This window comes from Eleutherodactylus coqui, chromosome 2 (genome assembly GCF_035609145.1).
Source record: "Eleutherodactylus coqui strain aEleCoq1 chromosome 2, aEleCoq1.hap1, whole genome shotgun sequence".
NCBI lineage: Eukaryota > Metazoa > Chordata > Amphibia > Anura > Eleutherodactylidae > Eleutherodactylus > Eleutherodactylus coqui.
This window is the reverse complement of record NC_089838.1, coordinates 306,575,832-306,690,123: the sequence shown is the minus strand read 5'-3', so window position 1 is coordinate 306,690,123 and position 114,292 is coordinate 306,575,832. Positions and strand designations below refer to the sequence as shown.

The 114,292-nt window shown below is 48.5% G+C and overlaps 3 protein-coding genes across 5 annotated transcripts; 2 read left to right on the top strand and 1 right to left on the bottom strand.

Moving 5' to 3' along the window:
* Window positions 1-10,190: 10,190 nt before the first annotated feature.
* Window positions 10,191-20,995, bottom strand: LOC136612825 (ubiquitin-like protein 5). The gene is made up of 5 exons (XM_066593528.1): window positions 20,875-20,995; window positions 16,021-16,084; window positions 15,639-15,722; window positions 13,472-13,509; window positions 10,191-10,449 (listed from the first exon to the last, which is right to left on the bottom strand). Exons 2-5 carry the CDS (start codon window positions 16,074-16,076, stop codon window positions 10,406-10,408), a joined length of 222 nt encoding a protein of 73 aa, XP_066449625.1. The 5' UTR covers window positions 16,077-16,084; window positions 20,875-20,995; the 3' UTR covers window positions 10,191-10,405.
* Window positions 20,996-32,047: 11,052 nt separating this feature from the next.
* Window positions 32,048-37,490, top strand: LOC136610855 (protein CASC3-like). The gene is made up of 6 exons (XM_066590054.1): window positions 32,048-32,111; window positions 33,312-33,346; window positions 33,722-33,874; window positions 34,316-34,461; window positions 34,575-34,745; window positions 36,916-37,490. Exons 1-6 carry the CDS (start codon window positions 32,060-32,062, stop codon window positions 37,313-37,315), a joined length of 957 nt encoding a protein of 318 aa, XP_066446151.1. The 5' UTR covers window positions 32,048-32,059; the 3' UTR covers window positions 37,316-37,490.
* Window positions 37,491-56,746: 19,256 nt separating this feature from the next.
* Window positions 56,747-98,032, top strand: LPAR2 (lysophosphatidic acid receptor 2). Of its 3 annotated transcripts, none has more exons than XM_066593526.1 (3): window positions 56,747-56,855; window positions 73,792-74,544; window positions 94,250-98,032. In XM_066593526.1, the coding sequence occupies exons 1-3, from the start codon at window positions 56,849-56,851 to the stop codon at window positions 94,546-94,548; spliced, it is 1,059 nt and encodes a 352-aa protein (XP_066449623.1). In that variant the 5' UTR covers window positions 56,747-56,848; the 3' UTR covers window positions 94,549-98,032. The 3 variants fall into 3 exon arrangements, with proteins under 3 accessions (XP_066449623.1, XP_066449624.1, XP_066449622.1); XM_066593527.1 differs by lacking the exon at window positions 56,747-56,855 and adding an exon at window positions 68,705-68,838; XM_066593525.1 differs by lacking the exon at window positions 56,747-56,855 and adding an exon at window positions 68,707-68,883.
* Window positions 98,033-114,292: the final 16,260 nt, after the last annotated feature.

The following is a 114,292-nucleotide window of genomic DNA, read 5'->3' as shown; positions in this document are numbered from 1 at the left end:
CGTGTCCTCGCTAACTGCATACAACATCTGGCCGCTCCGTGTCCTCGCTGACTCCGTACACCATCCGGCCGCTCCGTGTCCTCGCTGACTCCGTACACCATCCGGCCGCTCCGTGTCCTCGCTGACTCCGTACACCATCCGGCCGCTCCGTGTCCTCGCTGACTCCGTACACCATCCGGCCGCTCCGTGTCCTCGCTGACTCCGTACACCATCCGGCCGCTCCGTGTCCTCGCTGACTCCGTACACCATCCGGCCGCTCCGTGTCCTCGCTGACTCCGTACACCATCCGGCCGCTCCGTGTCCTCGCTGACTGCGTACAACATCCGGCCGCTCCGTGTCCTCGCTGACTGCGTACAACATCCGGCCAATCCGTGTCCTCACTGACTGCGTACAACATTCGGCCGCTCCCTGTCCTCGCTGACTGCGTACAACATCCGGCCGCTCCGTGTCCTCGCTGACTCCGTATAACATCCATCCGCTCCGTGTCCCCACTGACTGCGTATAACATCCGGCCGCTCTGTGTCCTCGCTGACTCCGTACAACATCCGGCCCCTCCGTGTCCTCGCTGACTGCGTACAACATCCGGCCGCTCCGTGTCCTCGCTGACTGCGTATAACATCCGGCCGCTCTGTGTCCTCGCTGACTGCGTATAACATCCGGCCGCTCCGTGTCCTCGCTGACTGCGTACAACATCCGGCCGCTCCGTGTCCTCACTGACTGCGTATAACATCCAGCCGCTCTGTGTCCTCGCTGACTCCGTACAACATCCGGCCCCTCCGTGTCCTCACTGACTGCGTACAACATCCGGCCGCTCCGTGTCCTCGCTGACTCCGTACACCATCCGGCCGCTCCGTGTCCTCGCTGACTCCGTACACCATCCGGCCGCTCCGTGTCCTCGCTGACTCCGTACACCATCCGGCCGCTCCGTGTCCTCGCTGACTCCGTACACCATCCGGCCGCTCCGTGTCCTCGCTGACTCCGTACACCATCCGGCCGCTCCGTGTCCTCGCTGACTCCGTACACCATCCGGCCGCTCCGTGTCCTCGCTGACTCCGTACACCATCCGGCCGCTCCGTGTCCTCGCTGACTCCGTACACCATCCGGCCGCTCCGTGTCCTCGCTGACTCCGTACACCATCCGGCCGCTCCGTGTCCTCGCTGACTCAGTACAACATCCAGCCGCTCCGTGTCCTCGCTGACTCTGTACAACATCCGTCCGCTCCGTGTCCTCGCTGACTCCGTACAACATCCGTCCGCTCCGTGTCCTCGCTGACTGCGTACAACATCCGTCCGCTCCGTGTCCTCGCTGATGCCATACAACATCCAGTAGCTCCGTGCCATCACTGACTGCGTACAACATCCGGCCTCTCCGTGTCCTCGCTGACTCCGTACACCATCCGGCCGCTCCGTGTCCTCGCTGACTCCATACAACATCCAGCCGCTCCGTGTCCTCGCTGACTCCGTACAACATCCGTCCGCTCCGTGTCCTCGCTGACTGCGTACAACATTCGTCCGCTCCGTGTCCTCACTGACTCCGTACACCATCCGGCCGCTCCGTGTCCTCGCTGACTCCGTTCAACATCTGACCGCTCCGTGTCCTCGCTGACTCCGTACACCATCCGGCCGCTCCATGTCCTCGCTGACGCCGTACAACATCCAGCAGCTCCGTGCCATCACTGACTGCGTACAACATCCAGCAGCTCCGTGTCCTCGCTGACTGCGTACAACATCCAGCAGCTCCGTGTCCTCGCTGACTGCGTACAACATCCAGCAGCTCCGTGTCCTCGCTGACTGCGTACAACATCCAGCAGCTCCGTGTCCTCGCTGACTGCGTACAACATCCGGCCGCTCCGTGTCCTCGCTGCCTGCGTACAACATCCGGCCGCCCCGTGTCCTCGCTGACTGCGTACAACATCCGGCCGCTCCGTGTCCTCACTGACTGCGTACAACATCCGGCCGCTCCGTGTCCTCGCTGCCTGCGTACAACATCCGGCCGCTCCATGTCCTCGCTTACTGCGTACAACATCCAGCAGCTCCGTGTCCTCGCTGACTCTGTGCAATATCCGACCGCTCTGTGTTTTCGCTCACTCCGTACGATATCTGGCCGCTCCACCACTACAGGGAGCTAATGGTATATCATTTCTACATATATCTGAATAATGACAGTATACAGTTTGCTCCCTCTAGCGGTGACTACAGGTAGCTAAAATTTTCTCTTTCAAAGGGAACTTATCACGTCCAATGAGCGCCATAAACTAAGTTATAGGACAGGTGCGGAGGTGTACTTTTTATACTTACCCGGGTCCCTGAAGTCGGCGCTCGGTCCGTGTGCTTAACTCTTTACTTCTGTCAATGCACGCTCCCATCGATCTGTGTGTGCATGATTGCTAACTGAAGAAAAGAGTCACGTAAAATGCGGACATACTGCAACCCGGTGACGCCAGCCTTTTTTGAATGAGCACTAAGGATTTGTGCCACTACAAGCCCTATTTCATTAGTGATCAAGGGTGCGAAGAATCAACCTAAGGATTATGGAAAGGTAGGTGGCAAACAAGTACTAAGTCCTCCTGAAAGGGGTCCTATTTTAAACTTTGTTGTAGGGCCCTCTCACCTCTGAATATGCCCCCGAGCACCACGCATACTCCACATAATAGTTCTGGTTATAGTGTGGATATACACTGATTGATCGCAGCGTTAGGAAACCTACTCAGTAACGGGTTGGTCACCTGTTAGGCTATCACAGCTTTTAGATGTCAGGGAACATCTGTACTGCACTGGCCCCATGTCAGCCACAGCAGCTCCATCACTTGGTGCCCATTTTGGGGATAAGTGGGAGCAGATCTCACACCCCTTTTAAGCATATTCCAAACATGTCCAATGGGGTTACAGTCCGATGAGTTTGGGGGCTACATCAGTGCAGAGTGTTCATTGTAGTGATTCTCCAACCACTCCCAAGTGATCCGAGCTCATTGACACGGAGCGTTGTCCTGTTGTAGATGGCTCTGTGGTCGGGGAAGACTTCCTGAAGATATGGGTGCAGATGGTTAGCTAACAGCTCCTTGTAGCATTCACCATTCATGGATTGTGGTGTGATGGCCAACGGTCTTAGACCATGCCAGGAAAATGTTCCCTAGACCATGATACAACCATCATTAGCCTGTTATACTTCAGCAGTGCACCCATGGGATATGACTGCATGCTATACCAGATGTGGACACGGACAGCCATATCAGCAGGAAACAGGACTCATCACTGCAGAGGATCTTCTACCATGTGTCCAAGGTCCATCAATGTATTTCCTGGGCCCAGGGTAGGCGCTGTTGAGGATGCAAAAGGGTCGTCAGGGGCTATCGAACCTGAGTCACTGCAAGGTACACTGCATAGTCATTGTGGAAATTCTTCTAATGTCCTCATTATTGTACTGCTGGGTCAGTTGGTCCACTGTGGCACACCATTGATGAGATACCAGATGTGCCACCCGATGCTCGACTCTAGGATCAACCACATGAGGCCTTCTGCTGTGTGATCTTCTGTCAGATGTCTGGCCGTGGTTCAACCAGTCTTGGTTCTGTTTGGGAACAGGCAACAAATATGACTGTTTTATAAATACTGGCACCACACCTCCCGCCACCAACAATCTGCCCGCACTTAAAGTCACACTAGTCACCACATTTACCCATGACTGCCAAATGTTACCTTCTAAGAGAGAGGAGAGGTCATGACATGTCCATCACGTGGTACCACATCACTGATCACAAAATGTCTTGCGCCAGTCGTTTCTAATGCAGTGATCACTCAGTGTTATAGTGTATATACTGTGTATCAGCAGTAGGAGCTTCATATCCATCCAGGCACTGTATGGACTGTAGCAAACTATGCGCTCTCTTTTATCTGCAGCGTGAAGCTGGACTGAATATCCTATAGGAATCCAATTATCACTTTAAGGAAGAGCCTTGGTCCATTAGAAAATGTTTCACAAGTGGTTGGTATCTCGTCCAAAGACTCCTCAACCGTTGGAACCCATGCGGACCGGTACGACGACATAGAGGGGTAGTAATGTGTAGTATTCACCATGTCTGTTCTCTCATCTGTCATAGAATCCTAGAGTTGGAAGGGACCTCCAGAGTCATCTGGTCCAACGCCCTGCTCTCCAGATTTTTGCAGACCTCTATTAAGTCTCCTCTCTGCCTTCTTTTTGGCAAGCTAAACATTCCCAGATCCTTTAACCGTTCCTGATTTGCAGACCGCTCACCATCTTGGTGACTCTTCTCTGAACTTGCTCTAGTTTGTCGATGTCTTTTTTAAAGTGGGGTGCCCAGAATTGCACACAGGATTCCAGATGAGGTCTGACTAAGGTAGAGGGGGATAATTACCTCACGTGATCTACACTTTATGCTTCTCTTAATACATCCCAGAATTGTGTTTGCCTTTTTGGCGCTGCATCACACTGTTGACGCATGTTCAGTCTATGATCAATTAGTGTACCCAATTCTTTTCACATATGCTGCTGCTTATCACAATTCCTACCATCCTGTATGTGCTTTTTTTCATCTTTCTAGCCCAGATGTAGGACTTTGTATTTCTCACTGTTAAATACCATATTGTTAGTTGCCTCCCCCTCCATTGTTATTGCGCTGCTAACCTTAAACCTGGTCTGAACCAAGAATATGACAGTCTATACTGTGCATACAAAATTTATAAGCAATTCAGAAGTAGAATTTAGTATAATATATATACAACCCAACATAGGTGCAAAGACATACAAACATGCCCGCTGGGGTAGATGTTTATCATGTCTCCCAACTTTCAGATAGAAGACAAAGGGACAGTAGTCTGTGTCCTGCCATTCTAGCTGCAATTGAACCCCCCCCCCCCCCCCTTATAAGCAACGCCAGTCACAGGGTGCAAGTAAAGTGACCGTTATATCACCTTATATAGCAACAGTGGTGGCCTTAAATACTACGACTCCCACATTCCCCCCACCTCCCCATATATATTGAGGTTGCATGCCACTCATTGGCAGCCGGTAACTTCAGTCACTGATGATCTGGTGTATGATCAGGGTGTAAAAGAAATGCTTTGACCATCCAGATGTATGTACAGATGCTGCCCAACATGGCTGCTATGGGGCCCTTGGAGAGAAGGGGCCCAGCGCTGATTGGTCCCATCCCTCTTTCTAAATGCACTGTTTGCAAACAATCGGGTAGAAGAAATTGGCCCAAGGTCATGAAAAGTCACGTAGGGGGAAGCAAACCAAAGGCGCTTCTGTCCTGGATGGTAAAACCCAGCACCATAATGGGGGGCATTTTAATCTTTGCTATGTACGGTTGTCTTTATTGCAGCAATTCTAATATATTTTGTCTTTCTGACTTACAGTTGTGTATTACTGTGAGAGCAACGAGGACTCTGAGGTGAGGGGCTCGGTGGGATTGGGAATGTTGCTTCTATAAACTACCCACCTGTATGGGACCGGTAGGTGAACTGGGGCAAGGACTGACGGGGACCATGAAAGCAGCAGGGGGGTTGAAAAGGTTTTTGTAGTTTGGCCGAACATGTATGTGTTTAGGGAGGTAAGCTGCAGGCCGACAGCTCTGGCAGCAGCTTATCTCACAGGGAACAAGAGCATCTGGCATTGAAATTCAGCATCCCCGATCCTTCTTTTCCCGACGTCATCTGGCATGGCAAGGTTCAACTGCCCCATACACATTAGAGAGTCATTCGGCCCTGGCGTTATCGGTGGGACGTCGGTAAGTATAACTTTAGGTGTTTGGTGAGCGCAAATAAAGCATTTTCTGGAGGGTCATTTTGAAAGTGGAAAATCCTTACAACTAAAAAAAAAGTAAATCTTGTGTAGTGCCAACTTATTCCCCAGCGCTCCCAGGTAATTTATTTATTACCGGCCGATCCACTACTGATGACCCATCCTCATGATAGGTCACCAATAGTATTTCCCTAGAAAAGCCCTCTAAGTTAACTTTCATGGCAAGGAATGACTTGTAATTTTTTGCAACTCATCTAATTACTCTTCATAACAATCCAGAGTTAGGCTCAGTCCACACAGGCGAGGGCGATATCGGGCCATGAAGCTCGGCCTAATATCATGCCTGCCAGCGTGCGATATCACCGCGGGTGTGAGGCGTTTTTGGTGTCAAAACCGCCTCGCATGACTTCAGGGAAGTGACGAAAGGCTTTGTTGGAGTCTATATGCACTAAGGTCTGCTGTGTACACAATGCTTAGCTATCAGCAGGCTACAAGGAGTCGTGCTCTGAATGGTTCCATCTGCCCATTTTCCATTCCTCCTAAGCTGTATATACCAGACTGACAGGCCATAGCTGTGCAGATAGTCTACTAGGACTTGCGATTTCTTTGTGGAGTTTCTTTTTAAAGAGCTTGTCTCACGTCTAGCTGTTTTGCTGCAGGAAGCAGATAGCACCGGGCATTGCATAGTGGCCCAAGATGGTACTGCAGGCTGAGTCCTATTCACTTCATTAGGGCTCAGCCTGCAGTACCCACCAGGGCCACTGCACAATGTATGGAGCTTTCTGTTTCCTGCAGCAAAGCAGTTAGAAGCTGGACAGCTCCTTTAACCCTGTATTCACTTCTTCTTGATATAGGGACATGACATTTTGCTTTAGGAAGTGAAAAGAATTGTTTGCTGAGTGTCCTCAATACTCCCATCCAAGCTAGAGGTGGTACAACAGGGTACTAGAGCCTCCATGCCCGCCCATATCACATCTTGTATCCAAGCTAGAGGTGGTACAACAGGGTACTAGAGCCTCCATGCCCGCCCAAATCACATCTTGTATCCAAGCTAGAGGTGGTACAACAGGGTAATAAAGCCTCCGTGCTCCCCATGTCACATCTTGTATCCAAGCTAGAGGCAGTACAACATGATCCTAGAGCCTCTATGCTTCTCCGTATCACATCTTGTATCCAAGCTAGAGGTGGTTCAACAGGGTACTAGAGCCTCCATGCTCGCCTGTATCACATCTTGTATCCAAGCTAGAGGAGGTAGAACAGGGTACCAGAACCTTTATGTCCGCCCGTATCAGATCTTGTATCCAAGCTAGAGGCGGTACAACAGAGTACTAGAGCCTCCATGCCCGCCCGTATCACATCTTGTAACCAAGCTAGAGGTGGTACAACAGGGTACTAGAGCCTCCCCACAAGGGGTCAGTTCTCCACTATAAATTCTCCTTTTGCTCTGATATTGCAATCACTTTTATCAGCTTTACAATCAGACAGCTTACCGTATCCTGCAGTTCCCACCATGGTACTGCCACGCAGTCACAGAACTCCAGAGACTCCTTTATTATCGATGATCAGGCAGTGGGATTACTTGCCGTTCCTTCGCTCTGCTCTCTGTTGTGTCATTGTACGGGGCTGTTCAACTCAGACACGAGCCGTCGATAAACTGCAGATTCTGGAGTAATTCAGAGTTGCTGGAGGGAGGGCAGTGTTCACTAGGAGCATCCTGTTCTGTGAACTGACTACTTATGTGGCTGTCAGGCAGCGCCCCCTAGTGGCCAGTCTGTCACACACATAGAAATGAAAATCGCAGCAACCGCAAACTGACTCCCCCCATGCTGGTTCAGTAACAGGGCTATGACCATGTTATCCATTCCTTGCAAGCAATCTGTGGCCCTGTAGTTGCCTTCCTATTCCTCTATTTGTAAATGGGAGCTTCTGGGATACACCTTAAGGCTAGATTTACATGGGGTGGATCTGCCTGCAGACGCTAATCCTGGGATTGGCAAGCGATGTGGCATTTGCAAAATTTTCGTCCACACGGGGTGGCCAATCCATTGCGACAAAGCCAGGCAGAACTGGAGTGAATTTGGAATATGCAGCATGTCACTTTTTTTTTTTGTTTTCCCGCTGCGGTCTCGCTTCTCTCTATGGGAGAGAAAGTCGCAGCGGAATGCCAGCATCCAAATCGCTCCAAAACCCGCAGTAAAATGCTGCGTATTTTGAAGCTGCGCTTTTCCAGCGGAATTCTTGACGTTTTTCGGTGCGGCCAAACCGCTGGAATTACGCCCTGTGTGAACCTAGCCTAAAGGGGCTGTCCCATTTCTTGCTGCAGGAATTAGACAGCTCCATACATTGTGCAGTGGCCTGGGTTAGTACTGAAGGCTGGATTATATTGAAGTCAACGACACTCAGCCTGTTGTACCAACCCAGGCCACTGTGCAATGTATGGAGCTGTCTGCTTCCTGCAGCAAAACAGCTAAAGTGGGACAACTCCTTTAAGGGCCTATATTTATGATAGGACATTAATGTGTGATTAGTGGAGGGACACCCAAAGGCCTCACACTGGTTAACAGAATGTAGGGGCAGCGGCACTCCTTCCAGGTTTATCCAGACAGTACTGGCACTTGAGTCTGTACCTGGTATTGCTGTTGGACCCCATTTAAAGGGCCATGATGGTGATTTTTTAAAATGTATTCATTATGTAGCTATCCCACCAAGTTTTACATAAGTGGCCTGGTGTTATCTTACTTATTTCTGTCTGAAATTCCCAGCCTTATTCCTCAGACCGTCGTGTGATCTCAATTCTGACCAGCTCAGTTCTACTTGGGCTTATGTATCCAATTTCTTGATTTGGGTGATGCTATGACATGAATCCTATCACATAAACTGCCACCAGGGGGACACAGACACCCCTATCCCAGTTATTGATAATGATCACACAACTCTTGTCACACAGGTATAATAGAGGAGATCGCAGCTCATCCTCCTGACTGTATACTTAAGGTCTGTATCTTATTTATGTGAATATAAAAATAATTAAGCTGTCCCACCCAGTAGGCAGAAATGGTATAGCCTCAGCTAATGCTGTGCTGATACATCATGGGATAGATGTGAAACAAAGTAAAAAATGTCAGCATCAAGATGGTGCCTGATAAGCATCAGACAGGAGGAGTCTGCACTGCATGGAAGTGCCTGGAATATACAGAGGAGACTGTTCTCACTGGGGGAAGCATAAAGTAGTGACAGGCATGCTGATTTCAGCAGTCTGTCACTTTTAGGCTGGGTTCACACAGGCCAGATTTGCTGCGGAAATTCCATTCGGAATTTTGCCACGGCAAATCCGCCTGCACCCACTAATCCAGGGATTAGCCAGCCATGTGGACGAGATGGCAAATCCACCGCGGCAAAGCCGGCACTGCAGGGATGGCTTGATAGGCAGTCTGGTACGGCAGCCCTGGGGCCTTTCATTAGGCCCCGGCTGCCATGACACCTGCACGGCTCCCCCGATCTCACCGCGGGGGGGCCGTGCAGGACCCCCAAACATCGTTCGGAGGATTTTAAATGCCGCTGTCAGAATTGACAGCGTCATTTAAATGGTTAATAGCCGTGATCGGCCGAAAGTGGCTATTGCCCGCGGGTGTCAGCTGTTACAAACAGCTGACGCCCGCACTGTATGAAGAGAGGTTGCCACGCAACCTCTCTTCATACATACCCCGCCACTCCAAGACGTACCGGTACGTCGTGGAGCGGGAAGGAGTTAAAACGGACAAAATAGGTCATGCTGCGTTCTTTTCACGCAACCAAACAGTGTGCAAAATACGCAATTGTGAATAAACCCATTGCAATCAATGGATTCTATTCACTGCGTAATACGATGCATGTGTCCGCCCATGGGGATGAGCCCTAAAAGTGATAGACCATCCTGGAAGGCTAGGCCATCCATATGAGAGTCCTGCACAACCCCTGCGCCACGCTGAGTACGGATAAGGGGCAAGAAGGGCAGGCGTTGCCCAAACTGCTTCCTACTCCATGTATTCCTCTGGTTTTAAAATGTTACTTCACCCGTCCGTGTTGTAAGACGACTAAAGCCCCATTTACACACAGAGGAGCGCTCAAAATTCATCAGAAACTGACAAGTTTTGAGTGATCATTTTGCATTAACCCATTAGTAGCTAACTAGCTTCATTTGCATGTATTTAGAGAACAGTGGGTGGTCTGTTCTCTAAATACATCACTCTTGTTCTTTAGTTGGACAGCAGCTGAAAGAATCCCATCAGCGCTGCCCACAGAGAACTCAGCGTGTGGTCCCTCTTATCAGGGACAAAGGAGTTTACTGAACTCAGCGATGGATGAAAAGTGCACAATGGGCACACATTTACACGCAACGATTAAAATAGTTGTGTGTAAAAGGGCCTTAACAGTAACCCAAGACTCCTCAGTTATGTACAGAACATTATCTTTATTATTAAAAAAAAAAATTATCCAAAAACAACGCAAGCCAAAACGGCGGCTGCAGTCTTTCTGATGGTCAGCATATGATAGGATGCATTCCTCCACTGATCCAAGCAGTCGAATTCCAGACTGTGTCACACCATAAAACAGAGAACTGGGTGGTGGTGATGGGGGGGGGGGGGGGAAGAGTGAAAGTTCCGGGTTACTGGTAATAGAGCTCCAGGTTCATCCCATCGTGGATCTCATCTGGAGGGGAAACGGTTAAGGAAATATTAGTTTGGATGCATACAAGCTATGGACGATGGAGACATTACTCAAGAGCCGAGGCCGACTGATGAGTGCAAATACCCGGACGGCTGCCAGTGATCACATCAACCATTAGGCCCAATGTCCACAGGCGGAGTTTATTTATGAAATCCGTGCGGGTCTCTCGCAGCTCTAGCCGGCTGTAAAGCAGCATTGGGCGTCCGCACTTCATTTAAAGGGGTTGTCCCGCGGCAGCAAGTGGGTCTATACACTTCTGTATGGCCATATTAATGCACTTTGTAATGTACATTGTGCATTAATTATGAGCCATACAGAAGTTATAAAAAGTTTTTTACTTACCTGCTCCGTTGCTGGCGTCCTCGTTCCCATGGAGCCGACTAATTTTCGCCCTCCGATGGCCAAATTAGCCGCGCTTGCGCAGTCCGGGTCTTCTGCTCTCTTCAATGGAGCCGCTCGTGCAGAATGCCGGCTCCGTGTAGCTCCACCCCGTCACGTGCCGATTCCAGCCAATCAGGAGGCTGGAATCGGCAATGGACCGCACAGAAGAGCTGCGGTCCACGGAGGAAGCAGACCCCGGCGGCCATCTTCAGCAGGTAAATATGAAGACGCCGGACCGCCGGGATTCAGGTAAGCGCTGAGCGGTTTGTTTTTTTAACCCCTGCATCGGGGTTGTCTCGCGCCGAACGGGGGGGGTTAAAAAAAAAAAAAAAAACGTTTCGGCGCGGGACAACCCCTTTAAGTCCTTAGTGACCCCATAGTGTTTTTACGTCCTGCCCAATTGGGCCGTTGTATAGTGGCAGAAAAAGAGTAAGCCCCCTAGGCAAACCAGGATATAAACTGGACTGGAAATGGTTAATTTTGGGCCCCGTTGTGCATACGGACATAAGATTAGTGGCACAATGGGTATATTTCTGAACACAGGACAAACGGGGGGATCCATTTTGGGGTGAAAGTCTTCATTCTTATGTGTGCTGTACAAAAAAAACAAAACTTTTTTAAATGACACAATTGCCAAAGAAACGTAAATCGTTATTTTTCCCTTCCCCTTTGCTTAGATTCAATCAAAAACTTTGGGGTCAAAATACGCAGTGCACCCCTAGATGATTTGTTAAGGGGTCTAGTTTTCAAAATGGGGTCATTTGTGGGGGTTCTCTGTCGTTGTGGCCGCTCAAGGGCTCTACAAGTGGGCAATGGGGCCTAAATCACCTTTAAGCAAAATGTCTGTTCTGAAAGCCCCACAGGCTGCTTCTTTCGGTTGGGGCCCCGTTGTGCATATGGACAGAAGATTAGGGCCACAATGGGTATGTTTCTGAACACAGGAAAAAAGGGGGTATCCATTTTGGGGTGTAAATCCTCATTTCATGTGCACTGTAGAAAAAATCCTGCCTTTAAAATGACAGTTGCAGAAATGTGAAATTTAATTTTTCTTCTCTAAATTGCATTAACTCCTAAAAAACTAACTGTGGGGTCAAAATACTCCTGACCCCCCTCAGAGAATACATTAAGGGGTGCAGTTTCTAAAATGGGGTCATTTGTGGGGGTATCTATCATTCTGACACCTATGAGCCTTTGCAATCTTGGCTTGGTGCAGGAAAACAAAGTGTTCCTCAAAATGTTGATAATCAATGTTAAATTTGTATGTCTAAATGGTTAAAAAAAACGAAAGCTTTCAAATGTGCGTCCAGAATAATGCAAACAGATGGAAACATCATCTTATCAAAAATGTGTGCAGTATGTCCACACAGATTTAAGATATTGCAATTGAAAATGTGAAAAAAAGCAAATTTTTTAAAAATTTTTCCCAATTTTGTCCCTTTTAATAAATATACACAAATTCTATTGATCTATTTTTACCACCTAAATGAAGTATAACATGTGGGGAAAAAACAATGTCAGAATCACTGGGATATGCAAAACCTTTACGGAGTTATTCTGTTAAAGTGACAGGTGTCAGATTTCCAAAATGTGGTCTGGTCATTAAGGCGCAAACAGGCTTGGTCACTACGGGGTTAAGTCCTGGGTATTTGATTTTAAATGATTTGTGGATAATAAATCGCAGCGTGCTCTATTTTACCGCGGGTTGCGCACGGATCTGGCTCCATTCATCTCTATGGGAGCTTAGGATCCACAGAGCATCTGCCAATGCATTTGTGGATCCGCTGCGGATTTGAAGGTTAGAAGCAATTAGGGAGGTGGGGAAAGGCTGAGAGGTGGGATTGCGGATTTTTTTTTTTTTTTTACACACGGATGCACCGCGGATCATCCGCGATCTCCAGCAAGGGAAAGAAGAAATACATTTTTAAGATGACCCGCAGTGCATTCGCTGAGGAAATCCGCATGAAATATCCGCGTGTGCCACGGACATGAGGCCTTAGGGCTCGGTCACAAGGTGCGGCAAAGAAAGCATCATTGTAGCTATGGAACTCCACTCCGTAGATCGTACCGCGCCGGTTGTGAAAACCACGTACAACGGAGCCGCTGCGTGGCGTTTGCCAGGTTCAATGCATCTACATTACCGAACAAGGCAGTAGGGCTGCTCCGTTTTGGACTCGGGGACGTCTTGCAGTTGGAGGAGGACAGCATCTTCCCAATTCATTGCTCGCCCGGTAATAGAGTCACAGAGTATAAGGCTGGGTTCTCACTGGGTGGATTCCGGTCGGAAATCTTGAAGTTTGACCGCAGTAAAAAACCGCGAGATGTCCGCCAAGAATCCGCTTCCTCAAAACCCACGGCACTTAGCCGTGGGTTCTGGGGAGCGTGGCTGCAGCGGAAGAAAAAAAAAAATGGACATGCTGCGGCCGGCGAATCCGCGCCGCAGCGCCGGCTTCTGACAGCTTTGCTGCGCCGTCCTGTGTGGGCGAGATTTCAGAGAAATCTTATCCACATGGGTGGTTAATCCCAGGATTAGCGGCTGCAGGCGGATTCCAGACGGAATTTCCACAGCAAATCCGCCCAGTGTGAACCGAGCCTCAGAGCGCTGGGAATTTTACAAAAAGGATACAATCACCAATTAGAATGTGGTCCTTAAATATCGTGTACCTAGAAATGGAGAACACACACATGTAACTTAGATATTGTACATGCTTATTAAGAGGGGTGTGCCAGAAGGTCCAGTCATACTCCCACCCACAGGATAGGGGATAACTTGCCGATCGGTGGGGGTCTCCCCGCTGGTCTCCGGGGTGGGGTCGTGTCCCCATCCCGTATAAGAGAGGAGCCTGGATGGATCGCTGGTTGCACAAGGGCACTAGCGCTCCTATCGCATCCAATGGGACTGCGGAGATAGCCAAGAGCAACCGCTTAGGTATTTCCATCAGCCACAATGAAAGGATCGGAGCGCTGACTGCGAATGCTGAACCAGCGCTCCCTCCATGTGAACGCCACTGTGAGGAATGAAGCGAGCCGGCAGCCAGAAGAGAGCAGGACACGGGAGTCCCGTTCCTGAAATCGGTGCTGGTCTTAGGGGTGAGACCTATACCGATCAGCAAGTTATCTTTTATCCTGTGCATAGGGTAACCCGAAATTCTGGTACAATCCCTTTAAGAATCAGACTCCTTCTTAAAAGGCGCCTCCACATTTGAACACCGTTTTCCAAGTTATATATAATCTTCATAAAAAGTTTAGTCATTTTGTAAAAACATTACTTCCGTGCTGATCCTCAGTTACATCCTGTATTATACTCCAGAGCTGCACTCACTATTCTGCTGGTGGAGTCACTGTGTACATACATTACTTATCCTGTACTGATCCTGAGTTACATCCTGTATTATACTCCAGAGCTGCACTCACTATTCTGCTGGTGGAGTCACTGTGTACATACATTACTTATCCTGTACTGATCCTGAGTTACATTCTGTATTATACTCCAGAGCTGCACTCACTATTCTGCTGGTGGAGTCACTGTGTACATACATTACTTATCCTGTACTGATCCTGAGTTACACCCTGTATTATACTCCAGAGCTGCACTCACTATTCTGCTGGTGGAGTCACTGTGTACATACATTACTTATCCTGTACTGATCCTGAGTTACATCCTGTATTATACTTCAGAGCTGCACTCACTATTCTGATGATTCTCATTGGAAACAGTCATCAAGCTTAAGCCCTTAGTGACCGCCCCATAATGTTTTTACGTCCTGCTAATGCAGGACATGTATAGCGGTGCTATCTCCCTCCATACGGCGCGGGCGTCAGCGTTTTATTACAGCTGACACCCGTGGGCAATAGGCTATTAACCCTTTAAATGCCGCTGTCAATCCCCGTGGGGTGGCTTGATAGGCTGCCTGTCAAAAAGCAGTATGACGTAATGCTATAGCAGGAGCGATCAAAGCATCACTTTTTAAAAAGAAAGTGTAAAACTAAGAGCAAAAAAGTTTTACTAATTATTAAAAAAAAAGTAATAAACGTAAAAAAAACCCTGGTCATATTTGCAATTAAAAAAAAAAAATCTAAATAAACCAAAAATACGTGTTTCGTATCGCTGCGTGCATAAAAGTCCGATCTATCAAAGTAATGCATTTTTTACCGCCCACACGGCGAACGTGGGCCGAAAAAAAAGTTTTTCAGTACATTATATGGTACAATAAATAGCACCATGACAAATACAACTCGTCCCGCAAAAAACAACAAGCCCTCATACAGCGACGGCGGTGGATAAATAAAGGAGCTACGGAGGGAGGAGGAAAAAACAGCAGAAAAGCTCCGTCACTAAGGGGTTAACAGGCATAACCCTAACAGCTTAGCGGAGCTCCTATAACAGAGGGGTACAGTCCGTACTCCCAACATCAGATGTGTGCACAGAGCTTGCCGGAGAGGGGACATTTCTCAGGGCTCAAATCCCAGCAATCTCTGCGCAGGAACAATGCAGGCAGGTAATGCTGGGAGAGTTTTGCTCTGAAGGTTCCAACATTGTGAATGCAGCTGTGGGTAATAATACAGACTGTAACTGAGGATCGGTACAAAATACTTGCTGTGATCCCACAACTGCCCTGCCCAAATAACTGCCCCCATATAGACTAAACAGTGCAGGCTACACCAGCACTAACCAGTAAAATACTGCCCTCTACAGCCGAGACTATGAACTGTAACGTGTAGCAGAACTTCCGGAGTCTAATTAACCCTATATTGTGTGGGTTTCTTTTTCCCCAAGTGTCACAGGTACTCACCACTTCTTTAGGACTATCTTCTCCCATCGTGTTCCCGTCTGGGCGGCTATCAGCTTCTTCAGGTCTTGGATGGTGTCTTCTGAGCTACACAACACAGAGTTAAGGAAATAACCCAAATACCACGATCGCCCGCACCAAGATATAACAAGAGGATATCTGGTCAACCCCCCGACCGATCCAGGGGAGCGCAGAGCCTTCTCTGCACCACAGGAGCCGCCTGGGACTACTTCTGCAGGGAGAGATGGACCATACCACTAAGGAAGGAGGAAGCCCAGTCACCGGGGAGAACTTCCTCGGCGCACGGTCACTGGGTTTCATCCGCCCCCTCCGATACCAGCCGGGGGGTGATCAGCTCCAGTCAGCGCGGATATCTGAAGGATACTTGCACTTTACTCGCACTTTCTTCCCTAAGCGGTCGTTGCAGACAACCTCAATCATGATGAGTCCTGGAGAGAAAACACAGTCAGCCAGATGTAAAGGGACGCGGCATCAAAAAACAACTTATTGTAGAAATCAAGGTTTTAGGTTTAGATATTTTTAACAATTTTTGGCGTTCCTTATTTTTGAATATTTCCATCTCATAATCTATAGTGAAAGAATCCTGAAATCCTGCAGTTCTCACCCCGACCACTAAGCCTAACAATAGTCTGGTACTTGCTGCTCTGTAGAGGAAACGTCTCAGCAGTCATCTCACCAACATCACTGTGTAATCTCGCCTGACAGGTGACAACTCTATTTAGATAACACAGGATCCACCATTCACAACAGGTGAGGGTCACAGCTCACCTCCTCCCCCTCATTGCATTGGTCACTAGGATAGTTTCCCATAGAAGTCAAGGGTCTCCTCCTGTGTATTGTAGACAGATCTGGTTCATCACAGCAGGGGTGGTGTCGCATACTAATGCAGAGTGCGCTTCAGGCAGTCAGAGAAGGGGTTGCGGCCATCTTTGTTTGTCCAGGCCTAGGGTGGGGAGGGTCACTTAAAAGGGAAGCTGTTATCAAGTTTGAACCCCATAAACTACATTAGGATCGGAGGTGAGCGAACGGGGAGTCTGCGGAGCGGTGCTTCATACTCACTGGGTGCCTTGTTCCAGCGCTGGGCCCCCATGTGCCGGCATCTCGTTGCCTTCTGCGTGCGAACCCCCCCATAGAGATGAATGGGCGATGCATGTGCAGAAAGGGTCAAGCTGCTTGCAAGTGCGAACTCCACAGACAACGCTATCCTCATCAGGAGGCGTCAGCGGCAGGAAATGGACTTTTGGGTTTCTATGATGAATTATGTAACATTTTTTTGTACAAGGGGCGGAGAAAAACCAACCAAATATAAAAGAACTCCCACCGATTGGGGGGGGGGGGGTTGTTCTGTGGCATTTACTATGTGGGTTACAGAACACAATAACTTTATACTGCAGGTTCCTACTTTTTATATTTATATCCCGCCTCGCGTCTCACAGGGGAACACTTTAAGAAGATGGATTGGTCTTTGAGTCCCCGAATTTCTACTTTGCTATTGAGAGCCTGAGGCCCGATGTCCACGGACAGCAGGATCCGCAAATCAAGCCGCCCATAAGGAAGCACGGGCGGCCGCACTTGGGTCGGATAACAAATTGCAGCATGCTCCATTTCGGTGCGGTTCCCGCATGGACGGCTTTCATCGAAGTCAATAGAAACCGTCCGATCCGCAGGGTTGGGGACGGGCCGCCGATTCCGCGGGAAAGGAGTTTTAAAAGAAAAAAAAACTTCACTTCGCGCACACGCACAGCGCAGAACATAGAAGACCCGGACGGGTAGGCAGTGTTCTCGGTCGCGGGTAGGACCCCATGCGGAATCCGATCTGCTGGCGGACATGAGGCCCGACCTGCAACTATTTGATTTAAAAAAAAACAAAAAAAACCCGCAAAAATAAAATCCCTTTAACGCTGCCGTTGTTTTAGTTATGTTTTTCTACAAAAAAGATGCTTGCGTTATTCTTGCCCGTTTTTACAGACGAAAGTAGGATATGTAAGGTGAAGGTCCGCGCAGATCAGAGCGCGCACGGAGGGGTCTGACGCCGTGTTGTGCCCGAGTTCCTCAGCTCCAACACGTCCCATGCCCGTCCAACACGTCCCATGCCCGTCCAACACGTCCCATGCCCGTCTGAATACAATCTTGTTATTTGTATAGGGCCAACTTATTCCGCAGGTAATTTATTTACGGACGCAGTAATACCAAATATATCTTCATTACCAACATGACGGCTGTGATTGGCTGAGAGCAGCACTCACTGACCCAATCAGAGCCATTGCTTCCTGGAGGCGGGATTTATGAATCCCGCAACCAGGAGGTGGTGATCGGTCAGGACGCACAACGGAGCTATGGAGACCAGGGTCAGGGACCCAGAGAGCGTTGGCTAGGCAAGGTAAATAAGACATTGCTCATTTTCGTCTTTTTTGGGGCAAAAATGAATATGAGACAGGGTGTTATTTGGGGGGGGGGGGGGGGGGGGGGACACTGTAGTAGCGCTGAAAACTTTTTCCTCACTCTGTGACCCCTTCTTTGTTCACCCTGTGACTACTCCACTGTCCACGACCGAGGTCCTCCAGCCCCGGGGGCTTCCACGGACGCTCTCCCAGCTACTGACAACTGGCGGGGTGACATGCTTCTGCTACACCCAACCCTCGGTGTGGAGTCCCGTCACCTGGCAGGCGGCCTTCTCATAGTTAGCATCTGGATTTTCCACAATTCCACAACTTTGCTCTTCCTCCTTGGAGTGCAGACATCATTAGAACCTCTCTACTGCCCTCTGGTGTTGGTATATCAGTAAGTATATGGCCACTATCTGTGATTCTGATTGATGTCAGTGTAGGGACCCACAATAAGTGAGGACCCTTGATGAGGGTAGTGGGCTCACGCATTTTAGCCAAAATATTAAAGGGGTTTCGAGTGGAAATACTATTGATGACCTAGTTGAGCGGCCAGTGTCTGACGCTCGGGACCCCAACCAATCAGCTGAGTGGGTGCATGCTGTCAGTGCCGCTTGTAACTGCAGGAACGGCTCTCATTGGAATCAATGGGAGTCATGCCTGCAGTTACAAGCGCTGGCCACTATGAGGTCGTCGGCGCAGAGACTTCCACTATGACCTCTGTTTATTTGGAGCAGAAGCCTCAATGCCTGCAGTTACAAGCGGTGCTGACAGCATGCAGCCACTCAGCTGATCGGTTGGAGCCCCGATGACCGATCCTGATGATTGGACATCCATCGTATTTCACTGGAAAACCCCTTTAAATAATACCTCGTATTTACCAGTAACATTAAGTGCGGCTTTGAATTCTGCGGGAGCCCAGGGTGCCAGCGTGGTTCACCTGTGGGGTGCCGGGCAGCCCACTAGATTCAAATATGGCGTCACCAATAGGCTGTAGGCCTGCATGGTGCACTACAAGTACCATGTGGTACGACACCCTGCATCTACTCCTGTGTAGGGTTAAGCAGTAAGCAGCCGCCCCCCTCAGTAGAAGGAGGGCGAGTCAGTGGCTGCTCATCAGCACCCTCACATGTGTTACTTGCTCTTCCCTCTGCATGTTGGGGGATAAATGGTGCGTGCACACGCCCCCCTCCTCCCCTCTGCCAGTGCACACCCGCCCCCCTCCTCCCATCTGCCAGTGCACACCCGCCCCCCTCCTCCCCTCTGCCAGTGTACACCCGCCCCCCTCTGCCAGTGCACACCCGCCCCCCTCCTCCCATCTGCCAGTGCACACCCGCCCCCCTCCTCCCATCTGCCAGTGCACACCCGCCCCCCTCCTCCCCTCTGCCAGTGTACACCCGCCCCCCTCCTCCCCTCTGCCAGTGCACACCCGCCCCCCTCCTCCCCTCTGCCAGTGCACACCCGCCCCCCTCCTCCCCTCTGCCAGTGCACACCCGCCCCCCCTCCTCCCCTCTGCCAGTGCTATAGCATTACGTCATACTGCAGGAGCGATCAAAGCAGCGTCGGTTGTAGTCCCCCTTGGGGACTGTAAGAAAGTGTAAAAAAAAACAAAGTTTTAGTTATTAAAAAAAAAGTAATAAAAGTTAAAAAAAAAAAAAAATCTTTTTGCCATATTTGCAATAAAAAAAAAAAAAAAAAAAAAAAAAATAAACCAAAAATACGTGTTTGGTATCGCTGCGTCCGTAAAAAGTCAGATCTATCAAAGTAATGTAGTATTTACCGCGCACGGCGAACGTGGGCCGAAAAAAAATAAAAATAAATAAAGAACGCCCGAAATGCACTTCTTTGGTCCCCCAATCTCTGAGAAAAAAATGTAATAAAAAGGTGATCAAAAAGTCAATTGTATGCGAAAAAGGTACCGATGGAAACGTCAGGACGAAATGAGCGCTCACTCAACTATGTCGCCAAAAAACTAAAAAATATACGGTACATTAAAGAGCACCGCTGAAAAATATAACTCGTCCCGCAAAAAACAACAAGCCCGCCCACAGCGACGGATAAATAGAGGAGCTACGGAGGAAAAAACGAAAATGGGAAAAAAACAAAAACGCTCCGTCACTAAGGGGTTAAATGACGGGTAATGAGGCCCAGATGTCTTCTGTCCGCGCAGACCCTGCGGCCCCCGTGGTGTTGTACCGCTGTGGCGCCGGTATTATATTGCGCAGCCTTCCCGTTTTTCTCTTTAGGTCTCCCGCTCTCCCTTGGCGCACACACCTACTACGGGCCGCTAGACAACAATCGGCGGCTGGCGCCAAACTACAACAAGCTGCGCTTTGGTTTTTTTGGCGCACATATTACACAATGCTTATGCGCAAATATGAGCGAAACAGCGAGCGGCGCTGTATGTGACGGTCTGCGAATACCGCGCTTCACAGGACATACAGCGCAGCGTAATACACATCTAACGCCCCGTGTGAGCCCCGCCCTTCTGCGCAGTATTTCACGCCTCTCCGCGCACATTTACACGTCCCTGCTGACCGCGAGGAATACTCTGGGTGCGCAAACAGGGAAACAGAGCGCGGCGCGGGCGCAACCAAACCGCAGAGGAAGACGTGGGTGTGAACGACGCCATCGAGGTACACCCTAAAGGGCGTGCAGACGGGGGCCTGTAGTCCCAGCAGCAGTCCCAGCATGCCTTGCGCCGTCACTCACTACATACATATGCAGCATGCTGGGACTTGCAGTGCCGCCGAAAACTGTCTCGGTATTAAGGCCAGTGCTCCGCCCCACAAATGGTTAACCCCTCCGCAGGGTCTATAATAAGCCCCCCTTACCGGTGCAGCAGTAGGAATCGCCGTACAGCAGTCAGTGTCAAGATATGGTCACTAGACTTCCGGCGGAAGCGAGCAGGCCGCGCTCTATGGTTTTTAACGGTAGACTCTCTAGTCCGTTGGTCGTCTGCTCTATGGTTTAGTTGGGCGCTGATTTCTCCAGTGAGTGCAGTTTATATCTGAGACACCAGAGGGCGCCGGTGTGACAGGCCGAGAAGAGGAGAAGATTAGAGCAGCCTGTCAGGTTCTTGTGGTTCTTGTAGTCCATCAGTCTGTAATGGAGCAGTAATACTAGCTGACATGATGGCAATAAGGGGAATACGAGGTGATGTCCTCAGGAGGCGCCAACTGTCACCTTCATCTGTTAAGTGCAGCATGGCAAATGGGAACAGGCTCTTGTTATGGGGGCTCTGCTGTGTTACTATGGGCTGGGGCGCTGGGGCGCCTGCTATGGCTAAGCTGAGTACTTATAGTTGGGGAATCCTAACTGGCATTGCCCGGGTATACATGGCAGCGTTCTGATAACAAAGTCCTGAGGAGTTACCCACAGTGCCCCCAGAACAGAGGCCCCCCCATAGTAATAGCAGCAAAGGTGTCCCCATAACTATGCCAGCCACAAGGTCCCCATATCACTACATGCTAGTGTCCCCGTAGTAGTGCCAGCCTACTGTCCCCTAGTAGTACCAGCCTAGTGTGCGCATGGTACTGCCAGCCTAGTGTCCCCGTAGCAGCGAAAGCCTCGTTCCCCTAAGTGCCAGCCTAGTATCCCCGTAGTACTGCCAGCCTAGTATCCCCCTAGCAGCACAAGGCTCGTGTCCCCATAGTAGTGCCCGCCTAGTGTCCGTGTAGTAGTGCCAGCCTCGTGTCCCCATAGTAGTGCCAGCCCAGTGTCCCCTTAGCATTGCCCGCCTAGTGTCCGTGTAGTAGTGCCCGCCTAGTGTCCGTGTAGTAGTGCCCGCCTAGTGTCCGTGTAGTAGTGCCCGCCTAGTGTCCGTGTAGTAGTGCCAGTCACACTGCCGGGGTTGAAAAACCATCTGTGAATTCAGTATGTAATATCTGTAGGGTAGCGGGCATTGGGCCGTGGGGTCCTGAATCTACAAGAGACCTGTGAGCTCTGGCAAAGTCGGACACAAGGGTTGTGGAGACGGATACTCTGCCCCTGTGTACCTGATAATAGACACCAGGTTTACCTGACAGGGTCTTAAATCAACCCTTTGCAATCCAATTTTGGATTCAGGGTTTCCTATGGGGGCTTTCTCTTTCTGCCATTATACAATGGTGCCATCTGCTGGCTAGAGCCAGTACTGCGGTATAGGACATACTGAGAGGCCTCTGACAACAGAGCGGCCAGTAATATACAGTAAGAATACCCTGCCAGACGTCTTCCGACATCAGAACTGTACAGCCTTCAATCAGAATGTCTTTAGACGTCAGACAGTGGATTGGAAAGGGTCAAGTTTTGCTCCAAAATAGCTGCTGGGACACTATTTACAAATCATGCTAGGGCTTGATATTCTATCTATCTATCTATCTATCTATCTATCTATCTATCTATCTATCTCATATCTATCTATCTATCTATCTCATATCTATCTATCTCATATCTATCTATCTCATATCTATCTATCTATCTCATATCTATCTATCTATCTCATATCTATCTATCTATCTCATATCTATCCATCTATCTATCTATCTCATATCTATCTATCTATCTATCTATCTATCTCATATCTCTCTATCTCATATCTATCTATCTATCTCATATCTCTCTATCTCATATCTATCTATCTATCTATCTCCTATCTATCTATCTATCTCCTATCTATCTATCTATCTATCTATCTATCTATCTATCTATCTATCTATCTATCTATCTATCTATCTATCTATCTCATATCTATCTATCTATCTATCTCATATCTATCTATCTATCTCATATCTATCTTCTATCTATCTATCTCATATCTATCTATCTATCTATCTATCTATCATCTATCTATCTCATATCTATCTATCTATCTCATATCTATCTATCTATCTCATATCTATCTATCTATCTCATATCTATCTATCTATCTATCTATCTATCTATCTATCTATCTATCTATCTCATATCTATCTATCTATCTCATATCTATCTATCTCATATCTATCTATCTATCTATCTATCTATCTATCTATCTATCTATCTATCTATCTATCTCATATCTATCTATCTATCTCATATCTATCTATCTATCTATCTATCTCATATCTATCTATCCATCTATCTCATATCTATCTAACTATCTATCTATCTTCTGTCTATCTATCTATCTATCTATCTATCTATCTCATATCTATCTATCTATCTCATATCTATCTATCCATCTATCTCATATCTATCTAACTATCTATCTATCTTCTGTCTATCTATCTATCTATCTATCTATCTATCTATCTATCTATCTCATATCTATCTATCTATCTATCTCATATCTATCTATCCATCTATCTCATATCTATCTAACTATCTATCTATCTTCTGTCTATCTATCTATCTATCTATCTATCTCATATCTATCTATCTATCTATCTATCTATCTATCTATCTATCTATCTATCTCATATCTATCTATCTATCTCATATCTATCTATCTATCTATCTATCTATCTCATATCTATCTATCCATCTATCTCATATCTATCTAACTATCTATCTATCTTCTGTCTATCTATCTATCTATCTATCTATCTATCTCATATCTATCTATCTATCTATCTATCTATCTATCTCATATCTATCTATCCATCTATCTCATATCTATCTAACTATCTATCTATCTTCTGTCTATCTATCTATCTATCTATTTGTCTACTCTCCCTCTTTCTCTATGAGAGACAGATATGGGATAAAGTGATACCAGATAGAGAGTGATACATAAGTGGTGATAACGTCTTTATTAACTGATGTGGCTCGTTCATATTGCACATGTAGCTGCAGCGACTCTTCCTCTATACACATTTGCTACTCAGTACAGTCTCCATTAGTAGTGATGCATTTGTGCCCCCGTTGAACCCAACTCTCCAATCCTCTTTGAGAAAAGTCTGGTGTTCACCGTCGTATCGGCTTCCTTCACTTGAATCCACGATTCGTGCCCGTGGTCACAGTTGGGGGTCTCCCAGCGTGGTTTGTCTTCCATCCTGCTTCCCCATCCGTAAACGTCTTCATCCACCTGTGAGCATGGCTGTATAGAGGAAGAGTCGCTCCAACCGCAGGAGCAACTTTTACCCACGCTTTAATAATATTATTATTATTATTATTAATAGCTTTAACCAGGCATTAACCTCATTATTCATTATTGCCGGCCTTCATACTCGGCCTCCGCCCCCATAGGCTAATACCCCTCTGCACCTTCAACAGAGCTGTCACTGCTTCATGTTTGTTAAGTATCTGATTGATTATTTCATTTGTGATCATCCACTGTTCTCCCCTTCCCCTTTTTTTTTCTGTAACCCCTCCCCCCCTTTTATCAATCAAAAATAAAGAATGTATATAAAAAATTAAAAAAAAACAGTAGATATGAGACAGATAGATATATATATACTGAGGCGCTCCATACGTCTTCCCTCTCGCACACATATAGCTATCCGCTGCCTCCGGCTCCTCCAGGACCTCTCTAATATGCAGGTTGTTATGTGTCTTTTCCATATAATTACATGTAATTTGCAGTTTCTTGTGTGGTGAGTCAGTACAGCAACCGTCACTGACTGCGTACAACATCCGGCCGCTCCGTGTCCTCACTGACTGCGTACAACATCCGGCCGCTCCGTGTCCTCGCTGACTCCGTACAACATCCGGCCGCTCCGTGTCCTCACTGACTGCGTACAACATCCGGCCGCTCCATGTCCTCGCTGACTGCGTACAACATCCAGCCGCTCCGTGTCCTCGCTGACTGCGTATAACATCCGGCCGCTCCGTGTCCTCGCTGACTGCGTACAACATCCGGCCGCTCCGTGTCCTCGCTGACTGCGTACAACATCCGGCCACTCCATGTCCTCACTGACTGCGTACAACATCCAGCTGCTCCATGTCCTCGCTGCCTCCGTACAACATCCGGCCGCTCCGTGTCCTCGCTGACTGCGTACAACATCCAGCCGCTCCGTGTCCTCGCTGACTGCGTACAACATCCAGCTGCTCCGTGTCCTCGCTGCCTCCGTACAACATCCGGCCGCTCCGTGTCCTCGCTGACTGCGTACAACATCCAGCTGCTCCGTGTCCTCGCTGACTGCGTACAACATCCAGCCGCTCCGTGTCCTCGCTGACTGCGTACAACATCCAGCCGCTCCGTGTCCTCGCTGACTGCGTACAACATCCGGCCGCTCCGTGTCCTCGCTGACTCCGTACAACATCCGGCCGCTCCGTGTCCTCGCTGACTGCGTACAACATCCGGCCACTCCATGTCCTCACTGACTGCGTACAACATCCGGCCACTCCGTATCCTCACTGACTGCGTACAACATCCGGCCACTCCGTGTCCTCGCTGACTGCGTACAACATCCGGCCGCTCCGTGTCCTCGCTGACTGCGTACAACATCCGGCCGCTCCATGTCCTCACTGACTGCGTACAACATCCAGCCGCTCCGTGTCCTCGCTGACTGCGTACAACATCCGGCCGCTCCATGTCCTCACTGACTGTGTACAACATCCGGCCGCTCCGTGTCCTCGCTGACTGCGTACAACATCCGGCCGCTCCGTGTCCTCGCTGACTGCGTACAACATCCGGCCGCTCCGTGTCCTCATTGACTGTGTACAACATCCGGCCGCTCCGTGTCCTCACTGACTGCGTACAACATCCGGCCGCTCCGTGTCCTCACTGACTGTGTACAACATCCGGCCGCTCCGTGTCCTCACTGACTGCATGCAACATCTAGCCGCTCCGTTTCCTCACTGACTGCGTGCAACATCCAGCCGCTCCGTGTCCTCGCTGACTGCGTACAACATCCGGCCGCTCCGTGTCCTCACTGACTGCGTACAACATCCGGCCGCTCCGTGTCCTCACTGACTGCGTACAACATCCAGCCCCTCCGTGTCCTCACTGACTGCGTACAACATCCGGCCCCTCCGTGTCCTCGCTGACTGCGTACAACATCCGGCCGCTCCGTGTCCTCGCTGACTGCGTACAACATCCGTCCGCTCCCTGTCCTCCCTGACTGCGTACAACATCCGGCTGCTCCGTGTCCTCGCTGACTGCGTACAACATCCGGCTGCTCCGTGTCCTCGCTGACTCCGTACAACATCCAGCCGCTCCGTGTCCTCGCTGACTGCGTACAACATCTGGCCGCTCCGTGTCCTCGCTGACTCCGTACAACATCCGGCCGCTCCGTGTCCTCGCTGACTGCGTACAACATCCGGCCACTCCATGTCCTCACTGACTGCGTACAACATCCGGCCACTCCGTATCCTCACTGACTGCGTACAACATCCGGCCGCTCCGTGTCCTCGCTGACTGCGTACAACATCCGGCCGCTCCATGTCCTCACTGACTGCGTACAACATCCAGCCGCTCCGTGTCCTCGCTGACTGCGTACAACATCCGGCCGCTCCATGTCCTCACTGACTGTGTACAACATCCGGCCGCTCCATGTCCTCCCTGACTGCGTACAACATCCGGCTGCTCCGTGTCCTCGCTGACTGCGTACAACATCCGGCTGCTCCGTGTCCTCGCTGACTCCGTACAACATCCGGCCGCTCCGTGTCCTCGCTGACTGCGTACAACATCTGGCCGCTCAGTGTCTGGGCTGACTGTGTACAACATCCAGCCGCTCCGTGTCCTCGCTGACTGCGTACAACATCCGGCCGCTCCGTGTCCTCGCTGACAGCGTACAACATCCGGCCGCTCAGTGTCTTCGCTAACTGCGTACAACATCCGGCTGCTCTGTGTCCTCGCTGACTGCGTACAACATCCGGCCGCCCCGTGTCCTCGCTAACTGCATACAACATCCGGCCGCTTCGTGTCCTCGCTGACTCCGTACAACATCCGGCCGCTCCGTGTCCTCGCTGACTCCGTACAGCATCCAGCCGCTCCGTGTCCTCGCTGACTCCGTACAACATCCGGCCGCTCCGTGTCCTCGCTGACTCCGTACAACATCCAGCCGCTCCGTGTCCTCGCTGACTCCATACAACATCCGGCCGCTCCGTGTCCTCGCTGACTGCGTACAACATCCAGCTGCTCCGTGTCCTCACTGACTGCGTACAACATCCAGCCGCTCCGTGTCCTCGCTGACTGCGTACAACATCCGGCCGCTCCGTGTCCTCGCTGACTGCGTACAACATCCGGCCGCTCCATGTCCTCACTGACTGCGTACAACATCCGGCCACTCCGTGTCCTCGCTGACTGCGTACAACATCCGGCCGCTCCGTGTCCTCGCTGACTGCGTACAACATCCGGCCGCTCCGTGTCCTCATTGACTGTGTACAACATCCGGCCGCTCCGTGTCCTCACTGACTGTGTACAACATCCGGCCGCTCCGTGTCCTCACTGACTGTGTACAACATCCGGCCGCTCCGTGTCCTCACTGACTGCATGCAACATCTAGCCGCTCCGTTTCCTCACTGACTGCGTGCAACATCCAGCCGCTCCGTGTCCTCGCTGACTGCGTACAACATCCGGCCGCTCCGTGTCCTCACTGACTGCGTACAACATCCAGCCCCTCCATGTCCTCACTGACTGCGTACAACATCCAGCCCCTCCGTGTCCTCACTGACTGCGTACAACATCCGGCCCCTCCGTGTCCTCGCTGACTGCGTACAACATCCGGCCGCTCCGTGTCCTCGCTGACTGCGTACAACATCCGTCCGCTCCCTGTCCTCCCTGACTGCGTACAATATCCGGCCGCTCCGTGTCCTCGCTGACTGCGTACAACATCCGGCTGCTCCGTGTCCTCGCTGACTCCGTACAACATCCGGCCGCTCCGTGTCCTCGCTGACTGCGTACAACATCTGGCCGCTCAGTGTCTGGGCTGACTGCGTACAACATCCGGCCGCTCCGTGTCCTCGCTGACAGCGTACAACATCCGGCCGCTCAGTGTCTTCGCTGACTGCGTACAACATCCGGCCGCTCAGTGTCCTCGCTAACTGCGTACAACATCCGGCTGCTCTGTGTCCTCGCTGACTGCGTACAACATCCGGCCGCCCCGTGTCCTCGCTAACTGCATACAACATCCGGCCGCTTCGTGTCCTCGCTGACTCCGTACAACATCCGGCCGCTCCGTGTCCTCGCTGACTCCGTACAGCATCCAGCCGCTCCGTGTCCTCGCTGACTGCGTACAACATCTGGCCCCTCCGTGTCCTCACGGACTACGTAAATATCCGACCGCTCCGTGTCCTCGCTGACTCCGTACAACATCTGGCCACTCCGTGTCCTCGCTCATTCTGTACAATATCCGGCCGCTCCGTGTCCTCACTGACTTCGTACAATATCCGTCCGCTCCGTGTCGTTGGTGACTCAGTACAGTGGCCGGCCGCTCCGTGTCCTCGCTCACTCTGTACAATGGCCGGCCGCTCCGTGTCCTCGCTGACTTCATACAATATCCGTCCGCTCCGTGTCGTTGGTGACTCAGTACAGTGGCCGGCCGCTCCGTGTCCTTGCTCACTCTATACAATGGCCGGCCGCTCCGTGCCCTCTCTCACTCTGTACAATGGCCGGCCGCTCCGTGTCCTTGCTGACTTCATACAATGGCCGGCCGCTCCGTGTCCTCACTGACTGCGTACAACATCCAGCCCCTCCGTGTCCTCACTGACTGCGTACAACATCCAGCCCCTCCGTGTCCTCACTGACTGCGTACAACATCCGGCCCCTCCGTGTCCTCGCTGACTGCGTACAACATCCGGCCGCTCCGTGTCCTCGCTGACTGCGTACAACATCCGTCCGCTCCCTGTCCTCCCTGACTGCGTACAACATCCGGTCGCTCCGTGTCCTCGCTGACTGCGTACAACATCCGGCTGCTCCGTGTCCTCGCTGACTCCGTACAACATCCGGCCGCTCCGTGTCCTCGCTGACTGCGTACAACATCTGGCCGCTCAGTGTCTGGGCTGACTGTGTACAACATCCAGCCGCTCCGTGTCCTCGCTGACTGCGTACAACATCCGGCCGCTCCGTGTCCTCGCTGACAGCGTACAACATCCGGCCGCTCAGTGTCTTCGCTGACTGCGTACAACATCCGGCCGCTCAGTGTCCTCGCTAACTGCGTACAACATCCGGCTGCTCTGTGTCCTCGCTGACTGCGTACAACATCCGGCCGCCCCGTGTCCTCGCTAACTGCATACAACATCCGGCCGCTTCGTGTCCTCGCTGACTCCGTACAACATCCGGCCGCTCCGTGTCCTCGCTGACTCCGTACAGCATCCAGCCGCTCCGTGTCCTCGCTGACTGCGTACAACATCTGGCCCCTCCGTGTCCTCACGGACTACGTAAATATCCGACCGCTCCGTGTCCTCGCTGACTCCGTACAACATCTGGCCACTCCGTGTCCTCGCTCATTCTGTACAATATCCGGCCGCTCCGTGTCCTCACTGACTTTGTACAATATCCGTCCGCTCCGTGTCGTTGGTGACTCAGTACAGTGGCCGGCCGCTCCGTGTCCTCGCTCACTCTGTACAATGGCCGGCCGCTCCGTGTCCTCGCTGACTTCATACAATATCCGTCCGCTCCGTGTCGTTGGTGACTCAGTACAGTGGCCGGCCGCTCCGTGTCCTTGCTCACTCTATACAATGGCCGGCCGCCCCGTGCCCTCTCTCACTCTGTACAATGGCCGGCCGCTCCGTGTCCTTGCTGACTTCATACAATGGCCGGCCGCTCCGTGTCCTCGCTCACTCTGTACAATGGCTGGCCGCTCCGTGTCCTCGGTCACTCTGTACAATGGCCAACCGCTCCGTGCCCTCGCTCGCTCTGTACAATGGCCGGCCGCTCCGTGTCCTCGCTGACTTCATACAATGGCCGGCCGCTCCGTGTCCTCGCTGACTTCATACAATGGCCGGCCGCTCCGTGTCCTCGCTCACTCTGTATAATGGCCAGCCGCTCCGTGTCCTCGCTCATTCTGTACAATGGCCGGCCGCTTCGTGTCCTCGTTGGCTGCCTCTTTTGTATTACTTACAAGAGACGGGATACTTTTCATTTTTTGTAATTTTTTTTTAGTACATAAGTCCAAAAGTTGATTAATCCCTAATATATCCTTCTGCAGGTCAGACATTAGCTTCTGTGATACAGAGCTTTAAATCTTCTGCATATATAACATTCTTGATACCTGCAACCCCTACTAAAGGGAGCTAATGGTATATCATTTCTACATAGATCTGAATTATGACAGTATACAGTTTGCTCACTCTAGTGGTGACTACAGGTAGCTAAAATTTTCTCTTTCAAAGGGAACTTATCACGTCCAATAAGCGCCTTAAACTAAGTTTTATGACAGTTGCTGCAGAGTTCGGAGGTGTACTTTTTATACTTACCTGGCTCCCTGAAGTCGGCGCTTGGTCCGTGTGCTTAACTCTTTTCTTCTGTCAATGCATGCACGCTCCCATCGACCTGTGTGTGCATGGTCGCTTACTGAAGAAAAGAGTCATGTAAAATGGGGATGTACTACAACCCTGTGACGTCAGCCTTTTTAGAATGAGCACTAAGGATTTGTGCCACTACAAGCCCTATTTCATTAGTGATCAAGGGTGCGAAGAATCAACCTAAGGATCCTGGAAAGGTAGGTGGCAAGCCAAGTCCTCCTGAAGGGGTCCTATTTGGAACTTTGTTGTAGGGCCCCCTCACGTCTGAATATGCCCCCGAGCACCAGCCATACTGCACATAATAGTTCTGGTTATAGTGTGGATATACACTGATTAATCGCAGCGTTAGGGAACCTACTCATTAACGGGTTGGTCACCTATTTGGGCTATCACAGCTTTCAGATGTCAGGGAACATCCGTACTGGACTGGCCCCATGCCAGCCGCAGCAGCTCCGTCACTTGGTGCTCATTTTGGGGATAAGTGGGAGCAGATCTCACAGCCCTTTCCAGCATATTCCAGACATGTCCAATGGGGTTACAATCCGATGAGTTTGGGGGCTACGTCAGTGCGGAGAGTTCATTGCGGTGTTCCTCCAACCGCTCCCTAGTGATCTGAGTTCGAAGACACAGAGTCCTGTTGTAGATGGGACTGTGGTAGGGGAAGACTTCCTGAAAGTACGGGAGTAGGTGTTCAGCTAACAGGTCCTTGTAGCATTCACCATTCATGGATTGTGGTTTGATGGCCAACGGTCTTAGACCATGCCAGGAAAATGTTCCCCAGACCATGATACAACCATCACTGGCCTGTTATACTTCAGCAATGCACCCATGGGATATGACTGCATGCTATACCAGATGTGGACACGGACAGCCATATCAGCAGGAAACAGGACTCGTCACTGCAGAGGATCTTCTACCATGTGTCCAAGGTCCATTGATGTATTTCCTGGGCCCATAATAGGCATTGTTTGGAATGCTGAAGGGTCATCAGGGGCACCCTTGTTAGTCTTTGGCTATGGAACCTGAGTCGATGCAAGGTACGCTGCATGGTCATTGTGGAAATTTGTCTAACATCTACACTATTGTACTGCTGGGTCAGTTGGTCCACTGTGGCACAGCGTCGATGAGATACCAGACGTGCCACCTGATGCTCGCCTCTAGGATCAACCACATGTGGCCTTCTGCTGTGTGATCTTCTGTCAGATGTCTGGCCGTGGTTCAACCAGTCTTGGTTCACTCTTGATACCGCTGTTTGGGAACAGCCAACAAATATGACTGTTTTATAAATACTGGCACCACACCTCCGGCCACCAACAATCTGTCCGCAGTTAAAGTCACACTAGTCACCATATTTACCCATGACTGCCAAATGATACCTTCTAAGAGAGAGGATAGGTCGTGACATGTCCATCACGTGGTACCACATCACTGATACAAAATGTCTTGCGCCAGTCGTTTCTAATGCAGTGATCACTCAGTGTAATAGTGTATATACTGTGTATCAGCAGTAGGAGCTTCATATCCATCCAGGCACTGTATGTACTGTAGCAAACTATGTGCTCTCTTTTATCCGCAGCGTGAAGCTGGACTGAATATCCTATAGGAATCCAATTATCACCTTAAGGAAGAGCCTTGGTCCATTAGAAAATGTTTCACAAGTGGTTGGCATCTCCTCAGCCGTTGGAACCCATGCGAACCGGTACGAGGATATAGAGGGGTAGTAATGTGTAGTAATCACCATGTCTATGCTCTCATCTGTCATAGAATCCTAGAGTTGGAAGGGACCTCCAGGGTCATCTGGTCCACCCCCCTGCTCTCCAGATATTTGTAGACCACTATTAAGTCTCCTCTCAAACTTGCAAGCTAAACATTCCCAGATCCTTTAACCGTTCCTCATAGGACATGATTTGCAGACGGCTCATCATCTTGGTGACTCTTCTCTGAACTTGCTCCAGTTTGTCGATGTCTTTTTTTAAAGTGGGGTGCCAGAACTGGACACAGTATTCCAGATGAGGTCAGACTAAGGAAGAGTAGAGGGGGATAATTGCTTCACGTGATCTAGACTCTATGCTTCTCTTAATACATCCCAGAATTTTGTTTGCCTTTTTGGCTGCCTCATCACATTGTTGACTCATGTTCAGTCTGTGATCTATTAGTATACTCAAGTCCTTTTCACATGTACTGCTGCTTAGCCCAATTCCTACCATCCTGTATGTGCTTTTTTTTCCATTTTTCTAGCCCAGATGTAGGACTTTGCATTTCTCACTGTTAAATACCATATTGTTAGTTGCCTCCCCCTCCATTGTTATTGCGCTGCTAACCTTAAACCTGTGCATACAAAATTTACAAGCAATTCAGTGGAAGTAGAATTTAGTATAATATATATACAAGCCCAACATAGGTGCAAAAACATACAAACATGCCCGCTGGGGTAGGTGTTTAGCATATCTCCTAACTTTCAGATAGAAGACAAAGGGACAGTAGTCTGTGTCCTGCCATTCTAGCTGCACTTGAAGCTCCTTATAAGCAATGCCAGTCACAGGGTGCAAGTAAACTTCAGTCACTGATGAACTGGTGTAGAATCGGGTGTAAAATAAATGCTTTGACCATCCAGATGTATGTACAGATGCTGCCCAACATGGCTGCTATGGGGCCCTTGGAGAGAAGGGGCCCAGCTCTGATTGGTCCCATCCCTCTTTCTAAATGCACTGTTTGCAAACAATCAGGTAGAAGAAATTGGCCCCAGGTCATGAAAAGTCACGTAGGGGGAAGCAAACCCAAGGCGCTTCTGTCCCGGATGGTAAAACCCAGCACCATAATGGGGGGCATTTTAATCCTTGCTATGTACGGTTGTCTTTATTGCAGCACTTCTAATATATTTTGTCTTTCTGACTTACAGTTGTGTATTACTGTGAGAGCAACGAGGACTCTGAGGTGAGCGGCTCGGTGGGATTGGGAATGTTGCTTCTATAAACTTCTAAAATCCTTGCAACTAAAAAAATTAAATAAATCTTGTATAGCGCCAAATTATTCCGCAGCGCTTTCACGTAATTTATGAATTACCCACCCACCATGCTGGGTACTCATTTTACCAACCATGGGAGCCTGAGTCGACCTTGAGCGGCTACCTGAACCATTCAGGGATAGAATTTGCAACCTTCAGGTCGTGAACGAGAGCTTAGGACTGCATTTCTGCTGCCTTAGTACTCTGTGCCACATGGGGCTCAATTAAAATTATCCTGGGGTGGAAGAATGTCAGGGGATCCTTCTATGCGATAGTCTATTAATTATTTGTCTTGTTCCACTCAGGACTCCTGTTATGCTTGTTGCGCAGAGGATGAGTCCACAGAAGACATTATCAAATCGGAATACAATTCTAATGGCGCCCCAATCATAGAAGAGGAAGAGCCCAAAACCGTCTTGGGAGCTGAAAAGTGGGAGTGGATATGTTGGGCTGGACAGGTAAAATGTACATGGAACAAATCTATATCGATGTGCACCATCCCATTCACTACTGTGCTATCATGAGTCTGTCACTAGTACCAGTCTGTAAAGGGGTCATAAGTCAGGTTGACCCAAATCCCCATCTTCAACGTTGACCTAAACCAATACTGTCCCGTGCAGTCTACCAGCCCTTCAACATTAGCAAACATGGTTGGCCGCTCCAGGAGTTGCACAGTCCTCCTCTCTTACAACTGATGAAACGGAGGTCAGCTGGTGTTGAGCACTTTAGTTCCCATGTAGATTATGGATTCTAGTAGAGGACTTTCCACTTAGATGGTACTTTGGATGAGAGTGCGGAGATCACTAGTCCTATCAGTCCTCACCTAAGATCAATATTGAGTGTCCCTCTCAGGTTTCCATTTTCAAATGATATTGTTGGTGTCCATATTGCATTCATAGGAGAACCCAGAGCCCAACAAGAAGACGGCTATAAACTGGACTCAAAAGCAAGTTGATTATGAAGACCAGAACAATCCAGCTTACGTCCCTCGGAGAGGAGACTTCTTTCAGCATGACTTACGACGCACCAATGATAGGACACCCAGGTGAGATCATGAGGATAAAACAACATGGTATTTATTAGCAGCTGTCTTTGCACCATGAGTTGGGTCTGAAAATCAACGGCCCGAGTCATATCTAACTTTCTATCTGGTTACAGGCCACAGAAGCGAAACATTCGAAAGCATGAGGGGTACTGGAAACATGATAAATTTAACGAGAATAAGCAAGCCCCCAAGACTCGAGAAGAGCTCATAACTACGTATGGATTTGACATCCGGGCTTGCCAAAATCCAGATGAGATTCGCCTACGTCCATCAACTCAACAAAGGTATCTTCACTAGTTTGAGGAAACCCAGGTCTTTAGTAATGTAGTACCCACCATGATGCTTTTACACCCCTCTGCTTTCCATCATTTAAAACTTAGCAACTGCTATGAAAAGTGGAGATAAAGAGCTGCCAGGTGCCTATTATGCCACTTATCTTCAGGACAAGGAATAGTATCAGAGAGGTAAACTCCAAACTCAGCCGTCTGGGAACTGTTTGATGTTCCCCGTAGACATTGAGTTCTCTTGACAAACGTCTATTGACCTTGTCCTGATGGCACTGCCAGTCGCTAATAGCCTGTACAATCATCTACAATGTCATGACATATAAGTCAAAGAAAACTCCTTCTACATCTGCACCAGTGGCAGAGCACAACCTAAAGTGATTATGGAGCTACCAGTCCCTAACTATTGCCGGATAACCTTAAAGGGGCTCTCCCATTTCTATTTATTGATGATCTATCTTCAGGATAGATCACGCTAAAAACGCTCATTGTTGCCCTCATCCACTCCCTACTCGATTATTGTAACTCGTTGCTGATCGGCCTCCCCTGCACCAGACTCTACCCTCTCCAATCCATCCTGAATGCGGCAGCCAGGCTCATCTTCCTGTCCAGCCGCCACTCGGACGCCTCTGCCCTGTGCCAGTCACTGCACTGGCTGCCCGTCAAATACAAAATACAAGTTCAACTCACTACCCTCATTCTCAAAGCTCTCAACAGCACCGCCCTACATTGCCTCCCTCATCTCAATTCACCACCCAGCCCGGGCTCTCCGCTCTGCTAATTGAAATCAGACCGAGTGCCCCTCTAACTCGAACCTCCCATTCCCGCCTCCAAGACTTCTCCAGAGCAGCACCAGTCCTCTGGAACGCGCTACTAAAAACTATCTGGGCAATCACTAACACACTAAACTTCAGGCGTGCTCTAAAAACGCACCTCTTCAGGGAGGCATACCATATCCCCTAAACCAAACCCCTCGGTACTCCGCCTGATAACATGCTCCCTGTCCCACCAACTGCAGCTTTTGCTAGCCGTAATCAGTCAGCATCTGCAGTCATACCGACTCTGCCACTATACGGCCTGACCATTGTCTGTGTATACCATCCCTCACTCTTCACCTCGCCATACCATCCACATCTCCAGCCACTTTACCTTCTGTATCACCTCACTATTTGTAGTATGTAAGCTCATTGGAGCAGGACCCTCACCCCTACTCTTTCCATCAACTGATTACTATATGTAACTGTGGTCTTGTTTTATTTCTCCTGTATTGTAAGCACTACGGAATATGTTGGCGCTATAAAAATAAACATCATTATTATTATGAATAGCAGATTGGTAGAGGTCTGTCACTTGGGATCCCCACCAATCAGCTGTTTCGCCAGGCCCCTATTCTAGTGTACAGAGCTGCTGCTGTATTGTCAAAAGTAGACAGCACCATACATTGTGCAGTGGCCGAGGCTGGTATTGCAAGCTGAGTCCCATTCACTTAAATGAGAATGAGCCTGCAGTATCACTCCGGGCCACTGCACAAAGTACGGAGCTGTCCGCTTTTAGCAATACAACAGCTCTGCAAACTCTGAAAGATGATTGGTGAGGCCTAGGCAGCAGACCCCCTCATAGGATAGGGAATAACTTGCTGATCAGTGAGGGTCTCACGACTCAGACCTCAATCAATCCGAATAATGGGGGTCCCATGTCCCTCGTTCTCCTCACTACGGGATTACTGCACCCCCACAGTGAAGAGAGGACTAAATAGAATGCTGGTTGCACAAGCTCGCTGACGCTCCATTTACTTTCATTGGGACTCCTGGAGATAGCCAAATGCCAAACACTTGGGTACTTCTGTCAGCCCCACGGACAAGCATGCAGCGCCAACTGTGTATCCTCGGCCGGTGCTCTATGCATTCTCATGTTACTACAGGGGAAGAGAAGCGACTCGGATGGAGGTACGGTAGACGGCAGATGGAGGTATGGGAACTCCTTTCTCAAGATCGGTTGGGTCTCAATGGTGAGACTCCCAGCAATCAGCAAGGTCTCCCCTATCCACAGGGGGATTCTGTAATTCTGGTACAACCCCTTTAAGTCTGACCATTAAATGTGTTGATGAGAAATGCTGTTTTAAGGAAAAGCCTGCAGTTCCCTCTTAAAGATGAAGTTCCTTTCGTTTCAGATACAAAAGTTGTCATAAGATGAAGTTCCGAATTAAACGGCAAAGAAAACAGATAAAGCATTCGAAATATTCTGGTTCGGCCCCTCAGATAAGTGCCTATAAGGAGCTCCAAGATTATCACAACAGGCAATGTCCTTCTAGGGAGACCCCTTCTGATCATGGTGGATGCAAAGACAAACAGCCGGCCGAATTAGCCCAACATGAGAGCCCTGGCCCCAGTTCTAAGCCGGAACTTCGTCAAGAGCCAAATGTAGGGTCCTCACAGCAAGAAAACAGAGCAAACCTGACAGTGAAGAAAGAAGTAGTAGATCAAAGACGGCCGACTCCAAAAGCATCGTTGGCGAGGATATTGTCAGAGCTTCAATCAGTCCGGTTAAAACGGAGAAGTGATAGAATTTGATATCGCTACTTTTTATGAATGAGAACCCCATCCTCCCATACGTCCAGCAGATCAATTAAAACTGGCAAACAGACCGATGTCAACGCGTAGTCATTCATGGTACAAACTAACACGGCCTCTTATAAATAGGGCCCTTTAGGGCGATCATTGGGCGCAGATGCCCCCGACAGTTGTCCCAGCCAATAACTACTCCTATGCTTTCACTCAGGAGCGAGGATGATGAGGCAGAGCGGTGAGTTTCGGGAGTGAGCAGGGGGAAACGGGGGGGGGGGGGGGAGAGGGAGAGAGATATCTCCCCTCCGTTCCACCAACACTCTCCCCCGCTGCTCCCCGCCTGCCGCCGGCACCTGAATCTTTTCTTCGAAGCGGGCAGGTACTCGCTAAGGGCAATGCTCGCTCGAGTAATTGCCCTTAGCGAGTATGCTCGCTCATCTCTAGTTGAGATGGATGCAGTATGTGGTTTAGCATTCTCTTGCGGAAATATGCAAGGCCTTACCTGAAAGAGAGGTTGTCTGGATGGGTGCATATGATGTTCTAAAACCTCTCTATACTGCTCAGCATTGATAGTGCCTTTCAAGATGTGTAAGCTGCCCATGCCATAAGCACTAATGTAACCCCATACAATCACACATGCAGGATTTTGAACTGTTTGCTGATAACAGGCTGGATGGTCCCGCTCCTCTTGAGTCCGTAGGACATGGAGTCTGTGATTTCCAAAAAGAATTTCAAATTTTGATTCATCTGACCACTGAACAATTTTCCATTTTGCTTCTGTTTTAAATGAGCTTTGGCCCAGAAAAGACACCGGCATTTCTGGACTGTGTTGAGATATGGCTTCTTCATTCCACGATACAGCTTTAACTTGCATTCATGGCCCGCATGGTGCAGTGATTACGCCTGAGGACCCGTAGATCCTGAGCATCCAATATTGTCAGCCTTGTCCCTTGCGCACATGAATTTCTCCAGATTTTCCGAACCCTTTGATGATATTATGTACTGTAGATGGTGGGATATTCAAAGTCTTCGTTGAGGAACATTTTTCTAAAATTGTTCCGCAATGTTTAGATGCAGTTTTCCACAGATTGGCGAACCTTTGACAATCTTTGCTTCTGAGAGACTCTGCCTCTCTATCATGCTTTGTTGTATACATGGTGATGTGACGTGGGCTGCATTCCCACGAACGTATATCGGCTCGGTTTTCACGCCGAGCCGATATACGTTCTACTCATCTGCAGGGGGGGGGGGGGGAGGATGGAAGAGCCAGGAGCAGGAACTGAGCTCCCGCCCCCTCTCTGCTTCCTCTCCGCCCCTCTGCACTATTTGCAATGGGGAGAGGCGGGGGCGGATTCTCAGAACGTAGCCCCGCCCTGCCCCGCCTCTCCCCATTGCAAATAGTGCAGAGGGGCGGAGAGGAGGCAGAGAGGGGGCGGGAGCTCAGTTCCTGCTCCTGGGCTCTTCCAGCCTCCCCCCCCTGCACACGAGGACAACGTATATCGGCTCGGCGTGAAAACCGAGTCGATATACGTTCGTCTGAATGCAGCCTTACAAGAGAATTGACCCTCCAGCTGATTTTCATTAGTACCACTTGCTTTTCCAGATTTTTTTTACTGCTGCCCCAACTTTTATGAAATGTGTTGCTGCCATTAATTTCTGAATTAGTACATTTTTTTTTAAATGGGAGAATGTTTCCCTTTCACCTTCTGATCTGTTCTATGTTCTAGTGTGAATAAATTATGGTTGTATGAGATTTCCAAATCATTGCATTTTTTTTTTCTTTACATTTTTCACAGCGACCCAACTTTTTGGATTTTGGGTTGTAAATGGGTACAATATAACTTCCCCTCCACATATGATTAATTTCCTTAAGCAATATCAGTGGGATTAGTTGATTCATCCAATCCCTTTGAAAATAAGATGCCTCCAGCAGGGCTGGTTCACTATTGAAATAAACATCCAATTGTCCATGGTTATGGGGGTATGAGAGAGTTGTTAGTCAAACGAGTGTTGGGCTGAAAACCATCTAGCTTGGCAGAGGAAGACCACTCAGCGATTCTTTTTTTTCTCCTTTCTCTTTAACCCCTTAATGACATGGCCTATTTTGGCGTTGGGGACCAAGCGATTTTTGGTATTTTTCCATCTCCATTTTTCAAAAGCCATAATTTTTTTATTTTTCCTTCGACGCTGCCGTATAAGGGCTTGTTTTTTGCGCGGCGAGCTGTAGTTTTTATCGGTGCCACCTTTGAGTACATAGACTATATCGTAAAACTTTTATTATTTTTTTTTTATGATAGCAGGGGGGAAAAACGCATCAATTCTGCCATAGATTTTTTTTTTTACAGCGTTAATCATGCAGCATAAATGACACACTAAATTTTTTCTGCGGGTCGGTACGGTTACAGCGATACCAAAATTCTTATATTTTTTTTTAGGTTTTTACACTTTTTTGCAATAAAACCCCTTTTTTTTGGAAATCTTTTTTTTTTCTCTATAACTGCATTCAAAGTCCGGTAATTTTTTTATTTTTCTATGTACGGAGCTCTGTGAGGGCTTATTTTTTGCGAGACGAGCTGTAGTTTTTATTGGTACCATTTTGGGGAATGTACGGCTTTTTTGATCACTTTTATTGCATTTTTTGGGAGGCAAAATGCTAAAAATTAGCATTTTGCCTGCTTTTTAGCGTTTTTTTTACGCTTTTTGCCATACAAAATAAAAAGTGTTTTCAACTTTTTGTACACGTTGCTACGGACGCGTCAATACCAAATATGTGGGGTTAAAAAATTTTTTTTACCTTTTTTTATGCTAATATTAAAAAAAAGCACAAAAAAGTGGTTTTTTTACTTTTTTTTTTTTACATTTTTAAAAATTTTTTTTTACACAATTTGTGTCCCTCTGAGGGACTTGCAGCACTGTACCTATGATAGCTGTGATAAGGCATGGCAGAGCTACTGCCCTGCCATGCCTTATCGCTTATACAGCGATCATAGGCATTGGCAACACAGGACGCCAGTGTCTGGCATCCTGTTGCCATGGCGACAGGCCAGGCTCTCGCGATAACATCGCGAGAGCCGGCCGGAGACACAGAGGGAGCGCGCTCCCTCTGTGAACTCTTTCCCTGCCGCCATCTACTTAGATCGTGGCAGGGAAGGGGTTAACAGCGCGGGGGGGGGGGCATCTCCGATGACCCCCCGCTGTTGCAGCGGGACGCCGGCTGTGACTGACAACCGGCTCCTGCTGTGGGATAGCGCAAAAGTCAGTCATGATCTCGCGCTATCCCGATGACGTACCGGTACATCATATTGCGGGAAGTACCAGGCTCCCATGACGTAAAGGGGTAAGGGGTGCCAACCCCATTGAAAACAATGGGAGAACATCGCGATCCCCTGTTGCGGCTGTGATACCTGCGTCGGAAAATCCCTTTGGCCGTGGCGTGGGATGAAGGGATTCCCCACAGTGATGAAGGGAATCCGCGTGGGGATGAAGGGATTCCCCACAGTGATGCGAGGCTGTTTTTAAATGAAAATGCCTTGAATCCTGGGTTTTCACATGGATTGCGAGGGCGATATCGGGCCGTGAATCACAGCCCGATATCGCTCTCGCCAGTTTGGAGTCGGCCTTAAGGTAGCTATACATGGGGCTATGATTGCCCGAATCATTGCAGGAAACAGCATATCTGGGTGATAGTCATCTCATGTACATGTGGCTGCCGAGAAGTCACTGAGGAAGGAGTCGCACACCTTCCAGAGTCACTTGGTTTCTAGCACAGCTACAATATTCTTTTGGATAATCCATGTAAAGCTACTTCTACTAATGATGTCCTTGAAAATGACTACAAAGTACAGTACTATACTACATGCAATAGAACTATAATGGTATAGTAATATAATAGATTCATCATTTTGGGAGTGCCTTCAGTTGTGCCTTGCACCCATAATACACGGCAATAGGAAAGCAGGCACATGAATTGTATTAGGCTCCTCTCTGGTCCGGGCACAGAGGAGGTGAAGGAAGATCCAGTCACTGTGACACAGCCGGTGCGTGCCATGGATGCCGCCGGCGTGCAGACTCCTGACTGCGGCTGACTCATAACAAGGGGGCCACTTGCAAGGCAAATATTTATAGGATTGGAAATTAGCTCAGGCCGACGTTTGTCAGCTACAGCGGCCTGTAATAAGCGGGACGGGGAAGGGGGAGAGGAGTGACCAACGCAGATCATTTCAAGAAGATGCCAGGTCTGTTTCCAATCGCACTGTCTCCTGTCCTGCAGTTACATAATAATGGCACCAAAAGTACATTCGCAGGAAATTAACATTTTGTCTTCTTTTCTTCATTTGCATTGAGATTCATGACCTCCCAAATCCTCTTTATCTTATATTAAACCGTCCCATTTACTTACGCTTATAGTTATGCAGTTTTTACCCTTAGTAAAATAATAGAACTTGGTCAGCGGCGGAAAGCCCCATTAGAAGGGTTTCCGCACTCAAAGGGGTTGTACGGTAATCTAATATTGATGATTTATCCTTAGTATGATGGGTGGTGTCTGTCAATCGGGAGCCCCACGATCAGCTGATTGAAGAAGGAGGATGGAGCCTCTTCATACCAGGCATATATGTCGTAGAGTGGCTGTCCCTGGTATAGTAGCTCAATCCCATTCCCTTCAATGGGACTTAGCTGCTCTCAAGAACTATGACTGGTAATTGTGATGTCACAGTCTGGAGAAGAGGCTGCAACCTCTTCTAACAGCTGATCCGTGGGGGTCCTGAACAGCAATCACCATTGATTAGATATTGATGACCTATCTTTTTAATAGGCCATCAATATTGGAGTCCCAGAAAACCCCTTTAAGATATTGTATACCCTAGCATTTGACTTTCAATCAATGTCTGTTCAGTGGAGGTTAGACCACTGTGACCCCTACAGATCACTTGAACATGGCAGCGAAGGTAACATAGTATGTTAGGCTGAATGAAGACAAGTTCCATCTAGTTCATTCTGTTTCAACTCCCCCTTGTTGATCCAAAGGAAGGCAACCCCCCCCCCCCCCCCCCCCCCAAACAACCAATTTCCCTCATTTGGAGGAAACAGATCCCTTCCTGACTTCATAATGGCAGCCAGAGTAATCCCTGGATCAGCACTTGAGATCAACAATCCGCTGGTAACCTAATATCTATATCCTGTAATACCATAGTGATCTAGAAAGACATCTAGTCCCCTCTTAAACTCCTCTATGGATTTTGCCATCACCACGTCCTCAGGCAGAGAGTTCCACAGTCTCACTGCTCTTACAGTAAAGAACCCCTGCTATGTTGGTGATTGAACCCTCTTTCTTCTAGACATAGAGGATGCCCTCTTGTTACCGTCGCAGTCCTGGGTATAAACAGATCATGGGTAGAGATGAGCGAGCATGCTTGCCCGAGCTTGATGCTCGTTCGAGTAGAAGCATACTCGATGGTGCTCGTTACTCAAGCGACCACCACGCCATGTTTGAGAAAAATTTTTGGCCCCTCTCCGCTTTACCACTTCCTGCTGTGACATGCCAGCGTGTGCACGTCTACCACAGTATGTGGTTGGGGAGAGAGAGAGGGGGGGGATGCTCGAGTCTCCCATTGACTTCAATGGGGTTTATTATTTGAACAGAGCTCTCGAATATTACAAAAAGCTCGGCTCGAATAACGAGCACCCGAGCATCTTGGTGCTCGCTCATCTCTAATCATGGGAGAGATCCTTGTATTGTCCCCACATGTATTTATACATAGCTATTTGATCACCCCTTAATCGTCTCTTTTCCAGGGTAAATAATCCTAATTTTGATAATATCTCTGGGTATTCCAGTCCCCTCATTCTGTTTTTTAGTTTAGTTGCCCTTCTTTGAACCCCCTCCAGTACCGTAACATCTTTCCTGAGTACCGGAACTGTACATAGTATTCCATGTGGGGCCTGACAAGTGCCTTATATAATGGGAGGATAATGTTCTCGTCCCTCGCCCCGATACCTTGACATGTCTTCTTCTAAATATTCCATAAACAGCACCAACCCCATTTAGACATGGTGCAGGTACTGCAAGCTAGCCCCATTCACTAGAGGGGTATTTTTCGGCAAAGTGCCTGGACGTTCTCGTGACCGCGGTGGGTGGGGACACTGCGGTCAGACCCCTATCCATCAGCCAATAATGACAGTATAATATGCTGTCACTTACTACTGCTGGAATACCCCTATAAGACAATGAACTAGGGGATCTATTATTATAGCAGTCAATAAAGGGTCATGTTTTGTGATTGAAGTAAAGTTGTGATGTTTGCAGTCCAGCTGCTTAACAGTAAATATATGTAGGATCCTTTACGCTTACATCAGTTATTCTCCCATTAATGACTCGTTGGAGGACTACAGAACCGGCAGACAGGTGTTAGTTATTAACATGTACATGGGAACATGTGTATTTACATAGCATCCCAATGCAAAGAGATTAATTTGCATCAGGCTGTAATTACAAGAAACAATCTGGCTAAGAATACTGCTTGTGCTTACGACATGCTATAAGCATAAAATATGATGGTCTGTTCCACCACTCGTCTTGACCCGTAGGGTCTGTGAGTCTGAGACAGGGGGCAGCTTTTTAGAAAGCCAGGCCTCACATAGTTTAGGTAATGTTTCTCCTTGTGGAGAGCACCACAAAGCTGTAGGAGCCCTGCACATCATGCAATGCGCCCTGGGAAGAAGCTATGCAAATGAGTGATGGGATAATGCCTCCACATTGCCAAGTGTAATAGGACACAGCGCTCACAGTGATTTCAACAGCAGTGAAGACGGCTATTACAGTTCCTCCCCTGACCACCTAGGGTATGAAAATATAGCAAGGACCCCGAGCGGCGGACCCCTACACATCAATCACTGAAGAATAGAGATGAGCGAACGTACTCGGATAAGCACTACTCGTCCGAGTAATTTGCTTTATCCGAGTATCTCGCCGCTCGTCCTGAAAGATTCGGGGCGCTCCGCTGCTGACAGGTGAGTCGCAGCGGGGAGCGGGGCAGAGCGGGCGGGAGAGAAGGAGAGAAAGATCTCCCCTCCGTTCCTCCCCGCTCTCCCCTAAAGCTCCCCGCTCCGCAGCGCGTCCCGAATCTTTCAGGACAAGCGGGGAGGTACTCGGATAAAGCACATTACTCGGACGAGTAGTGCTTATCCGAGTACGTTCGCTCATCTCTACTGAAGACCTATCCTGAGGATTGGTCATCGGTAGTTAAAGTCCCAGAATATGCTTTTAAATTCAACATTCCCAATTCTAAATTTCTCCATCTGCTGAATGATTATCAATGGGGTCAGACATTTTGATTTACGTAGTAGCCGTGTCTGTAATCGGGGCCCATCAGCTACCCCATTATGGCGGCTGCACACAGGCGTATTTGCATGCATATTTGAACAGAATCCACTGATTTGACTGGGTTCGTTCTCACCTGCTCCTGAGGCCTCCTTCACATGAATGATTTTCTGCAGCAAAGTTACATGCGTCAAAAAAAATCGCATCTAATAGAACCGATAGTTTCCCATGGGAGCCTTCAGATGAATCACACCAAAAAAGATAGGATATTAGGGACTGAAATTCCTGTCTGTGTGAAAAAATAGGTCTTGACCTATCGTAAGGTGACCAGACCTCCCAATTTAGACGGGACAGTAGTGCTTTCCACTGAGACCCCAGCAGGACAGCCCTTTGTCCCGCTTCTGGTGATGTCTGGTCACCAAACTATAACTTTTCGGTGCTGCGACCGCATTCACACACTGATGGCAGTGTGTGCATCCAGGATCTTCCTCTCCTGACCTCTCCTCCTTAGTTCTGCAGGAGAAGAGGTCAGGGGAGGAGGTGCTGCTGTGGGCACACAGACTTCCGCCGGCAGCAGCGGCGCTCTAAAGACAAGGAGAAGGGTAAGTATATAGGTTTCAGGGGGGGTTCTATAACTACTAGGGCTACTGTGGGGATCACTATTACTACTGGGGTCGATATAGGGCACACTATTAGTAATAGTGTTCCCTATATCAGCCCCAGTAGTAATAGTAATACCCCTAGGTCGACTGTGGGGGTTACTGTTACTACTAAGGCAACTGTGGGGGTCACTATTACTACCAAGGGCACTTTGGGGGGGTCACCATTACTACTGAGGGCACTGTGGGGGGTCACCATTACTACTGGGGCCACTGGGGTGGTCACTATTACTACTGGGGCCAATGCGGGGGTCACATTTACTACTGAGGCTATTGTGGGGATCACTATTACTACTGGTGTCAATATAGGGGACACTATTAGTGGGGTCACTACTACTACTGGGGCAACTGTGGCGGTCATTGCGGATGAGTCGCGGGTCGGACGGCTTCCATTGACTTCAATAGAAGCTGTCCGTGCGGGAACCGCATGAAAATGGAGCAAGCTGCGATTTTTCCTCCGTGAGCGGAAATCGCAATTGATTTCCCCTCATGTATAGGAAGCAGCAGATCTCCATAGGAAGAACGGGGGGTATTTAATGTGGATTGTCAGTGCGGATGCCAACCACGGATTCCGCGGCAAATACTGCCCCTGAACTTGCAACAATGGCAAATCCAGGTGCAGCCCAGCAAATGGATAAAAGGGTATAACAAATAATCTAAAAAAGTGTAACTTGTCGCATTGTCTTTCCAAACATAAATTAAAGTAAAAACCAAGTAACTAAGTTTAAAAATAAATACATTTTAAAAAGCGGGGGGTTGTGGGAAGGTAATACAGTGGGGTACCTGGGAGCGGGAAGGATGAAGAGTAGAGAAGCAGAAGAGTCCTGAACAGGGATGGTAAATAGATGTATAGATGGAGTAACCCCTCTTACTGCACAATCCCACCTGCCAGCCTGCTAGACAGAGATGGTGAGATGGTGAGGTAGGCCAACTTCATACGGGCGAGTGTGATATCGGGTTGTGCTCAATATCGCACTCGCCAACATGCAATTTCTTCCTGGATGCATGGCATTTTTAAGACATAACCGCCGCGCATCGCTTCGGGGAAACCTTGCATCACACTGCACCGCGTGCACCGAGCAAATGGTGTGATACTGCCACCGACCTCACTGAAAACTATGGGGGATGAAATGCGAGGGCACGAACAAAGATAGGACGAGCCGCGATTTGTTTTCTGCAACGCATTGCAGTGTCATGCAGGAAAACATCACTCGTGTATGACCCCATTCTTTGAATGGGGTTCATACTTGTGCGCGTTTGTGTGTCTCGCAGCGCAAAAATCTTGTGCGATTTTCTCGCCCCCGTGTGAAGCCTTAAGGCTTCTTCAGACAGACGTATTTGCACCGCACATAGCACACGCGGAATTACTGCATGCAATACACATTGAATAGAATTGGTGTCAATGGGCCATATAGAAGTCTATGGGAGGTGCGCAAATGCAAAAAAACACTGCACAACTACATCTGGACCTCATTAGGCTTAATAGCCTTTTAAATGGGGGGGGGAGGGGTGTCACGCGGGCATATGAACTAGCCCTGCGCACGCAAAAACGTACAGTACAATGCGCAGATACGCGGGCAAATCAACCTCCTTCATTGCACGAATATGTTGAGTCGAGCGTATTTGCAGTCATCTGCAGAAGCTCATAAGGCCCAAAATAGATAGGTCCTTAAGGGGTTAAATGAATGTGACTGTATATGCATGCATATAGGTAAGTGTTTGCATATAATTGTATAGCACAGATTCCGCCTCCATGGTAATTAGTGGAAGTGTCACAGCTTGTGGCATTGTCATTGTAAGGCAGGGACAGGAAGCATCTCACTGCAGGAGACCGGCACAATATGCACTCCTCCAGAAGTCTATGTGTATTCCTCTCTGCATTATAATACCCAGGAATAGAGATCCTTTGGTGACCTTTCTTTAGGGGGTCCCGTAGTTTACAGTGAATACAAGTACCGGGCACTTCTAAATGAGTATATATTGGGGCTATAGGTGCAGCAAGGACCAGACGTGAATCTCGAAACGAGTATCGTTTAAAAAAAAAAAGGTGGATCGTGCAAATGTGAATGATATCAGTGTATAAACAGCCAAGGATTAACGGCGGCCTTACATTAGCGTATTTACGCACATTTTGCACGCACAATACATAGAGAATAGAAGCCATTGATTTCAATGAGTTTGTTCACATTTTCTTTTTTTGCGAGCGCGAAAACAATCAGGCCGCTCTACTTTTGCGCACCCGTAGAAGTCTATAGGGGTTGTGCACTATGCACAGAGATGCATGACTCTGCAGGAAAACAAACTCATCTGGAACTCATTAGGTAAAACAGCCATTTAAACCGAGGCGCCTGTCTGCCGCATACAAATGAAGATGCTCTGCGTGCGCAAAAAGTTCTGTAAAACACATCAATACAAGTGCAAAAAAGACTCATTCTGGGCGCAAATACATCGCACTAAGTGGCGTGCAATCGTTCATACGCCGCTGTGAAGTCCTCCACAATACATTCTCTTTCTGCTCTGATATTGTCATCACTTATAACAATGTTACAATCACAGAGAAAGTGTCATTCCATTCCGACAACTTCTAGGGGAGGGATGAAAAAAAATGGTGGCTAACTCGCGAGAAAAATCGCATGAATGGACGATTACCTGCTATCAAGCCCCAAGCTTAATTAGTGGTGAAATTGCCCATTTATATGATTCGGAGCTGCGTGTTGCTTTAAAAAAGCGTTGCTGCTTCAGGAGGGGAGAGAGATGAATGACAGCTCTAGGGAATCCCTGCATCTCAGCAAGGAGAGGGGGGTTCCCCTGCAAGGGAACCCCTGTCTCCTTGCTACAGGGAAATTCCTCATTCTCCCCTGCAGGGGACTCCCTCTCTTCCCACTGGTAGGGAATCCCTCCAGCCTTGCTGAGATCAAGGGAGTCCCTGGCAATGTGTCAGGGAACTGGGGTCCAGGTATTTGGATGTCCCTGAAACCCACCCGCAACCCCTGTCCCTACCTATTGCCACCCTAGGTTAAGCCCTAGGGCGACAACTGGATAACAGTCCCTAGCCTGAGTAGGGACACAGGGCTGGAGTCAGACTTACAGACAAACGACACAAAGGCAGGTATGGCTATTTGGGTCGGCAATGAGAATGAACGCGGTACAGAAGGGTCAGGCAAATCGTAGTCAAGTCCAAGCAGTGGGTCAAAGTAGGTAATCAATAAGGAAGTATGCGGGTGCAGCTGGGGACAAGGCAAACACTGGCAATCTTCCCAGGAACTGAGCAGCTTTAAATGCTGTCAGAACTCCCGCCTCAGCAGCTGACAGCGGCAGGAGCTAATCAGAGGACACCGGGAGAACCAGCCCCCCGGCGCCACTACAGACTGGCAAGGATGGAGAGCGCGGCCGGGTGTCATAGTAACGGTGAAGCGGTGCGGAACGGCACCCGCTGCGTCCCCAATAACCCGGCTACCTCGGCGCCTGTCTCCTGGCGGTCAAGGAAGATCACCAGGACCGGGCTTCCCTGCGCCTCGCTCTCACAGCCTGAGTGACAGGACCGGCGGTGCGGGCACAGAGAGCCTGCGATCGTCAGTCCTGACACGATGAGAGGGGATTCCCCATGGCTTCCTTCCATCGCTCTTTGTCTTTCCCGGCTTCAGGGAAATCCCTTCATCTCCCTTTGCTAGCCGGCTGACATAGCCTCCAATAGGAGTCTATGGAGACTTCTGCGTTTTTCCGCCACTAGCTAGGTGAAGACCTATTTTTTTATGCAGCCGGGAATTACAGCCGCTGAATTCTGCCGCTGATCTCCTATCTTTTTTGGTGTGATTTTTTTGACACAGCTACAAATCATCTGAAGGTTTCCATAGAAGCCATTGGTTCTATTAGACACGATTTTTTGATGCATGTAACTTTGCTGCAGAAAATCGTTCATGTGAAGGAGGCCTGAGTGTGTATATATATACTTCTTCTAGGGGAGGGATGTTACTGACAGTGAGTGTGTGTGTATATATATATATATATATATATATATATATATATATGTTACTGACAGTGAGTATATATGCCTTACATCTAGGTATATTTACTGTATTAAGGGTGGTCTCACACAAACTGATTCTAATTGTGGAATCCGTGATTGTCGTCTGCACCAAGGATCCGCAGCCAAACGCAGGCATTGAAAGGCATAAACTGTCGCTTTTTCCTTCACACTCGCAGATATGAATTGCGTATTCCACGAACAGAATAAAAATCGCAGCATGCTTCGTTTTCCTGCGGACTCTGCACAGATGGCCTCCATTGAGGTCAATGGAGGCGTCCGAACCCCAGCCCATACGCCATTAAGATTGTGTACGGGCTGCAGGTACCTGCAAAAAAAACGTATTGCACATGACTGACGGCGAACCACAGCGGTCATCCGCAATACAGAGAAATCAAGTATGCAGGGTGACCGGCCGCCTTAAGTACATGGCGGTATGCAGGTAGGAAGAACAGACTTGTTTGAGATTCCTGGAGCCTGGTAATTGCTGTGTAAATGATAGGTCCTCACTGTATACTGTTCATCTGTAATACGGATACGCCGCGCAGAGATATGTGGATGTAGACGCATCGCTGAGACCGCCAACTGGGGAGTCTGTTTACAGAGTGTGACTTCAGCTGGGATTCCTATTATCTGTTTTATGTACATCTGACTGTCAGGAGAACTCTAGGAGACTATGTGCAGGTCTCTAACCTCATATATCTAGTCATATGCACAGCTGGAATTCCGTGCTGTCCTCAGGATAGGTCATCAGTATCGGAGTGGTGACGACCCGCTGGCCACGACCCCTGCAGATCAGCTGTTTGATGAGGCCGCAGTGGGTGCCGCGACCTCTTCACTTCCTTTCAGCGACAGTGCCATACAGTTTGTAGTGGATGTGCCTGGTATGACAGCTCAGTCCTTTTCACGTGAATAGCCATGTGTCACTGGCTTATTTAGGCAGCTGATTGGCAAGCGTCCTAGGTGGCGGACCCCAACTGATCAGCTATTGATCACCTATCCTAAGAATGGGTTATCAATATCCTAGTCCCAGTGTTAGGTTGTACTGCTTGAACCTGTAGTTCTATGCATTTCCAGGAGCATACTTCCACAGGTGTGATATAATTGAGCTGGCTTGGTGTGGTGTTCTCCAGCCAGCCAATCTCCACTGGTCTGCTGCACATATATACCAGCCCTTCTGGCTACAGGATGCTGGTTTACCACTACCTTGGTGTTTGCATTAAAGGAGGTTGTTGTGTAGATGTATACAGCGACATGTTCTGAGTTTCTGTGCAGGTGGCCGGACATGGGAGGTAACAGTCCTGTTCAGTGTAAATGGTGTTCTGTGTGGTATGCAATCCCTAGTGTGTTGGTGTGGTGTAAACTGTGTCCTGTACTGCTTGGAACGTTTACCATCTAGGGTGAGGTAGGTCCCTAGGTTGCAGCGTGGGACCGTCCCTATCAGGACAATCGCCCAGCTTGCAGGCACGTTTTTCTGGGTTAGTTTTCTCGTTAGATTAGGGACCCTGAAACAAGGACCCTTGTTGCGGACTCAGAGGCTTAAAGGGGTTGTCTCGTGAAATCAAGTGGGGTTCAGCACTTCTGTATGGCCATATTAATGCACTTTGTAATGTACATCGTGCATTAATTATGAGCCATACAGAAGTTATTCACTTACCTGCTCCGTTGCTAGCGTCCCCGTCGCCATGGATCCGGCTAAATTCGCTGTCTTCTGGCGTTTTTAGACGCGCTTGCGCAGTCCGGTCTTCTCCCTGGTGAATGGGGCCGCTCGTGCCGGAGAGCTGGTCCTCGTAGCTCCGCCCCGTCACGTGTGCCGATTCCAGCCAATCAGGAAGCTGGAATCGGCAATGGACCGCACAGAGCCCACGGTGCACCATGGGGGAAGACCCGCGGTGCATCGTGGGTGAAGATCCCGGCGGCCATCTTGGTAAAGGAAGAAAGAAGTCGCCGCAGCACGGGGATTCGGGTAAGTAATAAACTTTTTTTTTTTTTTTTTTTAACCCATCCCTTGGGTTTGTCTCGCGCCGAACGGGGGGCCTATTGAATAAAAAAAAACAACGTTTCGGCGTGAGACAACCCCTTTAAGTGTTCTGACCAAAATACAAACCAGTTGTCGGAACATTGGATGTGGAACCACTGTGTCAACCTACCGGGTAGGTGAAGATCAGATCCAGCACGACTGACAGCCAACGCCAGTGTGGGAGGTAAGATACCAGATGGACAGCCCCATATATAGATGGAAACTAAGGAAGGTATCTTGCCCTGAACTGATAAGCAGGAGAGGGAGACCCCTGCCTACAAGCGGAGCACTCGTCCCAATAAGGACGACCCCACGGTCTTCCTCTAGGCGCTGACTAACCCTGGCGGGCCAGAACAACTATAGAACAAAGATAGAACAACATCGGGGAGTAAGGAAACAAAGGAGGAACAAACAGACAAGGATAAACAGAGAAGCGGATAACGGGAACAACAGACTACAGAGTACACGATCGAAGAACACAGAACATAAGCAGACCACAAGGTAGCAAGGTAACTGCCGAAGCAGCTGGACATGAAGTAAAGGGCACAAACTCTCATCAGCACTGCAGCAAGGTCTGAAAGGCCCAGGGCAGCTTTATAGTATGGTGATTAGAAAAGGTGCATCAGCTGAACAGGAGGCCTGAAGCTATTAACCCTAGGAGTGCTGGAAGACAGTGAATATAAGCTCAGGGAACAGAGAGAATGGGATGAAGCCCATATTTGCAAGACGCAGAAGCAGAAGATTGTGTCTGAACAGTGTACCTAACAGCAATACCTCGCACCTAATCTATTCCATCTGTGTATATTTGCAGGTATGCTAGGTGAGTGTTTTGGGCATTTGTCAGTCGTTATGTTATATCTGCCCGTGAGTCCAGTTTGTATCCCACATGCCTTTGGCGTTCCGTGTGTGCAGTTCTCTAGTTTACGGAGGAACTAGATGTAACACCCAGAAAACTCTTTTCCATTTCTATTTAGTCTTATCAAGGCTGCATATATTTTCTGCATTTATATGTTCACTAACATTTGCTAAACTTGTGCTTAAGTGATAGCCAATGTGATAACTAACAAAAGTGCAGATCACTTTATTTACTGAAAATGACATTTTTGTGCTGAAAAATGACTCTGAAGTGCTGGCCACTAGGTGTCTCCCTTCCTACTAATTTGCTGTCCACTGCCTGTTGTCAAGTGAAGTACCTCTCTAGTAACAGAACAGACAAAAAGTCTATAGAGTGGGAGGGAAGAGGGAGGAGATAGAAGACAAAACTCAAAGACATGCTGCTGCAGCTAATGGGGAGAGTTTTACTATGCAACTGCCATTGAAATCACATCTACACTGCTTAATACTGCTGTATACTGTCTTGCATGTTGCTGTAATTTTTATGTGTGCGCTACAGAGCGTTAAGGTCATGGTACGACTGTCAAGCACATTAGCAAACAACAGCTGTTTCAGTGACTAAGGCCGCCTGCACGTGGGCGGAAATCCCGCGGCGGGATTTCCGCCGCTCAAAGCCTGCATAGGAGTGCATTACAATACGCACTCCTATGCAGACGGCCGCGGTTTGGCCGCGCGAAATGTCGCGCACCAAACAAACCGCGGCATGTCCTATTTTTGTGCGGGGCTCGCAGAACCTCACACAGATACGTCACTCACCCGGCCGCCGGCTCCGGTCTGTGCATGCGTCGGCTGCCGGGCAGCCGGCACATGAAAGAGCCGGGGCCGCCGGGCGCGGGTGAGTACGCGCTCGTCTCTGCAGGTGCTGGGGTCGGATCCCGCGGCGAGAATTCTCGCCGCCGGATCCGACCCGCTAGTCTGCAGGCGACCTATCCCTCCTCTGCTGTGGGCTACATTCACACGAACATATATCGGCTCGGTTTTCACGCCGAGCCGATATACGTCGTCCTCATCTGCAGGGGGGGGGGATGATGGAAGAGCCAGGAGCAGGAACTGAGCTCCCGCCCCCTCTCTGCCTCCTCTGTGCCCCTCTGCATTATTTGCAATGAGGAGAGGCGGGATGGGGGCTGGGCTAATTCGTGAGACTTAGCCCCACCCCCGTCCCGCCTCCTTTCATTGCAAATAGTTCAGAGGGGCAGAGAGGAGGTAGAGAGGGGGCGGGAGCTCAGTTCCTGCTCCTGGCTCTTCCATCCTCCCCCCCTGCAGATGAGGACAACGTATATCGGCTTGGCGTGAAAACCGAGCTGATATACGTTCGTGTGAATGCAGCCTTACACAGTCATTCAAGTGAACACAGGCAGAGCAGTCAGGGATTGTTCCGGCTGGCCGCATTCATTCACAGTAAGGGTGGATTCGGACGACCATATATCAGCTCGGTTTTCACGCCGAGCCGATATACGGTGTCCTTGTGTGCAGGGGGGGGGGGTGGGGGTGGAAGAGCCAGCAGCAGGAACTGAGCTCCCGCCCTTTCCCCGCCACTTGCCACTATTTGCAATGGGAGGGGCGGGACAGAGCGGAGCTGAGCGCCAGGACTTAGCTCTGCCCCCGTCTCGCCCCCTCCTATTGCAAATAGTGGCAAGGGGCGGGGAAGGGGCGGGAGCTCAGATCCTGCTGCTGGCTCTTCCATCCTCCCCCCCCCCCCCCTGCACACAAGGACACCGTATATCAGCTTGGTGTGAAAACGGAGCCGATATACGGTCGTCTGATTCCACCCTAAACATGTGTAGTGTATGAAAACATCATAGCAGCTGGTCTCTACCCACCAGCTCAGAGAAGACTGAAAATTAGCGATAAAGACTACAGAGGGGGAAAGTGGTTATAAATGCAGGACACAAGTCATGTAATCTTATTCCTCATGTACACACATGGCAGCTTACTCAGAAACGTCACCTGAAAAGTCAGGTTCACTTCAGGGAAGTAAATTTAAGGACCTGTTTGACCTGATTTGATCATACTTTAGCCCCCGGGTGGCACATGATCTGCTTCAGCTTCTGCAGAGAGTTACCCAGGGTAGGAGAATTTTGGATATGACATCAAAGATGTTGTCACCAAGTGCCCTTGAGTTCTCGCTAGAGGACCTAGCTGGTGTTTCAAAATATGAGCAATGATATGAGATTTGATATTACTGTATTTATTAACCACCAACATATTCCGCAGAGCTGCACAGAGACGGTCATTATATTCACATCAGTTCCTGCCCACAGTGGGGCTCACAATGTAAGTTGTCTATCTCAGGGAAATGCAGAAAAGGCCAATCGCCTGAAACCCCACTGCATTTACTGCAGTCATGTGACCGCGTCACCCGTGTCCTCAGGCTATGTCAGTAGGTGCTAGAATCTCACTTGGTAAGAGGACATGTGATGTACCCACAGGGGGCGGTATATCTGCAGACTGGAATGAGCCTGCAAGATGTTGTACTATTTAGGTGCCTCAAATACAATCATTAAGAAGCTGATTATTAACGAGGGTCCTTTTATCTGGACAAATTGCTTGCCCAAACGAGCGCCGCTCATCAATATAACGAGGTGATTGACATCTGCATTTACGCACAACAGATCCCCATAGAGATCTATGGTGGGGCGGGGTAGGTGTGCGCAAAAGACATCTGGGGCTCATTGGGTTAAACTGCTGCACGTAAATGAAGAGGCCCTGCGTACGCAAAAAGTACAAAACAAACCGCCAGCACGCACACAAAAAGCCTTGTCTGTAGCGCAAACATGTTACGCTGAGGCGTGCACAAAAATGCCTACGCCCGCGTGGAATCACCCGAAGGGCTTCTTCAGACGGGCGGTTTTGCACGCAGAGAATAGAACCCATTGATTTCAATGGTTCCCTCACATTCTGTGCTTTTGCGCAAAATATCCGTGACATGCTCTGTTTTTGTGTGCATTTGTGCACCCAAAGCACCATGGGAGTCTATGGAGGCGCGCAAATGCTCACCCTGTCTGCGCAATTTGACGTTGTCAATCGAAAACATGGGGGACTAGTTAGGCTGCACAGCCTGTTCAATCGTGGCGCGGGTGTGTCCTGCGCCAATGTGAACGCCTGGCAGCGCAAAAAAGTACAGTAAAATGCGGCTCACGGTCGGTCGTGCGCAGTAGGTTTTTTTCCCACTGTTTGTATTTCTCGCTCTGTTGGCGCGGCCCATACGCGATGTTAATTGCGTATAGGCTGCAGGTCAGACGGCCTCCATTGATTTCAATGCGGATTCCGCAATTGCAATCAGCATTCCGCAATCGGAATCCGCGTGTGTGAAGCCGGCTAAAAACGTTTTTGGTTTTCATAGTTCAAATTTCGAGCTATTGCGCGGATAAAAAAAAAAAGCAGGAAGATCGGGAAGTCGTAGCGTGCGTCGGCGGATCGCTGCCATGTTTGTACAGATCAATAATGGAGGCGAAGGTTCTTACGGATATTCGTTTAGCCCATGATTGGGCAGGTAAAACGCCTTTACATGGAACCAGTCGCAACGCAAAATAATTCAAGGACATGGCGGTCCGATCCAGGTCTGGCCAGAATCGGACGCGCTGCGATTGTTTTCACATGGGCTGTCAGTGATAACAGCGCCCGTAAGGCGAGTATTTCGGTGTGGTTTCACGTGAGCGTTTGTGTATTTGTGCGCATATCAGCACCGCTTTTTCGTGGAATGAGCGTTGCTTATCGCGTAAAAACACACGCGATGGCGTGACATTTTTGCACAGTGAATCGTGCTATCGTACGTGTATCTGCGCATTTTACTGTACGCTCGGTGCTGCCAGGGACCGGTCACATCCGCGCCACTATTGAAAAGGCTGCGTGGCCATAATTAGTCCCCAGTGTGTTGCTCTCCCAGCAAAATTGCGCAGTTCACACGCAAAAGCTAAATTGAGAAAGAACCCATTGAATGACTTTTCGCAGGGTTTCACGCATCACCTGGCACATCGCACGCACATTTGCGCGGCCCCATTGGCTTCTATGGGGTCTTGTATGCTGCAGGCTTTTTTAAGCGCTACCAAAATGCGCAGGAAAATACGCACATGTCAACAAATGCATCGGGTGAAGAGGATGAACCCGCAACTAGGCCAATTTGCCATTCAGGAACTGAGGAAAGCTGGATGAGAGCTGTAATGGCGGCCATGATTGTCACCCAGCTTTCCTAGAAACAGACAAAATAGAATCTAAAATAATGAGGCGTTTGCTTCAGTGACAATTGTGACTCTAATTCTCACAGGCTAGAGGGACGGCTAGAGCAACCAATCAGAACGCAGCTTTCAGTTTCCCAGCGCAGTGTAGCAGATTAAAGCCGCGCTCTGATTGGTTGCTATGGGCAACGACCAGGTTTGAGCGTGAGTGACAGGCAGAGTGCGCCGCGTGGAGGAGGAATGTGAGCCTCTATGGAGGACAGGTCGGGGGGAGGGCGGCCGAGAACACTACCTGCCCCCCACAGAGTGCGCCCCCTCCTGGGACCCCGCCTCCTCTGCGAGCACCAGATCCTCAGTGTGGAGGCGGCGGCCGGCGCAGCTGCACGGAGTACGAGAAAGAGCGGGAGCGCCACAGCCTGCACGGCGCTACACCCGGGACACAGCGCACGATGTTCGGTCAGTAGCGGCGCTGTACATCAGCTTGCATTACCTACCTCTCATCTCGCATCACCTACCGCTCATCTCCCATCACCTACCTCTCATCTCCCATCACCTACCTCTCATCTCCCATCACCTACCTCTCATCTCCCATCACCTACCTCTCATCTCCCATCACCTACCTCTCATCTCCCATCACCTACCTCTCATCTCCCATCACCTACCTCTCATCTCCCATCACCTACCTCTCATCTCCCATCACCTACCTCTCATCTGGCATCACCTACCTCTCATCTGGCATCACCTACCTCTCATCTGGCATCACCTACCTCTCATCTGGCATCACCTACCTCTCATCTGGCATCACCTACCTCTCATCTGGCATCACCTACCTCTCATCTGGCATCACCTACCTCTCATCTGGCATCACCTACCTCTCATCTGGCATCACCTACCTCTCATCTCGCATCACCTACCTCTCATCTCGCATCACCTACCTCTCATCTCCCATCACCTACCTCTCATCTGGCATCACCTACCTCTCATCTGGCATCACCTACCGCTCATCTCCCATCACCTACCGCTCATCTCCCATCACCTACCTCTCATCTGGCATCACCTACCGCTCATCTCCCATCACCTACCGCTCATCTCCCATCACCTACCTCTCATCTGGCATCACCTACCTCTCATATCCATCTATTTAAATATCTACGTATTTCATATCATATCTCTCTCATCTATCTAATATTTAATATCTATCTATTTATCTCATCTATCTCCTATCTACCTATCTCATATCTATCCATCTATCCCTCTATCCCTCTATCCCTCTATCCCTCTATCCATCCCTCTATCCCTCTATCCCTCTATCTATCCCTCTATCTATCCCTCTATCTATCCCTCTATCCCTCTATCCATCCATCTATAATAATAATAATAATAATCTTTATTTGTATAGCGCCAACATATTCCGCAGCGCTTATCTATCCCTCTATCCCTCTATCTATCCCTCTATCCCTCTATCTATCCCTCTATCTATCCCTCTATCTATCCCTCTATCTATCCCTCTATCCCTCTATCTATCCCTCTATCTATCCCTCTATCTATCCCTCTATCTATCCATCTGTCCATCTATCCATCTATCCCTCTATCCATCTATCCCTCTATCTATCTATCTATCCATCCATCCCTCTATCCCTCTATCCATCCATCCATCCATCTATCCATCCATCCATCCATCCATCCATCCATCCATCCATCCATCCATCCATCCATCCATCTATCCATCTATCCATCTCTCTCATATCTATCTCTCTCATATCTATCTCTCTCATATCTATCTCTCTCATATCTCTCTCATATCTCTCTCATATCTCTCTCATATCTCTCTCATATCTATCATATCTATCATATCTATCATATCTATCATATCTATCATATCTATCATATCTATCATATCTATCATATCTATCATATCTATCTATCTATCTATCTATCTATCTATCTATCTATCTATCTATCTCCACCAACATTACAGTGTTGTACTATTACATCTGCTGAATCCTCTGATAGAACGGGTCGATCGGAGGTGATTATTGCGTCCCGCCGTCGCAGTGATTCGCTCGGCTCTCATACTCGCGCCTCACCTTTGGACATATTTAACCCCTTGGTACTGGAGTCACGGTGAGGTTCGCTGGTGACCTCCTGGCCGCTGGAGCAGGAAGCAGCGCTCCCCGAATGTCTTAACAATATCCAAGAGCAACATCTTGTGTTTTCTTTCACTCGGAGCCCAAGGTGTCTCGCTAGGATTTGTGCTGCGCTCTGGATTTCTTGTTTTCCTCCTTGGAAGAGAACTTTGTGGTCTTTGGCTTTGGCTGATTTTCTTTCCTCGGAACCACCCACATCTTAAGAATGAGCAGATCCCTATTAGCACGCAGGGGGTCAGGCCATGTGGATGGTGATCCTGTGCCTATATGTGGGGACAAGGGGCGCACTGAGAGGGACGTGACTGCGGGCAGAGGCGGGGCAGGCGCCATTGGTACCCGAGACACTGGTTTCAGAATACATGTATATGATGATGCTCACATATCTGCCATGTACATCTGTGAGCAGCACCTAATAGGGCCGGTTGTGTTTTTCCATTCACTGACAGCAAGCATGGATCTTGACAAGGGTGGAGAATTGAATATAAAATATATTGAACCATTGCAGATCTTTTCATTATGCTGTAAATAAGGCCGCCTGCACACGGCCGGGTCGGATCCTGCAGCGCAATCAGACCCTGTGCCCGACCGGCGACCCGCCTACCTGGCCGGATTATTTTTATTCTGTACTGCGGATGTGCCGGCCAGCTCACATGCGCAGTACAGATAACGCCGCACCGTCGCTAGGCGATGACGCAGATCCCGCAACCTTTTCGCACTGACGATTGCGTAAGGGCCGCGGATCAGATAGCTTCCATTGACTTCAATGGAAACCGTCTGCACCCTTGAGCAGAAAACCGCAATTGATTTCCGCTCGTGGGCAGGAAAAAAACGCTTTTCCATAGCATGCTATGGGAGGTACGGTATTTGCTGCGGAACCCGGAGGCGGATGCCCAGTCTGGATTCCGCAATACACATCCGGCCGTATGCAGGCAGCTGAAATTGTATTTATACTGGAAACCCCTGAAGACGGCCCATCCTGTATACGGATATGGATGTGTGTTTGTTTTGTATACATGTGTATTTGTACACTGAATGGCCACTTTATTAGAGACCCCAATGTGTGTTACATTAGTTCCAGATGTATTGGTAACATCTTAAAGGGAAACACAAAACCCTACCTAAAGGTGGAGCACCCGCTCTGATGATGGCTACATCGTGGCAGGAACCTGGGGTGACCCTGACTTTCCCTAGATGGTGACAGGGAATAGTGGCAAAAAGTTAGATGACGCTCCAAGAGTAATGACCCACAAGATTACAGAGAGAAAGATGGTAAAACGCCCCAGATAAATTAGTAGATCACTACCCCGTTTCCCTGAAAATAAGACATACCCTGAAAATAAGACATAGTATGATTTTTCCAGAATTTTTGAGGATGCAAAATGATTTTTCAGGCTTTTTGAGGATGCTTGAAATATAAGCCCAACTACAAAATTAAGCCCTGCTAACAGTTAATTTAAAAAGTCAATTTAAATAGTGTCCAGGCAGCTATATATGTAAAAAAGTTAAACCTTTTTGAGCAAAAATTAATATAAGACACTGTCTTATTTTCGGGGAAACACGGTAGCAGACCTATCCTCGATGAGATACAAGTCAGGAGCTGCTGACAAGGCCAGACACACCTATAGACTAAGAGTATAACCGACGTCCTGTGTGGGGAGGAGCCGTAATATACAAAAGTAAGGCTGATTGGCTGGCTGGGGTGCCCACCTACTACTGCGTTTCCCCGAAAATAAGACACTGTCTTATATAAATTTTTGCTCCCAAAAGGCACAGTGTCTTATTTTCAGGGGGTGTTGGTCAGTGGGGCTTATACTTACCTGGTCCGTGGCGTCCCGGTGCCTCGCGCTGCTGTGTCCTCCGCTCTGAGCAATCTTCTTCTTTCTGGTGATGGGGCTTTGAATACCCCGCCTCCAGCAAAGCGAGCGCTGTGATTGGCTAGTGCTCGATCCAATCACAGGGCTCGCTTTGCTTAAGGCGGGGTAAACAAAGCCCCATCGCCAGAAAGAAGAGGATTTCTAAGCGCAGAGGACACGGCAGCCTGCCGCAGCGCCGGTAACCATCGTGAGATACTCAGATGCCGTGGGCCAGGGTGAGTATTGATGTTTTTTTTTTTAGCTAGGGCTTATTTTCGCTGGAAGGTCTTAATTTCAGGGAAACGCGGTAGCTAACCAACCAGTCCATAAGCCAACAGAGAAGTATCAGCAGCCAGTGAGCATGAGACGGAGCTGACACCATGACGTCACTATGATCCCGATCCACATTCGCAGCTGGCACAGCGTGACAGTCTAGTAGCGCGTTGGACCTCCTTTGACCTTCAGTATGCAGTAATTCGTCATGGTGTAGGTTTTTTTGGGGGTAATGAAATTGTTCTGTAAGAATATCGGCCCCTGCGGACAGGAAGCTTCTTTTACTTGCTGCAAATTAGATGGCAGTGCTGACATGCTCTGATCAGCTGACAGGAAGGGGTCATCGATTCATGCTGCTTGTGCCAAATCCTGACCTCTCATCAGCACGGGGCAACAGAAATCTGGATTCATCGGACCTGGAGATGTTTTTCCGCTTCTCAGTGATACAATTGTTATGCTCTTTTGCCCGCTGGAGTCTTGCCTCAGTGGTGCTGCAACTGGTCGTCTGCCGTTATAGCCCATCCATGCCAACGATCGACGAGTTCTGTATTCAGACACCTTAGTTGGAGCACCAGCATTTTATTTGGCTGCTCTTGACTGTGCAGCGACTGTTCATCAGAACGATTCTTGGCATCCTCCTGTGACCCCTTTTGTTCACAAGTTGATTACATCCACAGGATCCCCTTCCGCTGGATGTTTTTTCTCAATCACACCACACTCTGTATACTTTCCACATTGTTATAAGAGAAAACCCCACGCCGTTGGCAGTGACATCCCGGCCCCGGCTAGTCTAGCATCGATGACCGGCCTCGCTGGAAGCCGCTCAGATCGCTGAATTTACCCATCTAATGTGGATCCACACTGATACTGATCCACAGAAAACTTGTTACATGATTTTATGCTCATATCTATCTATCTATCTATCTATCTATCTCATATCTATCCATATCTATCTATCTATCTATGTATCTATCTATGTATCTATGTATCTATCTATCTATCTATCGTCTATCTCATATCTATCTATCTATCTATCTATCTATCTCATATCTATCTCATATCTATCTCCTATCTATCTATCTCATATCTATCTCATATCTATCTATCTATCTATCTATCTATCTATCTATCTATCTATCTATCTATCCATCCTGCTGTGTATTTGCGCCTTGTGAACGGGGCCATACTGTATATTCATGTTGTGCTGCTGCTTCTCTTGCTACATTATATCGCTGTGTATATTAGTATGTACTCCGTGTATATTTGCATATCTATATGTTCTTACATGCTTGGGAACCGCAGTCCCCCAGGTGTTCAGTTATCGCTCTGATCGTGCGGTGAGTCACGCGTTTCGGGGCTGTACGTTGGAGACGCAGCGCCCTCGGTCGGGCTGTGGTCTGTTATCAGGGCTGTCAGTAACGAGTTCCTGGCCGTGGAGCTCGTGCCGTTGCTTAATAACCGGAGAACAGACTATATTTCTGCACTGTCAGACTGCCTCCACCAAAACCCAATGACATCAGCCGGGGAGCAGCCAAGACCATGTCCTGTCGCCGCAGTCCCAGAGTGCTTCCAGCTGGGGCTCCTGCCGTCACTGGTGCCGGTAATCCTGGTTACTGCCAGTCCTGCCACGTCCCTCACTGCCAGGGCTTCGACAGACGAACATATGCGCAAATACGTTAACCGCAAGGGAGCGTATTTGCGCAGGAACAAGGGTTGTCCGCAGCGTCACACCTCCGCCTTTTTTAAACCTGCCATAGACTTCATAGAGTTTTTATGTAACATGCAGAAAGTTAGGGCAAGTCCCATGTTTTCTCGCATGGAGGAATTAAATTAGATGGGTTTGATTCGTCACGTTTTACGAGTGTGAGTTTTACACACGCAAAAATGTGCAAGCGCGTGTGTCTGTTTGAGCCCTGAAGGGGCTATCTCCTCTAAGGATGCCTTTACATGGCAGGACTGTCGGTACATCAGCGCCCGGCAGCCGTGCTACTGGTTATCGCTGGTGTGTTTTAGGGGTCCTTCACACGGCGTATTTGCGTGTGTATTTACACGTGTAACACGCAGAGAATAGAACACATTGATTTCAACAGGTTAGATTTCATTTCCTTTATTTGTGCCCACGAAGAGCTGCTCCAAGGGTCCCCACAAAAGGTCTATGGGGGGGGGGGGGGGGGGTGCGAATGCCTGCATAGATGCGCCATCTACTGCCATGAAAAAAAAAAAAAAAAAAAAGAAACTCATTGGGCTAAATAACCATTTAACCTCTTAACACTATGGGACGTATATTTATGTCCTGCCGGTACGGGGTGTGTACGCTGGGTGCTGGCTGTTTCTTATAGCTGATACCCACTCACAACAGCTCCGATTAGCTGTGCCCCTCATCTGAGCTGTTTAACCTTTAAATTCTGACAGTGGCATTTAAATGCCCTGATCGATGATTCAGAGTCTCGCACTGCCCCCCCGTGATAAGATCGCAGGTTGCCGTACGGTTGCCATGGTAGCCAGGGGGCCTTCTGAATGCCTGTGGCGGGGCTTGATAGATTGCCTCTCAGATCGTGCTATAATGTAATCCTATGGTATTACATTATACTGAAGAAGCGATCAAAGCATCGCAAGTTCTTGTCCCCTCTGGGGACTAAAAAAAAAAAGAAAAAATTAGTTTTGAAAAGTCTTAATAGTTATTAAAAATAATAAAAGGTAATAAAAGTTTAAAAAAACAACCTTTTGCCATATTTATAATAAAAGAATCTAAATAATAAAACAAAAAAACACATATTTGGTTTCTCCGCATCCGTAAAAGTCTGATCTATTCAAGTAACACATTATTTGCCCCGCACGGTTAACGTGATCACAGGAAAAAAAATAAACAATGCCTGAATTGTGCTTTTTTTTTTGGTCAACTTGTCTTCAAGAAAAAATGTAATAAAAAGCAATAAAAAATCGTATGTACTCCAAAATGGTACCAATAGAAACTAAAGGACGTCCCACAAAAAATGAGCCCTGGCATGACTATGTAGACGGAAAAAGAACAAAGTAGCTGGCGACTGAAAATATTGTTAAAAAATTAAGTATTTTTGGAAAAAAATAATAGCAGAACACCAAAAAAAAACCCTATAAAATTGTGGAATTTGGTATCATAGTAATCATACTGACCAATAGAATAAAGTTATCATGCCATTTTTGTTGTGGCCCCCCCAACTGATCATAAAGCTATCCTGTGGATGAGGGGGAACTTTATAACTTGACGCAACCCCTTTAATGTGCCGCTAATGTAAATCTATGTATCCATTTACATGGCTGTATTTTTCGTGCTACTTTTGTCCTTTTTTTGCCTCCATATTGGGTATTAGGCAACAACCGACCTGTATTTGCCCTGTAGGAAAAAATCAATGGAGGTAAATACAGATCCCACACTGATGACCTGGAGTTGCCATCCATTTGTTCATTGTTCAGTTTCTGCAGGCATAAAATTCAGCGGCGATTGAATCTATGAATGGAGATCGTTCCGGGCCACCCTGCTGCCATTCACTGGGCGGTTATTGCTGGGACGACTGCCGGGCACTGAGGCACCCAATAGTCGGGCCGTGTAAAAGGACCCTTTACATGAAACCGGCCTTACAGCCATACAGAGGACAGTGAGGAGGGGGGACACGACTAATCTCCTGATCTACGCTGCTATCTGGATCAGTAGACCGGCGGCCCGGCTGAGACTCACGGCCCGTGAAACTGACCTAAGCAAGGAAGTCCTGGGATAGTTGACTTATTTTACTGTGGCTTTACTAGGGTTACTGTTGCTTTTAATTAGGATTTTCCCTCTCCTAGTCTCCCATCTCTCCAACAGCCGTACACATGGTAATAAGTATTTGGCCTTGTCTCAGCCCCCTGGGCATACTGATGAGATTACAACAATCCTTGACCCTAGTGTCCACTCTATGTACTGATCCCCCAGTTATCTGCGGCCTTTTGTCGGGCTGTTTGGAGAAGGGCTTAGTGACTTAGAGGCATTCGATAAGATTGTTGTCCTAGGCCCAGCTCCTGTTATTCCGGAGAGCAGCGGCGGTCCGTTAGATAAACACCGGAGGCCGGTCCACTTCCAGGTCTGGTTACAGTAATGTGATCCTTGTTGTTCCAGAGAATTGTGCCGAATCATGGATTATTCACAGGAACGCTAAAACACTCCAACATTTACTTTCTTTCAGCCGGCCGATCTGTTTTGAATAGTTGCCCAAGAACAATTCTGGCAGGGGGTTATAGAGTCTCACAAGTGGCCCCCCGATTGTTCTGCGAGGACTACATGAGGTCCACAGATGGGTCCTTCTTCACCCATTCTTCTGAGTTATCTGAAGATAAGAAGTGTGGGATGACCAGTTCTGGGAAAAAAAATATTACATTTTTCTGTATTTCCCCAAATGTTTTATTTTCCTAACTGGTCTTCTTGCATCACTTCTGTCAGGTCATCTCACAAGAGGCGTGAAGGTTAAGAAGGACACATTTATCCTAACGTGTATGTCCATTCTTTAGCACCATCTTACAGCTTACAAAGACATATTGGTGACTTTTGGCCTTTTTATGCCCGTCTCTGACAGATTTACTATAATTTATGTCAGGGAGTAGCATAAATTATATGCCAGCTCATAACTAGCGTACATTTCAGTGTTGGCGCACAGATAGCCAGAAAGATTCGCCAACTGTATTAAGATGACTGAGACTTTTAATACATTTGGCACATTACACGGCAGCCCCGCATTTACTTAGACTAGCCTCTAAATCATCGGTCTAAGTTAATTTGCCTTATAATCTACACAGAAAGTTTAGTCACCTTGTAAGGGCATTTCAAATCCCCACCTGCTGAGAGGGCTGCCTCTAATTGGCTGAGCACTGTGACCAATCAGAGGCAGCTCTCAGCTGTCATTCAATAGAAGAGATTTCAAACCATTACCAGAGTCTGAGAGGGGCGCATTATTGGGATGTGAGAAACTGGATGGTTGTATCGATGCATTGTCCCCCACCGGGCCATTCCGGGCAGACTGTTATTAGGTGTTGGGACCAGTGGATGTGTGAGGGCACACAAGGTGACCAGGCTCAGGATGCCCCCTACAGACCACCAACTTGTAACCAAGCTAGAGGCAGTACAACAGGGTACTAGAACCTCCATGCTCTCCCGTGTCACATCTTATATCCAAGCTAGAGGCGTCCCAACAGGGTACTAGAACCTCCATGCTCTCCCGTATCACATCTTGTATCTAAGCTAGAGGCGATACAACAGGATACTAGAGCCTCCATGCACGCCTGTATTGCATCTTGTATCCAAGCTAGAGGTGGCATAACGGGGTATTAGAGCCTCCATACCCTCTGTATGACATCTTGTATCCAAGCTAGAGGCGGTACAACAGGGTACTAGAGCCTCCATGCCCTCCCCGTGTCACATCTTGTATACAAGCAAGAGGCGGTACAACAGGGTACTAGAGCCTCCATGTCTGCCCGTATCACATCTTGTATCCAACCTAGAGGTTGTACAACAGGGTACTAGAGCCTCCATGCCCACCCATATCACATCTTGTATCCAAGTTAGAAGCGATACAACAGAGTACTAGAACCTCAATGCCCACCCATATCACATCTTGTATCCAAGTTAGAGGTGGTACAACAGGGTACTAGAGCCTCCATGCCTGCCCGTATCACATCTTGTATCCAAGTTAGAGGCGGTACAACAGGGTACTAGAGCCTCCATGCCCGCCTGTATCACATCTTGTATCCAAGTTAGAGGCGGTACAACAGGGTACTAGAGGCTCCATGCTCGCCCGTATCACATCTTGTATCCAAGCTAGATACCGTCTTGGAGAACCCTCGGTACTGTGAACGCACTGCTGATGAGGTTGCTAACAAAGGCCACCAAGGTCTTCATAGTGTCGCTGCAAGGTCTTTCTATCAATCCGGTGGGATCGCTGCTGACGGACCCTCATCAATCTGACACTGATGGCTTCACCCTTTAAGGATTAGTATTGTCTTACGGTAACAGCTCTTTGTCATTTTTGTGTGCTGGAGGAAATCGAGGCAGAATGTGAGGTGCTACACAGCGTGGAGAGACTTTGTCACCGAGACGCTTCTGTGTGACCATAGAGGAAGTAACAGAAAGGACTGCCTTAGCAGATCACTCTACGCCTGAGACGGATCACAAGAGGCAAAGTGATGGGAAAATGACAAACTCTGAGTCCAAGTTTTTGAAGTGAAGCTAATTGCCAGCTCTGTTGCAGGATTGGGTTAGTAGACGCCAAGATAGGGATCGCTACTTGACCGATATGGTAGAAATCTTAAGAGTTGGAGAGCCTGGAGTTTAAGGTGCATCTCTTAGGTTCATGACTTTCGCCATAGAAATTGAACTGTCACGTATGTTTCTGTACCTCGATATTTTATGATATTCTCGTATGATCGGTGATTTTCCCTTCCGATGTTATATGCTGGCTTTGCCATGTAGTTGTCTGAGGGTCTATCTATGGTGCAGTTTTGTAGGCCACTGTGATACTACCTGATGGCTTTGCCATGCAATCAACTGAGAGACCATGCATGGTGCAGTTTTGTAGGCCACTGCTATGCTACATGGTGGCTTTGGCCATGTAAAGGGCTGAGGGACCATGCTTGGTGCATTCTCATTGCCCACTGCTATGCCGCATGGTGGTTTTTGCTATGTAATGGGTTTAGGGACCTTGCATAGTGCAAGTGGAACTATGTATGGACAGTCCGGTAACCCACTGAGGTGCATTAAGATTAATCAACCCCCCTGTGATTGTAGCATAATGGATAACCCAAAGCCACAGTGATGGGTCCGGAGTATTGCTTAGGGCTCTTTTACATGGGCTGATAAATGGTTAATATTGCCTCACCCAGCGGGAATGTGAATGATTATCGTCCAGTGTAAATGAACGCCCCTACTGAATGAAGAGCGAGAATTCATTCACTTCTCGTTTGTCGTTCAGTTTCTGTCGTATCAATCCATGTTAAATCACAGGAATGATTATTGCCGGGACGACCTGCTGGGCTTCTGCAGCCAACAGGTCGCCCCATGTATAAAGGCCATTGGGGCTTAGGCAGATAAACGTATGAAATTAACGTGAGCCGTGCCTGCAGTTACAAGTGCTGGCCACTACACAGAGGTCGGCACCGAGGCTTCAGCTGCGACCTCTGTGTATTTGCAGCGCTGACAGCAGGCGCCCGCTCAGCTAATCAGTCGAGGTCTTGAGAGACGGACCCCAGCCGATCAACTATTGATTTAATATTATCGATGGAACTATTGAATAGCATTATCCATAGTAAACCCCTATAATCATTGTATAAATGATTCGCGCGGCGTCACACGGCCGTGTTGCGCAGTTGTTTGCACATGCTAAACACAGAGAATAGAACCCATTGATTTCAGTGAGCTCGTTCTCACATATTTCGTGCGCATGCAAAAAAATAGGTCCTGCTGTATTTTCCTGCATTTTGCACAGTAAACGTGCCATGGAAGCCTATGGCAGGTGCGAAAATACGGAAGGGGAGGGTTTTAACACTGCGCAAAACGCAGGACAAAGAAGACAGCTGGACCTTATTAGGCTTTAATAGCCATTCAATTTCACGGAAAGTATGTGCCACGCTCCCACGTAAACAGGCCTGCGTGCGCAAAACTTACAGTAATATGTGCAGACATCCGTGCATTGCGCTGGTCCTCTTCAGTCCTCGTTCATGCGCTAATACGCTGCGCGTCTGTGTGACGCCGACCCTAGAAAGATTAGGTCTGTCATCATTGACCAGGCTCTGCCCTACATGACCATTCCTGGAAGGTCTACATTGACCCTCTGCACTACGGAAAGTCAAAAGTGACTAAGTAGACAGTAGGAGGACCTCCTTATCTACCAGTAACATCACAGGTTGTCCTGCTGTCTTCTCCAGGCAAGAATGTGTTAACTGTAATCTGAGTGCAGACTGGAGAGGTGTGTTCTTCTGGAAAGGTGAGGTCCACCCTCCTGTCACACCTTACAGGTAGCTGGTATTTGGAAATAGTCAGGTTTGTACCAGCAGGCAGTGGCTTGTACATCAGGAGAGGGAAGCAATGCTTCTGGCTGGAGCCTAATGGAAGGTCTGAAGGAGCTGAGGACAACTGCAAGTTAACCACTACAACATTGGCCAACGGTAAGAGTAGAGTGGGGAGCTCATAGAAGACCATGGGGGGACAAGGTGAGAGGACAAAGCTTGGTCTGGTTACACCATGTAGTATATGACACAAGGGTAGATTGGGAGGGGCAGTGGGACAAGATCTGAATGGGAAGCTAGCTTCAACGTGTCTATGCTGAGGTCTGAGCATGAAGGTTTGTGAAGCATGAATGATACTGGGAAGAGTAGGTTTTGGGGTGTTCTGGAGACGATGATATGTTGGATGGTGCCTGTAGCAAGGTCAAGACCGGAAGACGCCACATGAAGGTCGTTGTAAGTGTGTTTATATATGGAGTAACGTCTTCGAGACGACCATCCAAAATTGCATCAAATGTGGACTCTATAGGGGTTGTCTTCTCAGAGGTGGTCTTTTGGAGATGTTTCACTGTATATGGCTGTATGTAGAGCTTGTATGAAGGAATGTACATGTTTCGCATAGGTGTATCCTGCTATAAAACATAAATGACCAGGTAATAACTCCTAATCCTGGAGTCCTGCTCTCCTGTCAGGCTGACTGATATCCCATCTTGACATTTTTTACTCATGTGTTCTTCAGAAAGTTGAGTAACAGCTAATACGGCCATCATGACTGCTCACTCGGCGGTTGATCCTCAGTTTCCCTGTTCCTGCAGTACTTGTAACAGCAGCCATGTTGTTTCCCAGCTTTTCTAGAATCAGAGAGGGCGGATAAATAGAATTTTCTTAATACTCTTATTAAAATTGGGTTAATTCAATAAATAACAGATAGAAGAAGATGGAAGGCGATTCATGACTGCAAAAACGTAGATCAACATGGCACCTGAGGGTGATGGGTATTTGGTTCCATTGAGCTACAGGAGGTCCAAGTACTGCGGCCTTATTAAGTCCATATGAAAGCGGCCATAAAGGGAATCTCTGGAGACCTCAAACTAGTCTTTATTTATCAAAGTACGCAACTTTGCAATTGACTTACACTTTTAAATATGCGCCGTTTCACCATTTTTGCATTCGGGTGACCTGCTCCTGCACCGATGTCCATCCCTCCACATTTGCACATGTGCAGTTGATCTAAATGCAAAGACTGCACATGATAGTGACATAGCTGCTGATGATATAACTGTCGCAAAGGTTCATGGGATTGTGTATGTGATGTCCGCAGCAATGCAGTGGAATGGACAGTGGTGGCATGTAATTAGTCTTGGGTCTCGGACAACTCCGTTAAAGACGTTCTCCAATCCTAGCCAATAATGGCCTCCTGGAAATAGCAACAGTCAAGACCCAACACTGATCCGGTTGATGTGCCATAGACTATGTGGCACCCATGCTAAGGATTGGGCGACTTGGCAAGACATGGTTGAATTAAAGAGCTATTCCAGACATTTAACCCCTTGCAGTATTTGTGATCTTTTGTCAGGATAGGTCATCCATCAGCAGTTGATTGGTGGGAGTTTGCTGCTTGAGACCCCCATTGATCTGCTGATCTGAGCCCTTGTAGTGGGGCCAGACATCCACTTTGGGATCGGAGCAGGAAGTGCATTAGAAGGTATAGCTTCCATTGATTTCAGTGGGAGCGAAGCCTTCTATTAGACTTTCGTCTCCAACCTCGATACTGTCAACATTCGTCTCACTGCAGTGATTGCAGGGGCTGAGATCAGCTGATTGCCAGGGTCCCAAGTGGTAGACCCCTACTGATAAACTATTGATGACCTATCTTGAGGAAGGGTCATCAATACTGCAAGGAGTTAAATGCCCGGACTACCCATTTACGTCCGCCTGCTGTCTGTCGTGATTCCCTACTAGGGTTGCCAGATAGGACGCTCAGGTTGCCTAATTCTGTTCTCAGGAACCACTTGTGTTTGTCCAGTCAACACTAGAAGCATGTGCGGCTAAATGCGGCTTTTGGAGCTAACTGTTCGTGAAGTCCACAGCGCAGTTGTTCTTTGTTATCAGCCACTCGGCGCCAAATGTAGTGCTTTTCTATGGAAACACAAGAGATCAAGAAAAATGCCGCCCCCAAGATCGTCACTTCATTACCACGCCTCCTAACGGCAAGATCATTGATGCACACATATATGTGGCTACGGCCGTGTGTGATATTGGTCCAAGCACCGCAGACGCAGTTACACTTGTCAACCTGCGCTTTATTCTTCAAGTTCCGTGCGTTTGAGGAAAAACGCGTGGCTGCCCATGTGATGTTCACGCGCATGAAAATCACTTGTGGCTTTAGTAGCAAATATAGAAAATCGTATCTACATACTGCGCATGTGTGACGGCGGTAGAGAGCAGAAGAAGAAATGACAGGTCCGCACAGACGCCGGGCGGTCATTCGCAGTAAAGGGGATTATTATGTTTATATTTCCCGCGCCGTTATTTAGCGATGACGTAGGTGCCCGCAGCCCATACACAATGTTAATGGCTTCTGAGCTGTGGTTGGACGCCTCTATGGACATCAATGGAGGCCGTCCTCGCAGATTTAAAGGTAAAATACAGCACGCTGCGATTTTTCTTGCGCTCACAGAATACGTAGTTCATACCTGCAGGTGTGGAGGAAATTTCGAAAATGCATGCCTTCCAATAGACGCGTTTTACAGCAAAAAGTCCACATGGACCCCAATCATGGAATCCGCAATTCAAATCCGGTTGTCTGAGACCGGTCTTACACGGGCCGATAGTTGCCAGAGTATGCGACTACCGGCCCATGTAAACAAAGAGCCTGGCAGGGCGAGTGAGTGAGCGATTCACTTGTCAGAGTCGCTTTACTGTCAGCTCACCTGAAAACCAAGCGGCCATCAGCCCATGTATGGAGGCGGGCGGCTGGAAGAGATGTCTGGTGCACTCTGCCCCATTCAGAGCGGTCATCCCCCCTATGTAAGAAAACGGGTCTGATAATTGTTGGGCAGCTGTTGGGTGCGTAAGGGCCTGACAATCATCCCGTGTAAAAGTACCCTTCTGCCTTTTGAGAACATTCATGCTCTGCCGAGTGGAGCTTGTATGGGTACCGTTGGGTTGGAAGAAAAGTTGGCTAAACAAGTACTGAGTCGCAGCCATGTAAGCTGTATGGCTTTGTTAAAGAGAAACTGTCATGCCCTCATGCCAATGGCGCCGGCTGCATCGCTGTGCAGCCGCTGATCCCATCAGTGTTTTCTTTTTTGTTTATACTTATTCCTATTTCCCCATAAGGTCTCCTCTCAGCGTCGGCTCCTTTGGCTGTGAATGTGTCAAGTGGGCAGTCCTAACCGCTCATTGTTAATCCAGTCCAAGATCAGCCATTGACAGTGAGGACCGCCTACATGACACTTGCACAGCATCGGAAGCTGAATCTTAACAGAGTCTGTAGGGGAAAAAGGGTTAAAAAAGAAAGTCTACAATAGAGTCAGGAGGGCGATGGCTGAGCTATGTGGATGGTGCCATTGACATGAGGACATGACGCATCCACTATTAGACCCAAGTGTCGTCTATGACGAAGGGAATTATTTGTAGTACAGAGACCCAATGCATCTACAGTCTTAGGGCCCTCTTACACAGAACGATGATCGTTCAGGTAATAGTTGGATCGTGCGAAACTGAACGGTAATCGTTTAACGTAAAACAAGGCAATTCGTTTGCCGTTCGTATGATGCACATATAAAAACCGAACAATGATCATCCCGCGTAAACAGGCAGTGGTGCATCTGTGAACGACTGCCTGTTTACTCGGAGTAGAGGTGGGTGGCTAGAAGAGATCTCCGACGCGCTCCGCCTCCATTCAGATTATTGCTTCTGTGTGCAAGCGGAGGAGCGATAATCTTTGGGGACAACTGTTGGGCTCTTAAGCGCCTGACAATGGAAGGACATCTCTTGTGTGTGAGCTTGTGGAGATAAGCCACCATCAGAGGTACTTGGCAGCAGCCTATTCCTCAGTCCACATGCTCGATTAGTCAGGCTGTGTATGGGGAGGGTCAAGACTAATGAATGTCATCTGAACAGATCTTTTACTGACAGCTATATATGGTGTATGGTCACCCTTAAAGAAGTCCTCTCATCAAAGGCAACCACTTTCAAAAAGGAGCCGTTGTGGCTATCGACTGATTGGCAAAGGTCTGGCTCTTGTTGGCTTTATGAGACAGGGGAAGGTCCTCCTTTCTGAAGAGCCAAAGCTCAGATATTCTGAAAAGAGCATCTCGGTGGTCTCTGACCTGTTGGGGCACGCTGGAAGTTGTAGTTTCATGTGAACTGAAGAGCCCATGTTGGAGACCAATGCATTCCCACTCCATCATCAGATTAACTACTTGTTTATTGTGATGGGCTGATATTAGACAATGGCTCAGAATGCAGTTAATTGATGTAGTAGCTCTTGTGGCTGCTAATGTGCTGTTTACTTTATGAGGGTTTATCCGTCTAATCCAACACTATTAGATAAAACCATCTGTCTCTTCTCTTTCTATTATATTTAACCCAGTTTCGGTCTTGTGCTTGATTTGAGGTTTCACCATTTGCACATCAGAGCCTTTGCTTAATGAATTTACAATTGGATTGTTGTGTTGTCTGGAGCAGAGATAAGGAGGGCTGTAGGCTTTTATCTCAGGTTTTCTATTTATCTTTGGGTAAAGGTAAAGAAAAGTTCACTGTTGGGTCATATTTGCTCTTCGACTCTCATTGACTCTGTGTGATGGACTTTAGGTGCCTGTCCGACCACTTCAGTAGCCCAGGCATAGCCCAATCATAATACTTTTCATAGATATGCATAGAACCCCCTCCCCAAAAGTTAGCAGTTCTTTAAGGTTTGGTGAAGGCTCTTCTAGGACTTGTCAAGCTTCGGGATATTCAATCATCGAATTGTAGTTGTCTTTGTTGGCAAATCCCACCAAAAAGCTCAACATAGAAGTAAGTTATGGACATTAAAGAGCTTTCTCGCAGGAGGTCTCCATGTTGATTTTACAGTTTTAATTTCCGTGTCTCATTTTTTCTTTCCAGGATTTACGGACCCCCTTAAAATGACGCATTGTTACTTTAACGAAAGTATCGGCTTCTTCTACAACAACAGTGGGAAAGAGCTAACGACGGTATGGAGACCAAAGGACAGTCTGGTGGTCGGCCTGGGACTTACTGTGTGCGTCTTTGTACTTTTGACCAACATACTGGTCATTACGGCTATCATCATAAACAGGAGGTTCCACTATCCCATCTACTATCTCTTGGGGAACTTGGCGGCCGCGGATCTATTTGCTGGAGTAGCTTACACTTATCTCATGTTCCATACTGGTCCACAGACTGTTAAATTAACTGTGAAAACCTGGCTTCTCCGACAAAGTTTACTAGATACCAGTCTCACGGCCTCAGTGGCCAATCTATTGGCCATAGCCGTAGAGCGGCACCAGACGGTCTTTACTATGCAGCTGCACAGCAAGATGTCCAACCAACGTGTCTGCATCCTCATTGCCTGTATCTGGCTCACAGCCTTGTTGTTGGGTCTTATCCCGTCTTTTGGGTGGCATTGTATTTGTAACATTAAGTCATGTTCGCGAATGGCCCCGCTGTACAGCCGGAGTTATCTCATCTTCTGGGCAGTATCTAACTTGGTGGCGTTTCTGATTATGATGGTGGTGTATATGCATATATTTGTGTACGTCAAGAGGAAGATGTCCAGGATGTCCAGACACACATCTTTCAATCCCAGGTACCGAGAGACCATGATCAACTTGATGAAGACGGTGTTCATCATCTTGAGTAAGTACCGTGTGATTTGTGCTGGAGTTTATGTGACCTCAGGAATGTTTTGTGGAGTATCCTCATATCTCAGTATAGATAATTTGGCTTTAAGGGGTTTGTCCAGTTCAGAAAACCCATTGTGAACACTTTATTAGGGAATTATGAGTTCATGGAGAGACGTTCAACTGTTCGGGACACACATCTCTTGACTAGAGTGGAAAGCAGTTACAAAGAGTGTCTCTTGCCCTGGAGGACTGGTCCTGCCCTACTTTACACAGACAACCCATTGATTTGACTGGGCACTGTGCAATACTCGGTTTTTCCTGTGGTGGCACTGCAGGGAAATTAGACATTTAAGGTGCCCACAGACCTTTAAGACATTTAAGGTGCCCACAGTTGTTCATCTGACAGCTGTTCCCATTGGCTTCTCCATACATTTGAGCCTTTGTGTTTAGGATTTTAAGCCGCAGCCAGACAACTATACTATTGGCCTATCTCTCGGGCAGCAATAGCATCAGGCGTTAAATGCCAAGATCTCTTGATTCCTCTCTTCTCCGACATCATGTGCTGGGTGAAAATTGAGCCCCCCCCCCCCCATACACCATTAGGCCTCATTCACGCAAGCGTTTTTCCGTGGCTATTTTGCCGCAGTGAAACATTGAATGAAAATCACTACCATGTGAAGAATTGGATTCCAATGTGTTCATTTACATGGGCGATTTTTGGGCGCATGAAATAATAGCACCGACAAATCGCCGACCGTTTTCGGTCGTTGATTTTTCTCGCAGCATTAAAAGATAGGTCTTGACTATAGATGAGCGAGTATACTCGCTAAAGGCAATTGCTCGAGTGAGCATTGCCTTTAGCGAGTATCTCCCCCACTCGAGACTGCAGGTTCGGGTGCCAGCAGCGGGCACGGAGCTGCGGGGGAGAGCGGTGCGGAACGGAGGAGAGATCTCTCCCTCTCCCCCCCCCCCCCCCCCGAACCTGCAGTCTCGAGCGGGGGAGATACTCGCTAAAGGCAATGCTCGCTCGAGCAATTGCCTTTAGCGAGTATACTCGCTCATCTATAGGCTTGACCTATCTTTTGACAAAAAATGCTTGAGGCTCCCATAGACTCCTATGGGAGCTAAAAAAAAAGGCAGGGGGAGGGAGTTTACCTGTATCTAGTGCTCGGAATAGAAGACAGCTGCCGCTACTTAAGTTATTGAAGCTATTTGAAGGATTTCTGACAACCAACGGAATTGGCTGCCAGCGTGAAAATGCACATGCTCTTGGAAATGATGTCTAATCAGCAGGTTTGGACAACTAAAGTCTAATGTGTAGGAGGGTCTTTACTGCCCACAGCATAATCGCCAATCATTAGGGGATCCAGGAGGAGGACGGCACATTGTGAACAGGCTATTATCAACGTATGGGCCAATTATCGGTCAGATACCCGTGGGAATTGAACAATATTCGTCCCATGTAAACGCATGCAGCGACTGAACGGGAATTGTCTGCCGTTCAGTTTCTGCAAGCAAACGTTTGAATGACTGTCTGTTTACTATGAATGGAGGCGGACCAGGGGAGAACGCTGCCCAGCTCGCTCCGCCTCCATTCCGGCAGCGCTGTGTTTGCGATATCGGTGATACATCTCTGGGACGAGCCGGCAGGTATTGTTTGCCTGTATACATTTGCTCATCCCGTGTAAAAGGGCCTTAACACATAGGGATTTTCCAAAAGGAGGAAACTCCCTTAAATTGATTGATCTCTTAAGTTGGACAGCATTTGTTCTGGATCTCCATCTCCCTACTGATCACGAGTCCCGAATACAGAGAATGGTTGCAGTGGCTTATCTTTGGAGGGAGGTGTGCCCTAGACCCCCCCCCCCCCCAAAAAAAAATGACCTGTTCTGCAAGATGTAGCAGTGTGATGTGTGTGATCTTGCAGAATTAGTCTACCACTTAACTACCATATAAGTCTGAAGTTGATCAAAATGGACAATTTCAGCCAAAACAACCATTTGTTGGGTGAAATTTAACAATGAACGCTCATTTTAGCTGCCTGTCATCATCTGGAAAGAAGCCGGTCTTATCCTCTAGTCACTAGTCCATGAGCTACCCTTTCCGTGAAAGAACATTTCCATAAAGATTGCTTGCCTGGTGCAGTTGATCTTTTATGCCCACTTTGAACGACTAATGACCAATATGGACTAAAATGTGTATGGCTGCATCGGCATAACAATCATTCAATCAACAGTTGTTGACCCACCAACCTACTTCTATCTAATGTCTATGGCAACTTTCGGTTTTCCTGGGAGATAAGCAGCACCTTGGTCCACCATTCCCTTTTAATAAAATACGTGTCTGCTGAGCCACATACAGTTGTATGGGGGCTGAGGAACCGCTCTGTTGACGTAGGGCCTTTTAACATGGAACGACTGTCAGTGCTTCAGCTCCTCACAGTCATCCCAATGAGCAGACCATCGCTTCTGCGCATTCACACAGGGGAGGTAATCACTCACTGAATGGAGTTTTACAACGGATGGTTATCAGCTGGTTTTTATGCCTATATAAACTGTATGGCGAATGATAAATGAATGAATTATTCTTCGTCACTCAGTCGTTGGCCATGTTTACTCTGAATGATTGTCGTTCAGTTTCCCATGATATCTGAATTAGGCTTTTTTCACACAAGCGCATATCGGCCGGCCATTGTCACAGGCGGCTGATATACGCTACATTGTTAGTAAAAAATCTGATTAACAGGCGCACAAATTAAACGTTTCTGCGCCCGTTCATATGGCCTGGTGAGGCCGGCGCAAATGCGCCATCTCCCATTTCCCCCTCCTCCTCATTGCAGGCTCACCTGCCTTCCTCTGCTCCCCTGTGCAATGGGAGGGGGTGGGATGGGGGTGGAGCAAAGCAGCGTAAACCCCCCCCCCCCCCCCCCCCCATTGCACAGAACGAGAGGGGAGGAAGACAGGTGAGCCTGCACGGGTGGGGGGGGGGGGGGGGAGAACAGAGGGAGGGAGTTTAGCAGCCACGCTGCTAAAACTCCCTCCCACCTACGTTTGGACGTATTCCCGCCAAAACATAGTTCCAGAACTATGTTTTGGGTCCTGCGTAAAAATGCCCGGCGCTATATTGTCTTGGCCGCCCGTTTTTACATCTCACAAATATGCCCATGTGATCTGATGCATTGGAATCCAATGCATCAGATCACAGCGCATATCGGCCGGCCGTGAAAACGCCGTCTGATATGCGCTCATGTGATAGAAGCCTAATAAATGTTCCATGTAAAAGGCTTCTCAGTTGTATTTCTAACATCCAATCAAATATCAACAAAGCTCCAGCCAGTCCATGTATTCGATGTGTTTTATCCCAAGCACACCTGATGCAACTAATGAAGCCCTTGATTAGTTGCACCAGGTGTTCTTGATGCATGATCTGACTTGTAAATGTGTGCTCTTAGGAGGGATTCTATTCAAGGAGTTGAATAATGCTGAGGCTGCAGTATTCATTAGATGGGGCATTTTGTTGTGGATTTGGGGATGGCACTTGTTACATTCGGTGTGTTGAGATATTTAAATTGTTCTTCATTGGTTGTTTTTTTGGGGCAAACAGCTGAAAGTTTAGAAATTTGGAAAATAAGCCTAATTTGCAGTAGGGGTTAAAGAATTTTGATTGCATCTGTAGGAAAACTAGGAGTAATAGCTGCCATTTATACGTTGATCTGGCCCGGATGATGCGTGTGCTGTCATTGCTCATCCCATGTAATGGAAGGTGTGGCGGGGCCCTGAGATGTTGTCATCTGAGATCACTGAGGTGTGTGCATCCATCATCCTGCAGCAGACACATAAATTGTCAGGGAAGCACCTTTTTGTATGCAAATGTTCACTTCAGACATATTGTATATGTCACCGCAGACTTCTTTGTGTACATCATCAGTGTTTGTTCCTCTAAGGGCTCCAAACCACTCACAACCAGAGTGAGTGCAAACGCATGATTAGGAAATCCATGATTTCCAATGGTTTCATACTCATTTGCATTGTGTGCACCCAAGCCTCGCAGCGATAAAAAAAACTTGCACTATCGCCCATTGTTTTCAATGGGGCCAGTGCTTCTGCAATGGGATAGCATCGCCGACCTCTGCCACAGCTGTGGCAGGGGATTCCTTTATCCCCACGGGGAGCGTGATGTACTCCTTATGTTTTCAATGGGGCCGGCGCTGCCCCATTGAAAACAATGGGCGATAGTGCAGGTTTTTCTTAGCGCTACGAGGCTTGAGTGCACACAATGCAAATAAGTATGAAACCATTGAAAATCACAATGTTAATTGCATATGGGCAACGGTTCGCTTACATCCACTGACTTCAATGGAGGCCGCCTGCGCTAAAACCACGCTAAAATAGAGCATGCTGCGATTTTTCCTCCGCTCGCGAAATATGCAATCTGTACCCGCTAGTGTCAACGAAATACATGCCTTTCAATGCCCGCGTGTTACCATGTATCTTCCATGCGGACTGCAATCGTGGAATCCGCGATTCAAATCAGTCTGTGTGAGCCCGTCTGTAGTCGGCTTGGTGTATAAGCGCATCAGCCCATTGAACAGCTGATCATAGGGGTCCCGGGCAGAAGACCCTCGCCAATCTATTATTACTATACACCGATTAACAGAGTATGTCGATTGGCACTTGTTTAACACTGCAGAGGATTGCCGATGTGAGGACAGGCGGTTGTTAATATCCTCGCTCGGCGGCTCACCTCCCAGCTTATACAAGGTAATGTACGGCTGACCAGCGAACGTTTTATGCGAACACGCAGGAAAAACACGGATCAATGTCTTCAATGATCCATAGGCATGTTTACAATACAATGACCGGCTGATAACTGTTTGACTGAACGTTCTTGCCCGATCCTCAGACCGTGTAAAAGGCCCTTCATACATGTGTCCAGCGGTAGACTGAGGGGACTCTGATGGGGTCATTATTTACACGGCCCCCCATTGATTTCATTGGACATCCTGGAATACATCTTCAGCCCACCTACTAAACAAATTGGAGTCCCGGAAATACTATGATGTAATGTAGTGCCGTGTGCCCGTGGTGGCATATAGTGCCTGGTGCTCATCATACCGGGCCCGATGCCATCCTAATCCTGGTCCAAGTTATGGTGGCAATGTATGTACACCAGCTTGGTGACCACTTAGAAGTGCATTTTGAGGTACGTCATACGATTATATATGCAGAACCCTCTTTCCTCATTTAGCTGGTGCCACAAATACTTTCCTCTGTTATCACACTATGATGGCAATGCCATTGTGACGGGTATGATATGTGCTTCCCATGCAGAGAACTAAGGAGTCTATGCTATTCCTCTTGCGTGGCAAGACTTGTCATTATACCCGCAGGGAAGCTGCCGTCTCGATGAGAGGGAAGGACATGATACTGCGGTTGTTACTTATTATAGTATCTGATTTCAGCAAGACCTCACCGAGCCAAGAAGTAGGAAGAGGAAGGAGTTATCAATGGCTTCTAATCCTCTGATACAGAGACTGATATGTTAGGGAATCGCTTGGATAGCAAACCCCTAATGTCATACTGCACTGTCCTACCAAAAGGAATGGGACGCCTGAGGAAGAATCAAAAGCAGTATCTATTTGTACATGTTAATACTGGGGTAAAGTCCCCTGCTGCCAGCACCGAGTCACCACTGACTGCTCCGGTGACGTCACAACCAGATGTTCTCTCGGTAGATTGTTTTTGTGTGGTGGTTTGCCATTGCCTTCCCGACTCTTAATACTTAGTGGGGCCCTAATAACATCGGATACTCTCTGTGGCATCCTTTCAACTAACATCTGATGCACTTCAACTGGTTTTTCCCTCCATTCATCCTGCAAACGTCTGATGAGTTCTCTCAGAGAAGATGCATTGGCCTGTCCACAATGGTGCAAGGAGTGTTGTCATTGGACAGTTGAGCAATGGAAGAATGTTCTATGGAGTGACAAATCCCACTACTCCATCTTCACATCAGATGGAGTGTGGAGGAGCCTGGAGAAGGCTACCTATTTGAGTAGGTCGTGCCAACAGGGAAGTACCCAGGAGGTTCTGTTATGGTCTAGGAATGGGGAAGTCCCAGACATCACCTATAAGCACTCTAAACATAGTTTATAGGCTTGTAAGTCAGGGGCCAAGGAGTCGAGAAATGGGCTTACTATTCTTACCGGCCAAGCTGTTCCCTTGCTGTCAGCCATGGTGTACTGGACGCATTTTCTCTATGGCTTACTGCAGAGATGAGTCAACAGCGAGGGAACGGGAGGCCAGGTAAGTATAAGAAGCACATCCCGGGATTCCTTAGTCCCTGTCCTGTAAGCCTATAAACTTAGTTTATGGTTCTTGTAGGTGATGACAGATTCCCTTTAAACATCTTATAAAGTGCTTCTACACCCCAGCGTCAGCCTTTGTGGTGTGTAATTCCCCAATACATTCCTCATCTCGCCTCCTTTAGTGCTGCAGACTGACACTTCTGGTGACTCTTCAGCTTTTAGGCTCCGCCTGCTGTCACCGTGACACAGTAAAAGTTATATAACCCTTTAGAAGAATTCGGTAATTGTTTAGAATTAAAGTAATGGTTTATAATTCTGTGCTGATTCATTTCATATCGAGGTCAGAGCTTTATATTTCTGATACAGAGCTCCAAATTCCCTGCATAGATACAGATCTGAAAGATATTATTCTGCCTTAAGCCACCACTAGAGGGAGCACAGGAGCATACTGCATACTGTGTTAATTATAATCTGTCTGCAGAAAGCTCCCTCTGGTGGCCGCAGCCAGAGTATTATCATTCAGATCTATACAGGGGATTTCAAGCTTTATATCAGGAAAAATGGCGCTACGAACTCTATAAAGATGTATTCAAAAATAATTAGCACCTATTTATGTTAATTAAACAAACAAAATGTTTTCAAGAACGGAAATTTAGGATTCGAGCCATGTGAAATAATATGTAAAGTTATTGCATAAATAGCAGTCGCCGAATTATCCACATTCACAGGGCCTTTTACAGAGTCCATTGATTAGGGAACTGTTCATTCGTTTGCTTGATCTTCATTTTGTGATCCGCCAACGGGTAAACGCTCTTTCATCTGCTGATCGTGTCTTCTGCACGCTACTTGTCCCCGTGTGACCGGGGGATGTGCTGCTAACTATGGTGAAAGTCTGAGCTATTGTCTATGAGGGATTTGTGACCAATCATAGGCAGCGCTCAGCTGTCATTCAATCAATGGCTGAGCACTGCCTCTGATTGGTCACAGCACTCAGCCAGTCAGAGGCAGCGCTTTCAGGAAGCAGGGATTGAAAGCGGAAACTGAAGAAGAGTGTCAGGGACGCCAGAGATGACAGCGCTTCTAATGTGATGTATTATTATTATTTTTTTTTCCCTACAGTTAGGGATTATTTTCAGGGTAGGGCTTATATTTCAATTCCCCCCAAAAAGTCCTTGGCACGGGAGTCCCCTGCCACTGCTGTCAATCTCCCATTGATCTCAGTGAGGCTGGCGTTGCTGCTGCCGGCCCCATTGAGAACAGTAGGAGAACATCAGGATCAACTGCTGCAGCTGTGACAGCCTCAGGAGGAGATTCCTCCAGCCCTGCAGGGGTGGGAGGCTGTTATCCTGCAGTAACGCCTCGCATCCAGGGCTTCAGAAGGATTGCGAGAGCGATCTCGGGGCGTCAATCACATCCTGATATCGCTCTCACCAGCGTGCAGGAGCCCTCAGGGAGACTTGATGTTGCAATAGTTAAATCACTAGAATAGTACACTGCATTACTTATGTAGTGCATTCTACTAAGCCTATGGCAGCAGCTTACTAGACTCTGCGGGAGGCGGGGCCTAATAGGCAGAGTCACCTGGCTGACATGGAGGCTTTTGTCAGACTTCCAGCTGCCATGGGAACCGATTGTTAGCTTGCAATCACACTGCGGGATGCCGATGGGTGACAGAAGGATCCTCGTCTCCCTGTTATGTGCTTAAATGCTGCAGTTACTGTTGATTGTGGCATGTAAGGGGTTAAGCTGCCAGGATCTGAGGTTTCTGCACATCCGGCAGTCAGAGCAGGAGCCTGGCCGTCAGCAGCCATCGCATTAAAGATATATATGTGCAAGTTAAAAGCCTATTAGTGAGCTCAGTTAAAAAGGCGCATTGGCCGTCACTAAGAGGCCCGTATAGACCAAGATCATCATATGGAACCGAACGTGCGCGATAATCGTTACGTCTAAACGTGCGCTGTTCATTCTCTTTTCGTTCAACATTCATTTTCAGCCTGCAATGTTCTTTTTTTTTTATACGGCAACTCGCTCGCTTCTCGTTACGTTTAAACACGCCCCGCTCGGTGTGAGGCCGCATTCAGCCGTGATGAAACGTCGACCAAAATGCGCTACCATGTAAAGCGATGGATTCCAACGCATTCATCTGGAGGATTTCCGCGCACGTGAAAAAAATTGCACCGTCAAAAAGTGAAATCAGCGACCGTTTTCAGTCGCTGATTTTGTACACTGTGTTATAAGATAGGTCTTGACCTATCTTTTGACGAAAAATGCTGGAGGCTCCCATAGACTCTAATAGGAGCTGGAAAAAAAAAGGGGGAGGAGGGTTACCTGCATCCGGCGCTGGGAAAAGACGACAGCTTCCTCTATTTAAGCATTAGCACTCATTACGAGGATGTCTGCCGACCGATGTAATTCTGCGCTGCAGCGCATTTTTCACATGATACGCCCTTGTGAATGGAGGAGAAAACGATAATTAATTTCGGGACTCGATAGCCTTGGGTGAGTCAGGAGGGGCACGCTCTGCCTTGGGTGAGTCAGGAGGGGCACGCTCGGGCTTGGGGGGGGGGGTCAGGAGGGGCACGCTCGGGCTTGGGGGGGGGTCAGGAGGGGCACGCTCGGGCTTGGGGGGGTCAGGAGGGGCACGCTGTGCCTGGGGGGGGGGGATCAGGAGGGGCACGCTCTGCCTGGGGGGGGGGAGGGTCAGGAGGGGCACGCTCTGCCTTGGGGGGGGGGGGGTCAGGAGGGGCACGCTCTGCCTTGGGGGGGTCAGGAGGGGCACGCTCTGCCTGGGGGGGGGGGTCAGGAGGGGCACGCTCTGCCTGGGGGGGGGGGGGTGTCAGGAGAGGCACGCTCTGCCTGGGGGGGGGGGGGGGTGTCAGGAGAGGCACGCTCTGCCTGGGGGGGGGGGGTGTCAGGAGAGGCACGCTCTGCCGGGGGGGGGGTGTCAGGAGAGGCACGCTCTGCCGGGGGGGGGTGTCAGGAGAGGCACGCTCTGCCGGGGGGGGGGTGTCAGGAGAGGCACGCTCTGCCGGGGGGGGGGTGTCAGGAGAGGCACGCTCTGCCTGGGGGGGGGGGTGTCAGGAGAGGCACGCTCTGCCTGGGGGGGGGTGTCAGGAGAGGCACGCTCTGCCTGGGGGGGGGGGTGTCAGGAGAGGCACGCTCTGCCTGGGGGGGGGGGTGTCAGGAGAGGCACGCTCTGCCTGGGGGGGGGTGTCAGGAGAGGCACGCTCTGCCTGGGGGGGGGGGTGTCAGGAGAGGCACGCTCTGCCTGGGGGGGGGGGGGGTGTCAGGAGAGGCACGCTCTGCCTGGGGGGGGGGGGTGTCAGGAGAGGCACGCTCTGCCTGGGGGGGGGGGTGTCAGGAGAGGCACGCTCTGCCTGGGGGGGGGGGGTGTCAGGAGAGGCACGCTCTGCCTGGGGGGGGGGGGGGGGTGTCAGGAGAGGCACGCTCTGCCTGGGGGGGGGGGGTGTCAGGAGAGGCACGCTCTGCCTGGGGGGGGGGGTGTCAGGAGAGGCACGCTCTGCCTTGGGGGGGGTCAGGAGGGGCACCCTCTGCCTTGGGCGGGGGGTCAGGAGGGGCACCCTCTGCCTTGGGCGGGGGGTCAGGAGGGGCACCCTCTGCCTTGGGCGGGGGGTCAGGAGGGGCACCCTCTGCCTGGGGGGGGGGGGTGTCAGGAGGGGCACGCTCTACCTTGGTGAGGTCAGGAGGGGCACGCTCTGCCTTGGTGAGGTCAGGAGGGGCGCTCTGGGCCAGGCACCGCCGTATCTATTGTTCAGCTCTCTGAATACATCTTGTTGTTATTTTCTTTGCACGAAGCAGACACGAGGAAAGTGACTAAGAACACAATTTGTTACTATTTTTACACGTTTGTAGCTAATCCAGGTTCCCCCCTTCCCTTCCTGGCACTGACAGGAGTGTGCAGACAGATTTCTGTAGTCAGCGTTTTACATAAAGCCTTAAAGGGACAATAAAGCCTGCAGTTTATATTCTTAACATCTGCTAGGTAATTGAATGCAATCTACTGTTCTCTGTTATCAGCCTCTGGGCTAGTGAAAAGGAGACTTTATTGTTCTACAGTGGGACTATTAACAGGAAATGCAAGAAATAAGCTCTTTCATGCAACTTTGTCACTCATCTCTAGTGTGAGAACGTCCAGTAACAGCTATCGGCAAGACGCCCCACGCTTAATGGCTCTACATCCGTATATGTGCAGAGTATAAAACTATTTACTGTAGGTGGGCACACCCTAGTAGGCATACAACAGTTCTCCTGGACTTCTTAGTATGGATCACCTGTCCTCAGAGTAGGTTATCTATATATAGTTGGATCGGTAGAGGTTCGCCACACGGGATCCCCACCAATCAGCTGATTGCTCGGCCTGTTTCAGTATGGACAGTGCTGGAAGCAAATAGCGCTGTCTGTCCCTGTTGCAGTGGCCCAGTTGGGTACTACAGACACAGCTCTCATTGAATTCAATGTGCCTGCATTACCAAACCAGGCCACTGCAACAGGAACAGCACTATTTACTTCGAGTGGGGCTATTTGCACTGACAGTGGACTCAGTGATCAGTGAGCAGATGAACCCCGCTGATCAACTATTGATGATCTGTCCTAAGGTTAGGTAATCAATAGTAAAAGTCCTGGACAACCCTTTGAGGGCTCCTTCACACTGGCGATAAAATCGTGGAAGATTTGGGCGTTATACATATATACTTACATACATACATAAAGCTCTGCTGTGGATCACCAGACGTGTTTGTGAATAAGCAGATAAGAGGTGCAATGGGGTGTATGGGGGATACAGCAGGAATAAGGGGGGTCAGGTTTCCATGGGGGCGTGTAGAGGCAGGGTAGATTAGGGAAGGGTTTAGATTAGGGAATATGGTAGGCTTCCCAAAAACATGTGTTTCTAGGGCTCGATTAAACCTGTGGACGTCTGGTATTCACATGATTGCCTGGGGTGGCACATTCCAGTGAACTGGTGCAGCTCGGGGAAAAATCTTGGAGGTGGAAGTGGGAGGTCCAGATTAGAGAAAATCTAATCTAAGGTCAAAGCGGAGGTAGCGGGTAGGGTGGTAGACAGAAATGATGGAGGAGATATAGGGTGGCACGACCTTGTGGAGCGTTTTATGGATGAGAATATGTATTCTATATGTGACGGGCAATCTGCGCTGTGACTGGCACAGGGTGGAGGCATCAGAGTAGTGGCTTGACAAGAAGATAAGCTGGGCTGCTGCATTCAGGATGAATTGGAGAGGAGAGATTTTGAAGAGGGGAAGCCCAATTAGTAGTGAGTGGCAGTAATTAAGCTGAGAATGGATAAGCGCGACAATGAGAGTCTCCATAGTAAGGAAAGGACGGATTTGGGAGATGTTATTAAGGTGCAGGTAATATGAGCGAGCAAGTGACTAAGCATCGGCAGTGAAGGAAAGGTTGGAATCATGTACGACCCCCAAATTAGCGGGCGTGCCGAGGAGGTATGGTGGAACCACAGACTAAAGATGGAAATATCAGCTTCGGTCAGTAGATGGTGAGAAGACAAGAAGTGCAGTTTTTGAGAAGTTCATTTATAGATAGACGATGTAGTGTTGAAGACGGCGGACAATCACTGGTGTTTTGTCGTAGTGAAGCTGTGATATCACGGGAGGAAGTATGTAATTGGGTATCATCAGCATAGAGATGGTAGATGGAAAAGAGGAGAGGACCAAGGACGTAGGCCTGAGGAACCCCAACAGCAAGGTGAGGAGGAGAAGTAGAGTCGGCGAATGAGACACTGGACAAGCGGTCAGAGAGGTAGGAGGAGAGCCAGGAGAGTGCAGTATCTTTATGGCCAATAGCAAGGGGCAAATTGAGGAGGATTTGGTGATCTACAGTGTGAAATGGCGTAGAAAGATCCTAGAGGATCAGTAGGGAGCCGTCACCATTTCATTTAGCCGGCAGGAGATGGTTTGACACTTTAGTCAGAATTCTGTAGATTGTAGAGAGAAAGCCGGAAGGTAAGGGGTCAAGAAGTCTTATCTGAGAAACGGCTTATTAGGCGAGCTTAGACCAACCAACCGTCCCAGGAGTTTGGAGATGATGGGACATATGGAAAATAGAGAGGTAGGCTTGACCCCAAAGGCAGCCATTACCATATCACACAGATCCTGAATGGCCCTTGGATTTCAGGAGGACATCAGATTATAAGATGTTCCACTAACTTTAGAGCCAGAACATCACAGAATGCTGAATGGACAAAGCTTCAACTTTTCCCTCAAGCCACATTCTTCCCTTATCAAAGGAGATTGTGGAGGGATCCTCCTTCCTACGGGAGTCGCTGGGGAACAGCAGCTGTTTGTGTGAATTATTTATTTCTACAGATGTCTTCCTTCATGTTCTATTCATGCCGGTCCCTCTGCACTTCCTTCCATCCAGACGGCTCTCATCCCTCATGGAGAGCATCTGTCCGGACCCTCCAGACAACAGCTCTGTTTGTAATTGTCCCTCACTATGTTGCCTCATGACCCTTTTACACGGGACGAGAATCCCACCATTCTTGTTTGCTTGTTTCATATTCCTGCTGTTCATGCCCATATTCGTACTGTCTAATTGGGGTATTGGTCACCTGGGTTCAAAATGTTTAACCAATTAGAGGGGTGTTGTGTGATATCAGTCATCAAGGTGTAATGGGGTAAGGTATAGCTGGCATTAGCTAATGTAAGACCTGTGTAGTTGCACAGGGCATCAACCAACTGCTTGTAGGGGCACCAGGCGGATGTGGGCTGGAGGTAAGGTCCCTCCTTAGGTCCCTCTGGCTAGATGACCCTCTCCTCCTTGCTACAAGGTATTGTGGAGTTACATGAATCATCATCCTCCTGGCTTTGTCTTCTCCCTTCTGATGTTCTGAGATGCCACAGTCAGTCTCTTGACGCCCCTGCAATACAACCACTTAGTTCTGCCACTTAGTTCTAGTGCTGTATTTATTTGATGAGCTTGATTCTGGTATTGTATTTATGTGCCGAGGTTGGTTTGTGCTCTATTTGTTATGAGCTTGGTTCTAGTGCTGCATTTATGCTATGAGCTTAGTTCTGGTATTGTATCTATGTGCTGAGGTTGGTTCATGTTGTATTTTTGTTATGAGCTTGGTTCTAGTGCTGCATTTATGCTATGAGCTTAGTTCTGGTATTGTATCTATGTGCTGAGGTTGGTTCATGTTGTATTTTTGTTATGAGCTTGGTTCTAGTGCTGTATTCATGTACTGAGCTTGGTTCTGGTTCTGCATTTATGTACTGAGCTTGGTTCTGGTGCTGTATTTATGGTATGAGCCTGGCTTTGTTTACCTACATGACCATATGAAAGAAATAATTTGGAAAACCCCTTTTACTAACTGAATCTGTTCAGGCCCCTCACCGCTGATCTTCTGCTTTCCCCGACCACTTCCTATGTGCACGCTTATGTGGTTTCTCTAGTTCCTTAGTGGTATGTCAGATGCCCATCAGTGGGTGCAGTAGTCACGTTACTATGACTGCTGTGTGGGCATGCACAGGGGAAGTATAGGAGCTCAAGACTAACAAAGGACTGAAGTGAAGCCAGTATGATACTGATGGAATAAACACGGATTCACAGTCGTACGAGAGGAACTTGGACACGACACGCATCACACAGCACACATGTATTATTACAACGTCTGTCCTGACTAGGCAACTCTATACAGTACATGGAGGATTGTGACATCTGCCATGAGAGGACGCCGGCGTGCACTGATGGAATAAGTTGAAACATCTGGATTTTAGGAGCAGTTCTGCATTACGGGGTATAAATGAGCAGAATGTTTGCACAGCTGGAGACAGGCTCCTCAGCTTCACATGAGTGACTCAGTGTCACCAGCAGTGACACATAGGGACAAACCCTGACACGCTGGGCTCCGATAATGACAGCACCAGCAAGTCTGCAAAACAAAGACAGCAAATGTCATAGCCAACATAAAAGGGGGATACAGCAGACTGAAGCCATGCACTGACCATTCAGATGTTGTAAGGTCACTGAATATGCATTGCCACATCAAAAATAATGGTCCATTGTGTGAATACACGCAGATCTATCTTCACTGAGGTCTGAGATACATTGTGTCCGATAATATATTCCACTGATGAAGGGACAGGATGGAAGGAACAGTTGCCTAGACATAATAACAGAAGAACAACTAACTCGCAATGTATCCTAATCTACAGAGCGGAGGGGGGAGGCTCCTGCTGCAGCCAGAGAGCGGAGTGGGGGGTCCTGCTGCAGCCACAGTGCAAAGTGCGGGGTGGCTCCTGCTGCAGCCACAGAGCGGAGGGGAGGAGGCTCCTGCTGCAGCCACAGTGCAAAGTGGGGGGTGGCTACTGCTGCAGCCACAGAGCAGGGGGGGGGGGGGGGGGTGGCTACTGCTGCAGCCAGAGAGCGGAGTGGGGGTGTCCTGCTGCAGCCACAGTGCAAAGTGCGGGGTGGCTCCTGCTGCAGCCACAGAGCGGAGGTGGGGAGGCTCCTGCTGCAGCCACAGAGCGGAGGGGAGGAGGCTCCTGCTGCAGCCACAGTGCAAAGTGGGGGGGGGGGGGGGTGGCTACTGCTGCAGCCACAGAGCGGGGGGGGGGGGGTTGCTACTGCTGCAGCCACAGAGCAGAGGGGGCGGCTCCTGCTGTAGCCTGTTACCATGAGACCAGTCAGGGACCCTGGGTGTTGCACCCACGCACGGGTTGTCAAGCGGTGGGCGCTGCATGTGCCGCCCGCGCGTGCCTGCTAGAAGAGGCGCGCGCGCTCTATCTCTGTGAGTTATAGTGGCTGGCTGGGAGCTCCGGTCAGCCGGCTTGATTGGTCACTGGCCAAGGGGCGGAGACTCCTGAATATAGTCTGGCAGCTGCTGTTAGCAGTTGCCAATTATTGGTTCTGTTCCCTGTGCTCTTGATTTCTGTCCTGCTCCAGTGGAAGTTACCTGGTCTCGATCCAACTCTGCCTGTGTTCTGTGGTTTTCCTGTGGTGTTAGTTTATACCATCTGCCTAGCCTGTCAGTACTAGTAAGTTGTCATCAGCATAGGGACAGCAGTTCCTCTCTGTCCTGCCACTAGGGTCAGCTGCTACTTAGCACTCACCCGCCACCTGCAGTCTCCGTGCCGTCCCTCGCCGCATGGCTCTCTCCTGGCCGGCGTATCATGACTCCGTCGGGACCTGCGGCAGTGTGCTACGTCCCGCCTGTGCCCTCTGTGCTCATGAAATTGGCAGCTGCCTCTCTGCTCCCTGACGGCGACCGGCTGTATACTCACTGACGGCGGCCCCTGTGCTCCCTGATGCCGGACAAGTGTGTGTTCACTGACGGCGGCCGCGTATGTGAACGGTGACGGCGGCCGCGTGTCTCAGCCCTGACATGCTCCTCTGCTGATGGGTGTCAACCAAAGCCATATCCCTGCTCTGTCGCCGCTGGGTAACGCACTTTCAGCTGCCCCTGTGCAGAAGCAGCGCCGACACACCCTTTATGCCTTCTGTACATAACTTTACTGGCCTTGTAGTACCTGCCAAAGACAAAGCACTACAGCCAATCGTGTTGAGGGGGCGTCACCGCACTGTCAATCTTGAATTCACCAGGAATTCCTGGTGGCGTCAAGATACACTAATACTGGCTCCTGCCACAGAGCAGAGTGGGGGAGGCTCCTGCGGCAGCCACAGGGCGGGGTGGGGGAGGCTCCTGCGGCAGCCACAGGGCGGGGTGGGGGAGGCTCCTGCGGCAGCCACAGGGCGGGGTGGGGGAGGCTCCTGCGGCAGCCACAGGGCGGGGTGGGGGAGGCTCCTGCGGCAGCCACAGGGCGGGGTGGGGGAGGCTCCTGCGGCAGCCACAGGGCGGGGTGGGGGAGGCTCCTGCGGCAGCCACAGGGCGGGGTGGGGGAGGCTCCTGCGGCAGCCACAGGGCGGGGTGGGGGAGGCTCCTGCGGCAGCCACAGGGCGGGGTGGGGGAGGCTCCTGCGGCAGCCACTGAGCGGAGTGGGGGAGGCTCCTGCGGCAGCCACTGAGCAGATAGGGGAGGCTACTGCTGCAGCCACAGAGCGGAGTGGGGGGTGGCTACTGCTGCAGCCACAGACCGGAGGCTGCTGCTGCTGCTGCAGCCACAGACAAATCTTATTAAGGTTCCGCACCGCGTGTCCATTTCTGCATTACATTTTTTTGTGCAGCGTGGGAACGAGATTTTTAAAATCTGATTCACTTCACGGCTACTGTAAATACTGCAGATTTTTTGTGCGAAGGGTCAGCAGGAAAATCTTTTATCTTTTAGCTATTAGCTTTTGCATCTTGTTTGGTGTGGTATTCTCCTATCCCACATAGGGTCAGCTAGTGGCCTGGGTCAGGTTCACCCTTCTCAGGGCGGGTTTCCTGCATGCAGGCAGGTCCCTTCCCTGGGTAGGTTCTTTTAGGGACAGCGTTTCCCTTGTTGCGGTTGTCTTTATTATTTACTACTGTTGTGTGTGCATTTGCATGAGTATTTCAGGTTACGGATCCAGTGTGTCCTGTTTGGACGCGACACTGGGTTGCATTCCTGCAGGTGGTAACAAGCTTTGAGGAATTTGCAGAAATTTTGTTGCAGATTTTGTATATGTAATTGCATTATTCTGTGCTGATTTCCTGCTGCAGAATGTGATGCAATGTTTGTGATCTGGTAGCGCCAGTTCCTGCACGGAGGTCACACTGGCAAACTTTATTAAGAAACACCCACAATCCGATTTTCAAGCGGATTCTGAGCGTTTCTGCAGCAGAAAAGCTACAAAATACTGCAACATTATTCTTATTTGCGAATTATGGTGCAGTTTTTACGTTACCCGTTGATCTCTAGGGCGAAAATCCGCTGCAGATACTTGGTTTCCGCAACATAAACATATGCTGAAAAAATGTCAACTGCAGCGGTTTTCAAATGTGATGCGGGTTCTTGTAGAAACATTCAGCGACGTGTGAAGGCGTTTTGTAAAATTGTGTTCACTTGCCTTGTGCTGTAAATGCTGCGGAATTACTGCGACAATTCTGAAAGTTCTGCAGCGCTTCCAATATAAGCCGCGTGGAGGGGATTAAAAAAATCGTTTAAGGAATTTACATGACAAATTCGCAGTGTTTATATGAAATGCCGATTCTGATTCTGCAGCATGCTGCGGAATCACGCTGCGGAATTCAGGGTGTTCTGCAAATCATTTAGGCCACTGTGGAATTCTTGCAGGTATTCTGTTGACGAACGACTTAAGCGATTCTGTAACGTGAGAATGTGACCTTACATGATAATTAGTTGGCTTGTTTGTCGCCTGTCATTCGTTCTATGAAAAAAGCGATATTTCAGTCATTTGCAGACCACTCTTGGCATTTCTAGACTCCCGAAAGACCACCGACGGACTGAACAAGATATTAAAAAAATGACGAACAAGTTGAAACCTTTATTTGCACTTCTAAGCGGACGGATGTTATTTAAAGGACGGACCTTGTTCGCTCGTTGCTGCAGTTGATTGCTCCGTGTAAAGCACCCCGAGGCCCAGTGTCCACGGCACGCACGGATTCAGAGTGCGGATCCCACATGGTATCCACTAGTGCCCGCGGCCATGGGACATTTCATACCTCTCCGGATCCAGCGCAGGTCTCTTCCGTGCTGGCCGGATCTTCTTTCTTCAGCATGACGGATGCGTTCAGCAAATGCGCAGTGTTCTTTTAATATTTATTTTTTTCGAATCTCCTACTTTTTCCCCGGGATCCGCGACATGTCCGCAGGGTCAGCTGCAGGTGGAAGTCATCCGTGCAGGATCCGCAGGAAAATGCAGCATGCTGCTATTTTGTTGGGGGGGGGGGGGGTTCATAAATCAAATCTGCATGCTTTAAATGCATTTGTGGGCGCCCTGATTTGTGGATCATCCACCCGTGGACATTGAATCTTAACGCTAGAATCACATGGGCACTTTTTTTATGTCAGGAGTGGATTCAGAGGGTATGTGAACTATATAGGAGTGACTTCCATACGTCTTCCTGCTGGACCCACTTCTGGCTTTGGCTCAAACTACTTAACTAGGTTGCACTATGTAACTCCACAATGGCCGCTGCCTCGGGCAGACCTTTCAGGGCCGGACCTCTGGATTGTACATGTAGGACATTCAGCACAAGGACGCTGTAATTACTGGGTCTCTGCTGGGGAGGAGGAGGTTTTTCCGTTTTATACAACTTGGGTGGATTAATTACGTTTAACTCCTTGCCTGCTGGACGTGAGCACACACCCATGTTATACGACAGAGATGGCTGCTGTGAAGCATCTGAGGATAAGTCACTGGGGTGTAACCAGTAGGTCGGTGTAGATAGTGAAGAAATAAAGAGCAAGGGTCAGAGGAGAGAAAAACATTGCAATCAGATCTTGGCCTCTCCTCCCCATTTATAACTTGGTAACTAACAATATTCGAGAATATTAGAGGCAATCTTGTCCCCATTTTTAAATACTTTCCATATGAGTTATGCAATGGAAAAATGAGAGATATACTAATTGGTACAAAAAGCTCTTGGTACACAGTGTAACAATGCCTATGAACAAGGCTCATGATGTCACCCACGTGGGAGAACAGCTAGAAGTGAAGACCCCATAGGAATCATTAATGCACGGGCTTTTAAAGCAGCAGTCCAGATAAGGGAAACATTTGTCCAGCAATTGGAGGGGGCTCACAGCGGGGCGGCAGGAGGAGAGTTCTCTCCTCTCGCTCCCCCACCCCTCTCCATTGACATAACATAGCGGACGTTCAGTACTGAACAGCTGCTAATTACACTAAACGATCAGCTCATTGTCCATCGTTTTTGTGAGCCAGCAATACTAGCTCCCGTGCAGGTGCAGGGGAGCTAGTATGTGCGAGGACAAGTGTCTGGCATCGTTTGCCTGACACTCTGCCCGTCTAAATGGGGCTTTAGTGTTTAGTCAACTCAACTTCCCAGGTGAATCTCTAAAAGTGCATGGGGGCTACTCTGCTGTTTCCCTACAGATTGCTTTCGGGTAAAGAAGGATGGGGGATGTAGAATTTTATTGCTTAATCTTTTTATTCCCCAGGAGATAAGCTGCTAACAGAGCTGTTTGACTGTGGCTTACCTCCCTAAACACATGAATTAAGCCAAACGTTCAGCTGTATGGGAGAATCAGTTGTCGGCTAAACGATGGGTTGCAAACAGTTGGTGAAGTTATGTGGGCACCTTCACTCCCTTGTCTCTATGGAGAACACATTCACAATGGGCCTAACCAAGCGTGGATTTTGTAAGGGAGAGTCATTGGCCGAACAAGTATTCAACCAATATTTGTTCAAGGTGTATGGCGTGCTTTACATGATGAAAGAGTTTATACAGTGTATGTTATTTTCAGTGCTGTTACTATCTCAGATTCTTATGCCCATGTCTTCTCCATTTCTTCTAGGTGTCTTTGTTATATGTTGGACTCCAGGCCAAATTGTTCTTCTGCTGGATGGCTTAGGGTGCGAAAAGTGCAATGTCCTGGCTGTTGAGAAGTACTTCCTACTCCTTGCTGAGTTCAACTCCGTCATCAATCCCATCGTGTACTCGTATAGAGACAATGAGATGAGAGCTACCTTCAAGCAGATCCTTTGTTTCTGCTGCAATCGAAAATCCAAGTACTCAAATTCTGTCAAGTCAACTAATACCGAGAGGAGAATATTGTCAGACAATGGACATATGATTAGAGACTCCACACTATAAACCATTTTGGGACAGGCTATGAATTAAGTTTTTTTTTTTTCAACATCAAGTCTACGGTATATTTGCTGGAAAATGTGCTACTTTGGTACCATGGGCACCATTAGTAGTAGTGTGCGTGAGCTGTATGACATGTTGAATAATGAACTAGTAGATCCTTGGAACTGCCCTTCTGAAGTGAATGACAACACAGTTCTTCTTGACTTTTCCCATGACTTTTTTCGTGATGGGTTCAATTACCGTCTTCCATCAAAGGCATGTCATTCCTCAGCATGTGAGCTCAGTGTATCAAGAACCATGAAGTACATGAGATTATACTGATGTCTTCTGAAGTTGAGATGGTATGAAACCATATATCATACAGAGATGCCTACACAGCATTGAGGCAATGTTTGTTTTTTAAGAAAGTCTTAAAAGAAGAAAGATGATTTAATATGAAATATACTACTTTAAAGAAAAGATAAGGAGGTGTTTGAGGGACAGCATTTTGGGGTAGAAACTAAGCTATTGAATATAATACCACTTACAAGAAGACAATGGGAAGCAAAACGAGTAGGAATGGAGTACAACTGGAGATATCTTTCTTAATCAGCCATAATCATGGTAGCAGATCCTTATAAAGGGTCTGCCATTGAACCCCAGGTACGAAGATCAATGGACAAAGCAGAATTTTAGTGGTCACTTTTGGTTGATTGCAGAAATCATGGTGATAACGTTGCTACATCCTACTAGCCGTGATCTGGGTGATCTGTCTGGTTTATGTTTTGGTGCTCCCATCAGACTTTGGTTACTCAGCTTCTGGACTACGTTGACCAAACTCCTATAGATGTTTGTATCTGTGGAGAAACATTGATGATGGTCCTCATCATGTTGACAGTGATCCTCTCAATTTTGAACAATCTAATGATATTCGATAGCTTGCCCAATATAGACTGTAGTATCCTAGCATATTTAAGTGGTTGTCCAGAAATACTCTCCCACCCGATTTGACAGCCGGGAATGGAAAGGCGCAACTCCTCACTGGAAGGGACAATTGCCGAGGCTACCATCTTAACTCCCAGACAGTATTGTGCATAGGTTCTATTTCAAATCGCCCTTACCCAACATTTTACTTATATTTATGTCATAATGACTAAAGAAAAGCCAAGCTCACTCCATACACGGTGGGTGTTGGTTGTGTCACACAGCTAACATCCAGCTGCTACGATGACCATTAAACTCCTAAGGTGCCACAGTCAATGCTTCCACAGCATCTAAATGGTTAGATGGAGGGAGAGGGTTCCTTCTGTTCACCCGGTCGTGGGGTGCTAAATCGTTGTCATGGTGTCCATTTAAGATCTCTAGGCATGCCATGGTAATATTCCCACAACTACCTGCCTGTGGCAGGATGTGATAGGCTGGAAGATCAGGTACAATATGCTGCAATATGTAGGTATTGCAATGTATTGCACAAGTGATAAAACATTCACATATTTAAAAGAACTCTTGGGGGCTAAAAACAAACTATATATTTAAACTTGGGAACAAGTTAACTCGACCAGTGCACAACACCCGCTGGGTGTCACACGGTTGCCCCTGATGTTAGATCAGACGGGAGAGTATGCTTCGATGACTCCTTTAAGTTCGATACGTTCAGAATGCCCCCTTGAGATTCTTACTGTTTTTCTACTTTCTATTTTGGACTTTCTACTAACAGTTATTATAATGGAGGTCGTCATGGTCACCAAAATAGTACTGCAAAACCGCTCAAAGCAATGTTGTTGCCTATAGCAACCAGTCGTATGTAAGATAATAGCTAGAAATGATTGGTTGCTGTAGACGTTACAGCAGTTTTTAATTTTGCATTACTTAGATTTTGTTTTAATATATCATTCCAAAGGTTTGTAGCACAACCGGACCATCAGCAGGACGCTATAGACTGTATGTACGCTGTCTACATAAAGGGGTGCTCCGGCTTTTAAACATTGATGGCCCATCCTTAGTATAGGCAACAAGTGTTTGATAGGTGGAGTCGGACCTACGAGACTCCTACCGATCAGCACAATGAGGGCATGGCATCTGACTTGTTGGGCCTGTAGTGTAATTCAGTCCCATTCAAGCTGCAGTAACATAAATAGCCACTCATATGGAGAAGGCGCTGTGACTTAAAATGACCCCGGTTTTGTGACAAAATCCTGTCCCAGGACAGGAGAGGGTATATTAACTGCAGCTGTTCTTCTCTGCCATCCCTTCGATCTGCCTGTTCAATGGCCTACACAATCTTCATACTTCCTAATCCCCACTGTACATCGGTAGCGTTCTACTACTAATATACTATACCTGCTCTCTAATTGACCAAGACTAGATCGGAAATGACAGATCAGAGAGCAGTGTGCATTAGGTAGCTAGAAAATTGTTGTAGCCATCTTGGACAACTGAAAACCGGGCCCAAAACGGACTGATTGGAGGGCCAATAGACAAAGCTGCAAGTAATATACTGCCCTCCTCTACTCTTTGGGATAGAACTTTTTCCCAAAACCGGTGGATCACTTTCATTGTGCTGGTTGTTGGGGGACCAAAGGCATGTTTTTGGTTGTTCCAAGATGCACAACCCCTCACTAGATGCGTGGGGGCCTGAGACGAATATCTGATTACCCCGAAACCTGCTCTCGCCAATCAGATGATTTTGCTGGGTAATCCGCAGCCTTCCTAGTGTTTCCTGCTTCACTTGAAATGTAGTATTACAGGATGGCTATTCTCACGACTGGTCATCCTGAAGTAACAGGACTGCAGTACAGGGGGCGCTCTTACAGAGTGTCTTTCCATTTTGTTTCATAGAAGGGGTTCCAAGCGGAGGACCCAGCTCTATGGCGCTCATGTGCCTTAATAGAACATGTGAACAAGGGGCATCATCTTGGCACAACCCTTTTAGATCCCACAGAAGCCCTTTAAATCTAACAATGATGCATAAAGTGGGCCCTTTAAAGAGTGATTGCCAGGAGGACAGCATATATGTAGATGGCTGAGTGTATCAGTAGCGTATTCATGTTAAAGGGGTTGTATGAAATGGGAAAAAAAGGTTCTACTTTGATTTCCAGAAGCGGCGGCACTGCTTTCATTTGAATGAAGCTGAATGCAATACCAGACCTGAGTGCCGCCATTTTTAGAGGCGGGGCAGCCCTTTTTTTCTAAGTGTGGACAATCCCTTTAATTACCGTCTGTATTATTAACCACTAGCATAAAGTATTATAAGATTATGGCCGAGTGCCGGAATGATCGGCATTCCACAGTCCAAGAGGAGAAGCCGTTGTATAGATGATGCCACATAAGAATCCTTGTTGTATGTAATAAGATGCTAGCCGTAAATGTATATAAATATATATATATAAACCTAAATCTTGTCTTAGAACTTTATACCATTTTTTATTGTTACGCCGGCTTGTTTGTCTTGTTATTTAATGTCCCCTGTGAGAAATATTTATACAGACAATTAAAGTATAGAATGTCATTCTTGGGCTCATCGCTTTTTCGTTACGTGTAAATGGTGGTAAAATCTTACGTTGTGTGACCAAAGCATGACCTCTGGTTTTCCAACACGGCTGGAATTCATACAAGTCACCCACAAATGTTTCCCCAAGAAGACGTGTGCCTCACAACTATGACAATAAGATACTGGGCCCAAAAATCTATATGGGTCTCCTGCATAAAAAGGAGTGAAGAGGGAAAATGCCATTGGTACTCATATCAGCCAATCAGATTCCAGCTTGCATTTTTCCAGAGCAGGTTTGAATATGGAAGTATGATTTGATTGGTTATTATGGGCAATAGAAAAAATGTTGTACATGCGACTCATGTTTCAGCCGCCTTCTGAGCTGTGCCGCCTCAGGCAAGTGCCTGTACTCTAAATACTGTAATAAAACCACTTTCATTTTTATACTTTGTTGATTCTTGCTCCTTATAGGACCGTCAAACCTCTAGGGTCATTGGTAATCTGTTCGAAAGCAATCGGCTAAACTTGAAACCAATGAAACTCGAGGCAATTATTTCCATAGGAATCAATGTAAATCCAATTAATTCATTCTAGACATTCCTAAAAACACACCAAACCACATTTTTGTACAGCGTTTAGCACTGCTTTTACAGCGCTGCGCTAAATGCTGTACAACACTCCCATTCATTTTGATGGGGCTGTTCACACAAGCGTTGAAATAAATGGGCAGCAGTTTCAGCGCTGCCAAAAATGCAGCACAACTTGGTACCGCGTTTTTCGCAGCACTAAATGCCCTAACTACACTACCTGAGGAAAAAAAAAATCCATACTCGCCTTGCAGGTGCCATCTCTGTCCCGGGGGCCACTCTCCGGACCTCCATGCAGCCTGCTGGGCACTTATCAAGCTGGCAAAGCATCTTGCTAGTGACCAGGATTGAAATCCCCCGCCTCCAGCAAGAGATTGCTCTGATTGGCTGAGTGACAGCCTGCTCAGCCAATCACAGCCAACACTGGATGCTCCAATTGCAACCATTCATCCATGAATGGCTGTGATTGGAGCGATCCATGAATGGCTGTCATTCAACAGTGAGGTCACATGGGCTTCTGGCTAAACTGGAAGCAGCCAGCGATATTAGAGGCAAAATTCTGCTTGTTTTTTTGTAATACTGGTTGCCGATGAAAGGAAAGAAATTTTTTTTTTTTGCATGCTTTGGGCAAAACTGATACACTATCGAATTCAATACGTGACGGGGCATAGCATGACACAAGGAATCAGAGAACCCAAAAGAGAAAATCCCTGTGTTCTACCCCGTGAGGCCCTGCACTTGGCATAGGGATCCTTTTAGATAATGAACACTGACCGACAATGGGGCCGAACAAACAAATGTTCGTTAATACAATTGTTCATCCCACATTTAGGATGATGCACATCTCACATCATTCCCCCGCCGGTGCTCCGCTCTCACTGCTGGTAGCTGCCAGTGTCCTCCTGACTGCAGGGGCAGCGCTGGTGAAGGACTAGTTGGCGTATTGTCTGATGTTCCATGTAGGCTGCTGTGGGCTCAGGAAAAAATAGTCACTGACTGGCGGCACACGGGAAGACGTGCAACTGACCCGCGACCGTGTTTATTCTTGCATAAACAAGCTGATCAGCCGACAGAGAAACATTCAGGAAAGACATTACAGCCCGATAATCGGTCTGTGTGAGAGGCCCAGAACACAGTACTTCAATCCCGTTAACCTCCTAAGGACCAGGCTGTTTAGTACCTTAAGGGTGAAGCCACACGAACGTATATCGGCTCGGTTTTCACGCCGAGCCGATATACGTTGTCCTTGTGTGCAGGGGGGGGGGGGGGGCTGGAAGAGCCAGGAGCAGGAACTGAGCTCCCGCCCCCTCTCTGCCGCCTCTCCGCCCCTCTGCACTGTTTGCAATGGGGAAAAGTGGGACGGGGGCGGGGCTAATTCACGGAACTTAACCCCGCCCCGCCTCTTCCCATTGCAAATAGTGCAGAGGGGCGGAGAGGAGGCAGAGAGGGGGGCGGGAGCTCAGTTCCTGCTCCTGTCTCTTCCATCCTCCCCCCCCCCCCCCCCCCTGCACAGGAGGACAACGTATATCGGCTCGGCGTAAAAACCAAGCCGATATACGTTCGTGTGACTTCACCCTAAGGGCCAGACACTTTTTAGGGATTTTACCCATGTGGTGGTTTAACTGCCCTCTTTTTTTTTTCCTTCACCTATCAAAATAAATTTTTGCTCCACTTTTTTCCGTGACATAATTTATTTTTTTTTCACTGACTTTTTTTTTAAATTTTTTTTTGTTTTATTGGGGGTAAAAGGCTAAAAAAATGATTTTTTTTTTTATTTATAGTTTTTTTGTTTTTTTATTTAGTATACTTATGCTAAAATAAAGTACGGAACGGGTTCCTCATTTTGTTTTGGACATTTTTATTTTATTCTGTAATTTTTTCTTACTTATCTTTGTTACCGTCTATGTCCCACCATGATATCATATAAGACCTTTGGGGAGCGTTCATGTTTTTTTTGGTTTGTTTTTTATTACATACTTTTCCACTGTAGCTGGGGCATCCATAGGAGCCACATCCATGGAAGCCCCAGTTACAGGGGAAAACATCCCCCTGCAGTGACAATACTCACTGCCAGAGCTGATTGAGGTCTTCTAGGACCCTGTAGCTGTGCTTTGACAGGGAATCCCAGTGGGCACGTGACCATCGGCCCACGTAGTGGAAGAAACACTGCTACTTTCACTATTTAGTACATATCGCTCATGGAATGCTATATACCCAGGAAAGGAGAAGGCAGAAGTGGTTAAAGACCACTACGCCCTTCTCCTCCGGTTTCTCGGCTGTGACTAACAGCCGAGAACCCGACCTGCTCCTGCTTGATTGCAGGAGCAGAGGCTTTCATCCTGGGCCGTATTTCTGCGATCGGGCAGGATTAAAGCCCAGGATCAAGTGCTGTAAATTTACAGCGCTTGGTCCTTAAAAGGGTTGTCCCGCGAAAGCAAGTGGGTCTATACACTTCTGTATGGCCATATTAATGCACTTTGTAATGTACATCGTGCATTAATTATGAGCCATACAGAAGTTATCAGAAATTATTCACTTACCTGCTCCGTTGCTAGCGTCCCCGTCTCCATGGTGCCGTCTAATTTTCAGCGTCTAATCGCCGGATTAGACGCGCTTGCGCAGTCCGGTCTTCTTCTTTTCTCAATGGGGCCGCTCGTGCCAGAGAGGGGCTCCGTGTAGCTCCGCCCCGTCACGTGCCGATTCCAGCCAATCAGGAGGCTGGAATCGGCAATGGACCGCACAGAAGCCCTGCAGTCCACCGAGGGAGAAGATCCCGGCGGCCATCTTCACCAGGTAAGTAAGAAGTCACAGGAGCGCGGGGATTCAGGTAAGCGCTGTGCGTTTTTTTTTTTTTAAGTCCCTGCATCGGGTTTGTCTCGCGCCGAACGGGGGGCTGTTGAAAAAAAAAAAACCCGCTTCGGCGCAGGACAACCCCTTTAAGGGGCTAAAACCAGACACAAGAGATAACTAGAATAGATTATCGCAGAGATAGAAAACCTTTTTGGGGTACAAGGGCCGAGCTTAGAGTGCCCCCAAAATAGTGACAGCCACAGAGCACCCATAACATTTTTGACACAACTTCCTCCTATGAGTGCCAGCCACAGAACCCATAGGTGTGTCATACCACCGATGGCATTCTGCCCACTGCCAAAGTCTCTCCTTCACTAATAAGAGGGACTATACATAAGAATCTTTATACAGCTCAAACATATTCCGCAGCACTTTACACATCAGAAGGAACATACGTAAAATAAGACATAACATACTACAATAAACCACCAAGCGGTTTCAACAATAGTATTGAGGGTCCTGCTCACAAGAGCCTAAGGACTGTAAGGATATGGAGGTGACACTAGAGCTACAAGTGCTTGTTCTGTACAATTCATCCCCCCCCCCCCCCCCCAAAAAAAAAAAAATAGGGTAATATATATATATATATATATATACACACACACATAAAGCCATATGAGCTAGTCACCAGAAATATGTGTATATACAGGTAGGAAGTGCAATAGAATGTGTGGGGGATTTAATGGTCCGGTTTGTAAGGGGAAGTGTAGAAGAGGGACCAATAGAGAAGGCTTAGATTGGAGAATGTGATAGGCCTGGCTAAAATATGTTTTTTAGGCCATGCTTAAAACTGTGGGTGTTGGGAATTAGGCTGATTGTCTGATGGTAGCGCATTCCAGATAACTGATGCAGCTCTGAAAAGATCTTGCAGATGGGAATGGGAGGTTTAGATTAAAAATGAACTTAGTCTTAGTCTTATCCAAGCCAGAAGTGGATAAGAGCAACAATGAGGGTTTTTGATCTCTGATTCTGGAGATATTTTTGAGGTGCAAGTGACACGAGGGAGCAAGTGGCTGAATACAGGGAATGAAGGAAAGGTTGAAGTGAAATATGACCAAGATCTCTATGAACAGTGCAGGGAAGAGAAGGGGGCAGATTTTCAGCCTCTGGATGTAAATGATGGAAACTCATATTCAGTGACTTAAAAAAAGAAAGATCTTGAAAATCATGAAGAATTTATGCCCAGAGTACATTAGAGAACTGTGTGACTTTGCATTATACAATGAGAGTGTGGGGAGATATGTTTCTCATTGTGGAGAGCACCACAAGCGTGTAGGGAATCTTATAGGTCACGCAATGCTCTCTGGGTAAAAGCTATGCAAATGAGAGCTGGAATAATGCCTCCACATATGGTAGGATGGGGTTTTCATGCATAAAAAGTAGCTTTACCCAGTTGTACCATTTTTTCCCTTTAACCTGACTACTTAAACAGTTCCATATTGCAAAGCCTGTTCAAAGCTGGTATATACCATCACTCATTTGCATAACATGCAATGAGTAAACAATATTTGCTAAAACCATACAAGTCCTTTGAGCCTCGGAAGTCTCAAATACTAAGGTGCCGGACATGAAATGAAAATCCGGAACAATCTGTGTGTACTCCAGGAACTCTGGGACGTGAGCATGTGAATAGTAGGCAAACTAAAAACAAATGATGTTGTCAGGACCGGGCGGGAGGGGGGGGGGGGGGGGGGCTCATCCATAATATCAGGAGAATATCAGTTCTTGGGAACTTAAGCTGGCTTCACACAGACGTTTTTGAGAGCACTAAATTTGCACACGTTATATGCAGATAATAGAACTCATTGATTTAAATTGGTTTGTTCTCATTTCTGCATTTTGCGCACACTTTTCAGTCAAGCAAAAAAAATAAATCGAACATTTTTTTGCATATTTGCACTCAAAATGTCACCACAAAGGTCAATAGGGCTGCGCAAATGTACTCACAATACGCTAGGAGATATATAAAAAACTGCGTAATTGTGCAGGAAAAATAACACTACTGGAACTTATTAAGACTAATTAGCCATTTCAATTGGTGCGTCCTTGCCATACTCAAATGGACATATCTTGCGGGCACACAAAGTACAGTAAAATACGCCGATCTGCGCAAAAAAGTCTCATTCCACAAAAATGCTATGCTCATGTGACTATGCATACGCCTGTGTGAAGACATCAATAAACAGGCATTAGCGTGAGGCAAGGGGGAGAAAACTATGGCCAGTGCTGAAGGCTAAATGGCTGTTCTGTTCCTAATTTCTATATAGTTTGCAGAGTGAAGGGGTACGTCAGGGCTCAAACCCAGGAGCTCCTGTGTTCCAGGTGGCAGCTCTATCTTCTGAGTTATTCAGCTTCCTGGACAGCTCCCCTGCTAAACCTTGTCCTTGTTCCTAGTTTCTGCTCCTGTTTTCCTGATTGGCTACACCCCATATAAGCCTGGCCTAGCACCTCCCATCCTTGTGAGATTATTGTGCTCTTTGCCTTTAGTCAAGCTCTACTACCAACAGCTCCTCCCTACACGATTGCTGCTACCCGTTACCGACCTCTGGCTAAATCCTGACTACACAACCTGCCTGCTCCCTTGTACTGCAACAGACTTTCACCCGTTACCGACCCTTGGCTTTCCTTGACCACGCTATCTGTCTGCTAGGGTTACAACTTAAGACTCCGAACTCGCTCAAGACCGCTACAAGGCAATTTCTGGGCCGTGGAACTGTTGACAATACAAGCAAAGGTGTGGATAGCTTGGTCTCCATTTTTAGTGTATGGGTGGGATAAATAGATAGAGGGAAAATGGGTAACAGACTTCCTTGCTTTTAACCTGACTGATTCAAGCTCCAACAAAGGACATCTTCACCAATTATGTTTTTGGAGTAAACCATCTTTGATCTACTACTTGTTCCTTCACTGTTAGGTTTGCTTTGTTTTCTTGGTGTGAGGAGCCTGAGGAAAAAAATGTATGCTCTTGATGTAGTTCTGGCATTGAACTGGGGCCGGGGCTCTCAGTTTTTGCTAATTTGGCTGGCTGTTTATCTTTGTACCCACCTGGATCAGAATGGGTCTTCTTAGAAGGACATTGCCTGTTATGATGATCTTGGAGCTCCTTGTAGGCACTTATCCAAGAGACTAAATTCCAATTTAATCTGTTCAGTCGTGTCCGTCTCTTGAATACTCTGTAGGCCGGTCCGCTCCATACTTCTCTATTTTCTCCGTCTGCTTTCAATTGCCTGATGTCCATTCCTGTGTCCAGCCTGATGTCCTTGATGGTGTCAGGCCAACACGTCTTCTTTCTTCCCTGCTACCTTTTACCACTGACCATTCCAAGTAGCATCTCTTTTTCCAGTGAATTCGCCCACATCATGTGGCCAAAGTCAGTGTCTTTCTTGTGATCTTGCCTTCCAGGGACACTTCTAGGTTGATACGGTCCAGGACAACTTGGTTGGTGACCCTAGCTGTCGAGGGGATTCGTAGAAGTTTTCTCCCAAAACCACAGCTCGAAAGCTTCAAATTTTGTCTGCTATCCTCAATATCCATGCCTCACAGCCATATGTTGCAATTGGGAAGACGATGGCTGTGATTAACCTTCGTTTGACTGAGATATCCTTGCACTTCCATATTGGGTCCATGCTCACCATGGCCCTGTGCCCCAGTGCTCATCGACACTGTCTAGCTGCCACTATGATCGATGAGGGAACCAATGTAATACAAAACTATTAACCATTTTGATTTCTTTGGTGTTGACCTGTATGTGGACTTCTTTGTTGGCAGTGGTCATGATCTTTGTCTTCTTGATCTTCAGGTGAAGTCCCATCTTCCCACTTTCTTCTTTTAGGGTCCATTTAGACAGGACTAAGGTCGGGCAAACACTACCCGATACTTGTCCCTGTGTGTCCTCGCTCCCGTGCTGCTTCATGGGAGCTAATAGTGCTGGCTCACCCACAGACCGGCCAGCAGGGGGGCGGGGAGCCTGCAGGAGATTTCTCTCCTTGCACTCCCCCGCCCCTCTCCACTGACTCAACATAGCGGCCGTTCACTACTGAACGGACGCTATTTACATTGAACAATGAGCGTTCAGCTCATCGTCCATCATTTATGCAGCATAAACAATGGACGATAAGCTGATCGCTGATCGCTCAGTGTAAATAGCAGCCCTTCAGTACTGAATGACCGCTATGTTATGTCAATGTAGAGGGGCGGGGGAGCGCGAGGAGAGAAATCTCTTGCAGATGCCATAGTGTAAGGCAGCGATAGTAGCTCTGGTGTGAGTGCACTGGAACTAGTATGTGAGGGGACAAGTGTTGGGCATCGTTTGCCCAACACTCGGCCCATCTAAAAGGGCCTTTAGCTTCATTATCAGTGTCTTCACATGCTTCACTGTCTGCTACCAGGGTCATATCTCTGCGTATATTAGATTAGTGATGGTTCTTCCACCTATTTTCAACGCAATACCCTGATCATTTACGTCCAGATGCTTCCTGATCATGAGGGGCTGAACTAGAACGTTGCAAACAAACACAGAAAACTTGACATCAAAAAATAGCCCATATAGTACAGCTCATCTTAATATATAATACAGGATGTAACTCAGGATCAGTACAGGATAAGTAATGTATGTACGCAGTGACTCCACCAGCAGAATAGTGAGTGCATCTCTGGAGAAGGTTGGGTGTGTGAGAGCTCTGCAAGATCCAGGGTGTGGTCACCAGTGAGAGGAATCTTACCCAGAAAAGTCTACAGGTGCTGGGCTTGCTCCAGCCATGGAGTCCCAGACCTCCTCCCTCCGGCTTCGGTCGGGGGGAGGGAGGACTGCACCCCATGAGGGGAGAAGATCAGGTCAGAGTGGCAGCAATGTCACCCTGACTCCCCTGGAGGAGCCCAAGATGACCCGGAGCCAGAGGAAGAGAGTGGAGGACCATGCGGAAAAACATCATACGCTGGCAAGTTGGGCTGATCGCAGGGAGGGCGAGTCTGTAACGGATGTGGCAACCCCTATTGCCAAATATATGAAGGACTATGGACATGTCGGGAGGCAGCTGAATAAATATAGGCAGGAGCTGCACGCTGCCCGCTATGATGCGAAGCGGGCCAGATCCCGCACCAGGAAATTGGCCATATCGCGGCAGATTGAAGCCTGTGAGGAGGCTATTGAGTTTTATGCGGAGGAGAGGGAAAGGATACTGGAAAGAAGTGGACCTTTCAAAGAAAAACTGTTAAACGATGAAAGGTTCAGCAAAATGGCGTCTGTGAGCAGCGCTGCTATTAAAGAGCGTTCTGCCAGGCACTCAAGCAGCAGTTCGGTGGAATCTGATGGTGCTCTGAATGGTCGAGCTGGGTGCTCTGGGGAGCAGCAATCATCACTGCCAGGTGGGACTACTGGGCCCAGCATCCCAGCTGAACAGGTCAGCCTGCCCTCCACGTCGGGCGAGTCGGATTCAGAGGACACTGATGACAGCTGCAGCAGCAGTGGAGAGGGGGCGCTGATAATGCGGCAGATACAGCTGCAAGAGTCCCCAGAGAGGCTGCAGTCCTGCTGTTTTGGAAAGGATTTGCCCCCAGAAACCTCAAACAAGAAGAGGAGGAAAAAGGAAAAAACGTATATTCAAGAAAAGTTTGTTTATGTCACCAAGCACTCTGGTTTGGCTGCAAAGTCAAACCAGGGTGGTAACCCTGAGCTCCTAGTCCCGGGCTCTGTGGTGGGTCCGGTGCAGGGGACTGGGGAAGAGAGGGTTAATGCGGCCCAAAACTCCAAGCGCGCTTGTGCTAGTAGTGGGAATGGAGGAGTAAAGGAGGTGGAGAAGAGCATTGGGAAAGCGAAGAGTCGCGGCCAGTCCAGAGGTGCTGGCGCTGTTGGTCACGTCCCAGTGGGATGGGGGCGTGGTCCGGCGCCAGGTCCCACCGGTGGTGGCTTAGCTGTCCCCCCTGTGTCCCTAAAGCACCTTTCCGGTGCAGAGGGGGCGCAGTGGGTGGTGGCTGGGTCTGCCGATCCTCCCACACATGGTAAACATCCTTCTTCTGCTGCTGAAAGGAAAGTTGGAGAAACTACAACTCCTAGAGTGGCTAAGGTGGGCGGAGCCACATCCACCAATGTCAAAAGAAATGTTGAAGTGCATCTTCAGCCACCCACCGGAAGTGCCATGGACTTGCCCTCAGGGCATAAAGGGAAAGTTAACGGTAAAGGTAACATGGATCCTGGTCCAGCAGCTAATGGAGAAGTGAGTGAAGTAATGGATGCGGCTGTTGGTACCTCTGCTGCCCCTGTTCCTGCAGGAACAGCTGTCCCCTTCCCCGTCTAGTATGCCACCTTGTGTACGGGTGGGTGGGACTTCGGAGGGTAGTCAGGGGGTGGGTCAGGATCCAGTCACCCCTCCAGCGGCGACAACAGCTGGTAGAAGTTATGCCAGTGTCGCCGATGGAGGGAGGGGGGATGCGTCCTCCTTGTATTTGGGCTCTGGGGACGGCGTTTTGCAACGGCGCCTCCTGGAGGCCTTGAGGAGGGGGGAGAGCTCGATGAATGTAGGGGGCAGAGTTGTGGATTTGTCTCTCTGGGTGGAGAGACATGTTCTTGGTGCCTTCCGAGAACAAAGGGGGGAGACCGTCTGGTCCCTGCCGACAACCGGGCAGGACATTGGCCGTAGGAATGTGGCTCGTCTTCAGTGGAGAGGCAATGACGCGTGCCCATCCAGGAGTAAGGTGGTGGAGCTTCTGCTGAAGATGGGTTTCAGGGCAAATGACATCCATGCCCTGATCCATCCTTACGGCACGTCTGAGTTCGACATCAGCTTTGTTCGCCCGGAGGGCCTCGAGCTCTTTTGGGGGAACTACGAGTTGATGAAGGACGAGCCCGGCAGGGCGCAGTTTCGCTGCACAAGTGGTAACCCGCCAGACTGGAGTCAAGAGAGTGACCGTTTTGACTCGTAACGAGTCCCTCTCTTGTTACGATATCATGACTTGGATAAGTCGGTACGGAGAGGTGGTGGATATGCCCAATAAGAACCGGGACGAGCACGGCATCTGGTCCGGAGCCTGGACATTTATGGTAAAACTTAAGCGTTCAGGGAATTCGGTGGCCCACATACCATCCGCGGCCTTCCTTGGCAGGGATCGTATCTTGGCCTTCTACCAGGGGCAGCCGAAGCTCTGTCACAAGTGCGGCGACCCCACACATTTGAGTGCAGCCTGTAACGTCATCAAGTACGCTCTGTATGGCGAGGTATGTCATCTTGCGGCAACTTGTACAGAGATTAGGTGTCACCTGTGTGGTGACCTCGGTCACCCATTCAGTCGCTGTCCGTGCTCCTTTGCCAATGCGGTCATGGCCCCAGCGGAGGAGAGCCGTGAGGTTGCTTCTGCAGGGGAGGGGACCAGCAGAGGCGATGGAGCCCAGGAGCCAAGGAAGAACAAACATGCTGAGGCAGCCAAGCTAAGGCGCCAAGAGAAGCGCGGAAGGGGCAGGGAGCTGGTGGAAACCCAGGTGGCATGTGGGTCAATGCTGGCCCCTGCTCCGGACGCAAATCATGTGGCTGAGGCTCCAGGGGACAGGGAGCTGGATGAGGAGGTTAGGAGGATCCAAAGGGAAGAGGATGCCACTTATTCAGATTCTTCCCACTATGAAAGTGTGGGTGAGGGCAAGGATGAGTGGCAAAAGAAAAAGCGTAAGCAGGGATCCAAGAAAATGAAAAAAAGGGAAGGGAAATCTTTCCCTGCAACGGGCCAGGTGCAGGAAGGCAATCCAAACTCTCCTCTTGTTGGGCTCTCCAACAGGTACCAAGCTCTCTCGTCCTCGGAGGAGGCAGAGGGAGAGATGCCTAGGACAAGCGTGGGGCCTACAGGGGGTGCTGAGCCTTCCTTTTGTGGGGGTTTGGTGACCTCCAGGGGGAGGGCTGGCCCAGAGCCCAGTGGCAAGGAGGACGAGGTCGAGGAGCCCCTTGCCATGGACCTTTCAGTGTCCAAGAAACGTGGCAAAGGGGTCATCCTCAGACCCTGATGAGAAGGGGGGTGGGAAGAAGAAAGCCATCTAACTCAATCACCAATGATGGCGGCACCCGCTCCATTGACGCTGGCATCCATTAATGTTGCCAGCATTAAATCTGATATGGCTAGATTTGCGGCCTTTGATTTTCTCAGCCGCGTTGAAGCCGACATTTTGTTTTTGCAAGAGACCAGGCTGCCAAATTTGGCAGCTGTGCATAAGGCAAGGAGGGAATGGAGGTCTGGTCCATCTTACTGGTCTCTTGCGGCCGAGCCATATAGCGGAGTGGCGGTACTTTTTACCGCAGCGGTTGAATGCCGACGGGTTATCGAGTTAGAAATAGGGAGGTGCCTGATCCTGGATGTTCTCATGAAGGGACAAGAGCTTCGGCTAATCAACATCTACGGTCCCCAAACCAAGCGGGACCGCAAAGATCTCTTTATGAGGATCAAGCCGTACCTTTTTACCAGTCGGCAGGTGATCTTTGGGGGTGACTTTAACGCAGTCACGAGGACCCGTGACAGGGGAGGCTCCCTAGGCAAGCTGACTTATGATAGTGTCGCACTTAATAGCATAGCTAGCGAAGCTCGCCTGGTGGATATCCACATCCAGCACACCCCAGGCCACGCGGGTTTCACCTATTATAGAGGAGTGCAGGTCTAGAATAGATAGGTTTTATTTGAAGGAGGAAGCCATCTCTTCACCAGTTTCTGTTGTTGAGGTGGAATTCTCCGACCACTGTCTGATTTTGTTTTCCCTGAATGTTGCAGAGACCCCCCGGATGGGTAGAGGCTTATGAAGGCTGAATTCATCACTCCTGGAGGAAGCAGAGATAAGACAGTCCTTTGAGGATTTTCTGCAGAGCCAGGTACCATTACTGGATCTTTGTAGCAGTTAGTCAGAGTGGTGGGAGATGCTCAAGATCAGGGCGGCGAGGTTCTTCCACCAGCTCTCTAGCCTCAGGAGCCTGAGTAAGTACCGTCTTTATCAGGGCCTCAGGAGGAAACTCGAGCATCTTGTCTCGACTGGAGGTAGCCGCGAGGAGATCTCCAGAGTGAAGTCTTTGCTCAAAGGGTGCCAGTATAATAGGCATGCATCTTTGGTTTTGAGAGGGACTTCGGGAAGTACCACTCGCCCGACCCTTACAGAAACTGCAAGATGTCAGTGAATCGTAAAGTTGTCACTGGACTGATCGACGGTACGGGATCTCTGAACAGGTCCAGATCAGGGATTCTGTAAGCCATGAGATCCTTCTACTCGCACCTTTTGAGAAAGAGGGATCTAGATCGAGACGTGATGTCGGCTTTCCTGGCTGAAGCTGTTCCTGAGCCAGGGGATGACATCTCCCTTAATGTTTTGACAGAGGAGATCAGCATAGAGGAAGTTAAACTGTCGATTGATGGGCTTGCGCTCAAAAAATCGCCAGGACCGGATGGCTTAACGTCCGAGTATTATAAAACCTTTAAGGACCTCTTGAGTCCCCTCTTGACTGAGGTTTTCAATGAGTGTCTTTCCTCGGACACTCTCCCAAAGTCAATAAGGAGGTCGGCTTTGATCCTTCTGTCAAAGGGTAAAGACTCGAGCCGTATTGAGAACTGGCGTCCCATAGCGCTTCTCAATACGGACAGGAAGGTTCTGGCAAAAGTGCTGTTTAATCGGCTGGTCAAGTTTGCACCCTGGCTCCTCTCGGGCGCCCAGCATTGCTCTGTTCCAGGCCGTAGCACCTTTAGTGCTGTTCTAGGTGTCCGGGAGGCAGTGGAGCAGGGTAGGGCTGGTCACTGGGAGGGGTACCTGCTGTCCTTGGATCAGGCCAAAGCGTTTGATCGGGTTAATCACGAGTACCTCTGGTCTGTTCTTCTGAGATATGGCCTGCCAGTGGGGTTTGTCAATTGGCTCAAGACATTGTACGCGGGGGCTGAGACTTTCCCGCTTGTGAACGGTTGGGTCGGCCACCCATTTGAGGTTGGGTCTGGCGTCCGTCAGGGCTGTCCTCTGAGCCCCTTGCTGTACGTGTTTGCCATTGATCCTTTCCTTAGGAGGATTGATGGTGGGCCTATGGCGGGGGTCAGGATGGATCGGGCGGTGCCGGAAGCCACCCTCAGGGTGGCAGCGTACGCTGATGACGTCACCGTCTTTGTGTCCTCGAGATGGGAGGCAGAGTACGTGATGGCAGTGGTGGATCGCTACTCGGAAGCATCCGGGTCCGGCATCAACTGGGATAAGTGCGAAAGTCTCTGGTTAGGAAGGGGAGATCCTACATTTAGTCTCCCGGACACCCTTCCAGTGCCCCAGGACTCGGCTAAAGTTCTCGGCATCGAATTTGGCCGGGGAGATTACCCCATGCAAAATTGGGTGGTCAGGCTCGATGGTGCCACTCAGAAGGTGGCCCAGTGGAAGGGTTGGTCTTTGACCCTTCGGGAAAGGGTTAACCTGATCAAAACATACCTGCTCCCTTTATTCATCTACCTGGGCAGCATATGCATTTTACCAGAGCCTCTCTGGACCCGGGTCTACAACCTGTTCTTCCTAATGTTGTGGGGGAACAGGTTGAACCTTATTAGGAGAGATGTCACGTACCGCACGAGGAGACTAGGGGGGTTATCTATGGTCAACCCCGTGGTGTTTCTCATAAACACCTTTGTTAAGATCAACATAGGCAACCTCTGGCAAGAGAGGGCTCCTCCGTGGGTATTCTCCTGTTGGGGATGGCTTCGGCCTTTCTTCCAGGAATGGGAGACAGGAGGGCGAGTGAAGGACCTTCGCACGCCGCACGGGCATCTTCCGGCTTACGCTACCGTGGTTCTGAAGGTGATACGCCGGTGGGGTCTGGGGATGTGGGAGATCAGAACTCTGTCGAGGAAACTCCTCGATAAGAGAGTTCTGTTGACCCATTTCCAGAAGCCCCTGGCGCTCAAGGACTGCCCAAGTCGGGACCTGGAGGGAGGGTTACATTTATTGAATTCTGACAGGATCCCCTTGAAGTTTTGGGACTTGACTTGGCGCTGCTTCCACGGGAGACTGTATGTAAGGGGCAACTTGAAGAGCAGGCCACTGGTGGATAGGGGTTGTCCCCGCCAGGAGTGCAGCAACGTGCTGGAAAGCATGGAGCATTTCCTGCTTCAGTGTCCCTTTAATACAGAAGTGTACAATCGGGTGGGAGCCTCCATTGGTTGGCCCAGGTTGGCACGCCTCTTGCATGCGGAATGGGTCTATGGGGCATTCAGGGACCTTGGTGGCAGGGACCGGTGCACTTTATTCCTAGTCAGCTTAGTGGTCAGGTTTCACACTTGGAATGCACGGTGTCTAGTGTCGACGGAAGAGAAAATCCACCCCGCGGATGAGGTGAATAGAAACATCTTGGGTGACCTGGTGAAGGTGCGCTCTCTGGATTATGAGAGGTTGGGCACGACTAAAGCCTCTCTCCTATGGAGAGGGTTTGTCTTTCGTTAGGGACAGTTTTCTTATTGTTAGGGTCTTTTTAGGGACAGAATAGGGAGAGGTAGGGACAGTTTTCTCTGAGGGTAAGTTTTTAGGGAAGGAGTAGGTACATTGTAGGGACAGATTAACCATAGGGATAGTGTTTTTCTATTTGGTCGGTGCCCGGCTTATCATATCCAGTCCTTGTGGAGGGCTGAGTGTGACACTAGTAGAGTTTTTGTTTTCGGTCAAAGATAAGGTATGTATGGCTGCAGGTAACTGAACCTTAGGCTTTCCGGTATTAATGTGTAGTGTTGGTTTGTAGTTATGTAATATGAGATGTTATATGTTTTGTTTTGTATATAGGGTTAGGGGTTATAGATAGGTTGGGGGGAGGGGGGATATATACCTTAGCCGTAGCTTGACACGTCCCGGACAATGAACACTGGGCACGGACTGTTGGTGCGGGCGTGGCCCTCAGGCTGCGGCAGGCAGGGCGTGTTTTCTGGTGCAGCTCGGCTCGTCCTGGACATAGACATTGAGCATGGACTTGGGATGCAGGCGTGGCTCCCAGGCTGCACCATAGGGGTTGTGTGTGGGGGGTGGTGGTGGTTTGGTCTGGTTATATGGTTAGTTTAGGATTATGTAGGGTTTTATTATTTAGGTGGTGGGCATCACAAAAAAAAAAAAAATATATTAAAAATAAAAAAAAAAAAAAAAAAAAAAATTTTTTTTTAAAAAATGGGTATTGGGTTGTTATTATTATTATTACTTTTGGTATTGTTGTAAGTATTATTGTTATTATATAATTCATTTGGCATGGATTTTCAGTTATTAGTCAAGTTTTTTTTCTTCTTTTTTGGGATTTCAGGCTGGATCCTGTAAGTTAGGGATGTTTTCTCACATGTGGGTATATTGTTATATGTAGTATGTAGCGTATATGTATTGGTGAGGATGAGTGAGTGTAGTTTTGGAGTGTACATTGGTGTAAGTGTGCTGTATATATTATTTGGACCAGATGGACCTTTTGCTTTTGTTCCCTTGTCCTGAAGTAAGGCAAAGTCCAGTTAATATAAGTGATGATTTGGTTTTGTTTTATGTTTATGTCTTATGCCAAGTGAGCGATATTTATGTTCTGTTTATTGTTATGTTTTTCACTTTTATAATAAAAAAGATCTACAGGATGTAACTCAGGATCAGTACAGGATAAGTAATGTATGTACGCAGTGACTCCACCAGCAGAATAGTGAGTGCAGCTCTGGAGTATAATACAGGGTGTCACTCAGGATCAGTACAGGATAAGCAATGTATGTACACAGTGACTCCACCAGCAGAATAGTGAGTGCAGCTCTGGAGTATAATACAGGATGTAACTCAGGATCAGTAGAAGATAAGTAATGTATGTACACAGTGACTCCACCAGCAGAATAGTGAGTGCAGCCCTGGAGTATAATA

What these genes read in the sequence shown, in the direction of transcription:
- LOC136612825 (XM_066593528.1), bottom strand. Translation starts at nt 16,076, where the DNA reads ATGATTGAGGTTGTCTGCAACGACCGCTTAGGGAAGAAAGTGCGAGTA. An exon ending in AAAGTGCGAGTAAAGTGCAA is followed by an intron (nt 15,723 to 16,020) that starts GTATCCTTCAGA and finishes TGTGTTGTGTAG; the next exon opens with CTCAGAAGACACCATCCAAG. An exon ending in CCACATTCTAATTGGTGATT is followed by an intron (nt 10,450 to 13,471) that starts GTATCCTTTTTG and finishes TTTCCCCTCCAG; the next exon opens with ATGAGATCCACGATGGGATG.
- LOC136610855 (XM_066590054.1), top strand. Translation starts at nt 32,060, where the DNA reads ATGTTTCACAAGTGGTTGGCATCTCCTCAGCCGTTGGAACCCATGCGA. An exon ending in GGATATGTTGGGCTGGACAG is followed by an intron (nt 33,875 to 34,315) that starts GTAAAATGTACA and finishes TTGCATTCATAG; the next exon opens with GAGAACCCAGAGCCCAACAA. An exon ending in CGTCCATCAACTCAACAAAG is followed by an intron (nt 34,746 to 36,915) that starts GTATCTTCACTA and finishes CTTTCGTTTCAG; the next exon opens with ATACAAAAGTTGTCATAAGA.
- LPAR2 (XM_066593525.1), top strand. An exon ending in GACGGTGTTCATCATCTTGA is followed by an intron (nt 74,545 to 94,249) that starts GTAAGTACCGTG and finishes CATTTCTTCTAG; the next exon opens with GTGTCTTTGTTATATGTTGG.